Here is a 141,580-nt window from a genome sequence, read left to right as displayed (position 1 = left end):
CCCTGGGAACAAGAGTAGTGTAGCCATGGCTAGCCACCAGAGAACATCCGGGGTCCCCAGCTGGCTTATACTCAAGCAGCTAGCCCGTGCTGCCACGACTTCCCTACTACTGTTACCTGCGCTAGCTAGATTAAAGCTAGCGAAGGATTTCCTCCTCATGCTGCGATCACACCTTCGCCTGCAGCGTAGGCACCTCTCCACAAGATCACGCTGCCTTTGCTTTGGAGGAACCGCCAGGATGACTGCTGCAGCTGGCCCGGAGGTTCCGAGCGACAGAGTCTGTCTGCACAGCAGGCAGGAGGCGTCACTCCCGGCATAGGCAGACGGACACATGCTAGCTCTGTTCAAGCTATGGCAGTGAGGCCATGACAGCGAGGGCTATGGCTAGCCTCCCCAAGTGCAATCCCATCCACTCCCCTGGGCGTGAACTAGCCTAAGCCATTCCCTATGCCACCATGGCCACACTTTTCTAGAGCCACTGGGCATGCATCTACCTGAAGTGGGAATTACACTTCCCAGCTGCTGTGAAGCCATGCCCATAATGTGCTCACTCTGGATCCCTAGATAAGGGCGTTGGAACTTCCCTAAGTGGAACAGTCTCAGGGCCCATCTAATCCTGTGTCCTGTCTCTAACCATGACCCATGCCAGAAGCATCCTGGGAAGGGGTTAATTCCTTAGAGTGCGCCTGTTGCTATTTGTGCAGTGCAGATAGGATGACCAGACAGTAAATGTGAAAAATCGGGATGGGGGTGGGGGGTAATAGGAGCCTATATAAGAAAAAGACCCCAAAATCAGGACTGTCCCTATAAAATCAGGACATCTGGTCACCCTAAGTGCAGACACACACCCCTGGCTGACACTCCAACTCCTGCCTGACCCCAAATAAGGATGAGCTTATGCCCTGAAGCTTGAGGGATTGGTAACCCCACTCACCTGTAGTTCAAGCTACCCAGTCTGCCATCATGAATATTATTCCTCTAACTCTCTCAGGATGATATGCGGGTATTTACGCGTGTAACTCCCCCGTGCTTTGAGACGAGAACAGGGGCTGCTTGGATGCGCAGCTCCCAAGGCGCGTGGTGGGAACTGTGCCCTGCTCCGCTCTGTTGGTTGATTTCCATTTGAATCCGGAAGAGCGATGGGCCATGCAGGCACTGCCAGCAAGAGGCACTTGCAGAGCTGGTATCTTCAGAGCGGCTGTCTGATAAGCCCCGGCAAGATACACACGCACACAAAAACCTGCGTCACCAGCGCAGAGGGAGAGAGCTGTGCAGTGGGCCCAGAGCCAAGGCATTGCTACGATTTTCAACTGTGCCAGCAAATTCCATCCCAAGCAGGGCTGCCGGCTTCCTTTTGTTATTATATCATGGTAGCACCTACAGGCCCCACCTGAGATCAGGGCTCCATTGCGCCGGGCCCTGCACAGATACAGAGGACAAGACAGTCTCTGCCCCATAAAACTTGCAATCGACACAGCCAAAATAGCCAGAGGAAGAGTTCTTATCCTGTATCGGGCACTATTGCATCCTTGCTCTGGACACAACGTTAAGGATCTGAGGAGCCAGCCAGATTCCAGCTAACTAATTCCATACAAACATACAAGGCCTAGCTACGTATAACATGCTGCTGCTAGGTTCTGGTGGCTTCTGCACTGGAAATCAGGCGGGGAGCCTACTAGAGGGCCATTTGAAGGGAGATCACCCAATTCCTAGACACTACAGGAACAGAGGCCCAGAGAGATGCGTCTAGGGCAGGGGTCTCAAACATGCGGCCCGCGGACCGCATGCGGCCCGCGGAGCTCTTCCCTGCGGCCCGCGGAGCTCCCCAGGGGAGCTCCGCAGGGGCCCCCAAGAGAAGAGCGGAGGCTCCCGCCTCCGCCCCTCTCCTGGAGCCTCAGCGTCTCCGGCGGGGCCTCTGAGCCCCGCCCCGCTCAGAGACGCGTGGTGAGGGGGCGGGGCTGGGAGCTCCAACGGGGCCTGAGCCCCGCCCCGCTCAGAGCGGCGTGGGGAGGGGGCGGGGCAGCTGCCTCCGCTCGGCGTGGAGCTCACAGCCCCGCCCCCCTCACCACGCGGCTCTGAGCGGGACGGAGCTCAGGCCTCGCCGGAGACGCGCTCGGGTAAGGGGGGGGGGGGAAAGCGGGACCCGCCGGGGCCGGGCCGGGGGAAGGGAAGCGGGACCGGCCGGGCTGGGGGGGAGGGAAGGGAAGCGAGACCCGCCGGGGCTGGGCCGGGCCGGGGGGCATGGGCGGCAGGTTATATACTTGTGTGGGGCCCGGGCCCCAGCAATATTCAGGGCTGGGCGCCCTGCTCCAGCAATAGTTGGAGCTGGGTCTCTTCCTGCCCCCCCCCCCCGGTCCTGCCTGGATCGGCCCCGGCCACCGCAGGTCTCCCCCCGCCGCCGCGACCCTGCCTGGAGCAGGTCCCAGCCCCCGCCTGCCACCCCCCCTCCGCGTGTTCCCCCCCCTCCGCCGCGTTGTGTTGCGTCCCTGCCTGACAGAACGCAGCGCGCCTCTCCCCTGCCTGCTGCCCGGAGGGCTCCCAGCAGATTTGCTGTCTGCTGCCGCAGGGTCCTAGTGCCTGCCCACCGCCAGTACTGGCAAGGCAGGCTGCCCTTACCCTGAGCCTCTCCAACCCCAAACCCTCAGCCCCAGCCAGAGCCCTCATTCCCCCCGCACCCTAATCCTCAGCCCCAGCCCTGAGCACCCCCACATCATGAACCCCTCATCCCCCTGCACCCTAATCCTCAGCCCCAGCCAGAGCCCTCATCCCCCCACACCCTAATCCTCTGCCCCAGCCCTGAGCGCCCCCACATCATGAACCCCTCATCCCCCGCACCCTAATCCTCTGCCCCAGCCCTGAGCGCCCCACATCATGAACCCCTCATCCACAGCCCTCACCCCACACTCCAAACCTCTTCCCTAGCCCTGAGCCCCCTCGCATCATGAACCCCTCATCCACAGCCCTCACCCCACAGCCCAACCCTCTTCCCTAGCCCTGAGCCCCCTCCTGCATCATGTACCCCTCACCCTCAGCCCCACAGCCCTCACCCCTGCACTCCCTCCTATCCCCAAACTCCGTCCCAAAGCCTGCACCCCCACCCCCTGCCGCAGCCTGGAGCCTGCATCGAGCACAGAGCCTGCATCCAGACCCCCTCCCCCACCCAAACTCCCTCCCAGAGCCTTAGGCAGTAAATCTAAGTGCGTGTTTTGTCCTTCGAGTGAGGTGCATTACTGAGTGTATATATTTATTAAAACTGCGCGCGCTTAGGGGAGGAGGTGGAGAAGAGACAGGGCAGGGGCGGGGCCTCATGGAAGGGGTGGATTGGGGGTGGGGCCAGGGGCAGCAAGGGGGCGTGTCAGTGATGCGGCCCTCGGGCCAATGCACTAGTCCTCATGCGGCCCTCGGGGTCATTTGAGTTTGAGACCCCTGGTCTAGGGTGACCAGACAGCAAGTGTGAAAAATTAGGACGGGGGTGGGGGGTAATAGGAGCCTATATAAGAAAAAGACCCAAAAATCAGGACTGTCCCTATAAAAATCGAGACATCTGGTCATCCTAGATGTGTCATGCCCAGGGTCACACATTAAGTCTGTGTTAGTCCCCACTCACTGTCTTCACCACACAACCATCCTTCCTGCTTAGTGCCAGGAGTTCCATTTTGGAAAGACAAGGAAGGCCGGGGTGGGAATTGCAGCTCCAGCTCGGTAAATATCCCAGAAACCGCAGTTGTCTCTGCAGGTGCATTAGGTGACGCAGCACAGAGTAAAGCCAAGTGAGTTTAAAGTTTCGTTCCCTGATGGCCGGTTAGTTTCAGTTTTGTATCAATACCAGTTAATTTCCATTCTCTTTAAGCGCAGGGTGCTTCCGCATAGATCCCAACAGGGGTGGCTTTGCTCTGTGCTAAGTGAGGGAGCGGGGGCCATGTCTGTAATGTGCCATACAGTCTCAGCGCTATCCAAACAAAGATTGGTCCAAAATTCCCTCACTTCTGTCACTGTGCTGCACACTTGAAATGTCACGGCAACAGCATGGATGGAATTCAGATCTTTGTTTCCCAAAGCACCTCTTGAACAAGAGGAGAATCCCCCCTGGCTATTAGCAACATGGGGTCTATGACACACAGTTGAATAGTTCGGATTCCCTCCAGCAGAGGTGCACAGACGCACAAATTATGCGTTCTCCCATCACTGTGGGAGTCCCATCAGAGGTAGATAACCCACCTCTGGGCTTGGCCATCTCTCTGAAGTGACCGAGCGCATGAGGTGCCCTTGGGGCTCTCAGTTCCAACCCAGGGAGAGCCACAAGGAAAAGCAGCCATCAGGAACATGGGGTGGGATGATTCTCCCGCTGCTAAAATGCATCACCCAGACTCCTCCCCCTCTTCCCTCCAGCCCTCCCGTAGGATTAATGGGCTCTTAGGCAACAAACAACAAGCTGGTAACGTACGGGCCCCACAGAGATAAATGACCCCCTGCCCATGCTCTGAGCTTTCCAAAAGCAATGAGAATCCACAGGAAACAGACAACAGGAAGGATTCAAACTGGAGTGGCCACTTCCACTGGTCGACATGGGCGAGGGAAGAAACTGCCCGTTTTCTGCTAAATGGTCCCCAAAAGCTGACAAGAGGAGCAGCCCCACCCCAGTCTAGTTTCTGACCTCAGATAGAAAGCACCCCCACCCCACCCCCCCGCACAGGCAGCTGTGGAAGGAGCCTGTGGTGATGGTCAGTCACAGAAGGTCTGAACTCTAGCTTGGTCGTGCCACTGATTCCCTGTGTGTCTCGAGCAAGCCTCTATTTCCCTGGCTGTAAAATGGGGCTAAATATACTGCCCCCACCTCACAAGCTCAGTCCTTCAGCATCTGTGAAGTGCTCATTTGCTTCAGCGATGGGGCCAGGTAAGATCCCTAGATAGATGTCCCCTTGCTGGGGAGGATTATGGTGCCTGGACTTGCCAGAGGGGTGTTCACCTGCTCTTCAAATGCCCCGTCCCCAGCTACAGAGCTCTCCATCCCCTGCTCATCACCAAGGTTGGAGTAACACCATTTCTGAGTTGGACAATACCCCACAGGCGTCTGTCACCAGAGCAATGGGGAAGGAGACAAGGTCAATCCCTGCAGCTTCCCCTCAGTTAACAGCACCCCGAGAACTAGGAGGTGGGAAAGAAGATCCAGCAGGGACAGGGCTGACCCCCGACTTGCCAGGACAGAGTCTGCCTTGAACTCCTGTTGGGACCTGGGTGTTTTTAAAACCCTTTCCAGGGGGATGACCGCACTGAGCCCTTGATTTTTTTCTACACATACAGAGTGTCATTGCAGTTCAGAGCCCGGTGCCTGATTGTACTGCTGATCTTAAATCATTTAGTAAAGGCCGGTAAATGCCTCGGTGCCTTCAAGCATGAAAGACAAAGCACTCACCACCCCCTTTCAGCCTGCTCCCTGAGTGCCCATCTCACCGCACGAAACCTTTTATGTTCCACCTCCCTCCTTAGCCCACCACTCCGGAGAGCCCTGGAGTTCATCCCCGTCTCCTCTGCCATGAGCACTCTGCACAATTGCTCACTGCATTTCTTCCCATGCGCAACGTCCTCCTTTCTCGCCCCTACAATGCCATTGTTGAGGGGCAGCGGGTCGAGTTTTCCCCACCACACTCGTTTGTCCATGAAAACATGCAAAACGGTCTCATTTTCACTGAAACAGGCCTGGCTTGGGGTGGAATTTTCACCAAACCGGGAGCAATTGCAAAGGTGCAACAAAAATGCAGGAAGACACGAATGTTTCAAAATTCTTTGCAATGGTCTCACCCCACACTGCACCCTGCTATTATTTATGGGAGGCAGCACAGCCCAGTCCTTAAGGCCCTGGACTGGGGGTCAAAAGACTTGGCTTAGATTCAGTTAACAGGCAGATATGTCATGCACTGTTGTCTGACGGGGAAGGAAGAGTGAACAGGACCTGGCTGGCTGGGGGTGGGGTGTTAGCATGGGATCCCATCAGGGTCTCAAGATGCTGGCTGGGGGAAGGGGGGGTTACCATGGGATCCCATCAAGGTCCCCGGGTGCTGGCTAGCCGGGGAGGGAGGGGGGTTAGCGTGGGATCCCGTCAGGGTCCCCGGGTGCTGGCTGGCTGGGGGGGGCGGGTTAGCGTGGGATCCCATCAGGGTCCCCGGGTGCTGGCTGGCTGGGGGCAGGGGTTAGCGTGGGATCCCATCAAGGTCCCCGGGTGCTGGCTGGCTGGGGGGGAGGGGTAGTGAGGGACCCCGTCAGGGTCCCCGGGTGCTGGCTGGCTGGGGGGGAGGGGTAGCGAGGGACCCCGTCCCCATCAGGGTCCCGTGGAAGGGTCACTTGCCAGCTGGTGCACCCCTCATGGCTGGGCACGGCACATCAGCCTCGGACTCTGGTGCTATCCATCCACAGCCACTCCGAGCCTGCAGTGGTATGCTCTTCCTCACTACTCGGCCCTCCACACCTCCCCACCCCCCCCAAAAAAACCCCAACAGCCCAAGGGCTTTATGGCAGGTCTTCAGCCCACACTGGGCTCCTAGCCCCCTTGCCTCAGGAGGGCTTTCCATCCCCTTTGGGCTCCAGGCCAGGGACCCCACACTAAGCAGCTAAGTCTATTCCCTCAGGCTCACTGCTGCTTCCTACCTTCATCTGCCTCCAGGTCCATCCTGGGAGATTCCAGCTCCTTGCACCACTTCCTCCCTTTTTGCAGCCAGGGGAGAGCTCTCCTTAGCCTGTGCTGGGGCCTTTTATCCCAGTTGCTGGTCAAACAATTAGCCACAGATGGGGAAGTAGCTACTCTGTCCATTAAGCCCTCAGTGGCTGTTGCTGCGTAGGGTCTCTACACCCCATCTCAGGTCTGGCTATGTGGGATGGGATCCAGCCAGGGTTCCCAGAGCTGGCTGAGGATGGAATCTTGCCTGGTGCTTGCTGAAGGGGTGGAAGACACAAGCTGCCTGATTCTGCTCTCAGGCTAAGGTAAAGATGGAGTAACTTCACTGAAGTCACTAGCGGCTCAGTGGCATAAATCAGACCAGAGTGAGGCCTGCTCTGCTGCAGTCTCTTTCATGCTTTGTCAGGAGCTTTGCTACAGGTTTCAGCAGCTTTCCCTCAAAGAGATCTCGCGTCCATAATGGCTTGGAGAGACGCACACACGTCTATCTGTTCTCTTCACCTTGGCACGCTTGGCGTCTGGATTGAATGCTCGGCATGGCCAGGGGTATGACCAACAGCTGGTACCAGATGCATGATGCCCTCAGTGTTCAACCATTAAATGGCACAGCTGGGATGGTCGAAGCATGTGATGGCTCCATCAGATTGAGCTAGCCAGGTCCAGACTGTATCTTTATCACCTCAAGGGTTTACACTCTTCTGAGAAGCCTGGAAGAAATGTTATCGGGTAGTTTAGAAATCCTAATAGTCTCTGAACTGATTGAATATCTTTAGGTGTGGGCATCTGCTGTATTGCTAGGAACTTATCAGGGTCAAGTCATAGCCACTAGGTCAGTCCATGTTCCATGTATGGTACATAAGAACGGCCATACTGGGTCAGACCAAAGGTCCATCCAGCCCAGTATCCTGTCTTCACACAGTGGCCAATGCCAGGTGCCCCAGAGGGAATGAACAGAACAGGGCAATCACTGAGTGCTCTGTCACCTATCATCCACTCCCAGCTTCTGGTAAACTGAGGCTTGGGACACCCAGAGCATGGTGTTACATCTCTGACCATCTTGAGTAATAGCCATTAATGGACCTATCCTCTAGGAACTTGGCTAATTTTTTTTTTTTAAACCCAGTTATAGTTTTGGCCATCACAATATCCCCTGGCAAGGAGTTCCACAGGTTGACTGTACGTTGTGTGAAGAAACACTTCCTTCTGTTTGTGTTAAACCTGCTCCCTATTAATTTCATTGGGTGACCCCTGGTTCTTGTGTTATGAGAAGGAGTAAATAATGTTTCCCGAAATTGGGTCAGCTAGTAAGCTTAGGGAGGACTAATGACCCACCAGAGTTTGGCAGAAAGCAGCATGTTTATTATACTGATAGCTAGGCTCAAAAGAAAGGGGGGAGGGGGGTTTACACTCACACTCGCATACTCACGCTCCCAGGACAGGCACGGCACTGGAGATGTCAGGATCTTTCAAGGTAAGTGTTCCACAGCGCAGCGATGGATGGTGCGATGAAGGTAAGTCTTCCCGAGGCACGATGAAATGCAACGCGGTGAACCACTGGCCAGGTGGTCCGGGCGAAGAGCCTTTAGAGGAGGTACAATCTTGTCAGTGCACTGCTGAGCACATGGCCCCTTCCCCTTTTAAGGATATAGAATCATAGAATCATAGAATCTCAGGGTTGGAAGGGACCTCAGGAGGTCATCTAGTCCAACCCCCTGCTCAAAGCAGGACCAAACCCAACTAAATCATCCCAGCCAGGGCTTTGTCAAGCCTGACCTTAAAAACCTCTAAGGAAGGAGATTCCACCACCTCCCTAGGTAACCCATTCCAGTTCTTCACCACCCTACTAGTGAAAAAGTTTTTCCTAATATCCAACCTAAACCTCCCCCTCTGCAACTTGAGACCATTACTCCTTGTTCTGTCATCTTCTACCACTGAGAACAGTCTAGATCCATCCTCTTTGGAACCCCCTTTCAGGTAGTTGAAAGCAGCTATCAAATCCCCCCTCATTCTTCTCTTCTGTAGACTAAACAATCCCAGTTCCCTCAGCCTCTCCTCATAAGTCATGTGCTCCAGCCCCCTGATAATTTTTGTTGCCCTCCGCTGGACTCTCTCCAATTTATCCACATCCTTCTTGTAGTGTCGGTCCCAAAACTGGACACAGTACTCCAAATGAGGCCTCACCAGTGCTGAGTAGAGGGGAATGATCACATCCCTTGATCTGCTGGAAATGCCCCTACTTATACAACCCAAAATGCCATTAGCCTTCTTGGCAACAAGGGCACACTGTTGACTCATATTCAGCTTTTTGTCCACCGTAACCCCTAGGTCCTTTTCTGCAGAACTGCTGCCCAGCCATTCGGTCCCTAGTCTGTAGCAGTGCATGGGATTCTTCCGTTCTAAGTGAAGGACTCTGCACTTGTCCTTGTTGAACCTCATCATATTTCTTTTGGCCCAATCCTCTAATTTGTCTAGGATGCTCCTCATGGCCTGCGACTAGAGATGACTTGGCCATGTCTGGCTGGTCACACTTCACCTCGGGCAGTGTCCATGCATTGGGTGTGTGATCGCTGCCTAATCAGAGTGCCAGATACCTTGCCTACCTGGGAGCTCTTCTGACCTTCCAGCTGCTCAACCAGCCCATTCATCCCACAAGCATTCCAGGAGGGAGGGGTGAGTGAAAGCCACTTCACAGGTATTCAAAGAGGGAGAGGAGACAAAGTGGGGGGAGGAGAGAGGAAGGTGTAACAGACCTTTTTAGCATAGAGGTTATACAGAGCACACAGATCACTACAGAGCATACAGATCACACACCCAATGCATGGACACTGCCCGAGGTGGAGTGTGACCACACAACCAGTACAGATCACTGCTGCTCCTACAACAAATAACACGTCCTTATTTACTTTCTCTACACCAGTTATGATTTTATAGACCTCAATCATATCTCCCCTTAGTCATCTCTTTTCCAAGCTGAAAAGTCCCAGTCTTTTTAATCTCTCCTCATGCGGAAACTGTTCCAAACCCCTAATCAGTTCTGTTATCCTGCTCTGTACCTTTTCCAGTTCTAATATATCTTTATTAAATATATTAGAGCGCCTCAGGGAGCATCTAATGGCAAGCGGGCTCTGCGGGCAGGGGCTGGCTCCAGGGAATGGCGCTGGCTGGCGCTGGGCTCCTTTGGGGGAAAGGCAAGAGAACATCAGGGGCACAGCTTGGAGCAGTGCTGGCCGCTCTGCCTGGGGAGTGCCTGGCTATGCAGAGGTGGCCTGGCTTGGGGAGAAGGCAGGGAGGGCTGCCAGGCAGCCAGCCAGCACCCCGACTCCCACAGTGCAGAGAGCCAGGGGCCTGAGTGGGCCAGGCAGCTCCCACCAGTCTCCAACCACCAGCTCCTGGCAGGAGATGCCTGTTTTCTCTGTTCTAAATGGAAGACAGAAATCTGGGTGGGGGTGTGATCCCATGTGCACCTCCCACGCCGCCCCCTTTTTCTGCCCCGGTAGCTTTACACCCTGGGCAGCTGCCCCTGGTTACAGCACTGGTTTTGCACAAATTTTGGTGTATTTTTCCTTGTATTTTCATGCTTTTCCCTTGCATGTTGCCTCAATATAAATCCATGGAACGCCCACATCTTAAATACGGTGTGCAGATGTGGTCATTCCATCTCAAAAAAGATATATTGGAATTGGAAAAGGTTCAGAAAAGGGCAACAAAAATGATTAGAGGTATGGAATGGTTTCTGTATGAGGTGAGATTAATAAGACGGGGACTTTTCAGCTTGGAAAAGAGACAGCTAAGGGGAGATATGATTGAGGTCTATAAAATCACGACTGGTGTAGAGAAAGTAAATAAGGATGTGTTATTTACTCCTTCTCGTAACACAAGAACTAGGGGTCACCAAATGAAATTAATAGGAAGCAGGTTTAAAACAAACAAAAGGAAGTATTTCTTCACACAACGCACAGTCAACCTGTGGAACTCCTTGCCAGAGGATGTTGTGAAGGCCAAAACCATAACAGAGTTCAAAAAAGAACTAGATAAATTCATGGAGGATAGGTCCATCAATGGCTATTAGCCAGGATGGGTAGAGATGGTGTCCCTAGCCTCTGTTTGCCAGAAGCTGGGAATGAGCGACAGGAGATGGATCACTTGATGATTTACCTGTTCTGTTCATTCCCTCTGGGGCATTTGGCACTGGCCACTGTCAGAAGACAGAACACTGGGCTAGATGGATCTTGGTCTGACCCAGTAGGGCCATTCTTGTGTTTTTATGAATTAGCTCTGTGTTTACTCCACTTATGCTCTGCATTGGGGAGTGAAGCTGTCCACTACTTTGCACTTGTCTATAGCTCTTTCTAGAGTAGTGCGGGATCTCTTGCCCTTCTCATTCGAGCTTCTGCATCTTTCCTCCCTACCGCTAATCTCTCACAAATTAGTTCACCTTTTAAGTTTTGATAATTGCCTGAATCAGCCATTTTGTGCAATTTGGCCCTATACTGATCTATTATTTTTCTGAATCCTTGATTATGCTTGTTGAAAAGATACCTTTCACCTATGACATTTTTGGCAGGTTTCAAATGCTTTGAGGATTTTGCCTGGGTGCTCCTGGTCTGCTGCTGACGTACTCCGCTGCTGTTGGAGCATGCAGCAACCTTTGCCCATTTCAGCTTGTGGTGAGCTTATTTTGTTTTCCCTTTTACCCAGTCCTGTTGCAATTTTGTAGTTTTCCCATTGTGAGCGACAGAATGCCCAGTTGCTAAACACATCCCCTTTCCTGTCTATCTGCTCGGGGACAGGAATCTGGTAAGTCACGGGGTTACTCTTTGGTTTTGGAGTTGTTCTTTTGCAGTGTTCTTAGTGTCTGATTTCATGTACCTGTGGGAGCTTGACACTGTTCAGGGTTCAAGCATTACATGAGAGAAAGCCAAGACAGTGCAACATTCAGGCTTTACACCATCCTCCACATGCCCTCTCTCTCGACAAGCACCCCCTGAAAATTCTCAAAAAGTTTCAGCCATTATCCTATCTGCATAACACAGTATAGTGCCCCCTGCTGGGAAATGTTCTACCAGACACTTCAGGGCCCTATGGGCCACATGTTTCACTTCCTCCAGCCTCAACAGCACTCGAGTTCGAGCGTTTGACCTTACCACAGTCTGATCTGAGCGTGGGGCATGTGATCTCTTTGGGGTTAGACGAGGTGACGGCTGTGGCAGGATGTCTTTGAAGGCAGCATGATCTCACATGCTGTGATGCGGCCCTGAGGCCCCTTCAGGTGTTCGGGAGTTGATGAGGGCGAATACTTTAAAGTTGAAGGTTCAGCATACGGATCCTGGCAAGGGGTGGCCAGGCTGGTGCTACCCCAGCATGGGAGAGCACGGCGGGCAAGACCTCTTAAGAGCTCCACGAGGCCATGACCCTGCCAGGGTTAGAGGGGCAAAGAGGGAGGGGTCCCTGAGGAGATATTTGGTCCTCAGAGCCCACCTGGTGATGCAGCTATTCCCAGGGGACAGCGAACCCTAGACCGTACTCCCCTCCCAGCTCTCTTGTCTGGAACATTAACCATGATGATTCGTGTGGCCTCACGAGAGTGGCAGCCTTGTGCAAATTGCTCAGAGCAGGGGAGGGCCGCGCTGCTGTGATTATTCAATGTGGAGCAACCCTGACCTGCTGACAAAGGCAGAGTTATTTTTAAAAAGCAGCAAGTCAGCGGATTTTTCCTCAGCAGCTTGTGCCGCTGCCACCGCTTGAGAGAAATCAGCCCCTGGAAACTCTTATCAACCAGCTGAATAATGGGGGAGGGGGGAACAAGATGCCCTGTGAACCTGTGTCCCTTCCCGTCAGGCCGGGGTCAGTTAGCACAGGAAGCAAAACTGCACTGCAGCTGACCTCCCTCGTAAGCCGCTTTCCGGGAGAGAGCTCTCTTGACATCTGTCCCTCCCAGGAGCAAGCGCCACACTGTCAGAAGAATTCACAGCCTGCTTTCCAGGGCTGTTTATAGCCGGTGTTCCCTCCTCCGACTGCCCCCCGCCAGGGAGTGGTGAGGAGTGCTCAGCACCTTGCAGAATCGGGCCTTAACGTGGGTTTGCCTGGCATGTTGTTCTGGCCCCTGAGAAGAGGAGGATGGTCTTGGGGCTAAACCATGGAGAGCCAAGTTTGCCCTGGTGCTGAGGCGGCAGTTTGTGGGCTGTGGGGGACACTGTGTATTCTCCACTGAGTGCCCCTGCTTCAGTGCTTCCTGGGAGGCTGTGCAGGGCCACAGGATCACCAAGATGTAATAACGTCCTCTCCACTCCCCTTCTTTTCACCATCCCATCTCTGCCTCACCGCTGGGCCAGGCCCTGCAGCCAGGGCTTCTGCCGAGGTAGCATAGAACAGGAAGGGCTGGCTCTGCACCCAGACCTGAGGTCCCCCTGCAGTGGGGTTATACCTGCCCCGCTGCAGCTCCATCACACCAGCTTTGTGGGCACAAAGGGGCCTTAGGGCAGCGGTGGATAGGGCTGGGAGTCAGGAAAGCCAGGTTCTGTTCCTGGCTCTGCCACTGAGTCATGGTGGCCTGGGGAAAGTTGTTGTGCCTCAGTTTCCCCATCTGTGAAATGGGTCTAGTGAAAGAAAAAGGTGGGAAACTGAGGCACAGCGACTTGCCCAAGGTCAGAGTGAATCAGTGGCAAAGGTAGGAAGAGAACCTTACCCAAAAGCTCCTGCTTTAGTCACTAGACCGTACTCCCCTCCCAGTGCTAGGCACAGAACCCAGGAAACCTGCCCCTGACCGCCCCGGCTTTCCACTAGACCATCTGTAGGGAGGAAGCGTGTTTGGGAGTCAATAAAGAGTGACAGTGGCACTCCCGCAGGGTTAGAAGTTCATTTCAAGCTGGGAGCTGAGGTTCAGCTGGATCCATATATTTCTCCCCCATCTCTCAAATGTGGTTGAGTTTCATTTATTGCCACGTCTCAGTGCGTTTCCAGTTCAGCAAATGAAAAACGACCCCTCTCTTTAGTGACCTTTAGCAGCTGGGGAAAGGCCCCCAATTGCCACAGCCCGCAGGTCTCTGTTTATGCACAAAGCAGGTTCAGCACAGGCAGCGGGATGGCCACACCAGGGTGCCTGAAGGGACCCAGCTCTAGGAGGGAGAAGAGAATTTCATCACCATAGACAGAGGTGGTGCTAGCCCATTGGCAGTGCTAAGCAATAATATCTTTGGGGGGCCCTCTCACCCCCATTATTCCCACGAGCCAACAAACATACCAACACATGACTTACTAGTACCCTTGTTCAAAAGTCCATGTTAAATAAGATGAACTGCATTTTGGGGAGAATACCCCTTTTGTTGCCTGGAGCCTACACAATTGTTTAGTTGGCTTACGTCTATGGAGTCCTCCACTTTCCTGCCAGCAAAGGGGTTTGATTGGTGCCGATTGTGGAGGTGGGGTTTATTCTGTGGACATCCGTCCAACAGGCATTTCGGTCCCGACGCTTTGCCAATGGGGCTCCCCAGTAGCCATGAGACACAACTTCCCTGTCGTTACTGACTGGAGGCTTAGACGTAGGGCTGGTGGAAAGGCTTTCAATGGAACGGTTTCCTGTCAGAAAAGGCAGTTTTGTCAAAATCAAAATGTCCCACACGCGTGTGTTGATTCTGGCAAAGTTCTCAGCAGGAGAAAGTCGAACCGAATCGTTTTGGCTTTCTCAGTTCTATTCAGTCTCGACCCCCAGGTTTCATTTCGAGAGGATCACAACATTTTGTGTCGGCTTTAGTGTTTCATTTTGTTTGCCTTTTGATATGATATTAAGCCCTTAATTTTAAGCCTATGTTATATTGATATATATTTACTACTGTAGATGTGTATTTAATATTTTATTATTAAGCTTTGACATGATGGGAAGAAAACAATTTGATGTTTCTGAAGCGAAGTTTTTCACAACGTCCATTTCAAGGTAAATTTCGAAAGGAAATCAAATTCCAAAATGTCGGAATTTCCCGCAGAACAGAAATTCCATTTTCCAACCCGCTCTGCTTAGAAGTGAAATGCTCAGCCCGCAGGTTTTCATCTGATGTAACATTTGTCTGGCTTCATCTTAAAGCCTGGTGCCCGGTTCCTAGGCAGAGATCTTGTTACAAGCCACCCGTAGCACGTTCATTCCTGTGAGGACCCTGCTAGGACCCCAAGAGCTGCTTTATTTTTATTGTCTAGATGTGAATTAATACCTATTTCCTGAAGCTTTTATGGTTTCCTTCCAAATGGCTGCTACACCAGGAGAGATATTATGTTACAACGAAGATCGGAAGCAAGGAAAAAATCCAGGCTCTGGATCCATTTGTCTCAGTTTCCATCCCCTGCATTGCCTCTTCCTCCTCTATTCAAGAACCAGCTCCCATCCCCCTTCAAACTTTCCCTCATTCCTCCTCCTTGAATCCCTTGTACAGTTTCAACTGGATATGCGACTATTCACTTAGTCTTACTGTTTATATTCCAGTGGTGTCTGCTACAGGCCTGACTGAGATTGGGGCCCCTCTGTACATACACAGTGTGAGATAGTCCCTCCTCCAAAGGGTTTTACAATCTCACCTGGCATGGCAGACAAAGGATCAGAGATGGGGAAAAGGCACAGGGAGAGGAAATGACTTGCCCAAGGTCACCCAGCAGATTGGTGGCATAGGTGGGAATAGAATCCAGGTCTTTTGACATCCAGCCCAGTGCCCCAGACGAGGCCAGAAATTGCTTTCCAGTTCAGGGTCAGGTACAATCTCTGCCCTGAAGATCTTACCGTCTAAACAGATTGAAGTTGGGAGGTGAAACAGAGGCACAGGAAAATGAAACAACGTACCCAAGGTCACACAGCAGCAAAGTGCCAGAGCTGGGAAGAGAACGTACATCTTCCGAGGCCCTATCCACTCCTAAATGGCTGGTGAGTGTAGCTGTGCAATGTTAAACAGCTGCTGTGTTCCACCTCAGAGGTGGCTGCATTTTAGTGGTGGCAAGTGACTCCGTAGCTAGGCACAGTCAGACTCAACAAGGATTTAGACAAATGGGATGGGGGAATGTGAGAAAGGAGGTTTCAGATCAATGGAGTGACTCTTCAAAGGAAGAGGCTGGTCTTGTGAGGAAGGCAATGGGCTGGAAATGCTGGGGTTCATTTCCCAGCTCTTCCCTGCTTTATTCCTGAGCAGTTGGTTAGGCTAGGATTTGGAAAGAAGCCTATGGTATTCAATGGGATTTAACACCAAATCCCAGCCTTAATCTTTCAGCTCTTGATCTGTAAAACAGGGGTAAGTACACTTCCCTTGGCTGTCTTGTCTATTTCGATTATAAACACTTTATCTCTCATTATGTGCTGGTGTTGTGCCTAGTGCAATGGCACCCTGATCTGGGTTGGGGCCTCTGAGCACCACAATAATGCACATAATAAGATTTGATAGACAATATTTGTCCCTTGGTTAACTGGCGCTCATCTAAGTGAGATAGGGCTGTATACAGCATTGACTCTGGGGAGCTGCAGGATGGAGACCGCTCTATGTGCTCTACTATATTGTGATGAAATGATTCATTATGAATTATAACCTCGGCCGTCAGGTGTAGAACTGTGTGAATGCCGCAGAAGCGTCTCTGCGACTGTTTGCACACTATTTCTCTGACTGTGTTTGCACCTTTTCTTGCTCTTCCCAGGAATGGTCCAGCTAACCAAGTCACAGGCAGGGCTGCTGGTGAATTTCAAATCTGCGATCATCACAAATACCCATCAGGAGTGTTGTTTGCTATGGGGCAAGGGTCAGTCACCACCACCAAGTTTTCAGAGGTCTTTATGCTCTGTGATGCCTTCCACTCCCCCTGCCCCACCTGGGCAGGACATAATATAATCACATACCATGTTCTAGAGGCTGACACAACTTTGTCCCCCACCCCCTGAATTTTTCTGAGACCATGCCTCTGATTCCCAGGCTGGAAAACTGATGCTCTTCCATTCAGGAAGCAGAATCCGTGCCATCTGATCTCTGTATCCAATCAAAACAACTCAAGTAACAAAAGACTCATTTATGATTTTGTTCATTGTTATTTCTATTACGCTAGTGCTCAGAGATCCCGCTCAGGATCGGGGCCCCATTGTGCTGAGTGCAAACGAAGGGCTGATCATTTAATTGTAACGCATGAGCTATTGACCAAAGCATAGGACTGAAGGACTCCAGCTGTACGAGGGCCGCCTGACATTGCTTAAGTCTCAAGAGGACTTAATGTAATTCACACCCGTTTTAAGTCCCCCTTACCTGCCAGAGCAGTGGAAAGGGGCTGTAGCGTGGGGTATGTTTTCACTGTACAGTTAACAGGGATGATCAGCACGCAGGTCTGAGCACCCAGGTTAGCCTAGCCTGGGGGGTGAGCAGCCCCACTGCAAAGTCCCACTACCTGAGCCAGGCCCGAGTTGCCCCAGCCACGCTGGCACTGGAGGATGGCTGGGGCATAGCCAATGGTTCTTAGGGCTGCACTAAGTTTTGCCACCTCGTGAATTCTTTCGCAGTATGTTGTGGAAACACTCGTCTGTCCCTTCCCGGCCCCTGTACAGAAGTGCTCTTAGCCTCCAACCAAGTAAAGCAAACCACTTCTGGCCAGCCTCGCTGATCTGTCCCCAGTCTCAGCTCCAGCGGGAGTCAAGGCGTGGATCCAACTCTGGTCCAACTGCTGACATTCACGCCATGCTGATTGTGGAACCAGGAGGCAGCCGCAGGGCATGAGACGGGAGAATCAGGCCCACCACAGGCAGAAATTACTTCTGCTCCAATTCAACAAGGTACTTAAACACTTGCTTAACTCTGAGCACGTGAATAGCCCTACAGAAATCCAAAGGAGGATCGATCACCTGCTTAAAGGGAGGCATGTGCTCAAGTACCCTGCTGAACGGAATAATCTGCTGTCAGCGGAGAATGTTGTGACCTGCCTGGGGACGAAGCACAACAAGGAAAAATTTGTCCTGAATATTCAAGACAAACTTTCTGTCCAACTCTGCGTCTCTCCTCTCCCATGGGCAGGCACTGTGCGCTCCAGTTCTGTAATGGCAGTTGCCAAGCAGACGGTCCTCAGGAGGAAATCCTCTCTTAGGGGTTTCCTCACTTGACCACACATATGGTAATGCAGACTTCCCATCCCTTGGAGTAACTCTCACTGCACAGCTGACTTCCTCTCTCTCTGTGCATATCAGCACCCAGCCCAGTCCAGCAAGGCACTGGAATCAAGGGACTAAGCTAGTTGAAGATTTAAAGATTCCCCTTTGCAGAGGAGTACATGAATTGCCAGACTGGATCAGACCCGAGATCCATTATCCAGTCCAGGGTCCTGTTTCCAGACACTGTCCAGCACCAGTTGCTTCAGAGGAAGATGCAAGAAACCCATCAGAAGGCAGCTCTGGGATAACCTGCCCCGAGGGAATGTTTCCTCCTGATCCCCATTACTTAGAGCCTGCCTCATGCCCTGAAGCATGAGAGTTGATAGCCCTTCCAAATCTCTTGGGTTTTTAAAAAAATCCTTCTAACTCTGGATATGCTCATCCTCGCTTTGTAGTGGATCCAGAAGACTGAAAGAATTCCTGTGTTTTCCTGCACAGACACTCTGCTTGTAACATTTAAAATTCAGGTCTTGCCAGGTCTCGTTTTCTCAGGGAGACTTTGTAGAGGATTGGCAAAGTTGTGGATTTCTGAGATCACCTGATCAGTCGAGGAAAGAAAGAAAGGATTTTTCTTCCGACTCTTTGGGGGTTTTGTTTACTTTTGTTAGTGCCTGTTTAACTCAAGCAACTACGGTTGGGAGGAAAACGCTCCGTGTTAAAGATTCGATACCCCCGATGGGTCAGTTAAGGACCGAGGAAAGCTCCCTGTCCAGGTCTCTAGTTCTCCAAGGAGACTTCCAACAAATCCAAGGAAGATTTGCTGTTTCTGAGGAAGAAACTTTTTACTGGGGCTGGAGGGGGGAAGGGGAAGTGGGAGACGGGATCCAATCCTTCAAAGGCATCTGTAAATATCATAAAGCAGCAAAAAAAGGGCCAGAAGCCCAAATTTGGTCTAGTTCTGTGCATGCCCCCCCAGTATCAGAGCACCTCCCCCCCATGAATGTATTTATACGCACAACCCCCGAGAGGCAGGGAGGAACTAAGGCATACAGGGACTTTCCCAATCTCTGAGCAGTGTCACAACAACAAGACCCCCCATCTCCCCAGTAGATTGACTTTAAGAGGGGGAAAAAAAACTGGCCTCAAAATTTCTCAGCACAGAGCCGTATATTTTCCAGAGTGGTTCAGAGCCAGGTCCATCCTCTCCCTGCCAGTGGCCCCTCAGTACTTATAGGGTACCGGCAGCACGTTGAACGTCGGCCCCACAGCATGTCAGAAGTCGCTTGAAACTTATCAGATTTTCCGCTGGCTTTAATTAACATTGAACTCCCTGAATGAGGTAATGGAAAGAGCCCCTCCCCTTCCCCGTCCTCTATCCAAGCCCCCTCTGCAGTTCAGCGTGGCACCAGGTGTTTATTTACCTTTCCCCCGAGCCAGCAACGTGTGTAAGGTTAACACCCCCCACCCCGTGGATGCTGTCAGCTGACTGGCTCCACACAGGACTGCACAGAGGCTAACGCAGAACAGATCGGGGCGGAGGAAGGAATGCAAGGCCGAGAACAAACCCAGCCTTGCTGTGCGATCCGGGGCCTGTGCCATGCAGCCCCCACCCAGCGGGGCCGGGGCACAGTTCAGCTCTTTATGAGCGACCCAGACTAAACACTCCCACCGGCCTCATCAGAGGTAACAAGCCCTCAGAACGCATAGGGTGACTGGCTGCGTTTTGTCTCCGCTACACTCACGGAGCCAGGAAAAGGGGGAGCTGGGAAGGTGGCCGACAGAGAGGGACCAGTGGGGTGTGTGATTCCAGCCAATTCCTTCGCTAGCAGAGCACTGCCAGACCAGCACAGAGGCCATGGCTTGGTTTTATGCAGCTGCTCAAGGCTGCTGGGGGACAGGCCTAGGAAAGGTGGCCAGACTCCGGGGAGGGGGCACTCACACCAGGGCCATTCTAGATATGGGCCGAACACCACGAAAGTTTTAGAACCCAAACCTAGACTCCACATTTTCCAACTGGACGCTCTCTGTATAACAGGCCAGATCCCAACAACCCCACACGCCACAGCTGGAACCATATGTGAATTTTGCAGCTCAGAGCCATCCCTGGGCATTATAATCCACAATAAGCACTGATGTTAGCTATCATGCAGGAGAGTAGAGGGCTTTTAGGCCCAGATCCTCAAGGGGTTTTAGGAATGGAAGTTAAGAATCTTTAAGAATCTGGGCCTTAGCTCTTTAATTCTGCCTGTTTAAGATGCCCGCCAGAGAGCCATCTGGGACCTGATCCTCCTTGTACGTCAGGAGTCACTCCACTGAAGTAAATGAAGTAAAACTGGAGTTCGTGAGAGGGAAATCCGGCCACTGTGGCTGTGAATCAGAGCTGGGGAACTCCTGGAAGCTTGGAAGGCTGGGTTTTGATAAGCAACAGAAGCTGAGATGCTTCCCAGAAGCATGTCTGGATTAGCAATCTGCTCTGGAACCTATTTCTGGAACCTCACGGTGGGATGTTTGCACCAGATTTTGGCCCCTCGGGGTCCCAGACAGGAATCAGCATGTGAACATGAAAGGCAATGGAAGGAGAGATGAACCGAACTTTTACAAACTTCCAATATAGGATCGCAGGATTACGGATACGTAGGGCTGGAGGAGACCTGAAGAGGTCATCAAGTCCATCCCCCCATGCTGTGGCAGGGAACCTAACCTAGACCATATGCTGAAGATCAAAATTATAGGCAGCGATCCCAACTGCTTCACACTCCCTGTGAATAGAGCATCAAAGTTCGAGTCCTTGTTGGCTGGTTAATGTGGAGGGCAAGGATGATCTTGAGGTTAAAACACAGGCCTCAGTCCAGGGAATTTAGGTCAAAGCTAGCCAAAGACCAGAGCTACATCTGCACAGCTCCCGCCCCGGCACACTGCCACCCCGGTCCCCTTCCATTCGTGCTGGGGGAACTGCCCTGACCACACTTACGGCAGTGGCAGGGGGTGAATCCTTCCCCGCTCTAAAGCTCTCTGCCTGCTTTGCCAGATGTAACACACTGCTGCCCCCGCCCCTCCATGCCCAATGAGCCACCACGGGGAGGGCCGCGTGGCAGATGCAGCCCATCACACGGAAGGCTCCTTTGGGCTGCGGCAAGCCCTGACATCTGCCTCTCCTGTTTTATTCACACACACCTGTCTCCTCTGTGAATTAGCTGCGTACGCAGTCACATGGCTCTGGGACAGGCCTGGCCCTGACTGAGTGCTCCCTTCGGGTTGCTGGCTGCTGCTGTATCCAATGGGATCTAAAGAACTGGACTCCTGGGTTATTTTTTAAATCTCTCTCTCTCGGCAACAGAGCCAGGTTTCCATGGTGTTTCCTGCAGCCCATGTGAACTGCAGCAGGGCCTCTCCCAAATGCTCTGTGCTTCTCTAGGGCCTTCCTTTAAGTTCACAGATGGGGAAACTGAGGCACAGAGCAGGGAGAGGATTTACCCACGCTCACACCTGGAGCCAGGAGTCCAGACTCACCATCTCCTCTTCTAACCAGTGGGCCAAACTTCCATTCCATGCGCATTTCTGGCGAAGATCACATGAATCGATTCATAGCTAAGACCAGAAGGGAACATCTAGTCTGACTTCCTGTATCAGGCAAGCCTCAGGACTGCCCTGAATTAATTCCACTTTGAGCCAGAGCGGCTCTTTTAGAAAAAACATCCCATCTAATCCACTGCGACCCTTGTGAAGGGTTCCACTGGCTGAGGACCCTCGCTGTTAAAAATGTGAGCCGTATTTACAGTCTGAACGTCACTAGCTTCAACCTCCGGCCACTGGCTCTTGTTAAGCCTGTGGCTACTAGGTTAAGGAGCCCTCTGTTATTAAATGTCCATTGCCCATGTAGGTACTTATAGACTGTGATCCAGTCACCCTTTAACCCTCTCTTTGTTAAGCCCTATAGGTTGAACTCCCGGCGCCTGTCACTGTAAGGCACGGTTTCCGATCCCAGAATCATTCTCCTGGGGTGGACGTTGTGGGCCACACAACTTCCCTGCTGGTGCCCTCCTGTCCTGGCTGCAGCCAGGTGCACACGGGCCTCGTGGGGGTCTGTGCCCTCCTTTCCCGTAAACGAATGAGGGGACGAGCCTTTCCTTGCCCCTTGCTGCAGGGGTCAGATGCAGGATGCACAGGGGCAGGAGCTGATGGAAACAGAGGCCACTGGTCAAGCTAAAAGCCTTTACAACAGCTGATAATCTTGGGGCTCCCACTGGGTATCCATTGTCATGCCAGCCCTCCTCCCTCCCCAGCATCAGAGCTCTAGCCCCACAGGTATTTGCATGGGCTTATTGCTTGTGTAAGGCGATTACTGTTACACCCCCATCTCCCCGCCCCTCCACTCCCATGGGTGACCTCTAAATCAGGGCACCTGATCTCTGCAGCAGGGCACGCGCTCTGCATTAGGACGGCAGGCTTCTGGGACCACAGCCAGCCACTCGGGCTAGAGTTGGCTCCAGGCGGCACTCCTACAAGCTGTTGTGACATCCTCTTCCTGCAGCCAAGCGGCCTCAGACGGCTCTGAGCAGCATCTTACTAGGCGTGAGCAATCCCTGTGACCGAAGACAAGTGGGTAAAGTGCTAGGCAGTGCGAGTGAGGGCATGGGCATCTCTTGGAAATGCCCTGCTGATCGGGGGCAAACCCATCAGTGCGCCAGCAGCTTTTGGAAAGCAAGGTTCGGTCTGCAGATGATCCTGCAAACTGAGCCCCGCTTCATAAGGAGCGTCTCATCCAGGAGGCTCCTGTATATATAGGGCTCATTCATCCAGCCACTTTGCATTTCCAAAGCATGGTGCAAACATTAACTCCCCCCACCCCAACGCCCCTGGGCAGGATGATTAGCCTGGTTGCTTTAAAACTGATGAGGAAACTGGGATAGAGGTGAAGCAACTTGCCCAAGGCCATACAGTGAGTCAGCGGCGGAGCTGGGAGTAGCTCTCCAGAAGGGACCCAGGTCTCCCATTGGTGGGATCCGCTGGGAGTTGCACCTTTTCCCATTTCCCGCCCACAGTGCTGCTGAAGGGCAAGCTGACTGGTGGGAATGGGAGGTTGGCATCACTGGCCAGTGCCTCAGTAATCTTAGATCTCCTTTCTTCCAAGCAGGAGCAATAGACTTCTCCTGCTGGGACACACACACCTCTCAGCCCGGTTACTGTAGAAACGAAATGAGCACTGGGATGGCAAAGAATCCCAGAGCTAATTAAGGTAATTACAGCTTCACACCAGCTGCTACTGAGGTCCAAGGACCTTCTGTAACTTGTGGCGAGTATCGGCAGCGCGGGGGGACTTTTTAACTCTGTCTTCGCTCGCCTTGTCTGAACCACAGGCAAACGCAGCGGAGGAGCCAGAGGACACGGCCTCCCCTCCCTCTCCCCGGCTGGGCACCGAAGGGCCAGGAGTTAAGTGCTCATGGCTGTGCCGTGGTGCGGCCCCTTGGACTTCACTGGGTTTGCGTGGAGCACCATGTGCTGGTTGGCGTCCAGTGTGAAGTTTGGGGACTGGCATGCTGGGAAGCTGGAGGTTGGTCTTTGTTATGAGAGCCTTGATTGGAAGCTCCCATCTACCTCTGGCACACAAAGAGTGAAATCCTGCTGGCCCCACTAGCTCAATGGCAAATCTGCCGTTGATTTCATCCCAAACCCTCTCCTCCTCCCCACACTCCAGAAACATACTAAGATGATACCCCGACTGCCGGGAGCTTTCCAAATGCCTGAGGTAGGGCACAATATCCTACACCCACGAGAGGCCCAGCATCGCTTCAGCTCTGCTCATTCGTTCAGTGCTATGGTGGGAGCAGATGCTAATCTGTGTCCATCTGGAAGCTGTGCACGGCTCGTCATATACCAGCATCTGTGATTATGTGACTTAACTGCTGCAACCAGTGCAGGGACTGCCCTGGAAAGGCGAGCGTCTGGGTGCACATGCTGTCCACGCAGAGATAGATTTAGCACTGGCTGGAGGTCAAGGTGCTCCAAGGGTGTGTGATATGCAGCAGCAGGGGATTTTTGCACCAAGCTCCCAGCTGTTGCTTCCAGCTGTGAAAGCCTTTCCAGGAATCTCAGGAGAAGTGACTCTAGCTGTGCCTGGCCAAGGCGAGCTCCATCTGCTGGAGGTGGGTGAAGGGGAGAGGGATGGAGCGAGCCAGCTTTGGAGGAGCAGGCTGGCACTGGTGAGAGAAGAGGAGCCCAGGCAGCCAGCTGCAGGTCTGTGGCCAACGTCGAGTTGTGTTTGTGGAGCTGGACCTCAAAGGTAGTAGGAATAACAACAGCAGCACCTTTCCTCAGTAGATCTCAAAGCCCTTCACCATCTTTAATCCACTTATCCTCACAGCAGCCAAGAGGCAAGGCAGGGCTGGGCTATTATTGCCATTGTAGAGATGGGGAACTGAGGCAAAGTGACTTGCCCAAGGTCATACAGGTAGGCGGTAGCAAAGCAGAGAATTGAATGCAGGTCTCCCAAGTTCTAGGCTAGTGCCCTAACCGCTAGACCATCCTTCCTCACTGGCTGGCCCCTGTCCCCTTGATACATGCTGCAAGTGCTTTACAAAAACAAGCAGCTGTCCGCACAGCGTGACGGTGAGTAACAGAGTTGTCAGTTTGCTGGCAGTTCGGATACATTGACAAAAAAATGGTTTAGGTCAAAAAAAATGTTCCCCCTCCTTTGTAGAGCTGAGCCCCTCATACATTCGGGTCTGCTCCCCCAGGGTCACAGGCCATTGCCCTTCCTAGTGCCAGGAAAGGCTGTCCCAGCAAGGTGTGCTCTGCCGGCACTGCTAACCATGCCCAGGGATTGGGCTGCCTTTGGTCTCTCCTGGCAGAGTCCTGCCCTTGAGAATTCGCCGGCCCAGCACTGGGAGCCCAAAGCGAGGTGTCCAGCGGCTGCACTGGCCCTGTGCAGCACAGCTCTCAGGGGGCCAGGGGAGGGGTGAAGGGATCTCTGAACCAGGGCCTGACACGTTAAAGGCTTTGCGGGCAGAGCCCAGGGGTTTGGATTCTGTTTGCCGTGGGGCCGGGGGAAGAGGTGAATCACAGATGCAATGTGGCCGCAGCAGCCTGGTGTGGCAGCAGGTGGCACCAGCCTCAGCCTGCTTGTGGTGGTTTCACTCGGCCCCGGTGTGGAGCAGGAGGTGGGTCATGGGCTAGCGCCGTGCTAGAGAGGGGGCTGCGGGAAGCTCCTGGCTGCTGGGGCAGCCACTGAGCAGCCGAGGATGCAGCACCCTGACTCTCTGTGTCTTATGCAATGAGACGCCTTGGGGGTGTGGTGATGAGGTCAGCTAGTTTCACTGCACCTAGGGCGGGGAGGCAGCCGGGCAGCCTACCTATGCCAGCGCCTTACAGAGATCAGGGGGAGGTGGCAGTATCACCACACCCTGCCATGCCTCACTGCCGCCTTCACTCTCACTCACACCCAAAGACACACCCCTCTGCACACACGCACACACACGGCCATTCCAGACTTGCACCACGCACACACCCTGCATGCACCCCCACACCCTGCATACACATCCCCTCCATACACACATTCCTATACAGACCTGCACCCCACACATCCCCTCCATACACACACCCTGCATGCACCCCTGCACCCCCCCACACACATCCCTTCCATACATACCCACCTATACAGACCTGCACTCCACACACCCCCTCCATACACACATTTCTATACAGACCTGCACCCCTGCCCACATCCCCTCCATGCACACCTGCCTATACAGACCTGTGTCACACGCACACCCTGCATGCACCCCCACTCCGCACACACATCCCCTCCATACACACATTCCTATAGAGACCTGCAACCCCCCCCCACATCCCCTCCATACACACACCCTGCATGCACCCCCACACCCTGCACACACATCCCCTCCATACACACACCCTGCATGCACCCCCACACCCTGCACACACATCCCCTCCATACACACATTCCTATACAGACCTGCACCCCACACATCCCCTCCATACACACATTCCTATACATACCTGCACCACACACATCCCCTCCATACACACATTCCTATACATACCTGCACCACACACATCCCCTCCATACACACATTCCTATACATACCTGCACCACACACACATCCCCATCCATACACACCCGCCTATACATACCTGCACCACACACACACATCCCCTCCATACACACACCTTACACGTGTATGCACAAACACTTGCCACTTACTACATGCATAGACACACAAAACTATACACATGTGCACCACATACACATGCTACTTACACTCACGCACGCACACAATTATACACAAAAAACCACATCCTATTATACAGACACACTAACTCTCACAAACCTTCCCCTCTGTTTCTACCCTTCAACGATTTTTTTTTTGTAGAGTCACACCACATCCCAAACGTTACCTTAAACCTTTTCTAACAACAAAACCACCAGGCTACACAGAGCCATGAGCTTGACACTGTTACCTCCATCCTCCACTCCCTCCCTGCTCCCTGCATCTCAGTGGGGTGGCTACACCAGCTCTGGAGGTGTAAGCCCAGCTATCTTTGCTATCTCTGATTGGGCTAGCATGCTAGAAATAGAAGTGTAGCCCCAGTGGCATGAGCAGCGCGACGGGTTTGCTGCCCCGAGTACATCACACCCTGTCTGCTGCCCCATGAACTCGCAGGACTTCCTTGTCAACCTCCTCCTGGCACTGGCCAAAATGGCCACCTACAACAGCAGGAGAAGGATGCTGGACAAGGGGGTCCTATTCCACTCCTCCCTGATCTCACACATCTGGGCGGAGTTCCTCTGGGCAGCATCCGCTGGCTCCCTAGACAGCTTTGAGGAGCAGTGGGCGCTGTCCAGGGTTCTCTGCTCGGGATCCCCCTCTGGGTTCCTAGTTTTGAACCTGTGAGTTGCTCAGCCTGGAGTGCCGGTGCTGGTCACCTGGTCCTGATCATTCTTCCACCCTGGGCTGGTATTTGGGAACATCTAGATCAAGATCACGACCGTGTCTCCCCATTTTACCTGTGGAGAAACTGAGGCACGGAGCGGTGACGTGACTCATCCAGCGAGTTAGTAGCAGAGCTTGGAATAGAATCCAGACCCCTTGACTCCCCAGCCTTTGCCTTATCCGCTGTACAAAGCATCCCCTGTCAGAGTTTATGCCTCAAATCACCCATCCAATCGCAGCTTCTCCTGCCATAACTTGCCGCCCCAGCACTCCTCACATGTAAGGGCCTGATGTCCAGAGGGCCGGACGGATGGCTGCAATTCCAGCTCAAGTCGTTGGGAGCTGTGGGTGCACAGCACTTCTGAAAAAAGTCAGGCCTCACCTAATTACACCGTCCACAGAGCACCCCTAGGAGGCAGGTAAATGAGGCTCCAATTCAGACAGGCAGCTCCAATCTCTAGGAAGTGCTTCCCCGATGCTTTGCCCATCCTCTGTCTTCTCCCCCGATTCCACAAGGGGCTCAGCTTGCAGAGGGATGGAGAAATCCCTCTGGGACAGAGGAAAAAAGAGAGTTTCCCCACCCCTTGCCTGCCCTGCCCAAAAGCCTGCAATAGGCCGTCCCTGCACCAGGGCTCCACTAGCAGATGATTGGGGGGCTCTCTTTGTAGCTCCAGCCAGGTATTCAATGCAGGGATTTTTTCCCATTCCTTTGTGCCAGGCTCCAGCTGAGGTGCTGTGAGCCAGGCTTGGGAAGAAACCAAGGCCAGATTTAGGGCCTGCTCCGCGACCAATCTCTCGATTGGGAAAGCATGGGAAGATCTTTGATTGCAGTGGGCGTTGGAGCAGGCCCACGATCAGGACTAGAGGGCTGGGCAAGGGCTGTGAGTACTAGACACGGCCCCAGGCAGTAGAGTTCCATTCCAACTCTAGATCCGAACTCCCCCACCCCAAAGCCAGGGTCCACAGGTTGGGCTGTCAGGTAGCCACAACGTTTGGACCTCGATTCCAACCTTGCCCAGAGCTTAGGGGTGCCCAGACCCAATGGGTTTGATGTGGCATCTTGCCTGATGAATGCTGGAGCTCAGAAGGCAGAGAGGTTCCGTTCAGATCTGAATTGGCTTTCACACTAATGTTAGACGAGCTTCCCTGAGCACGCCGATCCAGCCACACTTAGTGTGGACAGACAAGCAGGACAAACACCTGGTTGTGCCAGCCTGGAATATGCTACTACGTGGGCACTTGGAGCTCTGTAACAGGTCAGAAGCCAGACGGGCACAGCAGGGCCTGCTAGCTAGCAGCTCAGAGGGCCCATAATTCTTATGCCCTGGCTGCAAGGTACTATGGGTTATCCAACTGGCCAGTTGCATCCCGGGCATCACATCAGATCAGCCCAAGCGTCTCCAGTCTGTGCGCAGTGCTGTAGCTGGACGAAAGTCTCCCTTTCCAGCCATCTCACCCGCAGAAGGCAGGGGAGGGGTTGGCAGCTGGCAGAGGAATTCCCCAGGGGTCCATAACTCAGCTCCGTGCAGGTTTGTGAAATGTTATTACCTAGCGGTCCCTTCCCACAAAACATGTTTTTGAGCTAATTCCCGTCACCCGGCTGGGGTGGGAGCCAGGGGAATGTGGCCAAACATGTTTGTGCAGAGAATAAAACTGCCCATTGCATCACGGCGCTGCTGAGTGCAAGGGGCTGCAGTGTGTTTACTGGCCAGAGATCCCGGCCATCTTGAAAGCAGGCCAGGAATCTGGAAAGAAACATTGTGTTCAGCCCATGTGTGTGTGTGATTCATCCCTTACCAGAATGCTAATATTTATTAGCGAGGCTTGTTATCTGGCTGGGAGGAAATGCCAAGGTGTCCCCAGCCAGCTGTCCCATCGGGCAGGAACAGTCCCTGCTTTTCAGCAAAGGAGCTGGCGTTTTTTCCACGTGGTCCCTCCAAAATATCCCCTCCTGCTCCCACGGATTTCGCCTGAGTTAGAAATCACTGTCTCTGTTTTATCCTCCCCGGGTGTCCCTGTTTGCCCTGAAATGTTGGCAGGCGCTGTCCTGGTGGGGTGGGGCAGAAAGACAGATGGATGCACACGGAGCTAACGGGGAAAGAGAGACAGGGGGACAGATGGACAATTGCGTGCTACTCCTTCCCAACAGGCCTGATTCTCAGTTGCATTGGAGCCTTTTTGCACCACTCCGTGGCCACAAAGGGACTATAAAGTAAGCGTAACCAGTTACCTGGGAATGCTCCCTACCACTGTAGAGCCAGTAATTACTCTGCTCCATCCCTCCATCCAGCCCCAACTTCCTGGTGCAGAGGAGAAGGGCTTTGTGGCCAATGCTTCTGCAATTCCCAACAGCTGGAACTGCGCCTCAGGGCTATAGGCAGCTGGACACAAGTTAAAGCAGCCCTGAGTCTGCTCTAATTTACTCTGGAGGCCTGCAATGTCTGTGCAAGGCTGCATCCATGCCCAGTGCTCATTTCAGGTGCTTTGCAAGTATCGGCTGTACCAGTTGGTTAAGATGCCTTCAAGAGTAGGGTGACCAGATGTCCCGTTTTTAAAGGGACAGTCCCATTTTTGGGGACTTTTTCTTATATAACTCACCTCCTGTCCTGTTTTTTTCACAGTTGCTGTCTAGTAACCCTATTCAAGAGGGTCTTGAATTCAAGTCCAGATGAAGCAGTGAAGTGTACAGATTGGATCAGACCACTGGACCATCTCATCCTGCTGACCAATGCCTGATGGGTCAGAGGTACCCATGGATAGTCTCCTGCCAGGGCTGGCTCCAGGCACCAGCCGACCAAGAACATGCTTGGGGCGGCACCTTGGGGCAGGGCGGCACTTGGGGGTATTTGGTTTTGTTTTTGGTTTGGCGGGACAGCGCTGGAGGGTTTTTTTGTTTGTTTGTTTCGGCCAGGCAGCGCTCAGAGTGGGAGGTGTTTCGGCGGCGCTTGGGCGGGGGCGGGGGTTTCGGGTGGCACGGCGCTCGGGGGTTTTGGCAGCACGGTCCTGGGGGGGTGTTCGGCGGCGCGGTGCTTGCTGGGGGGGGTGTTAAGGCGGGGCAGCGCTCTTTTTTTTGTTGTTGCTTGGAGCGGCAAAAAAGTTAGAGCCGGCCCTGTCTCCTGCAGCGCTTCCATGAAGTGGGTCCAGTTCATCCTTGCCCAGCAGCTTGGGTAGTCATTTACACCAGTGCCGAGTGGTGTAAAACTACCAGATCAGGCCCTGATTCAGCAAAGCAGGCAAGTGTGGGCCTACCTTTAAGCATGTGCACAACAACTGGGATACTCAGGTGTTTAAAATTAAGCATGCGCTCCATAGGGTGTCGGAGTAGTAAGATTTTTCACCGGTGTTGCACTCTCTGTGCACCAGCGTAAAAGACCGCATGAGGCACAGGGCAACGATGGGCGGGACCCAGTATCTCTATAGCAAGGATAACAGCGTCGGGGTCTCATTGATTCTGCTCCCTCTTTGCACCAGAGCGTTTCAAGGTAAGGAACAATACCGTGGACACGGGCAGGAAATGCCTCTCTGTTCCAAATCAAAGTGCACGGGCAGCCCCTGGTATTTCCCCGGGCGGCCAAAAGGAAATGCAAAGCTACCAACATAACCCCAGGGAGCAGGTGTGGTTGGCTGACCCCACATCAAACCTAGACAAGATGAAGAGCTGCAAGGATGCACCATCCCTTTTTCAGCCGGGGCAGGGTCCTTCCCTACAGTCTATCGCCTGGTGTTTTGTCCTGTGTAGACGTAATGGGGTTTCCACAGCTTCCAAGGGACTGGTCAGGAAGCTTTTTCTGATCCTGGGCCAGATCATCAGCGGGTGTAAGTCAGCTTAGCTCCATAGATCTCCACCGAGCGAGCTCGACTCAGCCCACCTGAGCACCTTGCCAGGTCAGTCTAGATTTCCTTCATCTTGATCCGATTCCCTCACTGCTGGTTCTAACCCAGCCCACCTCCCACCACGCTCACCACTTCTTCTCCCACCATTAAGACACTCGCAAACAGTTTTCATATTCCCCCTTAGTCACCAGTCAGCCAAGCCAGCTACATTTAGGCCCTGTGGTCTAGTGGCTAAATCACTGGCCTGGGACTCAGGAGTCTATTCCTGGTTCAGCTGCCAGGTGAGTCACTTCCTCACTCTGTGCCTCAGTTTCTACATCTGTAAAATGGGGATAAAGATACTGATCTCCTGTGTAAAGCACTTTGAGACCCACTGATGAGAAGAGCTGGGTATTAATGTATGATGACTATTCATATCACGGTAGCACAGAGAGGCCTAACTGAGATCATGGCCCCATTGTGCTAGGCCCTGCATACACACAGCTCAAGAGATGATCCCTGCCCCAAGGAGTTTCCAATTGACATAGACAAGAAGGGATGGGGAAGGGGACGTGACTTGCCCAAGCTCACCCGGCAGGTCAGAACCAGGAATCGAACCCCAGTCGCCTGACTCTCAGTCCGGTATGCTAGCCAAGGCCGGAAACCATACAGACTCAGTTACAACCCTTCACCACTGTTAATGCAATATCCCAAGAGGGTCTGTTTCAGAACAGCAGACAACACCTCAGTGCACCAAATCCTGCTTGTGCTATGCAGACAGCCGAGGGCAGTTTTTGCTCCAGCTCCTGTTCAAGCCAATGACTTCCATTCCATCGGCGGGAGCGGGAGTCGGCTAAAGCCCTAAGTGTGTGTGGGGGGCGGCAGGAAAGTTGAGTGGAAGAGCCTGCTGCAGAGACCCCACAATAGTCCCCACATCCCACCACCATGGGGAGTTGCACCCATCTCTCAGCACTGCCAGGTGAGGTGAAGAAATGATCCTGCAAACCACATCAGACCTAGAGAGAGCAGGAGACGGCACCTGTCCCTGCTGGGAGCTATCAGCCACGTAGCGTTGGAAAAGGAGAGAGTTTGAAGTGGGGGGCTGGAAATTCCCTGCCTTCCCTCTCTGCCAAACAGATCAACTGGAGGGAGAGGGGGAGAGGACAGCTCTGAACTACTCCGCCGAGTTATTTCAGGCCGTGTTTCCATCTGGAGCCTTGTAACGGGTCAGGGAGACGAAACCAAGGGCAATTCCGAGGGCTCCCAGCCCCGCGCTTGCAGCCAGGCCGGAGAGAACCAGAGCGCAGTGGGGCCAGTAGCCCCGTGGGCTATTTATAACTGGGTCTGCTCGATGGCTCCTGCTGCGGAGGCGGCTGCTGGAGTTATTTTTAGCAGGCTGCAGGGGAATCTCGGTGCTGTCGGCGCAGGGTGATGGGGAGCGGAGCGATACGCCAGGCGTTTGAGCAGCATTCGGCCGGCCACACTCTCCCCACCTGCGCCCCTCCAGCCCACTCTGGAATGCTTTCCAATGACTCCAGCAGGGAGCTCCTCTCCCTCATTCAACCCCGGAAGGGCAGCAAGGAGAGGAGCGTGTAGGGCTCTCTCTCCTCACATCCCACAGGGGACCACCTAGCCCCATGGCCCTGGCCCACTGCGCCACCTGCCAGCATCCCCATACTGGAGTGAATCCACCCCCTGGCATGGGACTGCAGCATTGAACTACAGGCCTGTGCTCCTACCGAGGCAGGTCTGGGTGGCTGTATCCCCCCTGCCCCACAGTGCCTGTAGACGAGTTGACTCACCTGAGGCACGCCCTCTCGCGGTTGGGCGTGGCATGGCAGATTTTTCCTCTCCAGCACCTCGGCCATCTGGCGAGGTCCCAGTTTAGTCCTGGCCTTTCTGGGCTAACAGGAAGTCCCACCGTGTCTGTACGTCTGGTCCTTGCACGCTCCTCTCAGGTCTTTAAACCCTCCTTATCCCCTAGCAGCAGTGGGCTTAACGTCACCTTCCCGGTGGCTGGTCAGGGAACCCAGGCGCACCTGCTCCACTGGGGTCCAGCCCAGGAGGCCTAGGGCAGGGAGCCAAGCTCTGCTCCATTGGAGACCTTGCCACTGTCTCCCTGGGCTCCTCCCTGCCACTAGCCTGTCTTCAGGCCTTTTCCCCTGCCCCTTCCTGGACTCTTAGTTCCTGCCTTTGTGTCGGGCTCAGCCACAGGAGCTTGCTCTAGTCCTGTGGCTTCCAAATATCTTCCCTCCCTGGGCTGCCTCTCCCACTGGAGGGGCCTTCCTGTTCCCCTCAGAGCTCCCCCCACCCCCGAAGCCCCCTTCTGCTCCAGACTTCCTCTCTTTAGAGCACCACCCAGCTCCTCCTCAGCTGGGTTTTATCTTTAATTAGGCCTGGCCCAGTCTCCAGATACAACCAGGTGGGTTAATTGGTCCCATTAACCCTTTCACTACCAGTGCAGGGCAGCCACCCCATCACAGTGCTGCCCATAACCCTCAATATCTCTATACGGCCATATCCCTCACGCCCTGGTGCCAAGGTCTTAGAGCACCTGTGTCCCTCCTATTCCTATATGTCCCTATCTCCAGTATCCCAGTGTGCCCATATGGCTGTGTGCCTGCATACCCCTTATCTCTGTGTGCCCATATCCCCAAGAACCCTGTGTGCCCATATTCCCCATGTGCCTATCCCCATATACACCTGTATATGCCATGTGTTTGTAACTCCTGGCCCCTCTGTGCCCCCCACATTCCCGGGGGTCTCCCCCACATCACTATGTGATGCACCCCCGGCCCCACTACTCCTTTGTGCCCACTGCCATATGTGGCAGCAGCAAGCTGGAGGCATCAAGCAATAAACTCTTCCTGACCTGCTGAGCCAGAGGATGAGGATTTACAGCTGAGGGGGAATGAGCTCTGGCTGCCGTCTCTCTCCAGACAGGAAGACATTAGCCGAGCTGCGCTGTCTGCATTTCTAATAGGCCCCGCTCTCTCCCCAGCAGTTCCCAGTGCAGCAGGGAAATCCTTGCAGAGGAGACTTCGAGGAGCTTAGCTCTGCAGGCTCCACTTGGAGGGGGAAAGAAACAGCTTCATAAGCCCGACCTTCGCAGGACGCGGGGCCTCTGGGCTCTGCCCTGCCTGGGGCTGCTGCCCCACAATGCAGAGGCAGGTGGGTCAGCCTCATGCCATTAGTCCAGCCAGCCAGCATGCAAGGGTGGGCTGTACCTCTTCCTGGGCACATATGTTCAACTGGATCTCTGGCCCTCTCATATAAACACACCCCAGACACATGCACCTGTACTCATTCCCTGCTGCATTCCCTTTCTCACACACAGACACATCTGCATATATGTATTCCTCCCAAGCACTTTCACCTAAAGACAGATCCCCCTTTATTCTTTATTATTACTCTTATCTATCTATCTATCTATCTATCTATCTATCTATCTATCTATCCCCAGACACCACATCTATCTATCCATCTATCCCCCTACACCGCATCTATCTATCTATCTATCACTGTATTATCATACCCCACACATTCACATAGAAGTATAAAAAAAATTCCAGTTATCCTCACAAAATTTCACTCGTTTCTCTCCCCCCCACTCTCTCTCTCTCTCTCTCTCTCTCTCTCTCTCACACACACACACACACACACACACACACACACTTACTTTCCATAAGGGTAAATGGGATGAACCAGGTACCTACAGACCAGTTAACCTGATATCGATCCTGGGCAAAATCATGGAAAAGCTGATATGGAATGTGATCAGTAGAGGTTTAAGGAATGGGAGCATAATTAATGTCAATCAGCATGGTTTTATGGAAAATAGGTCTTGTCAAACAAACTTGCTATTTGTTTTTTTCTGAGATTACAAATTTGGTTGATGATGGTAGCTGTGTTGACATAATATCCTTAGAAAGCATAGGATTTAATAGTCCATGACATTTTGATTAAAAAATCAGCACTATACAAATTCAATGTAGCCCATGTGCGATGGATAAAAATACTGGCTAACTGATAGATCTCAAAATGGGGACAAATCTCACATAGGGGTATCTCTAGTGACTTCACAGGGGGATTTGTCCTCAGATTAATGCTATTCACTATCTTTATCAATGATCTAGAAGAAAATATAAAAACACTGCTGGTAAAATTTGCAAATGAAAAAAAAAACTGGTGGAATGGTACATAGTGATGGGGGACAGGTCAGTTACACAGGCCAACCTGGATTGTTAAGTCAGGTGGGTTTTAACAGAGCTAAATGTAAGATCAGTCGTTTAGGAACAAAGGATGTAAATCACACCGACGAGACTGCAGACTGTATCCTGGAATGCCGTGACTCTGGAAAGGACTTTGAGGTCATGGAAGATACCCAATGGAACACGAGCTCTCCGATGCTGTGCTGCAGCTTAGAGGCCCCTGTTCCTTGGTTGTATAAGCAGAGGAATCTCAAGTAGGACTAGGGGGATAGTATTACCCCCGTATATGTCATTAGTGAGACCATTACTGGATACCGTGTCCAACTGGGGGTCAATACATCAAAAAAAATGCTGCCAACTTGGAAAGGGTTCCAAACAGAGCTCCAGGTTGCTTCAGGATCAGGGAAACCTGCCTTCGAGTGAGAGACTGAGGAAGCTCAATCAGAGGGTCAAGGAGTGACATGATCACAAGCCGCTGTAGGGGAAGTGATTTCGGATGGTCGACAGCTCTTTAATCTAGCAGGAAAGGGCAGCATGAGATCTGGGGGCTAGAAGTGGAAGCTAGACACATTCCTAAGAGGGTGCACATTTTTAGCAACGAGGGTGATGATTCACCATTGCCTGCAGCTCCCCCTATGCACATACCCACCTCTTCCCACCCCCTTCCACCTCCGGCTATGCCTGTCCCTGCACATGCACTCACAAATACCCCCCTCCCACACCCCCATTGGCTCAGTGCTTTCAGTCTCCCGTACGCTGCTTCCCCTCTCCCCCCACGGCTGCCTCTGAGCAGCTCCTGGCTGTGCAGGCTGGACAGGCCGGGTTGCAGATTAATTAGCTCGGGGAAGCAGGCGTGATCCAGGGCAGTGTGGCAGATGCACTGTCCAGATGGGTGAAGTGCCTCTGTTTGTTCCCCCTTCCCCAGGAAGCTGCGCTTTCCCCGAGAGCCATCCCTGCTATTTGCAAAAAGCCTCTCGAGACAGCAGCCTGGGAACGTTTCCAGCCCAGAAGCCCTCTCCACCTGCGCAGCCTTGCCGATTGCGCTGGGGAGGCCTGGGGCCAGGTAGGCTGAATTTCCTGCATCCGAGCAGGGTGATCCCACTTTTCTGCACTGCAGCTCCCTGCCCCACCGGCAGCAAACACACCTGCCAGGATCCCACAGCATCACAGCCACAGCTCTGTGAGCTCCCCTGCAATAGGACCTGCTATAAGTGGAGGTGCTGCTAGCACAGGTCCCAGGAAAGCGGGTACTTTATCCCAGGCAGTGACATCCCAGAGCCTACAGGGACCTCAACCCAGGACAGTGACACCCAGGGTGGACCTTTGTGCCAGGCAAACTACACCCTACATTGTCCAGAACCCCTCTTCCAAACAAAGAGCACCCCACCGCCTGCAGGGCCCTTATCCGAGGCCTGCCACACCCCAGACCATGTGGCACCTATTTCCCAGGCTGGGGGCATCCCGGGATCTGGATCCCGGCAGACCTTTTTGATCCCATCCCCCGCCCTGCCCCGGCTGGCGAGTCAGTGTGGGCACCCAGGAGGCGGTAGCCCGGCTAATCCACGTCCGCCATGGGCACCTGACTGGAATGCAGAGGTGTGAAGTGAAGTCCTCCTGTTCCAAGCAGTTTCACAGTTTATTTTACACCCTATTAGATTCCAGCTGGCAGGAGCGCTCCCTATAAATATACATAAGGGCTCATTTACATGACGGTTTATTTGGAAGCGAATTCCACAGCTGCCTGGCAGCCAGCTCTTTTGCAGCGGGTGAAAATTCTGCGCATACACGTGTGTGGGGCGGGGGCGGGGGCGGCGGGGAATGCTGCAGAGAGGGAGAAAATCCATTGCAGGCATTAGAAGCGGATTCCCTGATTGATCCTGGGCTGCCCTGATCTGAATTTTGCTGCAATTTGCACAAGGGGAAAAAAAATCCCCCTTGTTAGACAGGGAATAGATTCAGGTGAGAGGCAGGATTGCCCCATAGTTAGGGACTGAGAGTCAGGGCTCCTGGGTTCTATCCCTGGGTGAGTCCCTTTCCCTGCTCTGTGACTCAGTTTCCCATTTTGTTAAAGAGGGAGCACCTGGACAGCTACAGATGGGAAGCGCTAAGCATATGGGTGTTAGTAATATTATTATTGCTATTTACCATGTGTATTACTGTAGCACCTATGAGCCCCAGCCCTGGACCAGAACCCCATGTGCTAGGGGCTGTACAAACAAACTCCAGGATGGTCTCTGCCCCCACAGAGCTGTTCCTCTTCCTTTCTGAACATGGTGCCTCTGGAAGCTGCAGCCCTGAGAAAGGAGCACATGGAAATCATGCCATGATAGCAAGGTGTGGATTAGTAGAGGCAATATGGTCTAATGATTAGAGCAGCAGGCCCCAGGACTCCTGAGTTCTATTCTTGGCTCTGCTGGGTGACCTTGGACCCAGACTCATAAAAGTAATTAGGCTCCTAACTTTCATTGATTACATACCTTTGACTAACTTCCACAGCCCTTTGAGGGTCTGGGCCTCAGGCTCCATGCCTCAGTTTCCCTCTCTGTGCCCTGGAAGTAATGCTATCTCCCTACCTTGTGGGGGAGGGGTGTTGTGAGGCTTAAAGAACTGCAGAGCACTTTGAGAGCCTCTCAGGAAATACAAAGCAGGACTGGGGGCTGTTATACGAGCAAGGCCAAGCTGTAGGATGATGGGCTGGTGGCCTAGTGCTCAGGAGACTCTCTGCCACAGACACTCTTGGGTGACTTTGAGCAAGATACTTATTTAAGTGCCTAACAGGGAGCAGTTGGCTGCTGAGCTCCTGGTGTGGCGAGGGGTGTGGTGATGAAAACTGGACCCAGCCCTTGTTAAACTCAACAAAGATCCAAGGTGGTGGTGTTTGGATCCAGCACTAGACTACGGCTCTGGCTTCAAAGCCAGAGCAAGGCTGGAATTTTAGTGACAGGATCTGAAATGTCATGAGCTGTTCTAATCGGCTTTCTGCTCTACGGTGGTTTCTCTCCAGAGCAATGTGGTCTAGTGGATAGTGCACCAGACTGGGATTCAAGAGATACCTGGGTACTAGTCCCAACTCTGCTACTGGTCTGCTGGGTGACCTTAGGCATGTCACTTCCCCTCTTCGTGCCTCAGTTTTCCCACCTGTAAAATGGGGATGATGCTGATCCCCTTTGTAAATCTTTGAAATCGATGAGTGAAAAGCAGCTACATAAGAGCTAAGTGTTATTATTACATCGGGCTCCATCCAAATTGGATCTGGAAAACAGGGCCCACACAGTGCTGGATCCACAACCAGAACCAAACCCCACAGATCTGAGTGTGGACCCGAGGAGCTGAATTTTTCCCTCCCTGAAAGTCAGTGCAATTGGGTGGGATGATCCAGAGCAGAGGTTCCAGGTGAGGCCTGGCTCTAATTGGTGGGCCTGAATCGGCTCTCACTGATGCTGGTGTCAAGCCGGAGTCACTCCACCAAAGTCAATGGGGCAACACAGTGTAAAGGCAATTCAAGAGGAGAATCAAGCCTATAATATCTATTGTGTCAACCACAGGTATCACCTAGATTTTGGGCTGAATTGATAACCAGGATCTTTCAGTAAGGGCCAAACACGGAATGGTGACTGTGACTCGGGGCGCCCTTGATGTGTGGGGGATGGGGGTGCATAGGCTTTCACAAGGATCCCACGGGTCAGATACATGCATGTTAGTTCACCAAAGGCTGTCAGGTGAGGTCTTTATCGAGAGCCACTAGCCCACCGGTCATCGTAATCCTTGCAAAGTGTATGTAGAGATAATATTTAAGGAGTTATGTATCTACACTGGAAATTATATTCTTCTGGCCTTGGAGTTAAGGCAGGTCACCGGGAAAGGACACGCCTCGGAGATTAGATAACAGACACCTATCTGCCTCTCTGGCCATTTGTGTGTTGAGTGAGCTCCTCCCGGGACTGGAGGGGGAGGGGGGCACAGAACCCAGAGGGGTCTAAGTTAAATTTCTGAACACGTCCCTGGCCAGAAGTGAAACAAGAGATTCCAAAATCTACCAAAAAAGGAAATCTACGAGATGAAACAAACAGGAGGGGGTGGGGTCCTGTTTATGTATAAAGACAAAGGATGGGAGCAGTGTATCTTGGGGTGCAAAGGACAGAAGACTCCTTTCCTAGGAGGCAAGCTGACAGTGCATCTTCCTCCAGAAAGGAGGGTCCCAGCCAACCTGGCTGTAAAGCTGCAAGGATTTGGGGTGAGCATTCCTCTACGAGACACGGGAGCATCTAGTTATGTAAGTCTAGACTCTAGAATGCCTGTTATGATTTTATTTTATACGTAACCCTCTGTGTCCAATCTGGCCACTTGCTACTATTCAAATCTCTGCATAGTTGTGATTTCAGGCCTAAGTGCCCTGTGATAAGCAGAGCAGCGATTGGAGGTGGGACTGGTAAGCGGGGCAAACTGGTTCTCCGGAAGCAGGGAGTCTGAATTCTGTGAGCGGCCAGTGGAGGCTCGGAGTGTGCCTATTGCTAACCTGTAGAGTAACAGCAAGGCCTGTGAGACCCAGGGGCAGCTCTAGGGATTTTGCCGCCCCAAGCACGGCAGGCAGGCTGCCTCCGGCGGTTTGCTTGCGGAGGGTCCACTGGTCCCCCGGCTTCGGCGGACCTGCCGCAGGCGTGCCTGCGGGAGGTCCTCTGAAGCCGCGGGACCAGCAGACCCTCCGCAGGCACGCCTGCAGGAGGTCCACCGAAACCGCAGGACCAGCGGACCCTCTGCAGGCAAACTGCTGGAGGCAGCCTGCCTGCCGCCCTCGCAGCGCCGGCAGAGCGCCCCCCGCAGCTCGCTGCCCCAAGCATGCGCTTGGCGTGCTGGGGCCTGGAGCTGCCCCTGGTGACACCTAGAGTGTGTGTTGCCCAGGGTCTGTGAAGTTGGGGAGCTGACCCCTGGCAGATACAGACAAAGCTTCCTCCCAACCCTGCGTACCCCCCGGGAAGCATCACAAAGACCACATGACATCAGCTCTGAACCAAAACCCCAGCCCAATATTGTCTCTCACCAGGTATATCACAGCTGCACCTAGAGGCACTCAGGATCCCAGTGTGCAAGGCACTGCACAGACACACTCCCTCTCCCGAAGAGCTTCCAGGCCAGACAGACACGACAGCCAACCGGTATTACCAGCTGCATGTCACAGGCGGGGACCTGAGACAAGTTTTCTGCAGGGCTCAGTGGCTGAGCGAGTGGCTGCGTCTTCAGAAAAGCTCAGCACCCCGGGTGAAAACCCAGACCCAGTCCTGGGTCCTGAGCACCTGAAGACTGGGCCCTGCTCAATGTTCCCCAACTCACCCAGGGGGCCTGTGACACAGCTGGAAATTGATCCCAACTCTTCTGAATCTTAACCATGCAGCCATCCTTTCCTCTTGCCCAGGAGCAGGGACTTGGGTTTGGCCCCCTCTCTCCAACGAGTGACTATTAGCCAAGATCTGGGTCTCAGAGCCCTAAACACTCCCTGTGTTCTTGCCCAGTCAGGCCATGAGGTCAGCGAAGTCCCTCTTTCCTTCTCCCACCGTTGGGAAGGTTTTGCGTTAGCTTCAGCCCTGCAGCTGGGAGTACGTGGCCTGAATTCTGCCTGGGTTTGATATTAATGTGCCCTGATAGAAACGTTTGAGTCCTTCTCATGTTTATATCATGATTATTAGCTGAGTCACAGCTGGGGTGCTGCTAATTAAATGTATTTCTTAATTAACAAGATCACAGAGAAGGAACGCCAGCCGGGTTTGGCTTTCAATCACTGTTGACAAAGACAGCTGCTGCCAGACTGGGGGTGGCTTCTGTTGGAGACGCAGTGCTAGCCCAAGGCTGGTCTGGCCAGGGTGCGAGCCATGTGCCGATGGGTTTATGGAGCAGACGTCTTGGGCCAGGGAAGGGCTCCTGATTGGCTTGCCCTGCCGCCTGGTTACTATGTCACAGTCTGAGCTAATACAGTGTGGGCGGGACATCAAAAGCTGGCTGCAGCCCTGCCCAAAGCACCTCCTGGCCTCTTGGTAACCAAAACATGAGCTCGGATGCCAAATCCTGGCCCCAGACACCTCCAATCCCACCATCTAGAGACTCCCCAAACCCTGCACCGTAGACCCCAAACTTTCACCCCAGAGACCCCCAAACCCTGCACCCAGATACCTCCAAACCTTCCAACTGCAGACCCCCAAATATTGCACCTGGAGACCCCAAACCCTCTATCTAGAGACCCCCAAACCCTGCACCCAGATGCCCCCAAATCCTGCATCCAAACACCCCCAAAGCCCTGCACCAAAGACTCAAAAACCCTCCACCTGGAGATCCCAAAACACTCCATTTCAGACACCCCAAACCCTGCACCTAAACACCCTCAAACTTTCACCCCAGTCACCCAAAACCTTCCAACCTCACTGTTAACAATATACACCTTATTTCCAGTCTGAATTTGTCTCCCTTCAACTTCCAGCCATTGGATCATGTTAGACCTTCCTTGGCTAGATTGAAGAGCCCATTATTAAATATCTGCTCCCCATGTAGGTTCTTACAGACTGCGATCAAGTCACCCCTTAACCTTCTCTTTGTTAAGATAAATAGACTGAGCTCTTTGAGTCTCTCGCTATAAGGCAGGTTTTCTAATCCTTTCATCATTCTTATGGCTCTTCTCTGCACCCTCTCCAACTAATCAACGTCCTTCTTGAATTGCGGGCACCGGAGCTGGACACAGCATTCCTGCCGCGGTCGCACCAGTGCCAAACACAGAGGTAAAATAACCTCTCGACTCTGACTTGAGAGATCCCCCTATTTATGCACGATGGTGCCTGGTGAGAGCCCCACTGATCTCTGTGCAGGGGCGGCTCCAGGCACCAGCACGCCAAGCGCGTGCTTGGGGCGGCAAGCCACGGGAGGGCGCTCTGCCAGTCGCCGCGAGGGAGGCAGGCAGGCTGCCTTCGGCGGCATGCCTGCGGAGGGTCCGTTGGTCCCGTGGCTTCGGTGGACCTCCCACAGGCATGCCACCGAATCCGCAGGACCGGGGACCTCCCACAGGCAAGCCGCCGAAGGCAGCCTTCCTGCCGTGCTTGGGGCGGCAAAATGCCTAGAGCCGCCCCTGGCGCTGTGGCTGGGGCAAGGCCTGGATGGATGGGGAAGCTGCACTGAGGACAGGGCAAAGCACAGGGTAAAGACTGGAGGATTTTATGCTGCAGCCATTACAAGCCACAGGGAAGGGAGGGGAGCGGATCAAGGGATATTCGCCCCTCTGCAAGTCAATGCAATGGAATGAATGGACATACCACAGTACCATTCAGTAACAGCTATTAATACTCGAGTATGCTCCTGCCAGCTGTGCTGCCTTGGGCTAGAGCTGCAGCGTTGTTCTTTGCCAGCAGAATAACCCCGTCCCCAGCTGTTAAGGGGGGGAAAGAGGGAGGGTGGCACAGAGTTTATGGGCCATTTCCCTTCTGCTTGCTCGAGCCAACGGCACATGGAGCCCTTCTGCGCTTCCCAGGGATTTTGGTGTGCTGCAGGACCGTGTGCTGCACAGTGGGATTAGCAGGGTTTGCCTTCTGGGAACCGCCTCTAATTCGATTTGCCTTGTTTTCTGGCTGCAGCCTGGCTAAGTGATTGAAGTGTCTCAGTCTGGCTGCTTGCGAAGCAGGCCGCAGCTCTGCCCGTAGTCCCCCCTGCCCCCGCCTTCCCCCGCAACTCATCAGCATTCGAGTCACCGAGCGCCATCCATGCCAGGACACGCTGCTGCAGAAACAGCTTCCCCCCCCGCCCCCGCCCAAGCGCCGGCACGACACAGACTCGCTGCTCGCGCATGAGAGGGGCAGGCTGCCAGGATCTGCCATGGCCAGGGGCAGCTGGTCTCATCCTCGGCAGCCTTTCCAGGGAGGAAAGGACAGAGTCCCCAAGGGGACGAAGGCTACAGAGAGAGACTGTCACAAAGGCTGGGGGCCTTTCCCAGCTGGCTTGCCTGGCTGAGTGTAGCTGGGCAGCAATGCCTCATCCGAGGGCTCGTGGGTGGCCTGTGTGAAGCCAATTTGCTGGATCTCAGTCCATTGTTAGCACCGCTTGCCACCCCTCCCCTCCCTTGCTGGGCGTCTCAGAGGAGACGGGCTGTGGAGAGAAGCCCCTTAGGGGTTCCACAGGCAGGGCAGTGCGGCTGTGAGCGTGTACTGCCCCTGCCCATGGCGAACTCTTTGGGAATCAGCTGGGAGCCGGGATGATGGGAGCCTGACTCCGCACAAGGCTGTAGGCCAAACACTGGAGGAATGATGCACTGTCCTTTAGGGGGCGGTTTATCCCCTGGGGAAGGTGGGTGGCACCAGGCAAACATTCCCCCCAGCCTCGCTGCACCTCCTCCTCATCCCCACTGCATTCCAGTGATAATATTATACTAAAAGGTGCATCGGCCATCCATGGAGCTCAAAGCACAACACAAATTAACCTTCAGAGGGGCAGGGATGCATCGTTATCCCTAGCTGGGGAAACTGAGGCATGCCAGGAGGCAAGGGGCATAGTGCTACTGTGCTGACTAGCACCTGGGGATTCCCCAAATGAGAGGGGAATGCCCATGCGGCTGGGTACACTGGCTCTCCGGCTGCTTGGCTGCTTGTCTTGGAAGGACCCAATCTTTCAACAGCAGAGGGCCCAATTCTCAGGCCTACACTCAGGGCTGCTTATGTTGCTCTGGCAAGGCCTTAAAGTGAGTGGGAACAACCCTCTAGAGTGTCCCCGCTGTGTGGGGTGGGGATCTGCCAACTGGCATGAAACTAGGGGATGGGCTCTACATCCTGGTGTGCGGGGAGCATGCCGGGGTGGGGATGGGGCCTGGCCAGAATGCACTGCTGGTTCCCAGGGCCTTTGAGGGGCCCTGGAAAGCAGAATGTATGTCAGGGACTAGAATATGGGGCACACAACATGGCTTAAAGCTGCCTTTTCTCTCTCTCTCCCCAAGCACTTCCCCTTTCCCCCGTTCACCACCCTCCCAAGTGCAGGGGTGCGTTCCCTGAGGATCGGGCCCTGAAAGACATTGGAGTTTACCTAGTCCTGGGATGAGCAAAACCAGAACCTGGAATCCAAATGCCTCTGAACTCTAGCTCTGCCGTGAGCCCCTGGTCTCTGCTGAAGCTGGTCCAGCTCAGACGAGCTCAGCTGGCACAATCACCTTTCCCAACAGCGCCTATAACCCCCAGCAGCTGGGTCTATTTCTTGCCTCCCTTCTGGAGTGTTTTCCCTCGGGCGCTGGCTGGTTCTGCCTGCCCCTGTGCCTGCCTCGTCTCCTCCCCCTCGCTTTTCCCTGGCTAAGCACGGGGCAGCGGCACTGGGATTTCTCCCCTCGGTTGGCAGGCTGAGCGTGTCCTGCCATGGAGAGATGCCTCGATGGAACGCACACACACAGGGACAGCGTGATCGCCACTGGAACTGCCTCCCCTGCTTGCTGGCCTTTCGCTTTGCAGCCTCTGGCCAGGCACCTGGTGGGCATCTCCCTTGGTCCTCAGCTATGCTAAGGCTCCTTTATGTTGCCTGGGCAGTGCAAAGGGGCCTTCAGGGTGGGAACAGCCCCCTGGGGTTCCCTCCTGTGTAGGGGGCCTCCCCAGTCAGGTAGGGCTTCCAGCGTGGGAGGCAAGAGAGGGTGCGGCTGGGATGGAGTCCATAGATCCGTGGCTTTTCCTTGCTTCTCAGTGGAACCCAGGATAAGTTAAAGAAGCCCCAAAGCAACAGACTAGGGCTGAGACTTTCCTTGGGAGTTTGGATCCGAGAGTCCAGCTCTTTGCAAGATGCCAAGGGCTACCATGACTCCCTCCTGCCTTCTTCCTGCTCTAACACCTCCCCCTGCAGCATACGAGACCCCCCCCTGCCTACCCCCTCCCTAGCAGCCTGTGATTAGGGTGACCAGACAGCAAGTGTGAAAAATCGAGACGGGGTGGGGGAGTAATAGGAGCCTATATAAGAAAAAGACCCAAAAATCGGGACTGTCCCTATAAAATCAGGACACCTGGTCACCCTACCCGTGATGAGCACCAGCGTCCTCTGCCTTGGGATTCTCGGACAAGTCACTTTGTTGCTCTGTGCCTCAGTTTCCACCCGCAGATCTTAGGGAGGCTAGCATTTCATGAGGTGCTTTGAGATCTTTGGCCAGCGGCTGTGTTTGAAGGGGAACAGCCTCCAGTGGAGACAGCTGCCCCAGGACATTGATGGCCTTATGCCAGGGGTGCCTTTGACCTGGGCAATCTATTATTTAAAGCGCTCGGGGCGAGCAGCAGGCCGTGAACGACAAGCCCCCATGAGCCACACAAGGCTGCGAAGCAGGGAGAGAATTCTGCTGCCTTTGCAGTTTAAACCTGCACTGCTCCCTTAATGGAGACCTGGCCATCCCCCCGCCCTCCCCGCTGCGAGGGCCGCAGGGCTGCCCGGGAGAGAGGCTGAGCGGATATCTCTGACTCCCGGCTGCTGGGCGAGGGGAGAAGCACAATACAGGGCTGTCCTGGGGGTTCCACGACTCCTCCCCTCGGCATCTCCGCGGGAACCTCCATTGATGGAGACAAAGGCAGCTGCTCTAACTGGCGGGGAGGAATTCTTCAGAACCTGGCAGGGCCGGGGGGCCAACAGTCCTTTTGTGCCGGGGATTATTTGATCCTAAGCGACCGTCCGCCTCCCCCCAGCCCCCGACACCCCTCCAGAATAAAAGCTTAGAGCCGGCTGCCGAGGCAACATTCTCCAGCCTGGACCCGCCCCCCCGCCCAACTTGGGGACATGCATGCACTAGATGTATGCACTCACCCACCCACCCTCACTGAGCATGGATGCACATGCACACCCTGAACACATGCCCACACTGAGCATGTGCACACAGAGAACACGCCTGGCACACAGACACGCCTGTGCACATGCACACATGGTGCACACGCATGCCAAGCACACACCTGGCACAGACACCCATGCCCACACGGTGCACATACAGCCACTGAGCACAGGGCCTTCCTGCAATGCAGATGCCCATGAGCTAAAACGCCCCTGAGTCCAATCTTAGAGGAGCCCTGGCTGCTGGGAGCTCACCGGGGACAATGTATAAAGCTCAGCCCCACCAGGCCCTACCTCCCTTGACACCATGGGGAGCGCTGGCCATGGGGTGCTCCCAGGCCTGGCTCCTCTGGGAACAGCGGGGGGAGCTCTACACTGGCTGCAGCCAAGCCTTTTATTCTTGTAACAGGACCCTGAATGGGGAGCTGCCAAGCTGGTGCCCTACTCAGTGTGAAAGGGGGGGTTGATGTGGCCTCCCAGGCGCCCGCCAAGTGGTGACACAGTCACAGGATTCTCAGGGAGAAGGCAGCACAGGCTCCCTGTTGCATGTGTGTGTGTGTGAGGGGCTTCCGAGCCCCTTGTCCTGCCCCTTGGACGCCTGTGGTCGGATGGGGTCAGCGATGGCTTTAGGACTGCAGGGCTTTAGTAGTGGAGTCCAGGCCAGGCCAGTGCCCAGGCAAACACCAGGCTGGGAACTGGAGAGCCAGAGAGAACCACAGGGTCTGCCCGCGCCCAGCCGCCTCAGTAAAAGATGCCCTTTATATTCAGTGCAGCCAGAATTCAGCGTAACCCGCCTTCCCCTCCTGTCGCTGCTTTCACCTGCTTCCTGCTCAGGCTCTCGGGGAATCCTGTTACCCTCGTGAAGAGCTGGGGAGAACCCTGTGGGTCAGGGCAAGCTTCCCCCTTTGCCCAGCAGGGTGGGAGTGGGAAGGGGCTGGAGGCAGAGCAGGGTTGGGATGGTGGGGAGAGAGGCTGCATTACAGTCAGCGGGTCCCATCCACATAGGGTGACTAGATGTCCCGATTTTATAGGGACAGTCACGATTTTTGGGTCTTTTTCTTATATAGGCTCCTATTACCACCCCATCCCTGTCCCGATTTTTCACATTTGCTTTCTGGTGACCCTACATCCACGACTGCTGAGGCCAGGCAGGGACACAGGGAGACCCGACTGGTGACACCATGTGTGTTAGCCCACCTGGGAGCTGGAGAGCCAGAGAGACCCTACAGCCTCCGTAAAGAATCCCCTTTACATTCATTGCAGCCGACCCCTGACTCTTCCTCCCCATCCACAAGGGGTAATCCAGGGGGCTTCAAACCCAAGCCATGTTCATGCTAATGCAGGAAATAAATGGCCACCGCCTGTCGCCACCCCACAGGTAGAGCCCTGCTGCTGTGACACAGAATCACCCCTCTGTCCCAGCATCGCACAGCCTCTCCCTTGCATCCCCGGGTCCCCATCACATCTGCCTGCCCCCAGGTTGCATGGGAGGCTATGAGGCCCCCCCGTAGGGAGACCCACTGGTCCCCCATCTCAAACAGGCTGTGTGGGTGGCGGGGCTGCGGGGAGACATGCGGGGGAAGGATGCAGGAGAAATAAGGCAGCTGGTTCCCGGGACCACGTGGGTTCTTCCCCTGCCCATGTCGCTTTTGCACAAGGGCAAATGAGCCAGGATAACCTAGGGAGAGGGTTTGAAAAGGGGCAGGCCCTGGGTCAGGGAGGTCAGGCTGTGGCTGGTGGGGACATTCACAGCATGGCAGGGAGAGGCAGAGGGAGATGCAGCAGAGCCATCAACACCAGGGGCGGCTCCAGATCTCAGACTCAGGGTCAGGTAGAGAGGCTGAGCGGGCATCTCTGACTCTAGGCTGCTGGGTGAGGGCAGAGAAGGGGGAGCTGGAATCTCAGTCCCCTTCCCCTGGGCGCATGACAGGGTGGGTGAGCGCCAGCACATGGAGGCCTGAAGCATCTGACGTCAGTTGCCGTTGGCGATGGGAGCCTGGACTGGATGGCCCATTGGGCTAGGCTGCTGGCCAATTCCCATTCTCCGAGAGGGTGTGTTTGCCGGGCCTGATTTGGAAGCTTCTATTGGTGTTGATTCTGTTTGTTCTTTAATGATCTCTGTAAAAGCTCAGCGGCGCCCTATAGAGCATGACCCCTATCAAGCGCAGACTCCTATAGAGCACAGCCCAACAGAGAAGAGACCCCTATTGAAGACAATCCTGGTAGAATGCAGGACCCTATGGAGCACAGCCCCTATAAAGCACATGCCCCTGTGGAAGGTAGGACCCTGTGGAACACAGCCCCTATAAATCACAGCCCCTATAGAGCACAGCCCCAGTGGTGCACAGGACCCTACAGAGCAAAGTGCCTATACAGCACAGGCCCCTATGGAGCACAACCCCTCTTGAGAGCAGGCCCCTATAGAGCAAATCACCTATAGAGCACAGACCCTTGTGGAGTACAGCCCCTATAGAGCAAAGCACCTATACAGCCCAGCTCCCATTCAGCAGAGACCCCTATGGAGCACCACCCCCACGCAGGGCAGGCCCCTATGGCGCACAGACACTCCAGAATGCAGCCCCCCCCCCGTCACGGACTCACAGATCGTGCCCACTGTTGGCCCTGTGCGGTCTGTGGAGGGGGGTGCCCCTTTCAGTGAGACAGCCCTTTTCCCGGGGATCCACTCTCTCCTGGGGTTGGCCCCTCCACCTCCTGGAGCCGCACCTCTCTGAGCCTTAGCACGTCTGTCTCTCGCCATGGGCCCCCTCAGGGAGTCCACTCGCTCTGGACCCCCCGGGCCTCCACCCCCGAAGGGGATGATGCAACCCTGTTCTCTAGACCGGAGCGACTCTCGGCCAGCATAAAACAGGTGGGTTTATTGAGGGTTGAACACAGCACAGGAAACTCTCTGACCCTCAGGCCTGGCCTCCCTCAGCCCAGCACATTCCCCCTCTTCCCTGCATCCAGGTGGGCCCTGCCTGCCCCCTCTCTCCTGCCCAGAGCCCCCCTGCTTCCCAGCTGGGCATCCGATATAACCAGCCCCAAGCCCCGCCTCTGTCCATTGTCTTTGCTCCAGGTAAACAGGGTCGTAAACTGGGTGGCCTGGGTCTCCTCTCAGCCCTCCTCTGGCCCCCTCTGGCTGGAACCGGCTGCTTAGGTCACGGGGTCCTCTCTCCGCAGCCCATTGTCCTCCCACTGGCCAGAACCAGCTGCGACTCCTGATCTGGGTCTGCGGGTTGTCAGGTCACCAGTTGCTGGGGTCTCCATCCTCCAGGCCATTGGCTGGGGTCCCAAGTTCCCTCTCCGGTCCTCTGTACCAGCAAACTCCCTCTCCCGTCACCTCGTGAAACCAGTAACACCCGGGGACATCGAGTCCCCCTCCCTCTGCATGCAACCCATTGGAAAACCACGAAAAAATAAAAAAAATCCCCCACTTCGTCAAACCCCCTTGAGACAGTTCCTAAAGGCCCCTTTCTTAATGCAGCCCCAGTGCTCCCCTTAAAGCACAGCCCCCGTTCAGAGTGCTGGGCCCCCCCATGAGGAGTATCCTCCCCCCTCATGGCGCAGCTCCCCCCGCCCAAGAGCGCAGCCCCCTTTAAGAGTGGCTCTCCTCCCTCTCAGGCCATGGTTTGGACCATGCGGCATCCAGCCCAGCCAGCAGCACCTGCTAATGCAGCAGCAGAGGGGAGGGGGAGCGAGCGGAGGCAGGGAGCCTTCTCCTGTCCTTGGATGAACTCCGCGCTCACTCATTAGAGATGCCGCTGCCACCGCCTCCTTGGGAAGCTTCTTGCACACAGGGATATTTTTAGTCTCTGCTTTATACCCAGAGCAGGTTCTGCGCTACTTTCTCAGTGTAAAACAGGCTGTCAAAGGAGCTGCCAAGGCAACCCAGCTGCAGTTCAGCCAGTCTCCTCCAGCTGGGGGCCCGGAACGACTCCTGCGGCGCTCAGCACCCGGGAAATCTCCCAGCCCCCCCATCCTCTGCCCAGCCAGGAAAGGGAGCAGGAATCGCGGCCGAAGCGCAGGAGGCAAAGCAACCTCTCACTCAGCCCTATAACGCCATCAAACCCAGCCTAGATACAGCGCAGGGGGAGGGACGGAGAGACGGGGGTGACTGGGGATGGACGGAAGGACAGATAGAATCCGAGGCCAGAAGTGCCTGACCTCCTGTGTAACATGGGCTAGAGATTGTCCCCAAAATAATTCTTAGAGCAGAGCTCTGACAAAACCAGCCAGTCTTGAGCTAACAATTGTCAATGATGGAGAATTCACCCCAATCCGTGGTAGATAGATAGATAGATAGATAGATAGATAGATAGATAGATAGATAGATAGATAGATAGATAGATAGGCAGGACCCTATGGAGTATCCCACCCAATACCCATGGTTGCTACAGCCTGAGAATTCCAAATCACAGCCCCCTGGGCAGCGTGCTCCTTGGAAACCCCCACTGGTGAGAGACGGCACCTCCCTGCCAGGGCTAAGGGCAGAGACCCCACTGGAAACACAGTAAAATGACTCCGAATGGGCAGCTGTGAGGACCATGGACCCGTGGCAGAAGAGCCTTCAGTGTGCCCCGTGCTGTCTAACTAGAGAACGGGCTGCAACCAGAAGCCCTGAGGTGGGGCCGGGACTCCCCGCTGTCTTTGGAGATGGCAGGAGGGAGTGGCTGGAGGGGAGAGGGATGCCGTGCTGCGCATGTGCCTTGAGGGCTGGTGCCAGTTCTGGGCCCAAGGCCAGCTCACTACATGAGGGAATATTGAGCTCAGGTGGCAAGGTCGGGATGGACCAAGTGCACAAAATGGGGGTCCTGTGGCTTGGGATGCCCTAAGAAAAGCGAGGGGTTCAGGAGAGTAGGAGGCTGCTGCTGTCACCAGGGCAAATCCATCTCACTATGCAGCTAGGCCAAGAGGTTTCTGTTAGATGCAGGGCACCTGGTGGGGCTTGGAGCTTCGCTGTTTGTAAGTACAGACTGGATGGAGGGAGCCTGGGGGATGCAGGGGGCCCAGGGTGCATGGAGCTGCACATGGAATCTTGTAAAGCCTGGGTGTTCACGGCAGCACCGGGCAAGTGGAGGGGCTGGTGGGGTCTCAAGAACTACCAGGGGGCTCGTGGTGCAGGCTGAGTGGAGAGGCTCATCTGGAGAGCAGGTGGGTTGGTCTCTGCTGGAGACCAGCGTGTATCAGGGCCTCCGGTTCCCTGCTGAGGCCCATGGTTAGTCTCTGACGTGGGGAGTGGGTTCTCCAATCTGCTTCTGGGTTTGATAGATAGATAGATAGATAGATAGATAGATAGATAGATAGATAGATAGATAGATAGATAGATAGATAGGCAGGACCCTATGGAGTATCCCCAGCAGGGACTGGCCAGATAAAAGGGGAAGAGTGCTAGGTCCTCCAGGCCTGGTGCTCTGGATTCGAGCCATCCCCTCTGTCCCACAGGAGGTGGGGCAGGACGCCTGTCACGCATAGCCCAGAGGACGAGCCCAGCTGCTCTCAGCCCATCCTCCCCGTGCTTCTGTGATAACCTTCCCATGCCCGGAGGAGTGGGCCTGCTCTCCCTAGTGGTACCTGCAGGTGCGCTGGGTATGCTCAGTAAGGGGCCCTCCTCACCCCTGAAGCTCACCCTCCCCCATACCCCAATCATCTTCATCTTCAATGCACAGTTCATCTCTTGAGCCTGGCTTTTCCCAGAGGGTGAAGGGAGCTCGGCTGACTCCAGCTAGTGGAGCAGAGAGGGGGTGGTGAGTTTTGGCTGGGTTTTTGTAATATGAAATGCTGCCTGCTTTGGACTGTGCACCTGCCCTGGGGGATGCTGTGAGGACCAGAGCGCTAAATAATTTGAAGCGTTGCTGAGGCCTGGATTCTGCCCCAAATTTCTCTGCTGCAGAAGTAGATGGAGCAGCGCCACCTCCTGGCCAGAGCGGGCAAGGAGCGAGGGCGTAACCCAAATGTCCCCTCCTCACACAAGTAAACACGCACACGCCCATGGATGCCAAAACAAATGCACATGGCCGCACACAGACACACAACACGCAGCCATAAGTCAGGGCCACACACAAATGCACATGGCCGCACATAGACACACAATGTCCAGATTTAAGAGTTGCACACAGGGACAGCCACAAATGCCCACCCTTAAACGCACTCACACACACAGACGTGTGCATTGCTGTATGATCCCACACCCCCAAGCCCCATCACACCAGGCTAAATTCAGCTCTGGTGTAAATAGGGTGACCAGATTCCCGATTTTATAGGGACAGTCCCGATATTTGGGGCTTTGTCTCATATAGATGCCAATTACCCCCCACCCCGGTGCCAATTTTTCACCCTTGCTATCTGGTCACCCTAGGTGTAAATGGACACAACTCCTTTGATGCAGATTACACCAGGCCTGAATTTGGCTCTTGCTGTCTTCTTTCCCTAGTTGCAGGATTTCCCATGTGTCTCATCCCTTCTGCTTTCTCTGGTCACTGGGCCCTATGTACCGCCCCTGTCCCCTGCCCATTCCCTGCCCCTACAGTCTGGCTAAGGAGGCAGCTCCATAGTGGGGACGAGCAGCTTGTAGGGGCTGGCCGAGCAGAAGCAGAGGACCGTGGAGAGGATTTGCAGAAGGACCTGCCACTCAACAAATCTCCAATTCCCCTCCCTCGCACCCGTTTTATCAATGGGCGGGCGGCTCCCACTTCCCCAGCGTGACTCGCCTCACCCTGTGGGTTTCACAATGTGTTCTGGTCGGCATTTACAAGAAAAGGCCTGGGGGGGCAGCTGGGGGAATTCCAGTAAGTGGCCTCGAGCCCTTCCTCATTCTCGAGAATAGGAAGTTGTTCGACTTCTCCTTGGGGTTTTCAGTTTCTGCTTAATGAGGAAAGAGGCCAAACTGCTCTGACCCCCCCCACCCCCTGCAGCAGCAACAATATGTTCCCTGCAGCCCCGATTACCTCTCCCCCCGCCTCGCACCATGACCCGAGCCATGCTTTGACTGGCAACGCTGCCCCGAGAAGCACCCCTCTCTGACCCCTGCTGGGGTTTTCCCCTGCTGGGAACACGAGCGAGCCCATTGGGTGCAAACAGCCACAGCAGGCCCATTTCCCAGCCACTCCGGCAGTGACACTCTCCCAGGGCTGCCGGCCTTGACCCCGTTCAAACGTGAAGCATCCTTGGCATGTCAACAAACAGCCAGGTGGCCAGCTGGAGAGGGGAATGCAGGCCCCTGACACAAGGATCAGGAGGATTTTGGCATGGGGCCACCTCGGACAATTCAGCCCAGCCTGCAGCCTCAGCAGGCAGGGCCATCCTTGGCGGAGGGCAGGTTGCACGTTAGCTGATCATGGGGCAGGAGTGGGCTGAGAGCTCATGACTCGAGCCACCGAGGGAATCAGGGTTCTCCTCCTTATGTCCTGGCTTGGGCACGTCCCAGACCCCTCTCTCCTGCTCTGACGCAGCCTCCCCAGAACACGCCAGTCCTTGCTCATGTTCCCTGACTACAACCCCCTTCCCTTGTCCAGATAGCTTGGGCCTAGTGGAGGTGGCACACACACAGTCAATGCTTAGGGACAGACGGTGCCTGGCCCCTGGGAGGGCAAAAGGATCCTTCCACCTCCTCCTTCCCCCAGCCCACAAAGGCCAGGGGCACTTGCAGCCCAGACATTCGCCTAGCCGCAGCCGGGGGTTTGCCATTTTGCATTCCAACCAAAGACCCTTGGCCGTGAAAACCTGAGATCTTTGGGGTGGAAAATGGACATTCCACCCACACTCCCCACCGTCCTGGGCCAGGGACAAAATGGCAGCAATTCCTACATGAAACGGAGCAACAGAACCAACGCCGGGCACGTTCCCACAGCCCCACGGCTCTCAGGGCCCCGATCCGGATATCAGATCTCCTTGTGCCCGTGTGTGGAGAACAGACACAGACAGCATGTGCCTCAGCAAAGGCCTTGACAATGGCCTCCTACCCAGAAATCCCTTCTCTGATCGCATCTTCCAGGCAGCATGTCAATGGGACACCACCTGGGCATAACGGTCCATCTGAGCAGACCCCATTGCAGGGTGAGGCCTGGATTTCTGCCACTTCCTCAGCCTAGAAACTGGCACAAGAACCTGAGGACATTCCCTCCATGTCCCGCCCCAGGACTTTGGAGCAAAGGCTGGGTCCCAGGGAAACCCCTGTTTTGACACTGAGCCCAGTGCATGCCGGGACAGGACTTGGGGATTTTAGTGTGGAGACCCAGGCAGTGCAGAAGGGCTCACCAAAGATCCTAGTTCTGCACCTAGTTCTTGAGTCTTGGTGCTTTGACGGAAGCAGCTCCTGGCAACACAAGTACAGGTGCAGCAGGGAAAATGAACGATAATGAAGGGTAACCAACCAGCCGCTTCCCTTGTCATTTATGACTCGGGATGTTTGTGTGACAACAGGGGCTGGGCTGCTCAGGTTCACTGTTCATCTGCTCCAGCTGCCTGTTCTCCACCTGGAGCCTTCGTCGGCCATGTGTCATCAGCACCATCTCCATGGCAGCTAATTACAGGAGAGCAGAACATCTTCAGGTGCAGACTCAGCAGCAGGAAGAACAGGTGAATCATCAAAGATCTTTTCTTCACTCAGCTGGGTTGCCCGTTTGAATCCACAGAGGGCCTGGGACTTAGTACAACTCTTGATTAGCAAAGTTTCACCTTGACGGCTTGTCCTGCTGGGGGTTCCTTAGCATGTGACATGGTCCCTTCTGGGCTGCGAGGCCAAGAGCTGGGATGGATTCCACTGAATTCTAGGTTTAAACCACAAGCCTCTAAATGGAGCAGCCCCTCCCCCAACCCTGCTCCTGGAGATGTCTTCCAGTAACAGGAAGGGCTGGTGGCTTGATGCTGCTTCTGGGACAGATGGTGTTGCCAAGAGATTAGCTAATATGTTCTGGCCTAAGGACACCAGGCCGGAGGGGGGGGGGGGGCCGGTGGAGCTGTGGGTTCCTGGCAGCTGTGCACATCTGCATCTTGGAACAGGCTGTGAATTGCTCCAGTAACAGCTGGGAGAGCATAGACGTGGGGGTTGGGGGGGAAGGAGAGAGGGTGGAGCTAGAGGCAGGTAGACCTGGGAGAGGTGATGGGCTGCAGGCAGGAGAAGGGTGGGGCAAGGCTCCCAGAGGATTTCAACACGGAGTTGGACAGACCCAGTCGGGAGGCTGCAGCAGGGCTATCCCATGGTTCCCTGCTCCCATTGCAAGGTGCTGGCGTTTGGTTCACCCCCTCGCCTCTGCGCTTCTCTGCTTGCTGCTCCCCCTGTCTCTCCTCCCTGATGTGTTCGCCCCCCGCCCTGGTTTCTCTGTATCCATTCCATCTTGACTAGCCCCAATCCCTCCAGTGGCCCCACCCCCGGTGACTGGGAGGATGGCCACGTCCGTCTCTTCAGCGAGGGACGAACAGGCTGGCTGCCCTAGGGGAGGGCAGCCTGTGGCTGTGCTACGGGCTTTACAGGTGGCCAGCTCCAGGAACAGCCCCTCCCAGCGGGGCCGTACAGCGCCAGGCACATATTGGTTGCTACTGCAATAGCTTCCCCTGGCCCGGCCCTGCCCCTGGCAGCTACAGGACCCAGGCAGGGATCAAATTGTAAAGCACAAGGAGTGGGATGGATGGATGGATGTAAAAATAGAAACAGGTTGACTTTTGCTCTGGACACAATTTCTGCAGTTTACGGGGCCTGGGTAAACAGGAAGTCTGTTTACGAGGTGCCCATTCATGAGCCAGCTAATGACAGCCTGGCCCTGGGAGCTTGTTTTGTTTCTCTCTCACACGCAGAGGGATGCCAAGCAGGAAGCATGCCAGGGGAGATGCTCCAGCTCTGCTGGCTTCCCTGACTCGTTCACACCCCCTCCCCGCCCACCACAGCCAAGGGGGAGTTTCCAAGGCTGGCCAGGGGCTGAAGCTTCCCCGGTGCCTGAGAAGTCCAGGGTGAAGAGAGAAGAGGGGTGATGCCCATATATTGGGGAAGGGGGGCACGGGATGCAGGTGGAAGGGGAGGGCCAGAGGTGGAGGAGCAAGGTGGGGCAGGGCGGGGCTGGCAAGAGAGAGGCATCTCAGCGGAGGCCAAAGCCTGCCTGGGCCGTGGAGCCCGAGCGTTCCCCTCTCCGGCCCAGGGGCAGTGCGTGCGGGCACTGGCTGTCTCTGCAGCGGTAGCTCTGTATGACCAGGGTGGGCGGGCTGGGGGCTATGCTCCACCAGCCTGGGAGCAGGGCCCAGGAGGGACCACCACCTCGCTGCGGTAACGGCCCACTCCTCTTGCGCTGGGGCACGTTACAGAGCGCCCACCCATCACAGGGCCGGGCTGCGGAGCACGGGAGCTGCACCCCGGTTCGGCCTGGACCTTCACCCCCATCCTTCAGCCCTTTCGCTTTTCACCCATCACTGTCCGCAAAGGCGCTGGCGCCACTTCTGGGCTCTGCCCCTCTCTGCTTCGTGCTGCCCCCCGGTGTGCAGAAGGCGCATTACAGACCTTCTCCCATTCCCCATGCATACAGGAGTTCTGTCTTCTCTCCAGATTGCCCTGATTTCCAACCTCCACCTTAAGTGAAGCTCTAATTTCCTAGCCTGGTTATCGGATTCCAGCCCTAACAAGGAGGAGTTGATCTTTGATCCCCCTGTGCAATCCTGGGCTCCCAGGGACTAATCATTCCTGATCCTGTATGTCCCAGAGAAGTCACAAAGCAGCTATCACTTGCCGCTCCCTGACTCGCTGGGATAGGCAAGGAGGCTGGTGGAACATAAAAACGGCCATACTGGGTCAGACCAATGGTCCATCTGGCTCACTATCCTGTCTTCTGACAGTGGCCAATGCCTGGTGCATCAGAGGGAATGATCCATCCCCTATCGTCCAGTCCCAGCTTCTGGCAGTCAGAGGCTAGGGACATCCAGAGCATGGGATTCCATCCCTGACCATCTTGGCTAATAGCCACTGATGGATCTACCCTCCAGGAACTTATTTAATTCTTTTTTTGAACCCTGTTATACTTTTGGCCTTCACAACATCCCCTGGCAAGGAGTTCCACAAGTTGACTGTGCATTATGTGAAGAAGTACTTCCTTCTGTTTGAAGGAATTCCAGGCCAGGCATCTTCTTTCTCGGGGTAGGTCCTTGGGCGAATGTTTACAGCTTTCCTAAAACTCTCCTCTGCCTACAACCAGGGCCGGCTCTAGGTCTTTTGACACCCCAAGCAAAAAAAATTTTGGCTGCCCCCTACTCCTGGGCTCCCACTCCCCCACACCAGTGCCCTCTCGCATCCCCTGCCGCCCGAGCCCTGGGCTCTCTCTTCCCCCCTACCTGCACCCCCTGCTGCCCCAGCGCTGGGCTCTCCCTCCCACCCCACCCGCACCCCCTGCCGCCCCAGCGCTGGGCTCTCCCTCCCACCCCACCCGCACCCCCTGTCACCCCAGCGCTGGGCTCCCCCCACTCAGTGCTGACTCCGCCCACTCCCCCCTCGCCTCCAGCCTGTCCGGTGCAGGATTGGGATAAGCAGCGGGACTCCTGGGCCGCGCCCCACCCTCTATGGCCCCACTGCTGCTGCTGCTTCTGGCCACCCTGCCACAGCCCCTGGGCAGCTCAGGCCGCTTCACCCAGCCCCGGCTGCGGCGCTGGGGGGCAGCCACCCTGCAGCACCTGCAGGCAGCTCCGTGCACCCAGTGGAGCGGCCCCCAGCCTGAGTGTCCCCTGCTCGGAGCCTGCCCGGCCCATCCACAAGGTGCGGGCGCTGCTCCCCCGCGGCGCGAACCGCAGCAGCCCCAGGGCACCCCCTGCGCACGACGCGCTGCTGCTGCCAGGGCCGGCTCTAGGCTTTTGCCGCCCAAAGCAAAAAAAAAAAAAAAAAATGGCCGCAACGGTGCCCCTGAAAATGTGCCACCCAGGCACATGCTTGGTTTGCTGGTGCCTAGAGCTGGCCCTGCCTACAAGCAGCTTGGCACTGTTCAGGCAGCTGGTGTGCTATGGCCACTGCTCGTCCTGCTGATTATCACTGTCTCCCTCTTTTCTTGTGCTTCCCGTTCGTCGCATCCACCTATTGGCGCTCATCTTATACGTCCATTGTAAGGTCTTTGGGGCAGGGACTGTCTCTTTGTTACGTGTGTGCAACGCCTCACACAGTGGGGCCCTGAACATGGCCCCTAGCTGCTACCTTAATACGCAGACTAATGACCTTACCTTTGTCTTGAAAGAAAATCAACCCTTTGCTCTCCCCAGCCCCTCTCCCATAGGCTGGCTGTCACCGCGAGTTAGCACCACCCCTACCTGCTCAGCTCGGCATGGCTGAGCTGGTTCATATCGCAAGCTTGTCACCCAAATGGCAGCAGCTGCTTGCCCTAACTCCAAGTCCCAGGAGAGGCCTGGTGCAGTTGGCTGGCTGGGATTGAGGGACGAACAGGACTACAATCCCAGAGGGCATTGGGGTGACCAGACAGCAAGTGTGAAAAATCAGGACAGGGGGTGGGGGGACATCTGGTCACCCTAGAGGGCGTGGAAGGGCAGGAGAGAAGTGCAAGGGGTGCCACAGGTCAGGATTGAGGGGCACTTGTAAAGGTGTGTGGCGTCCCAGGCGTGGAAAAGCATGTTGGCTGCAGATCGGGCATGACTTGCAGGAGGTACATTGACAAAGCCCTAGGAGGTCCCAGGAATGGAATAGCAGAGCATGCTGCAGTTCATTTTCAAGGGGGACTGTGGGAGATATTTGGGGGTCCCAGGACTGCTGCAAGTCAGAATTAGGGTGCATTGACAGAGCAAGGTGGGGAGCCTAAGACATAAATTGCAGGAGTAGTTGGTCAGGAATAGTGTGTTGGCTGAGCTGTGGGGTCCCAGAACTGGATTAGCAAAGAGTGCTGCAACTCGGGCCCAGAGGAGGTGCACTGGCAGGGGTGTGTGGGGTCCCAGGCCAGGGACGGTTGCAGGTCGTGTAGGCATGCACTGGCAGAGCCGAACCATGGTACATGCACAGCCCCTTCCGCCACGCTACGGACGTGGAGAGCGGTACCATAATCATCACACCAGCCCGGGAAACTCACCAAGAAAGTAAGACAAAGTAAAGGCTTGAATGAAACTGCGCTTCATCACCCTGGAGGTTTGTCACCGCTATCACTCCCTTTGCGGCGGTGCTAGAAAAGTTTAAGATCTCCTCCCCCAGAGTAATGTGAATAGAAGTCACATCTCCTAGCACACCCAAGTGCAGCAGAACAGTTAGGTTTTACTGCTCTCTGGTGGCAACCGGTGGAATGACGGATCACCCATTAGAACTGCAATTCTACCAGTGCTCTCACTGGAAGATGGGAGGACGAACTGGTTGGGAATTTTCCAGTGAAACGTTTTTCACTAGAAAACGCCAATTTGTCGAAACCAAAACTTCTCCTGGGAAAGGGGCAGTTTCCACGACTTTTTCAAGTTGAAGAAAGAAAAAAAAGGCAAACAGTTTCAAAGCTGTCACCGCATTTCATTTGGACATTTTCGAAACCAAAAGTTCTGGTTTGAAGCAGCTTTTCGTTTGAAATGCAAGCTAATGATAGTAAAATAAAGGTAAGAAGATAAAAATGGTCCAAAGTGGAACAAAACATGTTGATTGACCTGAACCGATTGCTTTTGGAGGGGGGCAGTGGTGGTGGGGTATTTTTTCCCCCTTCCACATTTTTGGTTTACAATATTTTTCAAGATTTCAACTTTTCATCCCAAGTCAGGGCAGGAAAATGTTTTGATCTCTTGAAAAACTGTCACAGGACGGGAAACCTGGTTCCCACCCAGCTGGAGTGGCTGGGTTAAGCTAATCATGGGAGGAACCTCCTGCCGTGGCCCCCCATCCCTGTCCCATCTCTTCCCACTTCTATTTGGTCATCCAATTCCACCCCCCCAACCCCTCCCCCACATGACTCCAGCAGCACCTCCCTCATCTCAGCCTCCTTCCTTGTCTGTTTCCCCAGCTTCCTCCAGCCCATTCCCCTCCTCCCGCCATCTCCTCCCATGAAGAAATGGATGGCTAATTAGCCAAGAGGACTGCCCACTGGATCCTGGGGCATTTGTCAGATTCTCTAGAAAGGCTCTGCTCATGGATCCAAATCCCACCCTCCTGTCACATCTGAATTTTGCAGATGGCTTCTTCTCCGCAGGATCCAAACTCTGCAGCTTGAGCCGTCTTTGCCTGAGACAGAGGCTTACTGGCCTGCACACCTAGCTAGCCTGTCCATCTATCTAGCACGGCTTACAATAGCCATGTAGACACAGTGGCATGGGCTAGCAACACGTGTATTAGTCTGCCAGGGAGCCTGGCTATATACTTGGATTGCTCGCCCATGGTGCCAAACGACACTACTTTTTACTGCTTGCTGCAATCACGCCTTCCTCTGCAGTGTAGACGTACTCCCAGACTGGGCAATGGGAACAGTAAGAGCTATGCTGCCCTGCCTTGATAGACCTCAAAGCAATTTACAAAGGTTAGTAAGTACCCTCATCCCCGCTGCATAGATGGGGGAACTGAGGCACAAAAAAAAGTCCAGCGACTCGCCCAAGTTGACAGCAAGTGAGCGGCAGCACTGAGGATAGGATCCCAGGTCTCCTGAGTCTCTGTCACTTTGCTGTGACCACTAGATCACACTGTCTGAGCTCTCCGACATGAAGGACTGGAGTCATCCATAGACAGTCTAGAAGAGGTCACCGAGAGCCCCAATCACTCCAGGTCATCGAATGAGTCATTGTCCTCTTCCTCCTCTCCAGAGAGATAGGCATTGCCCCTGGCTGACTGCTCCATGATCTTCATCCAGCGCTGCTTCAGCTCCTCCGTCTCCGCCACAAATGTGTAGGTCTGCTTGGACTGGACCAGCTGGAAGAGGTGACGGGGGTCACTCTGGGGAGGCTCCTTCACCTGGTAGCCCAGCAGGGGGATGGAGGTGTGAGCCTTGACATCCTGGAGGGAGGGAAGGACAGTCAGGGGCTCAGGCTTGTTCGCGTCAGCGTTTGCTCCCTCCCCCCAGTGGAGACAGCCAGCACCAGCTTTATGCTGCACAACTCAGCTGAATTGCCAGGCTGCTGTGGCTCGAGCAGGGTCTCAATACAAATGCAATAGGAGAACCAACCAAGCCCTCACCTACCTGGGGTGCGGCATACACATACAGCACCAGGGGGTCGTCCTGTGGGATCACGAACCAGCCCCGCGTTCCCCCTTTCCCGTTCTTATCCAGCAGCTGCAGGAAACTGCACATCAGGCTCTGCCCCGAGATTTCCGCTGATTCTTTCTGCCAAGAAACCAACAACCCCCCTTTATAATCCTTCCACACACTCATGGATTCAGGCTTCCCCTGTGGCTTCCTAGTGAGCTAATACAAAGGCAGAGTGCAGGTTTTACCTGTGGAACTCACTGCCACATGATATCACAGAGGCAAAAAGCTTAATAGGTTTCCAAAGAGAGCTAGGCATTTGTGTCTACCCACAGTACAGAGGGTAATATTTTAGAAGGGTTATAAACCCTCCCACTTCAGGGCACATGCCAGCCATTGCCTCAGGTCAGGAAGAAGCATCCCTCATAGGCACTTTAGTGCATAAGCAATATTGTCCACTATAAAGGTTTGCACCTCTCTCTGAAACATCTGGTTCTGGCCATTGTCCGAGATGGGACAGAGGGTCTGATCCAGTCTGGCAAATCCTATGTTCTCACAGTTTGTCTTTATAAAGCACTTTTTATCCTCTAGGGTCCTAAAGCACCTGGCAAACCGATGTACAGAGTCAACAGGGATTGTTTCACCCACAGCTGAAATGAACCCATCTCTGGGGTGGAAAGCAGCAGCTGTTTAACACGGCATGGCAACGTGAGAGCTTTGTACGGGTTGTGGAAAATCCCATTTTCGGTTGGAACAGGGAGGGGAACGAAAGGCTGGTGGAATGTAACAGTCCCTGCTGGAATATGGCCTGGCTGCTGGGTCTAACATCCCACCTGTTAAACACTGCCTGAGAGTTTTAATGGGCATGATCGAGCAGCACCTTGGATTGATGTTTTTCATCCATATTCTGGAACCTGGACATCTCATCGCCCCCTAGTGCCACACCGGTGCACTGCATTCAGTACTGACTAGGAGAGCAGAGTGCCACCTAGTGAAGCAGCAGCCCATTACTGGACACTCCTCAGAGGTCTCCCATACAAGCACCCGGCCAGCTTGACGCGTTTTAGCTCCTGGGACGCACAGTACACAGGGGGACCGTGGAGGATCATGACCCTGGGGTTCCAGGGAGGTTGCTGCACCAGAGAGTGCCTGAAATCACTGCGCTTGTTTCTCAGCCATGCCATGTCCCACCAAGCTTCAGATCCAAATTCGGTGGGTGGGTTTGTATCTGTTACCATGTCAAAGAGGGCTCTGAATAAATCAAGAAGAGCAAATCCAGGCTGTTTTGAGGAACATGGAGAGGGCAAGTGCCCAGATCTGACCATCTCACTGGGAGCTAGTCTGGAATGGATCCTAAGGTGAAAGGCACCTTACTCTGTTGGAGCGGGTCTGAGCCTATCCCATTAGCTGTGGGACAACCGCTGCATCCACATTTGTGTGTTCATGGGCACGCACACGTCTATGTATCTGTGTTTGCCTATGCGTGGCTATCCACGAATGGGTGCAGTCGTGTGTCTGCAGGGGCACATGTGTGTATACTTCTGTGTTCAAATGCATGCGTGCGTACATGTGTCTGTGGGTACATACCTTGAAATACGTGGTCACTACTTATGCTAAACAAGCCGTTCCCTCTTGTATCGAGCTGTGACACTCTGAGCCAGTTTCCCAGACTTGAAGCAGAGCTCTGTGTGGTTCGAAAGCTTGTCGCCCTCACCAACAGAAGCTGGTCCAGTAAGATATCGCCTTCCCCACCTTGTCTCCACACACATGGGGCCGTCAATGCGTGCGAACAGTCATGTGTGGCCATGTCAATGCAGGCGCACATGGGGGTGAGGGTCTGCATATGAGCAGTGGTGTCTCTGGGTGTGGCAGTGTCTCTGCCTGGGTCTGTTCGCGTGGAGATTTGTGGGGGCAGAGGTGGATTTTTCTGCTCCAGCCTCAGTTCAGCACCATGGACAGAACACTCTCCTTTCCCCTGGGAAGTCACAGCCAAGGTATGGCAGCCAGGAAAGGCTTGTGGGGTTTGCGACCCACCCCAGGAGCGGAAGCCTTTAACATCCAGGGCTAAGACAGCTCCAAAATGTGAAACACTGGGTCACACCACCCGCCATGCAACCTTAACTCCAGCCCAAGCAGCCGCAGGAGGGGGTGTGCAACACCACAAGCCAGCAAAACCCGGTGATCCAGGAGGGACAGAATCAGCCACCCCTTCTCCCCATCAGGAGCTCACAAGCCTCACAAACCCCGACGTGCAGTAGGTCAATATTCCTGCCCTCTCCTTATAACTGGGGAATCTGGGGCACTCAGAGGTGAATGGCTTCATGTACAGAGATGGGAAAACTGAGGCACAGAGAGGCACTTGGCCTGATTTCTAGAGGCGCTAAGCACTCCAGACTCCCACTGACTTAAATGTGGCTGGTGATGAGCACCAGCAGCTCACAGGTGCCCAAGGCCAGTGGCAAAGGCAGGAAGAAAGCCCAGGACTCCCGCCTGCCAGGCCCCCGCTCTAATGATTAACCCATGTTGCACCGTGGGTGGGACAAGCACGATCCCTGCGTTTGTAATGCAGGGAACACAAAGGCAAAACGCACACACACCCCCCGCAGATTTGTGGGCAGACGGGCCCAATGAAATCCCCTGGTCAGGGCTTCCCAGAGGCAAGGGGCAGTTCACCAAAGCACCCCACTTGGTGACCGCCACAACAGTGTGGGAGTGCTGTGCCTGACATGAACCCAGCTGGGCTGACGTAGCCGCGGACTCCCCTGCAGGAGGGAGGGAGCAGGCCAGAGACCCCGGGGCGGGAAGCGGGCAGGGCTGGAAAGGGGCAGCCGTGGAAGAAACCAGAGACAGACTGCAGAGCAAGAGGCCTCCCTGGCTGCAGCCTCACCTCCAGGATCCCCTTGTGCTTCCCCTCTCGCTCCTCGGGCAGCAGATGCCCCGTCAGGAAGACGTAACACTCCAGGCAGACGCGGTTGGGCCGGTTCCCGTCGTACTGCAGCGGAGCTCTGTAATCGGAGCACCGGGCGCACACCACCTGCCCCCCGAGAGAGACCCTGATCAGGGGCAGGGTGGGGGCTGAGCCAGGCACCGTGGGGCCCTGAGGGACAGCCCCCACCTCTTTCCCCATGCCACCAGTGAACAGGTGATCTCCCAGCCCCTGGTGGGGGATCCTTGTGGGGAAGGGTTTTTCCTTCTCCTGGTGACCCTTAGCTGCCCCCACCCCAAACCGAGGGGCTTTATTCTCCCTCCTCTGCCCACTCCGAAGGGCAGTGTGTGACCTCTGCCTGTGCAGGGGGCGGGGAGGCAGACCCCTCGCTGGCCCCTCCAAAGGGCTGGGCCTACAAGGAGGCAGTGGGGTCACTCACGTAGCCACAGGCCCGGCAGTGGTGCCTCCTGCGCGTGATGGCGTTGAACGGCTCCTTGCAGCGCATGCACATGGTCACCAGCTTGTCTCGCACCCACTGCGGGGCCCGTCGGCCCAGCTCCTCCGACTTGAACTGCGCGGGGGAAAGGAGAGAGCACAGCTCGGTCACCTCGGCGGAGCAGAGCCGGGACGCGCCGCAGGGGCTATGAAGAGGACTCTCTATTGAGGTGGCTGGAGACAGGCAGATCCTGTGGGTTTTTCTAGCTCCCAGCCTGTGCTGCCTAGTGTCACCACACGGAGTCTCCCGAAATCCTGGCCCAGATTCAGCCGTCATGAAAGGAACCTGATGACCATAATGCAACCTCTCTCCCCGCGAGCCCACCCTTCCTCTGCCTCCAGCCGTTCTCTGCTCCTACCCCGCGGGGCGAAGCGGGAAGCTTGCCCATCCCCACTGGACTCCCCAGCTCTTCAGGGCTTCATGAGGGTAAAAGGATGCTCCGAGAGCCTTAGCCTGGAGCAGCTAGTAGCCACAGGACTGGGGGGCGGGGGCAGGCTTACAGCAAATTCCTGGTCCTCCCCATCAGGCCCGTGAACTGCTGTCTTGAAGCTCTCGCTCTGCTTCTCTTTCTTGGCAATGGCGTCCTGGAAGGCCTGGGGAACAAAGCGGGGCGCGGGGTTAGGGCTGTCACAGCCCATCCCAACGGCAGCCCAATTCCGTGAGCAGCTGGTCTCAGGCCAGTTGCCTGTGGGAGTGCAAATACCACCTCCACTTTTGGCACCAACTGGCCCCCTTGGAGGCTGCCACAGAAGAGACCATGGATTGCAGGGGCCACGGGCACTTAAATTCTGGGCCCTGGCACTACACCTGATTAAGTGGGGCTTGGCCAGGGAACCGATGCAGGATTGGTGGGGGGTGGACTCCTCCCCCAGAGAGCAACACACCAGCGCAGAAAGCCACCACACCTTCCCAAAACCACCCCTTTGCACTGCCATGGAGGAGACCAGCCTGGAGCACGGCTCCACGCCACCCTACTGATGCAGATCCCAGCACAGCCCCTCCACCGCCTGCCCTGCCCGTTGCAAACCAGAGCCTGCGCGCAAGGAACCCGTCCCACCTGCAGAGGCAGAGCAGGGATTGGGACCCACCGGAGGAGAGTCTGTACCTCCATATTTAAAATCACATGACTTCCTCCACCACCACCCCCGCCAGGGACCAGGGGCTGCGGCGCGCAGTCGTACCTTTATCCAGGCGTTCATCTCCTCCTGCGACCTGTGCCAAAGGGGAGACAGCGGTTAGAGCACGGCCCTGGGCTCCTCAGCTGGGGCTGGAGAAGGAGGGCCCCTCGCTCCCTTACCTGGCTTGCAGTTCCAGCGACCGCTGCTTCCCCGAGACCAGGAAGGAGTGAGGGAATTCCACATCCTTCAGTACCCGCACCTGGAATCCGGGGAGGGACAGGAACATTAGAACTAGAGCCAGAGGCAGATCAAAGCCTACACCCCAACAGCCCCCCAGCCCCGGAGAAGGTCCAGTCTGGGTCTCCCTCTCAGCTGTACAGACACCCGGTGGCTGCGAGGGCTCTAAGTGCGTATGGTCTATGCCGTGGCTCTAAGTCCACGGATTCAGGGCCCAAGCACAGGTTGAACATACCCCTATGGACACTGCTGACTGTGGCTCCGAAGAACTCTCTTTGCTGCTCTCTGGACGTAGCTCCAGGAAGGCCTGCTCTGAGGGCTTGGCTACACTTGCGAGTTACAGAGCATTAAAGGAGCCCCGGGCGCACTAGCTCACTCCCCGTCCACACTGGCAAGGCATGTAGAGCGCTCTGACTTCGTGGCTACAGTGTTGCTGGTACTCCACCTCGGTGAGTGGAATAACGTTTGCTGTGCCCCTTCTGGAGCGCCGCGGTGCCAGTGTGAATGAGGTGTTGCATTACTGTGCTCTGATCAGCCTCCAGAAACGTCCCATAATCCCCTTAAGTCAAGTGGCCACCCGTGTCATTGTTTTGAACTCGCTGTAGGAATGCGGATATGCCGTTTGAAAGCTCCGTTTCTGACAGCCGGCTGCTTATCTGCTCTGAGACAAAGCAACCATTAGTGTGGAATGCTGTGTGTGAGAGAGAGAGGCGGCGAGGGAGGGTCTGCTGATGTCTGAACTTACAAGACAGCATGCTGACATGCTCTCAGCCCCCCAAAAACCCACTCTCTCTCCCCCCACATACACACTGCACACTCCCTGTCACACTCCATCTCACCCCACCCCCATTTCCAGTCACTTGCATGCTGGGATAGCTGCCCATAATGCACTGCTCCCAAAGCCGCTGCAAGTGCCGCAAATGTGGCCACACCAGTGCGCTTGAAGCTGTCAGTGTGGACAGACTGCAGCGCTTTCCCTACTGCACTCTACAAAGGCTGGTTTAACTCAAAGTGCTCTACATCTGCAAGTGTAGCCATGCCCTGAGTCTGCAGGGAGCTGCTGTACACCATAACAGCGCAGGATTTGATCTTAGATACCGGGAGCTAAGCAGGGTCACACCTGGCAGTATTTGCACGAGGGACGTGAAAGGGAGAAGAAAAAAACCCCAAGTGCTCCAGAAAGTAGAGTGGGCAATGCAGCAGGAGGCGCTCTTCCCTCTGTGTCAGCAGTGCGTGTCGTGCTACTAGGGAGGTGCTCTTTCAGGGGAGGTGGAAATTCAAGGCCCTGGTCGCTTGGGAATGTTTTCACAAGCGTTAGACCAGCTGCCCTGGCCAAATCACATTCTGCTTCCCTCAACCCCTTCCTATAGTTTCCACTGGACACAGAGTTGTTCTTCACTTCCTGTCATACAGTGTTGCTGCGCCCTATTAAACAGCAGCCATGTTCCACCCCAGAGGTGGCTGCCTTTTAGTGGTGCTCTGGGGTGGGGGGGAAGCCGCTCCCTGTATAAATGTAAGCGATAATAACGTGTAAAGGTTGTCTGACCTTCATGCCCTCCACGTCGATCCGCCAGCGCACCTGGAACTCCGCCCCCACCTGGATGACCTTCGGCACGCAGAACAGCAGCATGTTGTTGAACTGAGTGAGGAAGCAGATGTGAGCCGCTGGAGGGGAGAACGCAGCAATGGTACACTGAGCACGGGCAGGGCAGGACTGGGCCACCATCCTCTGGCAGCGCCAGTCAGGATCTGCAGGCGCCCAGGGCAAATGTCCAACAAACAGCGTTTGGCAGCACATGCTCTGGATCTACAGGTACCAGTGCTGGGGGTGGGGAGTGGGGTTCAAAGGAGCCTATGGAGTTAGGTGCCGAAATCCCAATGGAATTGAGTGCTGAACTCATTTAGGGTCCTTCAAAAATAATCAGCCCAAATGGCTCGTCTGCTCTCCCCCCCAACACCGCCCACACTCCCCGCAAAGACAAGGGATTTCCAAAGCACTGTCTGAGCAACCGAAGGGTTCACTTGTCTGGGGGACCAGAGGCTCTGGAAGCAAAGGGCCCGGACCTCCATGCTTTGCCCCTTATGGTGCCATTTACCCCTGGGCATGGTGGGTGTCCAACACTCCCAGATCTGTACAGTCCATGCACCCGGGCTGCTCTGGACATTGGGACTGCAGCAGCGGGGACATCAGGCTCACAGTCTCCAGCACGGCCAAGCCTGCAAGCGGTCAGGGTTCTCTGTTCTCTCTCTTCCCTCAGGCCTGTCCTCTTCCATTGATCCTCTGCACAGAAACGGCCTTCTGCTTCGTAGTGCTGCTGACCCTCTCCTTTCCTCCCCTGCCCTCCCACCCCGCCTCGGCTGGCCCAGCCGCCCTCCTACCAGGAAGAGATACTTCTCCGATGTGGTGTTGTTGCGGAAGGAGATTTTCTGAATGGGGCCCTCCTTAATGAGCTCGTTGGAAGGGTCGACGATATCATCTTCCAGCCCCAGCCTTTGATACACCTCCCAGAGGTTCTGCAAACGCTCCTGGGGAGCCAAGAAAACAGAGGGGGGTGAGAGAGGAAAAACACTGGGTAGGGGCTGATGCTGCAAGGTGCTGATGCTGCAAGATGCTGCAAGGTGCTGAGCCTTACCCTCAGCAGCCACTGACCTTGGGCTCCATCCTAGAGGTGCTGAGTGCCACGACTTCCTTTGTTTGTCCTAGGAATCGGCAGTGCTCAGCACAGTGCAGGAGGCACTGAGAAGTCAGCAGGATTGGGCCAATGGAGAAGAGGAGGAAAAGGATCCAGTGATGGGGAGAGGGAGAAAAAACACCCCAAATCTACCACCTTGGCATTCAACGTCTCCTCCCCTCGCAGGAGGATCTCTAAGGAAGAGGTTGGACACCCCAGAACCAGGGCAGGTTGGGTTTCTCCTTCACTTCGGCCAGGGAACTACAGCCTACCCCCGATCTGGCAAGGCAGGATGTCTCCCTCCTGTTCTGGCCACATGGAGCTGGCCACTCACTCCAGACAGATGGGATGGGTTGGATCTTTCTGGACCAGCATATCCGTTTCAGACCCCAGCTCAAGCAGGTTTCTCTTTCCCTAGGCACAGGCGGCTCGTGCCTACCTCAGAACGCAGGGGTTCCATGTCTTAGCACACAGCCTGCACAGGCTGGGCTGGGACTGATTTCTCCTTAACCCGTTCTGAGAGCAGCTTCCAATACTGTCTACACAGAAATCTGGAGCCAGATCCTGAGCTGGTATAAATCGACCTAGCTCCACTGAATTATACCATCTGAGGACCTGAGAATACAAGGATGCTTCAGATGCAGGCTAATGAGCCTTACAATGTGGCTGCCCACACACTCCCTATCACTGCAGCATAAAGGCTCATGTGCTGCCAGTTTTCTGAGCCAGAAGCAACCGCTATACACCTACGGGCAGAAACAAGTGTTTGCAGTGTTGCTGCAGTGGTGCTGGTCCCAGGACATTAGAGAGACCCGAAGAAGAGCTCTGTGTAAGCTTGAAAGCATGTCCCTCTCGGCAACACAAGTGGGCCCAATCAAAGATACCATCTCACCCGCCTTGTCTCTCAGAGACCAGTGTGACATTTACATACCAACTGGGAACAGCACGAGGGCTGCTGGGAAATAATAGACTTCAAGGCCAGACAGAACCATTCTGGTCTAATCTGATCTCCTGCATAGCACAGGCCAGAGAACATCATACAGTGATTCCTGCATTGAGCCCGTAATACTTTGCATTTCCCTGTTGCCTTCCATCCGAGGATCTCAAAGCACTTTAACCACCATTAATGAATCAAACCTCACAACCTCAGGAGACACAGCTAAGGGATTATCACCCTCTTTGACATATAAAGAAACTGAGGCACACAGAAGGGGAGCGAGGTCACATAGCAGGTCACAAATAGAATCTCTCTCTCATGACCCCGGTTCTTCTTTAACCGCTACACCACGTATTCCCTGATTGGCCTCCTGGGAAGCAGGATGGTCTAGCTGTTAGGACACTAGCTTGGGACACAGAGGATCAGGACAATTCCCTGCTCTGCCACAGACTCACTGTGTGACCTTAGGCTAATCCCTTAGTCTCTCTGTGCCTCAATTCCCCACCTGTACAATGGGGATAACAGCCCTGCCCTGCCTCCCAGGGGGGTCGTGAGCAGAATGATTGGGAAATGCTCAGATATTGCAGTGATGGAGGACATTTAAAGACCCATGGTAGGTAGGGTTTGGGCAGCCCTGTACCCATGAGACCCTCCCTGTTCCAGCATGGGCTCTTGGGAGTGGAATATGGTCAGGGCGCACTCTGTTACATATATGGACAGCGTCTCGCACAGTGGGGCCCTGGTCTCTGGCTGGGGGGAATCCAGGAGCTAGCATGATACAAATCATAAATAACAGCAGCGTGAGGGCTGGTACTCACCATTTCTGCAATGGCCGCATTTGAGTGTTTGGCTGCAGAGAAAATCATTTCCAGGGCTTCTGCAATGAGAAGAGAAGGGGAACAAGGGCTTAGAATCCCCAAAGGGACTAGGTTGGGGGAGGCGCCTTTCATTTTTCCCAACAGTACAGTGCAGAGGCGAATCATAGAATCATAGAATATCAGGGTTGGAAGGGACCTCAGGAGGTCATCTAGTCCAACCCCCTGCTAAAAGCAGGACCAATTCCCAACTAAATCATCGCAGCCAGGGCTTTGTCAAGCCTGACCTTAAAAACCTCTAAGGATGGAGATTCCACCACCTCCCTAGGTAACCCATTCCAGTGCTTCACCATCCTCCTAGTGAAATAGTGTTTCCTAATATCCAACCTAGACCTCCCTCACTGCAACTTGAGACCATTACTCCTTGTTCTGTCATCTGCCACCACTGAGAACAGCCAAGATCCATCCTCTTTGGAACCCCCCTTCAGGTAGTTGAAGGCTGCTATCAAATCCCCCCTCATTTTTCTCTTCTGCAGACTAAATAACCCCAGTTTCCTCAGCCTCTCCTCGTAAGTCATGTGCTCCAGCCTCCTGATTATTTTCTTTCCCTCCACTGGACTCTCTCCAATTTGTCCACATCCTTTCTGTAGTGGGGGGGCCAAAACTGGACGCAATACTCCAGGTGTGGACTCACCAGTGCTGAATAGAGGGGAATGATCACTTCCCTCGATAATGCTCCTACTAATACAGCCGAAGTCCGCTGAGAATGTGGGTGTCTCACCACTGCCCTCTACTGGATGGAATCAGAACTGCTCAACTTTGTGAAGTGGCCGGGGTGTGCCGCACAGTGACGTCCTGGGAGGCCACAGCTTGGTAATAGGAATACCTTTGCCTCCTGGGCCATCGGGGATTGCTAAGGTGAACACAGCTTTCCTATTCCTGCTGACGGCCCCTCTGCTCCAGCTGAAGTCAGTGGGAACCGCAGAGGCTCAGAACAATCTGACAATCAGAGGTGTCTCAAACCAGGCACCAAAAATCACAGCATCTTGCACCTGCTGGCCTCATCTCTCTAGCAACAGCCCTTCCACACCCTGAAGAAGACAGGCTGGAGTCATCACGCTCAAGTGACGCTACCGAAGACAACGTCGATCACTTGGGTGATTTGACTTTAAGGAGCTAAACGCTGGTCCCTGGCACTAGATGTCAGCTAGGCAGGTCCAGGAAGCAGGTTACACCTGCCGTCTGATTCTCTGTGTTCTTGCTACGGAGTGGGCCAAGGAGAACATCACAAGACATTTGGAATTGTGGTTAGCGGCGCCAGTTCTAGGGCATCCTAGCTAGTGAACCCCTGGTCTGAGTCACTTCAGGTCTTCCAGAGACGTCCACTGGAGGGACTGTAGTTGTCCTGCCCCTTTATCTGAGGATCTCAAAGCGTCTCACAAAGGGGGATAAATGTCACTACCCGCATTGTGCAGAGGGGCACTTGCAGAGCTGCCACTAGACCCCATGTCTCCTGACTCCCAGCCCCACAACTGGCCCATGCCCCCAGGGTGAGCTCTTACTCTCTGCGTCATGCCTGTCTGGTGACTCTGGAGGTAATTTCCGGACGTAATCCTTCAGCAGGAGTTCATAGCGTGGGATCCTCTGTACCGGCTCCAGCATGTGGTGCTGCAGGGTCAAGTTAGCACAGACTTCCCTCTTCTGGAAAGGGACAGCAAAGAAAAGACGGTTACTCACCGTTGTAACTGTTGTTCTTCGAGATGTGTTGCTCCTATCCATTCCAGTCAGGTGTGCGCACCGCGCGTGCACGGCATCTCGGAACTTTTTACCCTAGCAACTCCGGCGGGCCGGCTGGCGCCTCCTGGAGTGGCGCCGCTATGGCGCCTGTTATATACCCCAGCCGGCCCGTCCGCTCCTCAGTTCCTTCTTGCCGGCTACTCCGACAGTGGGGAAGGAGGGCGGGTCTGGAATGGATAGGAGCAACAGATCTCGAAGAACAACAGTTACAACGGTGAGTAACCGTCTTTTCTTCTTTGAGTGATTGCTCCTATGCATTCCAGTCAGGTGATTCCCAAGCCTTACCTAGGCGGTGGGGTCGGAGTGAGACGTGGCGGAGTGTAATACCGCGGAGCCGAAGGCTGCGTCGTCTCGAGACTGCTGCACCAACGCGTAGTGGGAGGCGAAGGTGTGGACCGAAGACCAGGTGGCCGCTCGACAGATGTCCTGGATGGGGACATGGGCCAGGAAGGCGGCCGACGAGGCGTACGCTCTCGTGGAGTGAGCGGTGAAGCGGCATGGTGGCACGCGAGCCAGCTCGTAGCAGGTCCGGATACACGCTGTGACCCAGGAGGAGATCCGTTGGGAGGAGATCGGCTCGCCTTTCATGCGGTCAGCCACAGCTACGAACAGCTGGGGCGAACGCCGGAAGGGCTTCGTCCGCTCGATGTAAAAAGCAAGCACCCTGCGGACGTCGAGGGTGTGCAGCTGTTGTTCCCGAGGCGAGGCATGCGGCTTCGGGAAGAAGACCGGGAGGAAGATCTCCTGGTTGAGGTGGAAGGGCGACACCACCTTTGGGAGGAAGGCCGGGTGTGGTCGAAGCTGCACCTTGTCCCCGTGGAAGACGGTGTATGGCGGGCTAACAGTTAGAGCGCGGAGCTCAGAGACTCGCCTCGCGGATGTAATGGCAACAAGGAAGGCTGTCTTCCAAGAGAGGTAGAGCAGGGAGCACGTGGTCAAGGGCTCGAAGGGGGGACCCATCAGCTTGGCCAGCACGAGGTTCAAATCCCAGGTCGGGGCAGGATGCCGCCCCGGCGGGTATAAGTGGTCCAGGCCTTTAAGGAAGCGGGAAACCATCTGGTTGGAGATGGACTGACCTTCCACGGATGGCCGAAAGGCGGACACTGCTGCCAGGTGAACTCTTAAGGAGGAGACCGCAAGACCCTGCCCCTTCAGGTACCAGAGGTAGTCCAGGATGGTAGGGACAGGGACTACGAAGGGATTAAGGCCTCGATGGTCACGACCAGAGTGCGAACCGCTTCCACTTCGCCAGATAGGTGGAGCGAGTGGAAGGCTTTCTGCTCTCTAGCAGGATTTGCTGCACCGCCGCCGAACAGCCCCTTTCTGCGTGGGTCAACCACTCAGGTACCAAGCTGTAAGATGGAGGGACTGCAGGCTCGGATGGCGGAGTCTGCCGAAGTCCTGTGTGATGAGGTCCGGCCACAACGGAAGGGGGATGGGATCCCGAACGGAGAGCTCGAGCAGCAGGGAGTACCAATGTTGCCTCGGCCAGGCCGGAGCTACGAGAATGACGGTGGCTCTGTCCCTGCGAAGCTTCTGCAACACTCGGTGGACGAGCGGGAACGGAGGGAAGGCGTAGAGAAGGTGATCCCTCCAGGAATACAGGAAGGCGTCCGACAGGGAGTCCGGCGCGTGACCCCGGAACGAGCAGAACAGGTGGCACTTCCTGTTCGCCTTGGAGGCGAATAGGTCTATCCGGGGAAACCCCCACCTCTGGAAAATTGTGTGCACGAGGTCGGGACAGAGAGACCACTCGTGGGAGAAGAACGACCTGCTGAGATGGTCGGCCAGCGTGTTCTGGACTCCCGGAAGAAAGGACGCTTCTAGGTGAATCGAGTGGGTCACGCCGAAGTCCCACAGGAGCATCGCCTCCTTGCAGAGGAGGGAGGAGCGGGCTCCGCCCTGTTTGTTCACGTAGAACATTGCTGATGTATTGTCCGTGAACACTGTCACACAGCGGCCTTGCAGGTGGGTGCAGAAGGTGCGACAGGCCAGACGGATCGCTCGCAGCTTGCGTGCATTGATGTGCAGAGCGAGCTCCTGGGTCGACCACAGACCTTGGGTGTGAAGGCCGCCCAGGTGTGCTCCCCAACCGAGCGCTGAGGCATCCGTGGTCAGAGTGGCGGACGGGCGAGGCGGATGGAACGGGACTCCCGCACAGACAACCTCCGGGTCTAGCCACCAGTTGAGGGACTCGAGGGTCGGCCTGGAGACTGTGACCACCATATCGATGGGATCTCGATGCGGCCGGTACACCGACGCGAGCCAAGACTGGAATGGGCGGAGGTGGAGCCGCGCGTACGTGGTGACGTACGTGCATGATGCCATGTGGCCCAGGAGGCGGAGGCAGGAGCGCACCGTCGTGGTTGGGAAAGAGATGAGGAACCGGATGAGGGAGACCATCGTCTGGTGGCGAGAGTGCGGCAGGCAGGCCCGGGCCAATGAGGAGTCGAGGATCGCCCCAATGAACTCCACTCGCTGCGACGGGAGCAAGGTGGACTTCTCGGTGTTGATGAGAAGACCGAGTCGCCGGAAGAGGGACAGTATGTCTGTCATCTGGTCCATTACCAGCCGTCGAGACTGTCCGCGAACCAGCCAGTCGTCGAGATACGGGTAGACATGTATCCGACAATGGCGGAGGGCTGCGGCAACCACTGCCATGCATTTGGTAAACACCCTCGGTGCGGTGGAGAGCCCGAATGGTAACACGGCGAACTGGTAGTGGGCGTCGTTGACCACAAACCGGAGGTAACGTCGATGAGGAGGATAGATCGCGACATGGAAGTAGGCATCCTTCATGTCGAGGGCGGCAAACCAGTCTCCCGGATCCAGAGAGGGAATGATGGTCCCCAGGGTGACCATGCGAAACTTGGGCTTGAGCAGGTACTTGTTCAACCCGCGAAGGTCCAGGATAGGACGTAGCCCTCCTTTCGCTTTGGGGATGAGAAAATAGCGGGAATAGAATCCCCTGCCTCGCCTGTCTTGAGGCACTGCTTCTATGGGACCCACGCTCAACAGAGTCTGGACCTCTTGTAAGAGGACTTGCTCGTGAGAGGGGTCCCTGAAGAGGGACAGGGAGGGTGGGTGGGAAGGTGGGGGCGAAACAAATTGAAGGCGGTATCCCGACTGGACTGTTTGAAGCACCCAGTTGTCTGTTGTTAATTGGGACCACGCCGAAAAGAAATGGGAAAGGCGGTTGTAAAATAAAGGGGTAGGATCCGGTAGGGAGAGTGATGGGCCGTCCTCGGGCGTCCCATCAAAAGGCCTGCTTGGAGCCTTGCGGGGCCTTCCCGCTGTTGAGGGAAAGACCGGGCGGGTTGTTGCTGGAAGGACCTGCGCTGTGGAGCCGGCGTGTGCATCCCTAGGGTGCGGATGGCAACTCGACCGTCCTTCAGGGTCTGGATCCGGGAATCAGTCTTCTCGGAAAAGAGACCCTGAGTGTCAAAAGGCAGGTCCTGTAATGTATATTGCACTTCTGGTGGCAGGGTGGAGGACTGGAGCCAGGAGATGCGCCGCATCGTCACGCCAGAGGCCAAGGTCCGAGCTCCCGAGTCCGCGGCGTCGAGGGCGGCCGTGATGGAGGACCTGGACGATTTTTTCCCTTCGTCCAACATCGCCGAGAACTCCTGGCGGGAGGCTGTCGGCAGGAGCTCCGTAAACTTTGCCAGGGACGTCATGATGTCAAAGACGTACCTGGCAAGGAGGACCATCTGGTTGGCGATGCGCATTTGTAGACCGCCCGCCGAGTAGACCTTGCGGCCTAACAGGTCCATTCGCTGCGCGTCTTTCGACTTCGGCGCCGGGGCAGGTTGACCGTGCCTCTCCCGGTCGTTGACCAACTGGACAACTAACGAGTCCGGGGTTGGGTGAGTATATAGATACTCATAGCCCGTGGGGGGGACTGAATACTTGCGCTCAACCCCCCGAGCCGTAGGAGGGATGGACGCAGGCATCTGCCAAAGTGCGGCGGCGTTCTTCTGAATTGTTCACACAAAAGGTAACGCCACTCGGACGGGAGCCTCGGACCCGACGACACTAGTGATAGGGTCCTCGTCCTCCTGAACCTCCGCCACCTGGAGAGCCATAGCCGTCGCCACGCGGCGAAGAAGGTCTTGGTGGGCCTTCAGATCGATAGGCGGAGGCTCCTTGGCAGAGGCTCCGGCCACCGCCTCGTCCGGTGAGGACGATGAAGACAAGCCCGGGACAGTGACCTCTGTGGAAGGACCTGCGGGCTGCTCGTCGGGTGGGTCGGGCTGCTCACGTGTAGGAGAAGGGGGCGGTCGGCTAACCGTCGCCTCTGGTACCCTGCGCTCGGAAGCAGGGGCTCTTGGGGGCAATGGCACCCCCTGAGTCTCGTACTGGGCCCACGGCACCCAGAAGCCCCACTGTTGTGCCCCTTGAGGGTGACCTTGTGGGGTAGGCGGAAGGTGGGCAGTGCCATCCACTGCGGAGGTGACCGATGCAGAGCGGGATGGCCATGGCGGTGCCGAGGCGCTGATGGAGTGCGCCGCCGACCGAGGCAGTCCGGCCCCGGACGGTGCCGGGGATCGGTGCCGGCTTTCACGGTACCGGGACGGTGACCGAGACCAACGGGAGCCGCGGTGCCGGGAGCTCGACCGGTGCCGGGAGCTCGACCGGGAGCCGGACCTGCGGTGCCGGGAGTGGCTGCGCGGGGAACGGTGCCGGGAACGGTGCCGGGATGGAGACCTTTGTCGGTGCCGATGCGACGGCGATCGGGACCTGGTGCGACGCCGGGAGTGCGACCGGTAGCACGATGACGAACGGTACCGGGACTTCGACCGACGTCGAGACGGCGACCGGTACCGCGATGGCGAGCGGTGCCGCGATCGCGATCGACAGGATGGTGATCTGCGGCGGGACCGGGAACGTGACCGGGAGCGTCGGTCGAGCCGTCTTTCTGGAGAGGGCGGCCGGAGCATCATGGCCGGTTTCCCTGCGGACACGACCGCCCGCACCGGCGGTGCCGGGGGCCGGAGGCTCGGTGCCTCTATGAGCCGTATTAGCTCGCGCGCCGAGGAGAAAGTCTCCGGTGTTGATGGCAGCCGGGGCTCAACCACGGTCGGTGCCGGGGAGCGTGGCGATGCCGGACTCGACGGCCCTTGCGGCGCCGGAGTCAGAGGCCCGGTGCACACCTTGTGCACTGCCACCGCAGGGGTCGCAGGTGGCGCAACAGTCTTCGCTGAGTCCTCAGCGCGGGCCTTAGCAAGTGCCTTCGCCAGCTTGTGTTTTCTTGAAGGCGAGAGCGAGCGGTGCCGGGTCTTCGAAGCCGCTGGCTTAGGCTGTGGTGCCGCGGTGCCTGAGCGGCTTGGTGCCGCCGGTGCGCTCTGCACCGAGGAAGCTCGCGGTGCCGGCGCGGGCGGTGCCGGGGGCTGGAGCGACGCCTCCATTAGAAGTTGTTTCAAGCGAATATCTCGCTCCTTGTGAGTTCGCGGCTTGAAGGCGGAACAGAAAGAGCACTTATCTGTTCGATGTCCTTCGCCCAGGCAATGGAGGCAGGCGTCGTGCGGATCCCCAACTGGCATAGGCCGCTGGCACGACGCGCAGGGCTTAAAGCCCGGTGCCTTGGGCATGAGCCCGCACCGGGGGAGGAAAGGGAGGGGATACCCCCCTTAACCTTATCCTAAACCTAACTAATTAACTATGAAAAACTATCTACACTAATTACTAAACGAACTATATACAAAGAACAGTAGCGAGAGCTAGGGTAGTGGAGGACAGAGAGCACTCCACAGTTCCAACTGGCCGTCACGGGCGGTAAGAAGGAACTGAGGAGCGGACGGGCCGGCTGGGGTATATAACAGGCGCCATAGCGGCGCCACTCCAGGGGGCGCCAGCCGGCCCGCCGGAGTTGCTAGGGTAAAAATCTTCCGAAGAGCCGTGCACGCGCGGCGCGCACACCTGACTGGAATGGATAGGAGCAATCACTCGAAGAAGAACCGAAATTAGAGAGAGAGAGACACACCCACACAGTGGAAGTGCGGGCTCCCCGCACACACCCTGACCCGCCTCAGCCCGGCCTGGAGGAGCCTGTTTGGGTGAAGGGGCTCCCCCATGAAACATGCTGAGCATGAAAGCCAAGGAGGCCAGGTGGGTCTCAGCCTCTTTCCAGATCTAGTGGAGTGTTACCTGAATGTCCACAATGAGCTCCTGGAAGGGGGGGGACTTCTCCCACCAGGTGGTGATCAGCTCAACCGCCTTGTCGAAGTTCTTCACGTACTCGCCATACATCTTGAGGAATGGGGCTAGCTTCTGGATGACATCCCCGATCCTGGGATTGGAGCTCCTGCCGGCAGAACCCAGGAGATCAGCACCCCTGCCAGGTCAGCAGAACGAGCCACGGAAGCTGCCCAGAGAAACTGAATGGGCTTTTCACCTGCCACTGACTTAGCAAAAGGCCAGAGGAGGGATGGGGGCTGAATGGCTCAGGGGAGGGGTTGCATTAAGAGTCATTACACATTTCAGACAGTGTTTCAATGGATCTTCAGCTCTCATCCCTCTGTGTCAGATCCAAGCACCCTATGAGGTTCTGGCTCAACCCAAAACTGAGGTAATGCGGCCTAGTGGGTAAAGCACAGGACTGGGACACAGGAGACCAGAGGTCTATTATTGACTCAGCCATTGGCCTACCGGTGACCTTGGGTAAGTCACATCACCGCTCCGTGCCTCGGTTTCCCCATGTGTAAAAATGGGGGTAATGATACTGACACTCCTTTGTAAAGTGCTTTGAGATCTATAAATGAAATAGGCTATTAAGAGCTAGGTGTTTAATAATAACTATTATTATTAATCACTCTATCTAGCTGCTGAGTTATCAGTGTCTGGGGAGCTGGGAAGCTCTGGGAATTGGTAATGGGAAACAGTGTTCCACATCTGGATTGCCGGCCTTGGCTGGTAGTGAGTTATCACTCAGTGTTATCATCTGAAGACTATTCAGTGGCATTGGGGAGCTGAATTGGTGGCATCAGTTGCGTTTCTAGAGGACAGGTGTCCATGGTACTAAAGTCCAATCACAACTGACCCTGGACAGGACCTGAACTAGGAGTCATGTGACTTCCGAGCTCTGCCACTGATCACTGTATGGTCTTGGGGAAGTCACTCCCCCTGTGTCTCAGTGTCAAAAGTCTCAGCAGAGAGGCCAAGGGTGAAAGGGTCATGGAGACTGAACACCCTTCTCATGCCTAGGGTTGTATATACAGCGCAGGGTTGAGAGAGAGAGAGAGTGTGTCTGTGTGTGTACATAAAGCTGACACTGCTACTGTCCATGTTCGGTGAGATTTTGGCAGCCCTGGGGAAATAATCTGGCACTTCCTACAGCATTATAAAAAAATTAACCCCCATCAGATTTGCTAACTAACTGTGTGTGGAGGCCAAAATGTCAAGCGGGGCTTCAAGCACCTGCAAATGAAAATAATAATGGACAGGAATCCAGTTCCCTTACTCACACTGAGTAGCACTTGACTCCATGAGTCAATGAAATAAGGTCACACTCAGCATGAGGGGAGAGTCTGATGATAGAGAATCTCCAGGTTATAATCAGGAGCAGAGGACGGAAGAGGATAATGTAAGGGCCAGATCAGATGATAAACAGTCACATAAAAAAGAATCTGGCACATCAGAAAAAGGCAGGCTAATAAACAGGGACAAGTTTTTAAAGTGCTTGTACACAAATGCCAGAAGTCTAAATAATAAGATGGGTGAACTAGAGTTCCTTGTGATAAAGGAGGATATTGATATAATAGGCATCACAGAAACCTGGTGGACTGAGAGCAATCAATGGGACACAATCATTCCGGGGTACAAAATATATCGGAAGGACAGAACAGGTCGTGCAGGGGGAGGAGTGGCACTATATGTGAAAGAAAGTGTAGATTCAAATGAAGTAAAAATCTTAAGCGAATCCACATGTTCCATAGAATCTCTATGGATAGAAATGTCATGCTCTAGTAAAAATATAACATTAGGGATCTATTATCGACCACCTGACCAGGACAGTAAAAGTGATGATGAAATGCTAAGGGAAATTAGAGAGGCTATCAAAATTAAGAACCCAATAATAGTGGGGGATTTCAATTATCCCCATATTGACTGGGAACATTTCACTTCAGGACGAAATGCAGAGATAAAATTTCTCGATACTTTAAATGACTGCTTCATGGAGCAGCTGGTATGGGAACCCACAAGGGGAGAGGCAACTCTAGATTTAATCCTGAGTGGAGCGCAGGAGCTGGTCCAAGAAGTAACTATAGCATGACTGCTTGGAAATAGTGACCATAATACAATAGCATTCAACATCCCTGTGGTGGGAAGAACACCTCAACAGCCCAACACTGTGGCATTTAATTTAAAAAGGGGGAACTATAAAAAAATGAGGGGTTAGTTAAACAAAAGTTAAAAGGTACAGTGACTAAAGTGAAATCCCTGCAAGTTGCATGGGCCCTTTTTAAAGACACCATAATAGAGGCCCAACTTCAATGTATACCCCAAATTAAGAAAAACAGTAAAAGAACTAAAAAAGAGGTAACTATAGCAGGACTGCTTGGAAATAGTGACCATAATACAATAACATTCAACATCCCTGTGGTGGGAAGAACACCTCAACTGCCCAACACTGTGGCATTTAATTTCAAAAGGGGGAACTATACAAAATTGAGGGGGTTAGTTAGGCAAAAGTTAAAAGGTACAGTGACTAAAGTGAAATCCCTGCAAGTTGCATGGGCCCTTTTTAAAGACACCATAATAGAGGCCCAACTTCAATGTATACCCCAAATTAAGAAAAACAGTAAAAGAACTAAAAAAGAGCCACCGTGGCTTAACAACCATGTAAAAGAAGCAGTGAGAGATAAAAAGACTTCCTTTAAAAGGTGGAAGTCAAATCCTAGTGAGGCAAATAGAAAGGAGCACAAACACTGCCAACTTAAGTGCAAGAGTGTAATAAGAAAAGCCAAAGAGCAGTTTGAAGAACGGCTAGCCAAAAACTCCAAAGGTAATAGCAAAATGTTTTTTAAGTACATCAGAAGCAGGAAGCCTGCTAAACAAACAGTGGGGCCCCTTGACGATCGAAATACAAAAGGAGCGCTTAAAGACGATAAAGTCATTGCGGAAAAACTAAATGGATTCTTTGCTTCAGTCTTCACGGCTAAGGATGTTAGGGAGATTCCCAAACCTGAGCTGGCTTTTGTAGGTGACAAATCTGAGGAACTGTCACAGATTGAAGTGTCACTAGAGGAGGTTTTGGAATTAATTGATAAACTCAACATTAACAAGTCACCGGGACCAGATGGCATTCACCCAAGAGTTCTGAAAGAACTCAAATGTGAAGTTGCGGAACTATTATCTAAGGTTTGTAACCTGTCCTTTAAATCGGCATCGGTACCCAATGACTGGAAGTTAGCTAACGTAATGCCAATATTTAAAAAGGGCTCTAGGGGTGATCCCGGCAATTACAGACCAGTAAGTCTAACGTCGGTACCGGGCAAATTAGTCAAAACAATAGTTAAGAATAAAATTGTCAGACACATTGAAAAACATAAACTGTTGAGCAATAGTCAACATGGTTTCTGTAAAGGGAAATCGTGTCTTACTAATCTATTAGAGTTCTTTGAAGGGGTCAACAAACATGTGGACAAGGGGGATCCAGTGGACATAGTGTATTTAGATTTCCAGAAAGCCTTTGACAAGGTCCCTCACCAAAGGCTCTTACATAAATTAAGCTGTCATGGGATAAAAGGGAAGGTCCTTTCATGGATTGAGAACTGGTTAAAAGACAGGGAACAAAGGGTAGGAATTAATGGTAAATTCTCAGAATGGAGAGGGGTAATTAGTGGTGTTCCCCAAGGGTCAGTCCTAGGACCAATCCTATTCAATTTATTCATAAATGATCTGGAGAAAGGGGTAAACAGTGAGGTGGCAAAGTTTGCAGATGATACTAAACTACTCAAGATAGTTAAGACCAAAGCAGATTGTGAAGAACTTCAAAAAGATCTCACAAAACTAAGTGATTGGGCAACAAAATGGCAAATTAAATTTAATGTGGATACATGTAAAGTAATGCACATTGGAAAAAATAACCCCAACTATACATACAATATGATGGGGGCTAATTTAGCTACAACGAGTCAGGAAAAAGATCTTGGAGTCGTCGTGGATAGTTCTTTGAAGATGTCCACGCAGTGTGCAGAGGCGGTCAAAAAAGCAAACAGGATGTTAGGAATCATTAAAAAGGGGATAGAGAATAAGACTGAGAATATATTATTGCCCTTATATAAATCCATGGTACACCCACATCTCGAATATTGTGTACAGATGTGGTCTCCTCACCTCAAAAAAGATATTCTAGCACTAGAAAAGGTTCAGAAAAGGGCAACTAAAATGATTAGGGGTTTGGAGAGGGTCCCATACGAGGAAAGATTAAAGAGGCTAGGACTCTTCAGCTTGGAAAAGAGAAGACTAAGGGGGGATATGATAGAGGTATATAAAATCATGAGTGATGTTGAGAAAGTGGATAAGGAAAAGTTATTTACTTATTCTCATAGTACAAGAACTAGGGGTCACCAAATGAAATTAATAGGCAGCAGGTTTAAAACAAATAAAAGGAAGTTCTTCTTCACGCAGCGCACAGTCAACTTGTGGAACTCCTTACCTGAGGAGGTTGTGAAGGCTAGGACTATAACAATGTTTAAAAGGGAACTGGATAAATTCATGGTGGCTAAGCCCATAAATGGCTATTAGCTAGGATGGGTAAGAATGGTGTCCCTAGCCTCTGTTCGTCAGAGGATGGAGATGGATGGCAGGAGAGGGATCACTTGATCATTGCCTGTTAGGTTCACTCCCTCTGGGGCACCTGGCATTGGCCACTGTCGGTAGACAGATACTGGGCTAGATGGACCTTTGGTCTGACCCGGTACGGCCATTCTTATGTTCTTATGAGTATCAGCATCTGGCTCAAATTGTCTTGAGAAAGTGCTTCCCAGCACACTGGCTTGCAGAGGAAACCGGGTTCAGCATTCAGGTTTGATCGTAAACCCCAATTCCCTCCCCACACCCACCCCTTCATTCTAGGAATAGACCCCAGGCATCCTGGCTCCCCCAACTCACCAATCCTCCATGCGTTTCTGCAGCTCTGGCAGGAAAAACAGGGCGTGGAACTGGTAAATGGAGGAGATGTTGGAGAAGATCATTTTCACCACATCCTCCGGGATGCTCTTCCCGCTTCTGGCTTCCTTCATCAGCTCTGTAAAAAACACCTGGAAAGACACATTCCCAACCGTACAGTAATAGGAAGGGGCAGTGAACGTTTCTGCTGCTCCTCAGCATCCTGAGTGGGGAGGCTTCACTCCACAGAGGAAGGGAATTCAGAGGCTCCTTTAGAGACAAGCAAGCAGCCTGGGGACCATATGGCTCCAGGTGGAATAGTGTCTAGGGTGAAAGGACACTCACAGCTGTTCCTAGATTCAAAAGGGCTGGGAAGAGAGGAATGGACTGAGAGGTAATGGAGTGTTCCAGGGAGAAATGCAGGGATGCTTCAGGGACTAATGGGGACAAAGGCACTTCCTGAAGGGCGATGCTACCAAAGAGGCATGGGGCTATCAGCGATACACTGCAGAGATGAATATAGGCAGTGGTGAGCTCCAGCCGGTTCGCACCGGTTCACAAGAACCGGTTGTTCAATTTAGAAGCCTTTTTAGAACCGGTTGTTCCAGGACAACCGGTTCTAAAAAGCTTTTAAATTTAACAAAGGCTCGGGCAGCTGTCCGCCCGGCCCCCGGCCCCAGCTCACCTCCCCCTCTCCCCTGAATGCTCCGCCCTCCTTCTCCTCCCCTTTCCCTGCTTCCCGCGAATCAAATGTTCGCGGGAAGCCTGAAAAAAGCAGCAGGCAGGTAAGCCGGGCGCGGGGATGGGTGGGGGGGTGGGACGGCTCCCCCTGGCCCTGGCGGAGCGCCCCAGCCCGGTCCCAGCCAAGCACCCCCGGCTTGGGCTGGTCCCGGCTGCGCGGCTCAGACTCGGGCCCCGCGGCTCTGGCCCCGGTGCCGGCCCGGCCCGGGGAGTCGGGCCCCGCGGCTCCGGCCCGGCTCCGGGAGTCGGGCCCCGCGGCTCCAGCCCCGGTGCCGGCCCGGCTCCGGGAGTCGGGCCCCGCGGCTCCGGCCCCGGTGCCGGCCCGGCTCTGGGAGTCGGGCCCCGCGGCTCCGGCCCCGGTGCTGGCGCGGCTCCGGGAGTCGGGCCCCGTGGCTGCGGCTCCGACTCCGGCCCCGGCCCGGCCCGGGGAGTCGGGCGCCGCAGCTGCGGCCCCGGTGCCGGCTGAGCGGCTCCGGCCCCGGTGCCGGGCCTGCCCGGGGAGTCGGACCCCGTGGATGAGGCTCCGGCCCCAGTGCCGGCCCGGCCCGGGGAGTTGGGCCCCGCGGCTCCGGCCCCGGTGCCGGCCCGGCTCCGGGAGTCGGGCCCCGCGGCTCCGGGAGTCGGGCCCCGCGGCTCCGGCCCCGGTGCCGGCGCGGCTCCGGGAGTCGGGCCCCGCGGCTCCGGCCCCGGTGCCGGCGCGGCTCCGGGAGTCGGGCCCCGCGGCTCCGGCCCCGGTGCCGGCGCGGCTCCGGGAGTCGGGCCCCGTGGCTGCGGCTCTGGCTCCGGCCCCGGCCCGGCCCGGCCCAGCCCGGGGAGTCGGACCCCGTGGATGCGGCTCCGGCCCCAGTGCCGGCCCGGCCCGGGGAGTCGGGCCCCGCGGCTCCGGCCCCGGTGCCGGGCCGGCCCGGGGAGTCGGACCCCGTGGATGCGGCTCCGGCCCCAGTGCCGGCCCGGCCCGGGGAGTCGGGCCCCGCGGCTGCGGCTGTGGCTGCGGCTCCGGACCAGCCCAGGGAGTCGGGCCCCGTGGATGTGGATCCGGCCCTGGAGGGGTGGATAGGGGTCAGGGCGGTCAGAGGGCAGGGAACAGGGGGATTGAATGGGGGCAAGGATCCCGGGGGCAATCAGGAAGGAGCAGGGGTTGGATGAGATGGTGGGGGCACTCAGGGACAGAGAGAAGGGGTGGTTAGATGGGGCAGGGGTCCCGGGGAGCCATCAAGAATGAGAGGAGGGGTTGGATGGGGCTGCAAAGGGCAGTTAGGGGACAGGGAATGGGGGGGATGGGTCCTGGGGGGGGTGTCCAAAAACATGGGGGGGTTGGATGGGGCATGACCCCCACGGGGGGGCACGACCCCCTCGTGAGGTGAGGAGAAGGGAACCGGTTGTTAATATTTTGGCAGCTCATCACTGAATATAGGTCAGCAGCATAGGCGTTTCCCTAATGAGCGAAGGAGCTGTGCTCCTTTAGGAGGTAATCAGATGAGCTGGCCTAGGAGCAGAGATGTTCTTGGGGCAAGGTAGCATGTTCCAGGGGTGACAGCAGTGAATGGTTTGGAACAAAGGGGGCTATGTTTAGTTTTGAGAACAAAACACGGCGGAGGGGGTCGGGGGCGGTCTGGTAACCGTCTTCAAATATGTGAAGGGCTGTTAGAAAGAGGATGGGGTTCAGTTGTAATGGGCTTCATCTGCAGCAAGGGAGATTTAGGTTGGATATTAGGAAAAACTTTCTAACGATCAGGATAGTTATGCTCAGGAACAGGCTTCCAAGGGAGGTTGTGGAATCCCCATCGTTGGTGGTTTTTAAGAACAGGTTGGACAAACCCCTGTCAGGGATGCTCTAGGTTTACGTGGTCCTCCCTCAGCACCGCTCCCAGTTTAGGGAGCGGTACTAGATGATATCTCGAGGTCCCTTCTAGCTCTGCATTTCTGTGATCCTATCCCCGTACACACCCAGGCATCCATAAAGTGACTGCTCTGGGCCTGGGGTGTAGTAGATTCCTTTTGGTTGCTCAGCCTGGGGTGCAGAGACAACTTGCTCAGCCTGGGGTGACAAACTGAGATGAAGAGGTGTGTTCAAGGAATAGGGTCACAGGCGTTAGGTGTGTAACAGATAGTCCCATCAGATCTTTGTGCCTTACTGTTAAGGCAAGTGGCCTCTAGGTCAGTGGTTTTCAAACTGTGGGTCGCGACCCAGTACTGGGTCACGGAATGGAAGGCACTGGATCACAGCGGCACTGGTCAGCAGCGCTGACCGGGCCGTTAAAAGTCCCATCGGCGGTGCTGCCTGGCTGAGGCAGGCTAGTCCCTACCTGTTCTGATACCGCACTGCACCCCAGAAGCGGCCAGCAGCAGGTCTGGCTCATAGGCAGGGGGGCCACAGGGCTCTGCGCGCTACCCCTGCCCCGAGCACCAGCTGCGCACTCCCATTGGCCGGGAACCACAGCCAATGGAAGCACGGGGTGGGTGGTGCCTGCGGGCGAGAGCTGCGCGGAGCCACTTGCGCACCTCTGCCTAGGAGCCAGACCTGCTGCTGGCCGCTTCCAGGGTGCAGCGCAGTCTGCAGTGCCAGGACAGATGGGAAGCCTGCCTTAGCACCCCCGCTGTGCCACTGACCGGGAGCTGCCCGAGGCAAGCCTGTACCCCAACCCCACACCCCAATCCCCTGCCCCAGCCCTGAATCCCCCCAAACCCGGAGCACCTTCCTGCACCCCAAACCCCTCATCCCCGACCCCACCCCAGAGCCTGCACCCCAAGTCCAGAACCCTGACCCCCTCCTACAACCCAATCCCTGCCCCAGCCCAAACCCAGAGCCCCTGCCTGCATCCCAAACTCCTCATCCCCAGCTCCACCCCACAGCCCTCACCCCCAGATCCCAACCCTCTGCCCCAGCCCTGAGCCTCTTCCACACCCCAAACCCCTCATCCCCGGCCCCAGCCCAGAGCCCTGCCCCCCTCCCGCGCCCCAACCCTCTGCCCCAGTCCTGAGCCCCCCCAAACCCAAACCCCTCATCTCCAGCCCCACCCCGTAGCCCTCACCCCTGTACCCCAACCCTCTGCTCCAGCCCTGATCCCCTCCCACACCCCAACCCCCTCATCCCCAGCCCCGTTGGGTCGCGGGCATCAACAATTTTCTTCAACTGGGTCGCCAGAAAGAAAGTTTGAAAACCACTGCCCTAGGCCACTGGGTTCTTACTCTCCAGCCCTGTACTGAACTGTTTGGGTCAGATGGCATCAGAGACCGGCTGCTACTTCCTGACCTGGTCCAGAAGGTGAAGTCGATTGACGTAGGCTTGCTCTGTTTCCAACAGCTCCAATGCAATTTTCTTTTCTTCGGGATCCTGCGTGTACGGCAGAGGGAAAAATGGGTTTGGTCAGGCAGGTAGGAACAATGGGCGACCTGACAGAGGGCCAAAGCCAGCCTGGGTGTAAGTCAGTGGCGTTTGTCCAGATCAGCTTAGGGATGAATTTGTCCCAATGGGTCTAAGGCAATTCCCCTTGGCATTCCATAGGCCATATATGTGGCATGAAATCAGGGCAGTCCTATTATTCATTAACACATCAGAGAGAGAAGAGGAGAGGAACTGGTGTCGTGTGGCTAAGGGGTCTAAGCATCTACCCTTGGGCTCCCTGCAGACAAGTCCAAATGCCAGCTGGGCTGACTCAGCGCTCTTGGGGAGACAAGCTGGGACCCCTTTCCACTTCATTTTCAGGGGGGAAAGGTCTTTTGGCTAAAACTTTAAAAAGCAGCATCCTGCCTGCTCTCCATGGATATTAAAGAGTTTGTGGTCTTTTTAGTAAGAGCAGATGGCTGATTTCAATGGGAATTAGACATCTAAATAGCTTTGAAGTTCAGGGACCAGGTCTCTCTGCATCCTGCCATGCTCAGGGCCACGTTAGCAGGCTTCCATTCTGATTTATCTCCCTCCCAGGGACAGCTGTTTTACACAGTGGTTTTCATACCATTACTCCAGGCACTAGGCTGACCTCATTATCAGCTGAGCGGAACGTGGAGGGATCTTAACAAACGCATGAAGCAAAAGTGCCTCCGCTCATACAAGATCCATGTGCCTGTATTCGTTTACAGAAGCTGCCCCAGGGCAGATGGAGAAAGCATGCTCGGGCTGGGAATCAAGAGATCTGTGCCTCAGTTTCCTCCTTAGTAAAATAGGGATAATGATATCAAGCTGCGGGGGGGAGGTGCTCTAAGGGTTAACTCACTGTGGTCTGTAAAGTGCGTTGATATCTAGATGGGAATAACTATAGAAATGCAGGACCAGATCTTCAGCTGGTGAAAAGCACCGTAGCACCATAGAAGTCAATAGAACTAGGTTGATTTACATTGGGCCCGCAGAGTATTACTGTCTTATACCCAGGGTTAATAAGACTTTGCTTTTTTGCAGCACCAGTCAACCAAGAGCTTCCCGCACTGTACAAGCCCTCACCAAGAATTAAGACTCACAGCTCCCTTCGATGCAGTGGATAAAGTATTCTCCCCATTTAAGCTGCCGCAGAGCTCCCCAGGAGCCAGCGATCGTTCAGTACATTTGAAAATCTGGCCACTTCTCAGAGTAGCCTCTGTCTGGATTTTTGAAAAGCTCAGCCTTCCTGGGGAGGAAACTGGGACACAGAGAGGTGAGGTGACTTGCCCCAGGTCATACAGAGAGTCAGTGGCAGAGCTGGGATTCGAAACCTACTGTTCTGCCTCTCCGAGGTCTCTGCTCTAACCACACACCCTGGGCTGAGCCTCAGGCTTCAGTGCTTCACAGCAGTTCATTACCAAGCTATGACTTGTAGCTTCAATGCTATTCTGTTTGGAATCGGCGCCATGTGCACCAATGGCCCCCTATGAACAATAACCATCAGTACTGGGGGCTAATAGTGTATCCCCTCAGTTACCCTCCAGCATTTAAATACCCCCCCGGGGAAAGAGGCATTGAATGACCTGGTTCCTGCTGCCTCCTGGGCTTAACTCGCTGCCTGGCTGGGAATCCACTGGCTGCTGACTCCGCCAGCTGCTGCTGTTGATTTTGCTCTTGAAGGAACTGAGACACTTGACAGTGAGCCCTCTCCGGCCCTGTGGCGGGATCTCCTCCGGCTCCTGACACTGGGGCGGCTGGATTGCCCTCAGGGGAGGCTGGTGCCCCTCATGCTGATTCTCCGGCTCTGCTCTGTCCCCTCTGGCCTTGCTCGGAGCTTCCCTGCCTGCTGTGGGTGGGAGCAACGCGGATGCCGTGGAGTTCGGTACTGCTGGCTTGGTTTTGGTCGGGGGCTGTCTCGATTCCTTGAAGGGACTCCGGCAGGGTTTTTCTGCCCTAGGATCATGGAAACAGCACAGCATTCTTATTCCTCTGGTTATGGTCCAGTGCCAGCCTCGACGCCCTGTGCAGCCCAATGCAAAGTAATACAGGCCAGATCCCATCCCACTCCCCACAACCTCTGCCTACCTACCTGTGACCCCCTTCCACCTGGCTCAGCAACCCCTCCTTGTCTGTGAACCGCTGCAGCCACCAGTGATCTCACCTACATGGGGCAGGGGCCAAAGGGGTCGCTGACTGGTGCAGGGCACCTGTCATGTCTGCTCTGCCAGGCAGGGCCGCCCAGAGGATTCAGGGGGCCTGGGGCAAAGCAATTTCAGGGGCCCCTTCCATAAAAAAAAGTTGCAATACTATAGAAAACTATATTCTCATGGGGGCCCCTGCGGGACCCATGCCAAATTGCCCCACTTGCCCCCCCTTCCCCCGCCCCCGGGCAGCTCTGGGAAAAATAAATATTTAAAAACCTTCCGCATCTCGGCACAAACCCAGTTTTGAGAAAACTTCTTTTCAAGTCACCTTTACAAGGTATCACTGGTTCTCAGGATCAGCTAGTGCTAAAAGGCACTAAAGCTCATTAAAAAGGGTTGGACAAATATTTTCCGTCAAAACTTTTTTTGGATCGAAAACTAGGGTTTTTTTAAAAAGCAGAAAAAAATCACGGACAGTGTCTGCTTTCCTTCAAAATGTGTTGTGTTTTTTTTAATTGAAAAGCTGAAATTAGCCTGCCAAAACCTGAACATGGTTTGGGGTTTCAGAAGCATGTGGCCAAATATTGGCTGCTTGCTGTGTTTGATTGTTTAAAGAAATAATAAAAAAATTCTGCTTAAAAAAAAATCCAAAACTTTTGAACCACCTCAGCTTGTGACCAAATGCCTGAGCCCATCCAGTCAGAGATTTTTCCAGGTTTCTGATACTCTGCTGGCTTCCTTGACTTATATCTGTCTCCATAACTTTGGGTTCATTTAGCTCAGAACATAAGAACAGCCATACTGGGTCAAACCAAAGGTCCATCCAGCCCAGTATCTTGTCTACCGACAGTGGCCAATGCCAAGTGCCCCAAAGGGAGGGAATGTAACAGGTAATGATCAAGTGATCTCTCTCCTGCTATCCATCTCCACCCACTGACAAACAGAGACTAGGGACACCATTTCTTACCCATCCTGGCTAACAGCCATTAATGGACTTAACCTCCATGAATGTATCTGTTTCCTAGAGACTGGCTCCAGGGGGTCCCTCACAAACTGGAGACAGTTACTGTGGGTTTGTCTTTAGTATAGCTTATGTACATACTCCACGAACTGAGCATTTGAGCTTGTTCCAGAATCTGGGATGAGCCTATGTTGTGAAAACTGAAATGCTCAAAATAGCACATGCATGTGAATGGACACAGGGTGCTAAAATTAAATTAACCGAGGGGTTCTCAAACTGGGGATCGGGACTCCTCAGGGGGTCATGAGGTTATTATTGGGGGTCGTGAGCGGTCAGCCTCCACCTCAAACCCCGCTTTGCCTCCAGCATTTATAATAGTGTTAAATATATTTTAAAAGTGTTTTTAATGTATAAGGGGGTGGTCACACTCAGAGGTTTGCTATGTGAAAGGGGTCACCAGTATAAAAGTTTGAGAGCCACTGAATTAACCCCTCTGGAGCCTCGGGGAATGCAGGGAAGGCGGGGGGGTCTCCCTTGGTAGGGTTGGGAAGGAGGTAGGTGGTGTAGGATATTGCTCTTCTCATGTGGTCCCGCCCCCCCCCCCCATGGAAAAGATAACAGCTTGGCTCTTTGTGTTAAATAGCTGTCTGCAAGCCTCAAACTGCTGAATGAGCTTTAGGGTAGGGAAGGCTGTGCCTCCCCAAACAGCCTGGCCCTGCCCCCTATCTGACCCCCATCCACTTCCTGCCCCCCTCAGAATCCCCGACCCATCCTGCTCCTTGGCCCCTCACCGCCCCCCTGAGACCACCTCCCCAACCACCACCCCGGGACCCCACCCCCCATCAACTCCCCCGTTCCCTGTCCCCTGACTGCCCCGACCCCTATCCACCCTCCCCCGCCGAGTCCTGACAGACCCCCGGAATGCCCACAATCCAACCCCCCCTTCCCCATCCCCTGACCGGCCCCCCAGAACCTCTGCCCCCTGCCTGTCCCTGGGACTCCCTGCCCCTTATCCAACCCCGCCAGCCCCCTGCCATGCTGCTTACCCCCGCTTCCCCCCTCGACCAGAGCCTCAGCGCGCCACATCCAGGAGCTGCCCTGGCCCCCAGACAGCGCTGCAGCGGCCTGGCTCTGTCGGGACCTGAGCTCACAGCCCCGCCCCCTTACCATGTGGCTCTGAGCGGGGCGGAGCTCAGGCCCTGCCCAAGCCAGGCCACTTTAGCTCTGTCCAGGGCCACTCCTGTAGGCGCCGAGGGTTGGGGGAAGGCGGGGCCAGAGCCAGAGAATTCTCGTGAGGGCCCCTGTGGGGCCCAGGGGCAAACTGCCCCACTTGCCCACCCCTCTGGGCGGCCCTGCTGCCAGGGGACGCAGAGATGACAACTGCAGCCCAAAAATGTGGGCAGTACAGGCCAGGGAGGGCATGAGACCTGGCTGTTGGTTCATCACATGCCCAGGGCATGGGGAGCTTTGGCCTGCATCTAGGGCATCCTGACCCTTCCCCAGCGGGACCCAGAGGGCAGAGCAGCAATGGAAAGGTTTCCCCGGAGTGTAAAAAGCAACAAAGAGTCCTGTGGCACTTTATAGACTAACAGATGTATTGGAGCATGAGCTTTTGTGGGTGAATACCCACTTCGTCAGACACATGAACCCGGAGTGTGGTTCACTTATACAGTTTGTGGCCAATACCAAGCTGGGAGAGGTGGCTTTGGAGGATAGGATGAAAATTCAAAATGATCTGGAAAAACTGGAGAAATGGTCTGAAATAAATAAGATGAAATTCAATACGGACAAATGAAAAGTTCTCCACTTAGGAAGGAACAATCAGTTGCACACATACAAAATGGGAAATGACTACCAAGAGAGGAGTGCTGCGGAAAGGGATCTGGGGGTTAGAGTGGACCACAAGCTAAATATTATATGAGTCAACAGTGTGACACTGTAGCAAAAAAAGCAAACATCGTTCTGGGATGTATTAGCAGGAGTGTTGTAAGCAAGACACAAGAAGGAATTCTTCCTGCTCTACTCCACGCTGATTAGGCCTCGAGGATAGGACAAGAAGCAATGGGTGTAACTTGCAGCAAGGGCGGTTTAGGTTGGACATTGGGAAAAACTTCCTAACTGTCAGGGTGGTTAGGCACTGGAACAAATTGCCCAGGGAAATTGTGGAATCTCCATCATTGGGGATTTTTAAGAGCATCTTAGACAAACACCTGTTAGGGATGGTCTAGATGATACTTAGTCCTGCCATGATTGCAGGGGACTGGACTAGAAGACCTCTTGAGGTCCCTTCCAGTCCTACGATTCTATGATTGTAGGCCCAGATTAGGGTGACCAGACGTCCCGATAAAATTGGGACTGTCCCGATATTTAGGTGTTTGTCCCACATCCCGACCAATCTTTGGTCAGGACACAATTTGTCCTGATATTTCGTTCCACCAGCAGCACTTGCCTTTTTAATTTTTTTTCCCCTCGCTGCTCCACCGGCAGCACTTGCCTTGTTTTTTTTCTTCACCGGCAGCACTCGCCTTTTTTTTTCTTGCTCCGCCAGCACAACCCACCCCCGCCATGTGTCCCGATATTTTCTCCCTCTCATCTGGTCACCCTAGCCCAGATACACCCTCCAGCAGGCCAGGACCCACTCACATCCCTCCCTGTAGACCATCCTTCCTCCTCCCAGTTATATAAGTTCTTGTAACTCGCTCATTGCCAATGCACCTCCTGTGTGTGCACACATCTCCCACAAGCACACATCTTCATCCACATACTCTCTTCATGCCAGCAGGGCGTGCACCTTTTTAGGTGTGTATGCAAGAATGCACACACACCCTCCCATGTGCACACATCCCTAATGTGTGTGGGGGGGCAAACAGCCCACTTAGAAACACATCCTCATGCATGCACATCCTTGTACACACAGCCTAATGCACATACTCATATATGCACACACTTTTGCATATGCAAACATAACCATGTACACAACCCCATACATGCACATGCTTTCATGACAACCCCTTATGCATACGCTTCACACATGCATACACAATGCCTTCACAAGGGGACATCAGGAGCATGCCTCCCTTTCTCTCTAAAGCTGCTGGGTCTTCTGAGGGTCCTTCCTTCAGACCTTTACTCTAGAGAACATTTGTACACCTAGTATTGTGCACCGGTGGGAAACTTCTCCATTTCTGTGTGCAGTCTCAGTTGTGCTGATCCAGGCTAAACTCTTTTCTCTGTTCCACAATTGGCATTTACATTTCATTTCCAGCTTCCCCATCTTCCAAGCAAACCGCAAACCCCACTTTTATTTCCTCTTACAAAGCATAGCTGGAGAGCAACAAAAATTTGCCACTGCAGCAAATCTGATGAAAGTGATCAAGCCCCAGCTACATCACAGACCAAATCTGGATCTCAGGAACAGCTGCACGTGGCCGAGATCATGCAGATCACAACGCTCAGGACAAAGCATGTGAGAGCTGGAGACAAAGCACTGTCATTTGAGGGGATCTTGCTGTAGAACAAACTTCCTGAGCACACTGGGTGAATCTGGAATCTAACTTTCTTTAGGAAGCTGGAAAAACTTTCCTCTTTGAAAGAGTCTTTCCGCCATCAGAATGGTACTCACAGCCCTTGACAGCCCCTACTACCTCTAACCTCCAACCCTGATGCCTCCTTCTATTTCTACATTCCTGCCAAGCAAAGAGAGAAATTTAATCTAAAAAACTCTAACCCCAAGCAGAGTTTTGACCTTGAAATAGGAACTGTGCCAGCCTCCATGAAATCCATTAGGTATTTGGCTGTTGTTACTGTTTTTACCTGGAAGGTTCCCAGATACTATGGTGATGGGCAACAGGATAAAACTCTAAAATAAATAGAAAAATACAAAACCAGGCATGAACTGTGCTAAGTACCAAACTATTCTCTACACCTACTTATGTCACTGCTGGCATAAAGCCACAGAGATCACAGTAAGTCAACACAGGGAAATGAATCAGTTCAGAAAACTGCAAACCTATCTCAACAAGATAATTGAAACCATTCAACGGCTGTACCTGGGCAAAAGATTCTCCTCTGCCATTATATTCTGACTGATCTGTAGTGAAACCGAGTTCAAGGACACTGAACCGTGATATGTGAGTGAGCTGCAAAACCTTTTTGTTCAGTGTCTGTACAGCATCTAACACAATGGGGTCCTGGTTCATGACTGGGGCTCCTAGGCATTACAGCAGGGGTAGGCAACCTATGGCACAGGTGCCAAAGGCGGCACGCGAGCTGATTTTCAGTGGCACTCACACTGCCTGGGTCCTGGCCACAAGTCCAGGGGGCTCTGCATTTTAATTTAATTTTAAATGAAGCTTCTTAAACATTTAAAAAACCTTATTTACTTTACATACAACAATAGTTTAGTTATATATTATAGACTTACAGAAAGAGACCTTCTAAAAACATTAAAATGTATGACTGGCACATGAAACCTTAAATCAGAGTGAATAAATGAAGACTCAGCACACCACTTCTGAAAGGTTGCTGACCCCTGCATTACAGTAATACATATTAATCACCATTTTCATTGTTAACTCTTATAGAGACTTTTTCATCCACGGATCTCAAAGCATTTTATAGAAAAGGGCAAGTATCAATATCCCCATTTAAAAGATGGCAAAACTGAGGCACAAGGAGAGGAGATGACTTGCCCAAAGCCATACAATGAATTGGAGGCAAAGCAAGAGGTCTCCTGACTTCTTGTTCAGTGCACTATCCATTGGACTGCACTACCTTTCTGTCTTCCAAATATTCTGAACTGTCACACTATTTTACCAGGCAGTGTTGCAAACTGATAGGGTATCAAAAAATGAACATAATCTCTCGTCTAACTGAATATATTCTGTTCCCTTTCTCGGCGTAGGTTTCTTAGGCACATGTGCAAACATACCTGGGAATCAGATCACTGCAAATAACAAACTGGACTATGGTCTTAGTAAAGTTCTGAGTGGCCAAGTGTCCGCATCGAATGACAATTAGCTCCTGTCATGACTATTAGTTCCTATACTGGCTGTCTCAGTGGAGAGGCTGCGGACTAAAAGCCACAATTGCTGAACTCCCTCTGAGCCACTGGCCTGGTCTCTCAAGGGCATGGTGGAGGCATGTTGGCAGGACATTTTGGGGAAAACAGGCACTGCATTGCCCTGGCCCTTCCGTGACTGAACGGAGAACTTTTGTGAAGCTGCAGCATTGTGGGGTTGCAAATCTGGCACCAGCACTAAAATAGATATTAAATGAGCAATAATAAATCAGGGTAACCCTGAAGGTCCTGTGCAGAGCAGAATATACCCAGAACTCACTGTGGGGAGAGGGAGAGTGGGGCAAATTGATCAGCAAATTCACAGACTTCCCTTCAGCCCCCGTTCTCCTTGAACCTGTCTCCATCCATCTCCTGCTTGCTGAGTCCTGATTTGCACTTAACATAAGAACATACATAAGAACGGCCGTACCGGGTCAGACCAAAGGTCCATCTAGACCAGTATCCTGTCTACCAACAGTGACCAATGCCAGGTGCCCCCGAGGGAGTGAACCTAACAGGCAATGATCAAATGATCTCTCTCCTGCCATCCATCTCCATCCCCTGACAAACAGAGGCTAGGGACACCATTCTTACCCATCCTGCCTAATAGCCATTTATGGACTTAACCACCATGAATTTATCCAGTTCCTTTAGCAGTCAGGAAACTTTCTCCTTACCTGGGATCCTCAAACACAGCCACGAGATTAAACACAGTCATTCGATTGCCTCGTTCCCCCTCCATCAGGCTGGCTCTTGTGACTCAGGATTGGTCCCAGTAAGCCAGGTAGGAAAGAGCTGCAGAGAGACAAGACAGTTCTCAGATACGTCTTCTGTGCCCCTCTCTCTCTTTCTGTCTTTAGATGTTTCCGGGATATGCAAATGTACTTGGCTGGGGAGATTTGTGAGAAGTGAAGACAACCTGAAGTTCTTCTTGTTGTCCAGGGAGTGAGAGCCTCTTGCAAATATTATATGGGTTGGCCTCAAAAGGAAAAGTAAAGAGGAAGTAATGCAGGCTGCAGCAGGGAGAAACTGTGTGAAAACTACTGTGCACTGAAATAGATCCAGTGCAGACATGACTTCAATGTACATCTAAATTAAACCAGCTGGATGGGTGACCTTAATGAAGTAAAGTAGACCCTGCAGTGCCAAGCCAGTGTGTGCAAATCTGTAAGGGAACATACAGTAATAAACCAGTTTGCCCCTGGTGTGACAGGCTCCAAAAAACATGCTAGTACGTGCATCAGAGACCCAATGATAATATGCCAGTGTGTGCATGGCAGTGGAAGATCCTACAGTAACAAGCTACTGTGTGAATGCTCTGGGAGACCCTGTCATAAAACACTTGAATGTACATGTATCAGAGGGGTAGCCATGTTAGTCTGGATCTGTAAAAGCAGCAAAGAGTCCTGTGGCACCTTATAGACTAACAGATGTATTGGAGCATGAGCTTTTGTGGGTGTTCACGATGAAGTGGGTATTCACCCATGAAAGCTCATGCTCCAATACGTGTTAGTCTATAATATGTGCCACAGGACTCTTTGCTGCTTTGAATGTACATGTTATCAAATGCCCTACAATGGCTACTTAGCACTGTGTGCATGGCTATAGAGAGACCCTATAACATCCCACTGCGTGCACATTATGAGAGAAGCATGAGTATGTGTTATGAGAAACCCAGCAATAATATGCCAGGGGTCTGCATGCGACAAGAGACTCTCCTATAACACACCTGTGTATGTATAGTTTGTAATGTATGTGCTGTCATAACATGCACATGCACCCTGCAGTCACATGTTATGGGGGAGGATATATAATCATACAAGTCTAGGATTGGAAAGGACCTTGAGAGGTCTTCTAGTCCAGTCCCCTGCACTCATGGCAGGACTAAGTATTACCTAGACCATCCTAACAGGTGTTTGTCTAACCTGCTCTTAAAAACCTCCAATGACAGAGATTCCACAACCTCCCTAGGCCAGGGGTTCTCAAACTAGGGGTCGGGACCCCTCAGGGGGTCGCAAGGTTATTACATGGGGGGTCACGAGCTGTCAGCCTCTACTCTAAAGCCCGCTTTGCCTCCAGCATTTATAATGGTGTTAAATATATAAAAAAAGTGTTTTTAATGTATAGGGAGGGCGGGTTGCACTCAGAGGCTTGCTATGTGAAAGGGATCACCAGTATGAAAGTTTGAGAACCAGTGCCCTAGGCAATTTATTCCAGTGCTTAAGTATCCTGCCAGTTAGAAAGTTTTTCCCAGTGTCCAACCTAAATCTCCCTTGGTGCAATTTAAGGTAATTGCTTCTTGTCCTATCCTCAGAAGTTAACAAGAACAAATTTCTCTCTCCTCACTGTAACAACCTTTTATGTACTTGAAACCTGTCGTGTCTCCCCTCGGTTTTCTCTTCTCCAGACTAAACAAATCCAGTTTTTTCAAACTTTCCTCATAGATCATGTTTTCTAGCCCAGTGGTTCACAACCAGGGGTACATGTACCCCTGGGGGTACACAGAGGTCTTCCAGGGGTACATCAACTCATCTAGATAGTTGCCTAGTTTTATAACAGGCTACATAAAAAGCACTAAAAGTCAGTGCAGACTAAAATTTCATTCAGACAATGACTTGCTTATACTGCTCTATGTACTATACACTGAAATGTAAATACAATATTTATATTCCAATTGATTTATTTTATAATTATATGGTAAAAATGAGAAAGTCGGCAATTTTTCAGTAATAGCGTGCTGTGACATTTTTGTATTTCTGTGTGTGATTTTGTAAGCGAGTAGTTTTTAAGTGAGATGAAACTTGGGGGGGGTACGCAAGACAAAATCAGACTCCTGAAAGGGGTACAGTAGTCTGGAAAGGTTGAGAGCCACTGTTCTAGACCTTCAATCATTTTTGTTGCTCGTCTCTGGACTTTCTCCAATTTGTCCACATCTTTCCTAAAATGTGGCACTCAGAACTGGACTCAATACTCCAGTTGAGGCCTTATCAGTGTAGAGTAGAGTAGAAGAATTACTTCTTGTGTCTTGCTTACAACACTCCTGCTAATACATGCCAGAATGATTTTTGCTTTTTTTGCAACACTGTCACACTGTTGACTCACATTTAGCTTATGATCCACTATGATCTTTAGATCCCTTTCCGCAGTACTCCTCCCTAGGCAGTCATTTCCCATTTTGTATGTGTGCAACTGATTGTTCCTTCCTAAGTGGAGTACTTTGCATTTGTCCTTATTGAATTTCATCTTACTTTCTTCAGACCATTTCTTCAGTTTGTCCAGATCATTTTGAGTTTTAATCCTGTCCTCCAAAGCACTTGCAACCCTCCCAGTTTGGTATCGTCTGCAACTTCATATGTGTACTCTCTATGCCATTATCTAAATCATTGATGAAGATTTTGAACAGAACTGGACCCAGAACTGATCCCTACGGGACCCCACTCATTATGCCCTTCCAGCATGACTGTCAACCACTGATAACTACGCACCCACCTTGTAGCTCCATCTAGATTGTATTTCCCTAGTTTGTTTATGAGGTGGGCATGTGAGACAGTATCAAAAGCCTTACTAAGGTCAAGACAGACCACATCTACTGCTTCCCCCCATCTACAAGGCTTGTTACCCTGTCAGATAAAGCTATTAGATTGGTTTGACATGATTTGTTCTTGACAAATCCATGCTGACTGTTATTTATCACCTTATTATCTTCTAAGTGTTTGCAAATTGCTTGCTTGATTATTTGCTCCATTATCTTTCTGGGTACTGAAGTTAAGCTGACTGGTCTGTAATTCCCCGGGTTGTCCCTATTCCCCTTTTTATAGCTAGGCGCTATATTTGCCATTTTCCATTCTTCTCGAATCTCTCCCGCCTTCCATGACTTTTTGAAGATAATCGCTAATGGCTCAGATATCTCCTCAGTCAGCTCCTTGAGTATTCTAGGATGTATTTCATTAGGTCCTGGCAACCTGAAGACATATCACGTGTCTAAGTAGTTTTTAACTTGTTCTTTCCCTATTTTAGCCTCTGATCTGACCTCATTTTCACTGGCATTCACTATGTTAGACGTCCAATTACTACAAAACTTTTTGGTGAAAACTGAAACAAAGAAGTCGTTTAGCACTTCTGCCATTTCCACATTTTCTGCTCTTATGCCCTTAATAACTTCTCTTTGAAAAACTGCCAATGCTCTTGAACTGTTTTTCCCTTTAGATTTGCTTCCCATGGGATCTCACCTACCAACTCCCTGAGTTTGCAAAAGTCGGCCTTCTTGAAATCCATTATCTTTATTGTGCTATTTTCCCTCCTATCATTTGTTAGAATCAAGAACTCTCTCATTTCATGATCACTCTCATGCAAGCTGTCTTCCACTTTCAGATTCTCAACCAGTTCTTCCCTATTTGTCAAAATCAAATCTAGAAGAGCCTCTTCCCCTAGTAGCTTTCTCCACCTTCAGAAATAAAAAATTGTCTCCAATACATTCCAAGAACTTGCTGGATAATCTGTGCCCTGCTGTGTTATTTTCCCAACAGATGTCTGGGTAGTTGCAGTCCCCCATCACCACCAAGTCCTGTGTTTTGGATGATTTTGTTAGTTGTTTAAAAAAGCCTCATTCACCTCTTCTTCCTGGGTAGATGGTCTGTAGTAGACCCCTACCATGACATCACCCTTGTTTTTTACCCCTGTTATCCTTACCCAGAGACTTTCCACAAGTCTGTCTTCTATTGCCAGCTCAACCTCAGTCCAGATATATACATATTTGATATAAAGGCAACCTCTCCTCCCAATAACAAGGCAGTGGGTAAAGGTTACGGAAGGACATACAATAACATACCGGTGGGGACATGATATGGGAGGGCACTAGAGTTGCCAGATGAAGAGAGGGCACTTCCCCCCGCTGGCCACGGGGTGGTGCCCTTATGCCCCACACAGCAGGGCTGGAGCAGGACCCCAGTTTATTCAAACCTGGAGGTTCTGGGGGTTGGGTCCAGAACCAGCCTGCCCCTGCCAGTCTCTGAATCCACAGGGGATGGGGCAGTGTGTGCCATGCAGCAGCCTGGACTCCATTTACTTCGGCATCTTGCCTGGATGGGGCACAGGGGCCACCAACAGATCTCGGAGGGGGGGGGAGGGGGCTGGCTCATCTGTGCCAGCAGCAAGATGGCCAGGGGGTGAAGCCCGTTTCCTTTCCAAGCCCCGACCCCAGCCAGGGTCTGCACGAGTCCCTGAGCCCTTAGCACCAACGGGGTGTGATCTGCTCCAGGGGCCAATCTAGGGAGCAGGTTGCCCCGCAGCCTGTGTGTGTGGTTTGCTTTGCTCCAGAGCCCCACTAGCAGGCCCTGGCAGCCTCGCGGGGCGGGATCTGGCTTCGTCCTGGGTCACCCAGCCAGCACACCCCTGCTGATGCCCTTTCTCTCTCCCACGGAAGGGGCCTCATTAACCCTGTGGGCGGTGCCAGGAGTGCCTGGACGGCCCCCCTGCAGTGCAGCTCCATGGCGGAGGGTCCCCCTAGCAGACGGCAGCAATGCTGCAGGAGTCATTAGGCTGAATAGCTGTGTGGTGACATCCATGACGCGAGTTGTTGGGGCCTCTGCCCAGTCCCTAGTGGCGAGCACCAGATCAACCAGATCATGCTCAACCCCGCCGGCACCATGCTCTACGCTGCCGCCGGGAACTCTGTCTGCATCTGGGAGCTCAACAGGTCCGGTTGGGGCTAGCTTTGGCCCCCAGGCGAGGGCAGCTCTTGTGAGGAGGGAGACAGATGCTACATAGGCAGAGGGAGCAGCCATTCTAGGCTGGGCTGGGGCCTGCTCCCTCCCGGCTGGAAGCTGTGTTATTGAGGCAGGGGCGGATTTGGCCTGGGACTATTGGCCTCAGTGCCAAGGCTCACCAGCGCCAGAATCCTGGTGGAGGGGGAGCAGGAGGGTGCCCCCTGGCATAGACAGGGTGAAGGGCCACAGCCAGGACTGGCTTCGGGGGCAGCTGCCCTGGCACAAACCCCAAGCAGGTTAGTCTGCCTGCGCTAGGGCTTCGCACTACAGCAGCTGCTGGGGCAGGTCCCCGGGGAAGATGATCAGACCCAAGGGTGGGTGAAAGCAGAACCCAGCGCTGCAGCCCTTGGGGTGACTGGCTGGTGCGCTGAGCCCCTCTGTCACTGCTCCTGAGCCCAGCTTTCCGCCTCTAGCCCAAGGCCAGGATTGCGGCCCATGATGCCCAGGGACAGGGTGTGCCCAGGGATACTCCGTGCTTAGTGCCCCAGAGCCGGAGGTCCCAATTTGACGGGGTGATGGAGCCCTCTGGGGCTGGAAGGGTCCCTGCTGGGAGCCTTGGAGACTGGGCCAGTGAAAGTCCTGCAGGAACGAGCGCCTCCTGCTGAGCGTGCCCCAGACCCTGATGGCCCCAGCTCCTGCTTGTGGGTTGCAGCCTATCGAGAAGCTGACGGACCACCTCAGGCCTGTGATGCGTCTGACTGTGAACCAGAGCATGAGCAACCATGACTTCGTCGTCACCGGCTCCAAGGATCACTACGTCAAGGTACCCTGGGACCCTCCCTCCCTCCCGCTCATGGGCAGCACAATAGGTCATTTTTACTCACCTTTATCTTCTCCACAAGAAGGGATTTGCTGATAAAAGCATCAAGGTTTCTCTCTGGGCTCCTGGCCTGACGGCTTTGCTGAGGGTGCTGATGCAATCCAAAAACTTCAGTTTTTGGGCCTCGTCCTATGCCCCACAGAGATTAGACACAAACAGGAAGGTTAGCATGGAAAGGAGCTGCCAGTGGAAGAGATGTCAGAAAGCTTCCCCCCAGTGCTGCTCAGGCTTTGATGTGCCGAATGCCATTCATCTGGCAACAAGAGTGACTATCTGGGGAGGGCCTGTGAAACCAGACCAGAGAGGGAGCAGATCTCACAGGGGCTTGACAAAGTGGGAGGAACATTGGGTGTGACACCCTGACACCCCAATATTCACCACTGTCATAGGATATGTTTTGTACAAAGTACGTATTGTAAGGTATTCTAAAAGTCTTTATCTGATAGACATTAATGCCACGTTAGATTGAATGTGCTATCGCTGTATGTGAAGTTATGAAGTTCAGCTATGTATGTGTTCCTGAAACACGTTGTGAGGTTCAAAACAGCCTTTCAGGTACAACAGTAAAAAAGCCAAACAATGGCTTATAGAGGAAATGCACACAAACAGCAGGGTTACCCCAGGAACTGTACGCAATAGAAACCTCTCCGAGATAACGTTACATAATGGGAACTGTTGGACCCAGGTCACAGCAAAAGAGTTTTCCAGCAAGTGGGAAGAGGAGATAAAAGGGGGAAATGACATGGAGGGGGGGCGCTCTCACCTGAAAACACCTGAGGGACAAAGATTGAACTACAAGAAGTGATGGTGCCAGGCTGGAGAGAGATTCCCAGCCTGTGTAAGAAAACCTGGGAAATCCAAGCTGCAAAGCCAAGGCAGCTTGTGCCTTAAGAATCTGCCCGCCTGTTTCTCACTCAGGGTGTGTGTTTGCTAGTGTAGCTCCTGCTACACGTGTGACGCTTAGTTTGCGTGTTGTGTTTATTTACTCGACCAATCGGCTCTGCCCCGGGCCCGGCCGCCCCAGCTGGAGTCAGCCCCGGGCTCGTGCAGCGACCAGGGCGAAGGCTGAGGGAGCTGCGATCCCGGCGCACGAGAACCCCAAGGGGGCAGCAGACTCCCTGCCCGGGGACCCTAGGCCACGCCTTCTCCGGCGGGCTGGACGCAGGGCGACGTCACGACGTTACGCTCCTGCCCCGCCTTTGCCTAGTCACGTGCGTACGTGCCCCGACCCCCTGACCCGGAAGCGCGCGCCGGTGGCCCCAGCTGGCCCCCCCGCCGTTGTTGCCGTGGGGATGGCAGCTGCCGCCGCCGCTCTGCCTGGGGGCCTCCGGGCCCCCCCCGCCGGGCTCGGGGTGGGGGGCAGGCCGGAGCCGGTGGAGGGATCCGAGTGCCTCTTCGTGGTGCTGGGGGCCGGCTTCACGGCGCTGAGCCACCCGCTGCTCTACGTCAAGCTGCTGATCCAGGTCCGGGGCAGAGCGGGGCGCCCCGGGCGGGGGAGCCCCGAGATGAGCCCGGGGAGAGGGGACGCCGTGGGGGAGCCCGGGGAGGGGAGGCCCGGGGCGGGTGGCCGCACTGGTAGTGTCACTGAGCCACTCCCCGTGTATCCAGGGGGGGCTGGGCGTGTGGCCGGCGGGGGGGCTGAGGGGATTCTGGGGCGGGGGCTGTTGGTAGGTGCGGATGACGGGGGAGGGCTTCAGACGTGAGTGACCTTGGGCTGGGAGACGTGGGCTGCTCGCGGGTGGTGGTGCAGGGGATCCAGGGCATTGCAGGAGACCTTTGTGCACAGGGATGGGCCTGGAGCATTTTGCAGGAGTGCTGGGTGTGTGTGGAGGATTCAGGAGCCTGAAAGGTCTGTCATGGGAATGTCGAGGGGCTTGGGCTACTGAAGGAGAAACGGGCACTTTGGGGACTACATGATTGTGTGAGATCAGGGGTGTAGGGCTGTCCTGGGGTGTGTGCGAAGAGTGAGAGTTGATAGTGCTTGCATTGAGGCTGTGCAGGGCTCTATGGGAGTCTTGGCGAACTGGAAGGTATGGGGGAAATAGTCTTAGAGGTCAGAAAAAAGAACAAGAGTACTTGTGGCACCTTAGAGACTAACACATTTATTTCAGCATACGCTTTCGTGGGCTACAGCCCACTTCATTGGATGCATAGAATGGAATAGAGTTCAGAGTCCAGAATTTGGTACATGCCATGTACAAATATGAGAAGGCTGGAACATGCAAAAGTTTCAGAGCCTGCTGCATGCTTGGGTTTCTACATGTATGTTTGTGGGACACTGGTATGTCTGGGAGGGACCATGGCATGTGTTTGAGCTACTTAAGGGTGAAAGCATTGTTATGTGCTATGTGGAAGGGGTAATAGAAGAGTTGAGTGTTGGGCAGTCTGTGAAACATAAGGAAAAGAGTGGGTCTTTCCCATTGGGTCACACTGGATATGGGTGGAGTCTAATGCCTGGGCTATATATCAGAAATACTGCTTACTCAGGAATGTTTGTAACACTAATACTGGTGTCTTGGCTTGCCAGGGTGCGTACATTAATGGGGTTCTTTGAGAAAAGGAGATGAGTTTCTTTAAGCATTGGGGTACCCTGGGGGAAGGCGTTTGTGTACGAAGGGGGGAGTGATATCTTTACACTAAGTTTGGTATAGATTGGAGATGTGGAGGAATACAGCTCTGCTATAACACACGATACAGATGCTCACATTCTTGTGATCCAATGGCTTTGCGGGGAGTCCTTGTAAGAAGTGGGTAGTAGCTGACTGGTGTTTCTTTTGAAGGTCGGGCATGAACCTCTACCTCCAACCATTGGGAGAAATGTGCTGGGAAGAAAAGTATTATACCTACCTGGCTTTTTCACATATGGTGAGTATATCTTAGTAATAGCTTGAGACCATATTCTGAAGGGGAAGGTGTGAGAACTGCCCATTTAGGACCTATTTAAATCAGCTAAAGTGCACACATACTCAGTCCCAGTTACAATACAGTAATGTCCTGATACAGCTCTGTCTTGTCTCTGATGCATACTCCAGGTTTCTGTCTCTCACGCTTTGGCAACACTCATACACAGTTTCTTTTTCTTGCTAATGATACTATTGAGTTCAACTCCAAGCAGAGATGGGACCTGAAATGTTTTGGCTGATTGCTGCCTCAATATTTTAGTCAAAGCTTTTGGCTAGATCTGTGTAACAGTTGTTGCAAGGAAGAAAAAAAATAGTTGTTGGGAAGAGCTAAATCTTAAGCACACTGCTGCAATTTACTAAACTGTCAGATGTTTGTAATTTTACTAACCAGGTGGGGTTGAGATTATTATGGAGGTGGCTTTACATTAAGGTCTACTCTACACATTTAACCATGTCACCTAACTCTGCTATTCCCTGGCCCACTTGTCACACTGTTCTGTTTCGTAGCATAGGTGGTGAATGTAAATGTGGCTTATAGTTGAGCTAAAACTTTGCGATGAAGGATTTAGCCTGGTTTAAGGGACAGTGAAGCACCTCTTTACACTACAAAATATGGACGTGTTGTAACTTGATCCTCTGACGTGCTTGTTTGTAGTGTAGATAGGGCCTTAAAGAGACAGAAATACGCAAAAAAGGAGTAAAGAAGCAGGGGAGGGGAAGATATTTGGAAGAAAAATACATTTAAATTTCTCTTTAGAAGTGTATCCGCATGAGAGAGATGTGGGAGTCATACACTCATGAATCCTGCTCCCGGTGCTGACAGTGAATTTCTCTGGCCTTGGGCACATTGCTTTGCCTCTTTTTTTTAACATGGTCATAATACTTGAGGGGCAGGGAGTGACGAGTGTCTGTGTAAAGCTCATTTAAAATTAGAAGGCAGAAATGGATGGGATCCTGAAATCTGGCTTGAAATATCTGTTAACGGATGAGGGAAGGAATAAAAAATGCAGTAGCAATCCAAGTCAGTAAATTGAAAACCTGTTCTTATGGCTCTGGAGATGTTAGGCAATGGGAGTTCTACAGTGTCTCCCCTTGTTGTCAGATGGTTTATTTTCATAATATGTTTGCAGTGATTTGGGGGGTGGGGTCTTGTGATTTAAGGAATCCATGCCATGTGCCACTAAGGAACAAACAGCCTTGTAGAAAGCAAAGAGTGGGTGGGCAGGAACAATCTGTTTTAGTGCTCAGCAGATATTGGGTCTAATTCACCTCAGCTGTAATTCCACTGAAATCAATGCTGTTACACCAGGGATAAATTTGATGCACTTGTTTTTCTTCTCTTCCTAGCAGTCAGCTGTTCTTTGATTAAGGCACTGTATAAAACTTCAGTCATTACACAGATCTTAAAGAACTGAATAAGTTATCATTCCTGAAATCTATTTTAGGTACTTATTTGGCCCCCATTATCTGAGTGCTTCACAAGTTTGAATGTATTTATCCTCACAGTACTTCCCTCTCACAAGCATGTTGTTATCCTCATTTTACAACTGGGAAACTGAGGCACAGACTAAATGACGTGCCCAAGGTCACATAGGAAGTCTGTGGCAGAGCAGGGAATTGAACCTGAGTCTCCTCTCTTCCAGGCTAGCACCTTAGCCATCCATCCTCTCAAACTAAGCCCTCTGGGCTGGAAGGAGGAAGAAACCCTATGCAACATATAAATCCATGGTACGCCCACATCTCGAATACTGTGTACAGATGTGGTCTCCTCACCTCAAAAAAGATATTCTAGCACTAGAAAAGGTTCAGAAAAGAGCAACTAAAATGATTAGGGGTTTAGAGAGGGTCCCATATGAGGAAAGATTAAAGAGGCTAGGACTCTTCAGCTTGGAAAAGAGGAGACTAAGGGGGGACATGATAGAGGTATATAAAATCATGAGTGATGTTGAGAAAGTGGATAAGGAAAAGTTATTTACTTATTCCCATAATACAAGAACTAGGGGTCACCAAATGAAATTAATAGGCAGCAGGTTTAAAACAAATAAAAGGAAGTTCTTCTTCACGCAGCGCACAGTCAACTTGTGGAACTCCTTACCTGAGGAGGTTGTGAAGGCGAGGACTATAACAATGTTTAAAAGGGGACTGGATAAATTCATGGTGGCTAAGTCCATAAATGGCTATTAGGCAGGATGGGTAAGGAATGGTGTCCCTAGCCTCTGTTTGTCAGGGGATGGAGATGGATGGCAGGAGAGAGATCACTTGATCATTGCCTGTTAGGTTCACTCCCTCAGGGGCACCTGGCATTGGCCACTGTCGGTAGACAGATACTGGGCTAGATGGACCTTTGGTCTGACCCGGTACGGCCATTCTTATGTTCTTATGTTCTAACAGATAAGGGATTCTTCTCTCCCTGTCCTAAGCCAATTAAAATGCCTTAACTCTTAGTTAGGCAGAACATAATCAAGAGGTTTATTAGGCCAAGACATCAGAGGTAATGCTCCATCTCTAGCCAAAGGCGGGGAGGGGCGGGGGGGATGCTAAAGTTTCTTTGGAAACTAGAAGCAGCCCAGAGCTCTTTCACATCCCATCGGAAGCTTCTGTGGGTCACTTGAGGTGCTATACTACATCATTTCAAGCAGATGCTTTAACATGCTTGAGTCCTAGTGCTGTTTAGATTGGAAGTTGGAAACTCTTCAAGCTGTTGTGTTCGATTCCCTGCTAACAGGATGATTCATGAAATGACACCAGTATAATGTTTTCTTATCTAGCTAGACACATTGTGGAAGTGGATGGGAAAATGGGCCTCTTCCGTGGCCTAGCTCCTCGAATCCTCTCTAGCACTTTATCCACTGTCACCCGAGGGACTGTGAAGAAGGTAAAAGGGCAAGTTTGTTTTTTCATAAGGCGCCTACTGGGTCTAAAACTACATGATTTCACAGTGTTGTTGGAACGGAATTAAGTAGCATGTACATGTGCTTATGGCCACATCTGTATGTGGAGCATTAAACTCACTTCTTTGTGTGTGCGCTTTGCTGAGAACCAGTGAGTTCTAGTCAGCTCTAAAAATTGCTCGGAAGCAAGATGGAAACAGCTTTAGCCTCCAGTGAATTCTCTCTGGATGTGCCCATCGTTAAATCGGTGATTCTTCAGCTGTTTATTGTGTGGATGATTTTGTGAGAAGAAAGTTTTGTGCACCGCCTCTGCTCCCTCTTTATTCCATCCTCCTGATTATCCCTCTAGTGTTCTCTGTCCATGTGGCTTTATGGACCACTGCAAATGGTCCACAAAGCCATACATGTTGGTGATTCTCCTGGACCATATTTTGAGAACAGCCTATGAAGTTATGAACAAGTTGCTTTAAAAACATCTGCATATTCAAATTGTAGCTAGTAGGAGCTTGTCTGCAGTTAAGGATCAGTGGTGTATGAAGGGCTGACCCCAGTAACCTTAAAGTTCCGTATCAGGCCTGTTAGTCTTATCGTTAGGGGAAGTTCTTCTAAATTTGACTGAGACGTTGTTGGTTTCACTGTCAGCCCCAAGCACAGACCAGTCATTGTTCACATCTATCTTCAGCTGCTGTGAATTTCATTTATTTTTTCTCCTCCCACCCCAGGTCTTTCCTGTGGAGGACATGGAGCATGTTTCTAACAAGGATGATGTGAAGACTTCTCTCCGAAAAGTGATGAAAGAGGTTAGGAGCATTTTCTCCTCATTAAATCTTTATCAAATGCAGGCTCTGAGAGCAATCTCAGTGTATGAATATTGCATGTAAATGAATAATTTAGAGAGCTCACAGTGGAGATAAATACCCTAGAGGCTGAAAATACTGGGGCAAAGCGTACACTGCTGCTATGGGTGAAATTGCTCGGAAAAATACATAGTGAGTACCAAGGTATTGACACTAAACAGGAGTGCACCCTAGGACCTGGCTATTAAATATTTCATACACATATTGTTGAGAAGTTTACCATGAGCAGCTTAATGTCGATGAAGTCCTGTGAGTCTTTTAAACTTGTCACCTTTAATAAGAGGAAAGGGAAAAAATGTGAGTGCCAGTTTTTCACTCAATATCCAGGACCTCAGCGTTCAGGAAACCAAGGAGTGAAAGAGATGACAGATGGAAAAGTAGATCAGGAATGACAGTGACCGAGACACAGCCTAGGAGATGACCAGGCTTTGAATGTTTTGGATCAGTGTACTAACACCCTTGTGGTAGGGACATGGTACTTCTGTGATGCTTATGTTCTTTATAAGCCTCTTTTGGGCCCACTCCTCTGGCTTCAGAACATACTATGTAATTCAGCAATATTAAAATTGGCATAGGAGTCATGTGTGAGAAACAAATCAGTTAATTTAGCCCTCTGAAAACATTTTCTCGTGACGGTAGCTGATCTCTTGTAGCTAGGTGATGATTGTGGAGTCAGTTGCAGTGAATCGGCCTGTTCTTTGTAACACAGTTAGCTTCTTTGCAGCTTTTAATGTGGTATGATTTTTTCCAGACCTCTCATGAGATGCTGATGCAATGTATGTCCCGGGTTATCTCACATCCCCTGCACGGTGAGCCCTGTTCTTCTGACCTGTTGCCTGCTCTTGATTTAAAAGCTTAGTCCCCTTGCCTGCCCTGAGATATGCTGGATAGCCAGTTCTAGTCACTAAATTCATTGTGCTTGTTTCTGACTTAAAAAAAATATATATTCAGATTGGTAGGACTGGAATGGACCTCGAGAGATCTTCTAGTCGAATCCCCTGCTCTCATGGCAGGAATAAGTAGTATCTAGACCAGTGGTCCCCAACGTGGTGCCTGTGGGCACCATGGCGCCCGCCAGGGCATTTATGTGCGCCCGCCTAGTGCCAGCAGGGGAGAGAAGCTGGGGCCCCACACCTGCTGGGGACAGAGAACTCCGGGGCTGCGAGCGCCAGTGTTCTCTGTCCTCCTGGCTTCTCTCCGGCTTCTCTCTGCGCTGCCCAGAGCTGGTGCCAAAAAAACCCAAAACACAAAAACAAAACAAAAAAAACCAAACCACTCCAACTCTGCAGAATGGACGGAATGCCGCCCCGTAGCATGTGCTGCCCTAGGCACGTGCTTGCTCCACTGGTGCCTGGAGCCGGACCTGTATGTGAGTAATTGTTGGCGCCCGCCACACTCTTCTGAAAACATGAATGTGCTACTGGCTACAAAAAGGTTGGGGACCACTGATCTAGACCATCCCTGACAGGTGTTTGTCTAACCTGCTCTTAAAAATCTCCAGTGATGGAGATTCCACAACCTCCCTAGGCAATTTATTCCAGTGCTTAACCACCCTGACAGGAAGTTTTTCCTAATGTCCAACCTAAACGTCCCTTGCTGCAATTGTGCCCATTGTGATTCCTAGCATCTGAATCCATAAGAAGAGCATGAGCTACAAACTGACACTAGGAAAGGATAATACTCGGCATCCTAGGGATGGGCTATTCAGAGCTTGGAGATGAGGCTGTCTCTTACAGCTCACCCTGTAACTTATACTAGGAGTTTTACAAATATAAAAGTATAATTTAGGCAGGCCAAAAAAAGAATTTGAAGAACAACCAGCAAAAGACACAAAAACTAACAGCAAAATTTTGTTTTAAGTACATCAAAAGCAGGAAGCCTGCAAGGCACTTGGGTGATCAAGGTGCTAAATGAGCACTCAGGAAAGACGAGGCCGATGCAGAAAAGCTAAGTGAATTCTCTGCATCGGTCTTTGCTGAAGAGGATGTGAGTGAGATTCCCACACCTGAGCCATTCTTTGTAGGTGACAAATCTGAGGAACTGTCCCAGATGGAGGTCAGTAGATGAGTTTTTGGAATAAATTAAACAGTAATTAATAGTCACCAGGACCAGATAGTTTTGACCCAAGAGTTCTGAAGAAACTCAGGTATGGAATTGCAGAACTACTAATTGTGGTATGTAACCTATTGCTTAAATCAGCCTCTGTACCAGATGACTAGAGGATAGCTAATGTAATGCCAATTTTTTAAAAAGGCAGTTACAGGCCAGTAAGCCTAATTTAAGGTTTACGCAAATTGGTTAGAACTATAGTCAAAAAACAGAATTATCAGATACATAGATGAACAAGATTTTTGGGGGAAGAGTCAACATGGCTTTTGTAGAGGGAAATCATGCCTCACCAATCTATTACAGTTCTTTGAGGGGGGTCAACAAACAATTGGACAAGGGTGATCCAGTTCTTATGAGTTCTCCTGCTATTGGACAATGACATGGAATCCAGCACTGCTATTAGGGGGTGCTTGGGGAGGACTAGTTGTTCACTAGTCTCAGGATGATGGTGGGACGCTGTGGCTGATGGTGTCATTTCCACCTCCCAGACCAGATACCTGTCCGTTTAAAAAGTCGCTGAGCTTAATTTGCTGCCTTGTTTCTTTTCTTACAGTAATCTCGATGCGCTGCATGGTCCAGTTTGTAGGTCGGGAAGTCAAATACAGGTAAGCAGCTCTGGCATTTGTGTTGGATGGTTAAAGCACAGGACTTGGAGTCAGGAGTCTTAGGGTCTGTTCCTCTTTCCCTCAGAATGGAGGAGCTGAAATAATAATGCACAAGGTCGTGCCGTGATTGCACAGCCAGGAATATAACTGAAATCTGTGCTTTGTCTAGGAGATGACTGGCCTTGGGGCCAGCAGTGTTGTGCAGAGACTAGGGAAGGCTGGGTTCTGTTTTGTTCGCTGTGTCTATTAAGTCCAGTATCCCGTCTCTGGCTTTCGCCAACTGTTGTAATACGTCTACCTGATTACGCAGGTCTGCTCATAGGTGCACTCCAATTACTTTGGATTTTTCCTTGGATTACTGTCCTGACCAGACTTTGAAAACAGCAAGGAGGTGAATTGGGCTAAAGGGTGTATAGTTCACAACATGGTGCTCCTGCGGCTTGTCTGGGGACACTTTTCCACAAGCCTGTTGCAACAGGGCCATAGTAGAGCATTGGCTCCATTGTGACGATTGTAACTTTACAAGAACCATCTAGGATGGTCTAGTGGTTAAGGCAGTAGCCTAGGAGTTCAGAGACCCTGGTTCAATTCTTGGCTCCACAACAGGCTTCCGTTGTGACCTTAATAGTTTAGTTTAATGGGATAATAGCACTGCTGTGCCTCATAGGGCGGTGTAAGGGTAAATACTGTATGTTAAAGATTGTGACACACTTTAAGACCTACTGCTGAAAAGTGCCATATAAGAGCTAGGTGGTGGCAGTGTTACATTTTCATCCCAAAAATGTTAATAGGTTCAGAATACTGGTCGCTACATCTGTGTTTAAATAGTGATTTCTAGCATGCCTTCCCCCAGTTCCTCTCCTGAGAATCATGCTAGAGGGAGCATGCTAAAGATGTACCATAGCACAGTTACAACACGGGTTTCAGAGGGAAAAAGTCTTCATGCTCATGATGGACAACAGACTAGAGCCCTCCGAGCCACAGTGGTTAAACATAGCTGTAATTAGCACAGTTCTGATCCCAGTGTGGACAGAGCTCTGGATTGAACGTGAACCGGTGGACAGTTGCAGAATTGATGGCTTTCTTTCATACACACGCACACCCCAAGCCAAGTCATAGGATTATCCCAGGAAGGTGGTGGTGGTTCCAGCTGTGCATGCAATAGAATTATTCCCAGGGAATGGGGGTGGTTCTCTGTGGTGCTGGAAGATATCAGTGGCATTTGCAAGGATGCTATTACCCAGAGATCATGAGCGGGGTTATGCACTCCACTTAGTTATAACTGTTTTCCTCTCTCAACAGTGGTGTGTTTAGCTCCATTGGCAGGATTTTTAAAGAAGAAGGGATCTTGGGATTCTTTGTGTACGTGAGTCTTTGTTTAATATTTGTATTTTCTTCCTTAATTGTAAAGCGTTAGGGAAAGCAGTCAAACCTCAAACATCAAAAAGCCTATCTCAAGTCCCCTCTTATCTGAAACCTCATTGCCCAAGTGACTTCCCTGTTGCTGGAGCATTGAGTCTTTCCTTTGTGTGAGCACCAGTTTGGCCTGTAGGTTTAGGGGAGTGTGCATGCGATTCTGACAGTTTATTCAATCAAAATTTCAGTGTGCAAGGGAAAGCCGTCTTTTATACATTTCTTTGATGTTGGGTCCCAGTGATGTGAAGGGGCATTTAAAGCACTTGCTTGTACAACAGATACTAGCGATAGATCAAGTGAAAAAATGAAAGAGGTGCACTATTGAAATAAAATAGTTAAAACATGGTAAGAGGCACATTTCAAATGCCTGACGCACTCTGGGTTGGAATTAGCAGTGCTTCATACTGTGAGTAGGTTTGACTTCGCTATAGCAATGTAGAATTCTAAAGACAATGTTGTCGAAATAAAACAGCGGTAAAGCTCAAAGGTGCTTCTGACCTTGTTATGAAGCAGGATGAATTGACAATGTAACAAAAGAGGAAGTCTGGCAGATAATTAAGGGTTTAAGCCAAAATTTCACATTCCTCCCCTTTTGACATCTAATAAAACAGTCACCTGCTGCTTTTATTAGCAACAGTTGGGTAAGTCATTTTTTTTATTACATCAGTAATAGTGAAATAGTCTCTGATTGAAACTGCAAGAGGGGATTTTGGTCAGGAGGCTTTTGGTGTGGGAATTGTCTGCCCTGGGAAAGATAGCCAGCACATTGTGGTTAAGATGTACTATCTGATTGTAAATGAGCCCTGGTTGTCATGACTGGGGTTTTGTCCTGCTTTGAGCAGGCGGTTGGACTAGATGACCTCCTGAGGTCCCTTCCAACCCTGATATTCTATGATTCTATTACTGTGTTTCTCAACCAATCGTTAAATGCTGGTAATAGTCTGAATTCACAAGTGAAAATGGTCTGATGCTGGGAAAGGCCTATTTAGTTAGATGCTGGGTCAGAAAAACACGGAAGCACATGCTGAACTTCTGGAAGACAATGGGACTTTAATCATGTGCTTAAGACCCATTGAAGCATGCACTTAAACACTATCCTGAATAGAGATGCTTTCCTGAATCAAGGATTTGGTCCCAGCTGTGTATTGTATGGCATCCAGGTTTCAGTTTAAACAGCTTTTGGCCTTGTCACATGGCCACAGGTCTCCTCTAGGAGCTTTCCCATGCTTCTGCTGTCTCATTGCATTCTTGCTCAACAGTTCAGCGTGTGTGTGTGTGTGTGAACTTCCCCCTTGCTGTTTTTATGCCTCTTTCCTTGCTCACAAATTGCAGGTTTCTCCTCTGCTTTGAGTCCACAGTCCTCTTGCCTTCAACGGCTAAAGTAGAGCAACATGAGGAGGGAGCTCATCAGTTCTGCTTGCCATGGGGATGGGTCTTGAGGTCACGTGGTGATGCAGCATTGCAGTATCTTATGTTGTAGGATGTGATAAGAGGAAGAAATATTTGAAAGGAGCTTCAGTCACTTAGCAGGGCCATAGCCATCCATGCGAAAAAAAGTGCATGAGTCCCTGCGCAGCAGTACCTCCCCGATGCTCTCTGCGACCACGATGGGGAAGCTGTATCAAAGCACAAACAAAAATAGGGGGTTATGGCAGGTGTTTCCTGGCAAATGTTGGACTACCCCATCAAATGTTCTGCACTTGAGAAGATTTAAAGACAGATCAGAAGAGTATATGCAAAATCTGTGTTCTCTGCTGCCCCCTGGTGAGGGGAAGGGCTCTTGTAGCAGGGTCTCTTACACCTACTCCCCTTGGAAGGGAAGGACAGATGTTTTTGGTAAAGGCGACTGTGAATAGAGGACTCCCAGCTGGACTCCTCTGCCTGATTGCGAAGGCTGGAAGTCCCAGAAATTCTTCAGCTAAACACCAATTCCTCCCACTGCTCCCTCTTCAGATTATCTGGCTGGTGGATCGGAACCACATTGAGCCTAAGAAGGTGGTGGTATTGGGGACCTCAAGCCCAGAAGAGGGAGCTGTGCTTCCCTTTAGCCTCTGTTCACATTCTCCTTTCGTTAGGACCTGTACAGAGAGATGCAGGCACTAAGAAATGCTATATGAAGAAGCTGACCGTGCTCCCTTCTCTATATAAAATAAACTCTGTTGGTTAACCCTTTTAAACTTAATAGCTCACAGGAAGTGCGTCAATGCAAATCCACTAGCACTAAATTCATCAAACTCAACTGGCTATGGGTGGCATTCGATGGTTCCATGGAGGCAGAATTCCATGTCTTCCTTATTCTGCTTCTATCATGGCAGTAGCACCTGCCTGCCAGTGTGACAGGCTGATCATTTGATCTCTCTTCTCCGAAATGAAGTCCTTAAGCTGTTAAGTGAAAACTTCTGAGCAAAGCTGATCTTTCTCAGACCCTGTTTGGAAAGCTATACCTGATTCTCTCAGGGCAGTAGGAGTTCCAATGCTAGTCCTTGCATAATAGATGTGTCGTTGGATTTTGATACGTCATGCAAACTTTTCTGTTCCATCTCTGACTGAGTAAGGATAGTAACGCATTATGGTTCTTACCATAAATGTAATCCTAGAGATCCAGCTCCGTACAAAGAAAATGGAGGAAAGGTCTATTTACAAAAGCAGAGACCCAGTAAACACTACTTCCAGACTAGTAACAATGTCAAGAATCTTCCCTCCTTCATTCGCATTAAGCACAGCTGCATTGTATGTGCAGCTATTCAGGGCACTGCCTTCCAAATTTTTCTTGTGAATTACTGTAGAGAGAATATTTTTTTTACACTATATGCATATTTTAAAATTGTAAATTAAAACCAAACTATCTGAAAAATTAGAACCTTCACTTTCTCTATCATATGTCTTGCTCATGCGTGCGCGTGAATTACTTCACTATATAGCTAATCCTCAGTTATATATCCCTGCTTGTATTGTTCCTCTGGCAACATTAACTGCAGTCTTCAAAGCTGTTCAGCCATTCACAGCACAGGATTCATTAAAAAATATAAAAACAAACCATTAATGTAATCAAGATGGACCAAACCATGTTGTTCTGTTTAAGTTTGTCTTGCTTCAACAAATGGAACAGGAAATCTGTTTGTTTCCTGTCCAAAAAAGGCAATCTGTTTGGGGTGGGTGGGTAGAAGGGGACTGAACTTCTATAAATGAAATGGTCAGAGGAGGCTCTGTCAAGCTCTGAAAGCCCCCACCTTTCATTTACCATAAATGTTCTAATTTTGGGAGGAATATTCTGAATATCTACTTTGGTTACTGAGATAACTTCCAAAGCCTTTGTCACTGAGAAATTAAAATACATGACCAATAGCTGTGAGTAGGACCCAGGCTAAAGCAATGGGCTTGTGCTCTGTTTCTGCAAAGGAAGCATAAACTAATTAAGTGGCTGTTATGGCGGAGGCACTAATGTAGTTGAGGCTGGTGCACAAATAAAGAAATTAATCTCCCAAAAGCCTCATTAATTTTTAAGTGCCATTAAAAATGGGAGTAGTGGAGTTCTGCTATTAGGGTACCATGAGCACTGGCCTGCTCAGTAAAATGAGAGACAAAGGTAAAACCAAAGGTACCTGCATCCCAATTCTTCACCATTGGCTTAAGTGGAATGCTTCCAGCTGCACGGTCCATGCAGGACTGGCTGGCCGTGCCCCAGACTGTGTAGGGAACGTTCTGTTATGGGGCTTCAAAGTAGCAGAACTTCAATGGTGGTGCCCCTACGCTGAGCAAAACTGGCTGTACCCATTTTCAAAAGAGCCTTTAATGAACCTCTGTAGCTAAAAAGGGCTGCAAACTGTTCATCTTAAAATGGTGCTAGTGGCAGGAAAGTAGTTCCCCAAATGGTAAAAGGGACAGAAAAATCTGAAGAGGAAATAGTTTTTCCCACCTTCTAAGAGGGCCTTGTGAAAAGGCTGAGGAAATGCAGGCAGAAACAAACTTACCAACAGGAAATTATCAAGCAAAGAATCTTGTTGAGACTTCAAAATAGAGATTAACCAATGAAATGGTGCTTCAGGAAGAACAAGGGGGATGGGCTGATCATGGGATTTGAAGCCTTTTACTTATAGATCACTTATTCAGATCCACCATAGGTTGGTAGTGGCCAAAAGGCATTGCTCAGCAGCTGTTTAGTGGGCTGAGATGACTTGGTAGTTTTTAGTCCAGTTCATAGCTATGGGAAGGGCCTCCAATTCTAATGTCTGTTAGATCATCTCAGTCCGTCTCCCTGCAGTTTGAGTTCATTCCTAGGGTGAAGGTGTCAAGGGCTTTGTCTTCGCTGCCAAAAGTGTTTGTTTATTATGGGATGACTATCGGGTGTAAGTTATACTGCTGTAAACAAAACCTCTTCTGCAATGCAGAGAACCCAGGTTTGAGAACCAGCCACCGCAGCTGGTACTGATGAGCAGCCTTGTTGTCGCGCTCAGGGAGATCAAGGACCAAATATGTGTGAAGAATGAATTCTTCATCCCTTGTAGAGATGTCCGTGGCTGGTCAGGGTTGAGGCCCATTTTTGTGGGTTAGTGAGGGAGAGGCAGGGGAAAGCTTTCATTGCCACTACCTGAGTTGTACCTGAATAAGCAGGATTTCTGTTTTCAGGGCTGTCAGTTTGGCATATTTAATCAGTAATACATGACTTAAATATACAATCAAGAACAAACCCAGTTTCCAAAGCCCTTCTGCGGTGTTCTCTCCCATCCTAGTTGCCCAGGAGACTTTCTCTGCCTTATGTTCATGTTCTTATTCTTTCAGTGGTTTAGTCCCTCACATCCTGGGAGACGTGGTCTTCTTGTGGTGCTGTAACATCCTGGCTCATTTCATCAACACCTATGCAGTGGATGACAATGTAAGTGGTGATTCTGTTGAACTGGAGCAGCAGGGGGTTTTGATGCCTTAGCTCCAGCATTAGGTGGTTTGTAGTCAGACCTTAAAATAGAGGGGTTAATGGAAAGTAGGGTGCGTAGAAATCAGTGGGCTTCGGATTAGACCCTAAAAGAGAGATGAAGATGTTATGTTCAAATCGGGGTCCAGTTTAGGTTGAGATTTGGAGGGGAAGGGGTCAGGCTCAAGCATGAATTGGGGCTGGAGTTTGGGTTCAGACTCTGCTGTTCCAAATCTTCAGCCTCAAATGGTGTGAACATCACAAGCTCAGCTGCATCTGAACTAGAAAATGGACCCTTTTCATTTTGGTCTAAAACTATTGGGCTGTGTTAGATCTATTGACTCAAATGCTCGGCCTCCACTCTTACCCCTCCCTCCCCCAAATATCCTAATGGAAACAGACTTACAAGTGGTTTTGATAGTTTCTTAGGCTACGTTATAGCTGTGCAAAGCAGCCAGGTTTCAGGGTACAAGACGGGTAGGAAAGTGTGATGAAACTGCCAATCGTTAGAAACTGTGAATACATAGAAAGTAGAACCAGTTGGTTGAACTGTTCATTTTTTCCCCTGTGTACTCTTTACATTGCTGATGTGGCATATAGAATCTTTATTCCCTAGGTTACTGGATCAAACGTAAGCCAGGTTGTGAGTAACTAAAAGTTACTCCCATGCAACCAATGACTGGTGGCCTTGATAAAATTAGGAAAGGGGCAGCTTATATCTTAGTAAAAAGATGTCTTCCCACGAGCTACTGCCGTGGTTGGCACGAAAGGTGCCCTTATCCATCTGTTAACTCCACACTCCTTTCTTGGGTGTTCCACGTATATGCCATATCGTGGCTACCTCTGGTTTTCTGCCATTTAGTTTACTTTCTCTTGTTCAGTACACTGAAACCTCATTGTGCTAAGTTTTTGTATGAGGTGGGTTTCACTTACGGACAAAATGAGATGCTGAGATCAGCTGCCTTTTCCATGACCCCACTGGTTTCTTCCTTTCCTCTCCATTGCAGTTCAGCCAGGCATCTGTGATCCGGAGCTACACGAAGTTTGTGATGGGGGTATGTAGATGGTCAGCACGCTACTTCTCATCCTCCCCTGCCCCACGTTCTCTGGTGTGAGCGCTCATGCAGAGATATTCCCAGGCTACAGGCGTTTGTGTGCGCACTGTGTATGGGTGCTGCTGTGGATGTGGGTAATATCTGTGCGTCCCCCTTCCTATTTGTAGGTAAACTGATGTAAGCTCATGTCTAGTCTCCATGTATCATGGGACTGAGTATCAGAAACGCATAGGTCTCATTGACTTACAGTTGGAGTTGTGGGTGCTCATCATTTCTGTGAATTGGTTCCAGTGTGTCTCTTTCCCAAAACATTCCAAATCCGAATGGGTGTGCTTTAGACCTAAAGATCAGAGTAACTTCACTAACACCCAAAATGTTATAGTTTTGATGTATTGAGTAACAGGGAGACACTACCCCTCTTCTTGGACTTACTCAATGTGACATGCAGCACCACTAAACTTTCCTCTTCTTGTATAACACAGTCAGACCAATCATGTGGCAGCTCTGTGGGTGGAAGGAGCACAGGAGAGGGGTCTTTGAGGAAACTCAGCTCCCAGCCTGAATAAATACTAGCAGAGAGATACAACAAAACTTTCTTTAGCCAATAGCCTTTGTCACAGCAGAGGTTAGAAGTTGCCTGATGGTTTGTTGTTTTGTTTGTTTGTTTGTTTATTTTTTTTACAGCACCCAAAATGTGCTAGGCACTTGCAACCTATCCTATTGTTGCATGAAGCCTTCCGGCTTGACCTTATTGTTTCCTGCTGCTTTTAGAGTTGAGTAGTGCAGAAGGGAGCGGCTCAGTTTGGTGATTCTTGGTTTCAGATTGCTGTGAGCATGCTGACGTATCCCTTCCTTCTAGTGGGAGATCTCATGGCCGTGAACAATTGCGGGTATGTCTGTCATTCTCAGGCCTAATGTTTTGTTCTCCATTCTGTGAGACCTTTTTTCTTTTGACAGAGATCAACAGTCAGTAGTTTTCAATAATAGTCTTAACACTTGCAAATGGAACCATAAATTATATAGTCCCTTACAGGGTCAGATGCAGTCTCTGTCCCAAAGACTCTTTGATCAGAAGGCACGGACAAGACATGAGACAATAGTTAAAGAGGGATGCAGAGATATTCAGTGATGTGGTCCGATAGGAACGAGAATAGAGAGGGTACTAGGGAGATAGGATCAGAGACTGCTCTAGCACAGGGGGCAGTGCCCCAAAGGGGGCGGGAGGACTAGACGATCAAGAGGAGAATCCAAGCAAGGAGGATGGGCGTTGGGGAGAAACGAGAACAAGCGAAGCTGTTTTCTCCAGCTCTGCCAGCCTTGCCACCCCGAAACACACACGCTCTCTTCACGTTGATTCCTCGGACGTGGCAGATTGAGAATGGAGGGAAACGTAAAGGGGAACGGGAACTGAACCTTTGCTCTAGAATTTTCTGGGTAACAGCTGGTTCCTTAGTGTGCAGATGGAGCTGGGGATGCAGGTTTATAGAGTCACGTTTTGAATGTGTCCCGGTAACTCAATATTTGCACACATCAGTTGTAATTGACTTACGCAGTATGTCATGGTATGAATTATTTATCAGTAACTTGGCCTTTAGCCTGATGCTGACACTTTCAGTATTCCCACTTACATCTAGTCCTGTGTGCTGTCTGATGCTCTCTCCCCCTGCATGGTGCAGCTTGTGTCCATTCTCCTCATTGACCCTCTCTCTTTGCCATGCAGGTTACATGCCGGCCTCCCTCCGTACTCTCCTGTGTTTACATCCTGGGTTCAGTGTTGGAGACACCTCAGTGCTCAGGTGAGGGCTGCAGAGGGCAGTTTTACTTAGTTGAAGTCATAGCCAACAGCAGGATTTCCCTGGCAGTGTGGGATTGGCTGTGTTTATACTTAGGCTGTAAAGGCCAGCAGCCTGTCTTGTCTAATCTGCTTTGTAGCCTGTTGTTCAACACTTTCCATTGCTGTCATTCTGTCTCTCTAAGGTACTTATATGGCTCCCATTACTCCCTCACAAACTTGACTGTTATCTTCACAGTACCTGGGTGAGACAGGGCAATGCTACTGTCCCTGTCGCACTGATGGGAAAACAAGGCACAGAGGCAGACTTGCCCAAGATCTCACAGGAAGTGGAGCAGGGACTCAAACCTAAGTCTCTTCAGTCCTTGGCTATTATCCTTCCTCTTCCTCATTCTGACCCTTTATCACCTCAAGGAGGAGGCCACATGTGCAGGGCAATTTTGAAAACTCTTGTGTTATGTTCTCACCTGATCTTGCAAGCTATGCTGGGGTTTGGCTAACTCATCCTGGATGGGAGACTTCCATGGAACTTGGATCATTCAAAATAAAAATTCCATGACACTGCTTGGATTGGTAGGGGAGCATCCCGCCAGATCCCAACTTATCTTGCGTTCAGCCTAAACAAGCTCATTCTTCCTGTTGTATAGCAAGTTGTGTGTGTGTGTGACCCCTTGGCTTCTATAGATATAGATATATATCCTTTACCTAGCTCCTGGGGTGTAACGGGGCTTTGAGATCCTCAGTTGAAAAGTCCTGTGGAAGGGCAAATTATTAAGCACAAAGGAATGAAAACTTGCAGGCTTGGAATCCTGAGGTTGAAGGAGTTCAGTGATCAGGCCAGAAGATGAGCAGGGGTCACTGATGTTATATATCAGGACTGCAAGGGCTATATTGGTAAATTACAAGAAGCGTGAGGTTTGTGCCCTGTTTGCATATCTACAGAGGGTAGCAATTGCATGGTGCACGCCCATGTTTGTTTCTGCTTCTCTTGTCCATTGGACAGAAGTTGCTTGAGCTCTCTAGCAATTAAAAAGATGAAGTTCAGCTGAATCCTCACCCTTCAGTCACATGGAGGCACTGAGGTACTACAGTGGTGGGTGCTAGGAGTCAATCCCTGCTGTACAGTTCAGGGCTTAATCTTATGGCTCCCTGTTCCTGATTACCAAACGCAGCACTGCCATTGGCAAGGGGGTCAGTGCGTCCTGGAGCCTGAGAGGCTTCTCAGCAGCCAGTCAGGCAGCTGTGCCTACCTCCCCTAACCCCTCTGCTCTTGTCTCTCCTAGGGGCAGTTGTTCCGAGGCTCCAGCCTGCTTTTCCGCAGAGTGTCTGCAGCAGCAAGGTTCCCCATTGACTAATTCTGCTTTCACTTTATTAACTCATTACCTCGGCTGGAAGAAAGGGACAAACATGGACTCTTTGTAAGGAACCCTTAAAGCCTCTTTTGATATTTTTCTTTTACATCTGAAGACTAAGGTGCAGGAACAAGCCACCTCCTGTCCAGTGAGGCCGGAAATGCCTGTGGAGAGCTGGCTTCTGAACTGCAGCTGGGTTTAATTCCCTTTCTGGTGGTTGGTTTGACCATGATGTACCAGTGAGAGCAGAAGGGTGTTGGCTCTTCGGCTCAGCTTGCAGTTCTTGAATCAGAAGGGACAGTCTGTTTGTTTAAAAGTGGATAATACCCAGATGTTTAAACAGCCCAGCCCAGAGACACTATCAGGGATCCTGGTGCAGAGACAAGAAGCTGCTTTAGGCAGCACATACTTGGGAGATGTTAACTGGAAAGCAGCAACGTCTGAATTTGCCCTGCTGACTGGATCATGCCAAACCCTGGCCATCCCTTTTTGTGCCGCATAGTGATACAATAAGTGAGCGTAAGCTTCTTAGCACTCTCGTCTCCAGCCTCCGCCTTAGTGAACATCCTCTTTATAAGTTATCGGTCTACTGAAGCACCTTACGTCTTGACGTGAATGAGAGTCATCAGAGCCAGCAAGGGTTAAACGGAGGCAGAGACCAGGCTGGGATGAGGATGTGTGAAGTCCCATTCCTGGTAAAGTACCACCTCCAGATAACCAGTAATATATCCTTCGCTCTGGAAGACATTTCATCAGCCAAGCAGCTCCATCCTGGGTTTGAATACCCCATGTCTCCCACATTCAAGCTCTTGAAGGGTATATGAACGCCAAGGAGCAAGATGCTTTCCAAGGGGGTGTTACGGGAAATAACCTTATTAAATTAAAAGGAAACTGAGTCTGAGACAAGAACAATGAAGTCACAGTGAGATTAGTAGGACTAGAAGTGTCTTTCAGGGGAAGTGTTGGGGCTCGAACTAGAATGAGGAGAGCACTTTGGCGAGGATTATGCAGCTACTGCATGGCTAGGGGCGTGAGAAGAAAGGCCTGACTCTAATTGTGAACCTGCTGCAACAGGGGTTTAAGAATATAATCTATGGGACTCCCTGCTGCTGGATGTTACTTAAACAACTAAACTTGACACGCAAGTGTGCACAAAAAGAATATTCCCTGGCTGCTGTGTGAGATAGGATATGGGATTAGATGGACCACTAGTCTGAGCTGGCATGTGTCTATTCCCGTACTGGCCCTAGTGAGTCTCAGTGGTGACTCAAAGTCAACCAGGACCAAACTCAGACAACAGCTCCAATTGCTGCCTCTGGCAGATCGAAGCACCAATACTTGATACAGCTAGACCAGAAATGTGCCATCTTATTTCCGAGGTGCATTGAACAGCATTTTTTTTATATTAGTTCAATTTGCTAATAGGTAAGGTTGCTACAAAATGAATTGGCTTAACTTTAAATGTGAACATTGTCTGTTAGCAGCTGACTAGAGTAATGGAACAAATCTAAAGCAGGAAGAGTGGAAAGAATATCAGACAGTGAATTTCATTGGGTCTCTGTGCACTTCAGAGACACTAAGGTGCATGTGTTGGTGTTTTGGGGCCTCATGTAGCAGAGCTCACCTGGTTGTAGAGTGGGATTTATCTACAGCTTCTGAGACAGAGGTTTTACCTGCATTCTGTGCTGTTACTAAGGACAGGCAGCTTCCCCTCCATTTTAATCCCTGTCTTGCTCGTACTCCATTCCAAACACGTGTGCTTTCATCTTCCTTAAGTGGGCCCCAGAAGAGCTTTCCGGGACCACGAGCAAATGCATTAGTGATTGTCGCAATGTTCCTAACGCACAGTGAAGTGAGAGGCGGCCGCCCTGTGGTGCTTTCCTGCATAGTCTGCCCCCAGGGTGGCCAGAGAAAGCTCTGTCTGGATTGACTGGTTCCTGGAATATGCAGGGATTCATTTGGTGAATGGGACAACCAGCATCTTCCATATCTAAGGCCTCAGAGTCCTGAGCTGTCATTACTGGGGTGCTTCACTGGTACAGATGGGCTTGTTTCACACTTCCAAAGCCTGACCGTAGGATATGTTTTGAGTGAGATGTGTAACTGAAAGGCTTTGCAACCTTTGGAATCGCAGCTACTTCAAGCAAGAACCTCACTTCCCACCAGTGTTATGGGATCAGGCCTAGCCTCCCTTTACCCCTCCCCCCATCATCCCTTTTATATGGTTTGTTAAAGAGAAACAAGAAATGCATGGCCATATTCTGTAACTGTGAGATTCATTCCAGAGGATTTCACTGTACTCTAAAATAAAATTAAGAACAACCTCTCTTGGGCTTTGGGAGTTTCATCGTTGTCTTTAATGTGGTGCATTCATTTATTAGTAAACCCCAGCTCTATCAGCTTTCCAGTCATCTGAAGCTTCCTTATTTAAGGTCAGTCAGTGTTATTCCAAAGGGGAGTGACTGCTGGAAATTCAGATTCCTTCTGTTAAGCCTTTCAGCGACCGATTGGGGGTGGTCTAGGTATACATGGTCTTGCTTTCAGTGCAGGGAGGTGGACTAGATGACCTCTCCAGGTCCCTTCCAGCCCCTGCTTTTCTGTGATTCTGGGCCAACTTTGCCACATAGGAAACTGACTAGGCCGAGTACAGGTTGAGCAAAATGAATCCGATACACCTGAAATCAAATTTAGGAGTCTAAAATACCTCTGGTGATCTGGGCTTGGGATCCCAACCACTGGAAGAATTTGTGTCAGTCCATTCTGGAGAGGGCAGAGCCAGCTGCAAAGTGGGGATTGGAGGTGACGCTATAGCTACATAAAGATACCCAGTTCCCCAGAGAATCAGTACAGAGAATGGGCACCTATGAGAACGTCTCAGAGTTTGTCCTCTCCCACCTAGTGGGCAAATGAGCAGCCAGTGTTTGAATAGTGACTCTCTTCTCTCACCTTTTACCTGGAATCTGAAGGGTGAGGCTCGCCCATTTTCTGTTGCTGCTCAGCTGTTATCAAAAGCCTTTAGCTGGGAAGAGAGATTGGGTTTATCAGCTCTCAAGTGTCTAGGAAGGAGAGAGGCCAGAAACAGGGCTTCATGACTGAGATCACACACATGGTAAGAAAGCAAAAGGTGGATCAGGGTTGCGCCTAATTTTCCTCTGGCAACGGAATCCTTGTAGCTAACTACGCTTCAAATTTGTTTTGGTTTGCAAATTCAGCATGAAAGGGTTGCTCAAGAATAAAGAATAACACACTGGTTGGTGTCTAGGCACTGCTGGATGGAGTCAGCCCTGCCCAACCATGTGTCATGGGCCTTGTACTGCTAACAGCGATTCTCCTAAGTGGTAAGGGCTTCTGGCTTTTGCAGTGGGAAGCTGTGTTCTCTCCCTGTGACACTCTGCATGGCTGTCATAAAGTCCTAGGTGATCACGGCTTTGTTGCACTAATTACAAGGAAGCTCTGATGGGCCTCTCTGAGCTGGGCTTCTGTTAGTGTGGCTTCCACTTCACCGCGGTGGTGTCAAACCAGCCCGAGGTTTTCATTTAAGCACAGGGAAGCTATGAAAGCCCCAAGCATAATGGCTGGTGTCTCATTCCAGCCCTACCACAATTGGCCTGGCTTCACTTCCTTTTCCCTTCCCGCAGCCCTGCTCCCTTGTGGCCTCTCACAGCCTCCTTTCTGCAAGCAGAGTCCGAGAAGATTCTCACGCACACAGGGGCTGTGTGAAGGGAAATTGAAGTGGTTCTGGTGGGCCCATTGCGGTGGTGTCGAAGTGCCTGAGGCGAGAGGAAGATGCTGCAACACCCCATGCACGGAGGGTTCTCGTGGGTCCCCAGCTAGCTGCAGTCTCATTCCTACTGCAGCCCCCAGGCGTGTTCCTGCACGCGGATAGGAATGTTTGCTTTCTCCCCTCCCACAGGAGCTGCATGTAGGCAAACAGCAGCTGATTCCTGCTTTTGAGGAGGTGGAGTCACCAGGCTTTATTCCTTCCTGCTTTGGAACAACAAGGGGGGGGGGGGGGCTTGGCTGTGTCTGGTGCTATTACAGCACCTGGCTGGGCAAACTGGCTTGTTAGGCATGAGGAGCCCTGAGAGCTCCTCTTCTGCTCTAACACTGTGACTTGGGGAGGAGGGTGGAGCTCAGGCAGCAGTGATCCTGGTCAGTTTGTGCTTGACCTAGGGTTAAGGTGAGCCCTTCCAGCTCACTGCGAGCCTGGGACATCACGAGGCGCCTGATTCGATAGACCAGGCTGGGATGGGCAATTTTAGCCGCTCACCTTGCCTGTTACGATTCCAGCAGCTCCCAGAGAACGCACTGTAGGGTGACCAGACAGCAAGTGTGAAAAATCGGGACGGGGGTGGGGGGCAATAGGCATCTATATAAGAAAAAGTCCCAAATAGTGGGACTGTCCCTGTAAAATCGGGACATCTGGTCACCCTGGTGCATTGTAAGGTGCTGTTTATGAAGGGGAAGCAAAGGCAGGCATGAGCCAGCAGCATTTTGGGTGCTCATGTGTTGGAAAAAAAATCCACAGCGGAGGGGCTGGGAAGGGGGGATGGAACTGGATTTCATTGCTACCTTTGTAGTTGGGCAAAATGACTGGATCCTGGGGCATAACTGGGTATGTGTATGGGTATCCGATTCAGTATCTGATGGGGACAGAGGCCTAGATCCTTGAAGTTGGTTAAGCACATAACTCCTATTGAAATCAATGGGATTTAGGCAGCTAAATACCTTTGAGGATCTGAGCCAGAATCTCACCCTGGATATGGGGAAGGGTAGCTGGTAGAAGAGAAGGTGCTTGGAACCTGGGAGGAGGGAGTGGGGAAAGTGATGGCAGGGCCTAGACAGGAGCAGCAGACAGCTTGGGTGGATGGGAGAGAGGCACAGAGGACATTTTTGAGCATCCAGTCCCAGGGCTTTTTTCAGGCACTGAATCCTATCAAGGTGATCTTGCCAAATCACATCTAATTCATCTTTCCCTTGGGGCCTCCTCACTCCCAACCCAAATCGCAACAAAGCGCGAAGTGGGTGCCATCTCAAAGAGCTTGTGGTCCAGGACCGCAAAGTCACTGAGTCGAGAAGAGACGAAGCCCCTCTCGACACGTGAGTGTGCAAACCCCTGGTTCGCTGGGGCTTACGCCATCGGATGTACAGGTATAATCGTAATGCTACAATCAGCAGAGTGAGGAGAGGCCTCCCCAGGAGAGTATCCTCAGGTGGCAGCGGGATGTTGACAAGATGGGGCCACACCATAGGTGCTCCTTGCAATCAGAAGAGTATGTGGCTTTCCTTGGATGGCCATGGCTGTTTGAGGAGCCTTTGAAGAGGCCTGAAGTGCTAATTTACAGCCTTTAGTGCTTAATTCCTCCGTTGTCCCTCCTGTTTGAGGCCAGCAGCCTGGGTTCTGATCCCCTCTATGCCAGGAAGCTTGGTTCACTCATTGCTGAGACCCTTCTGCCTTGTTGGAATTCTCTTGAAAACCCAGGGATGTACTAACCCCCATGATGTTGCAATTACTGGTTATGAGCTTCCGAGTACCCTGACTTCCCATTGGCTCTGTTGTGAGTTCTAGGTGCTCAGCATCTTGCAGGAGTGGGCTGTGCTTATAGCACAATGAGGAGAGTAAATAAGACTGGGACTTTTCAGCTTGGGAAAGAGATGACTAAGAGGGGATACGGTAGAGTAAAATCATGAGTAGTGGGGAGAAAGTAAATGTATTATTTACTCCCCCTCAGAAGAACTAGGAGGTCACCCAATGAAATGAATAGGCAGCAGGTTTAAAATAAACAGAAGGAAGTATTTCTTCACACAACGCACAGTCAACCTGTGGAACTCCAGAGGACATTGTGAAGGCTAATAAATTCATGGAGGATAGGTTCATGCAGGGCTATTAGCCAGGATGGGCAGGGATGGTGTCCCTAGCCTCTGTTTGCCAGAAGCTGGGAATGGGCAATGGGATGGATCATTTGATGATTCCGTGTTCTGTTCATTTCCTCTGAAGCACCTGGCATTGACCACTGTCGGAAGACAGGATACTGGGCTAGATGGACTCAGTATGGCCATTCTTATGTTCTTAACAAGATCTGTCTTAAGGAACCGCCCAAGGGGCCAGTCATATAGAAGAGACTGATCTTCTAAATAACACATCCACAACTTGGTCAACATAAGCTGCCTTGTGTTGACTTAACCGTGTAGTGTAGAGCAGGCCTAAAGCTCATACGGAATAGTACTGGAAACCTGGGATTCTGTCGCTTAAGCCTGGTGTTGCCTGTTGGAGCTGGGGAACAGCTCAGGTGTCCTGAAGGGAGGGTGGCTGGTTTCTCTGTCAGGGTTGGTAAGCCCTGTTTAGGAATCGGGGGAAAATACGTCCCCATGCTAGAGTTGGAGGGAAACTACCCAAAACAAGTAACACCAAGCCGGGTGGTTCCTGTTAGACTTATCCAGTCCCGTTGTTCCTGCTGAAAAAGACCAGCTTTGAAGTGGCAAAGAGTTTTTAGGATTTTGAGAAGGTTTAACGGATGATTATAAGGAGCCAGCCCTTTTGTCGGCTGTGAAAGCAGCAACAAATCTGCTCTGCGGTGCCGGAATGGGGAGCCGGGATGTGGAGGAGAAGCAAAGGCAGCCGCATCTTCCCAGATGCGAAGCTCACTTAGGTTTGTACGTGTGCTGGGCAGTGTGTTTCTCTGTCCCTGCCTCTCTGGAGATGGAAATGTTCCATGAGAGTTTTGTGACAGGCTGCAGGATTCCACAAGAGATGGTGAAGACCTTGTAAATGTGATGCTCGCTCCCCGGCCTATCTTCTCAGCAGCTTAAAGGAGGGGGGCGGGAGGAGGGAAAAATGACAAGCTTGGAACTGTTAAATACGTCTTTCCCGATTCTGCTTCAAAGCCCCCCCTAACCACCACCTCCTCAAACACTCCTGCTGCCTATTCTGCTGCCACAGCCTTTTGTGAAGGCCGCTCATGTTGATCCAGATGCAATGAGCAGTTTTCCCTCCCCAACCACTCTCTCTCCCTTGATTAAAACATCATAATTCTTTAATCTTTCTGAATCGAGTTTCTTCCTTAAAAGCTGCCTGTTCTCTTTGATACACCAAAGCGGTTCTTGTCACGCTGCCAAAGGAGGCTGGGTGGAGTGTCACATGGCTCAAACTTTTACAAGCTGAGAGAGCTGTCTCAGAGCAGGAAAACAAGCGAGCGAGACAGACGCAGAGAAATCTTCTCCCGGTTTGGCTTTTGCAAGAACGAAGGGAGACTTTTTTTTTGTTCGTTTTTTTGGGGGGAGAGGAGGGAGAATAATTTTTAATGCAACAAAGTAACGAATTTCCCCAGCTGAGTTGACGATCACCTCTGGGAAACTTGGAGGAGGAAAAAGGGGGGGAAAATGACGTCACTGCAGCCGGGGGTGCCTGCCGCGCTGCCTGTCAGATCCGAATGAAAAGAACAGGGCAATAAAACAACGGCTGCCTCTGTCTCCCTCGTTAAACACGGCGCTAATTGGATGTTAATTTCTCCTTGCTCTTCTCGCTGTTCGATTGTGAGAACTCCCTCTCTTTCCTGCTGGCAGCCTCAAGAGAGAGCCTGTACTGTAAACTCCTTCCCGCTTGTGGACTGGAATAATGCAGGCGCTGGGAATATTAAAAAAGACGAAGGGGAGGGGGGTGAATGGATGGGGAGGAAGCTGGGAGAGAGGGTTGTGATCTGGGAGTTGCACTAATCTCTGCCTTCCCTTCTGATTGTCCTGGACAGAGTCGGGGCTGTAATATTTTTTTTCCCTCCCTTTCTCTCGTGTTTGGACCAGACTGCCAAGCACAAAAAAACCCCAAAACAAACCCCCCCAAAACCCACCATCCCGATCCACCCAACCCAACCTCGTGTCAAAACAGGCGTTTAGGGGAGCCAGCTGCTTTCTCTGTGCTGCCCGGGTCACCCTTAAGGGGTGTGTGCGTGTGCGTGTTTCTTGGCTGGTGCTCTGAAGGGCATTGAACATGTCTGGTCGCTAGCATGCCCTGCACCGGTGCAGCCGAGGGGGGGGGGAATAAGTTAAGAATGGGGGGGGGGATTTGCCAAGGAATGGGGTGGGTGGAGGAGGGGAGGGGAGAGAAAGACGCGGGAGGCGACGGGGGGGGGGATGTGGGAGTAAAGTCCTACCTGGGATCGGTGCCAACTTCCTGCACAGGGTTGCAGACCCGAGGCTGTGAGAGCCCACCAGAGGCGACGCTTCTCTCTTGTCACGGTTCCAAGGCGAGATGAAGGCAGCGGGAACAGGTACAGCAGATGCCGAGCGGCCTTGTTTGCCAGGGTGCTGCTGGGTCGGGTGGTGGTTTGTATTTAAATCCTGCGCTTGTTTGTTTGCTTGACTTGCCGGTGTGGCCAGCTCTGTTTCTCCAGGGCTCCTGCCTTCCGAACTGTGCACGGGGCCCACCGGGGCTTGGGTTGGAAAGGAGTGACCGGTGGCAGGGGAGCCGGTGGATTTTGCTCTCTCCTTCTCACCCCTTGGATTAACATGCAGAAGATGCGCCTGTCACTTAGCCTGCCGTCAGCGCCTGTTCAGGGATGGGTGACGGCTTTGTTCCGCGCTGCCTGGGAAGCCGTGCCAACTCTCCGACTTGGCAGTCGAGCCAGAGTGGGCAGGGTGAAGGCGAGGAAGGGAGAGAATTATTGCCGAGGCTTCCAAAGTAGCTGTAGGCCCGTTTCCGAGCACAGCAGCTTTTTCACTGTGCATCTCTCGCTCTCTGTCGCAGGCTGGTGCAGACAAAACGAAAACGTGTTTTGTTCTGCTTTTTTTGGCATCTGCCCAGCTGCGTTACCAGCCCCAGCTGCCCCCCCACCTCCTACCCCCACTACTTAACCCCCTTTTATTATCGGCACACCCCCAGGTACTTAAAGGCAGCAAAAACCGATTCTTCCTCTGCGGTAAGGTTTTTCGCTATAGATCTCTCTCTGTTTGGGTGTGTCTCACTCTCTCTCTCCTGCTAAAGGACCCCACCACCTCCTGAAAACCAGGAAGGAGGGAACTAGGATTTATTTTCACGCGGACGTTGGGCTGGCATGCTGGGGAGGTCGGGGCGGGGTAAGGGGGAGGTAAAAATTGGCCTTTTGTTTAACCTGTGTTGATCTAAAGGAAGTTTTTGTCCTTTGGGTTGTTTTCGATTGGGCTTGGGTAACTTTTCTGAGCATGGCTCTCGGAAGAGCAGCCAGAATGGGGTTGGGTTTTTTAATTATTTTTGGTTTTTTAAATCCGAGCTATGTAATAAAGAGGGATTGTCCCAAGGGCTCAAGGAAAGGCAGCTCCTGAGTGCTGGAATTCCTGCCAGCGTCCCTTTGTGCCAGCCTCTGCTCGGCCTTTGGCGTCTCGTTTGGATGAAGCCTGGCATGCAGGCACCGCCCATTTCTTAGCGCCGAGCTGTTAGGAGAAGGAAAGAGGAGAGAGAGAGAGAGAGGAGGGGGAAAAAAAAGCTGCCTCCCTCAAACTGGCCTTTCTCGAAAAAGGATCCTTCCCCGATGATTGTCCGGAAAAGCGGAGCTAAATCCAGTGGCTACTTCAACAACCAAACTATTCTCCTCCACGGTGCGTCTCTCTCGCTGGCTTGGTACGAAATCAAACCTAGCTCTTACATTTGTCTTATTTTATTTTTAATTTTAAATAACGTTTCATTTGTCCAAATGCTCAGTTGCTTTATTGTTGCTGCAACCCTCACCCCGCCTCTTCCTTTTGCTCCTTCGGTCCTTGGGGCTAAAACATCTGCCTTTAAAAAAACCTATATTTGAAACAGGATTCGATGATCGTTTTTCTTTGGCCTCCCCTTCCCCTCCACCTGCAGATTGGGCCATTTGCAGCTCTTAAGAGGTGCTTGGGGCTGGGTGTGTGTTTCTTTTCGCCACCCTATGCAACGCAGAGGGAAAATGTTGAATCATGTCGGATTTGCCATTCAACATGGCAGCCGCAGCTAACGTGGTAGAAGCTTACAATGCGGAGCCGACCCCTGGGCCCGTGCTCCTTTTCCATCATGCGGGGTGGGGTGGGAGGGAATCCGGCAGAGGGGGAGAATATTTTGGGGAGAATTTAATCTGGAGTGAGGGAGGAGGAGGGAAATAAGATGGCTGGATCCTCTCTCTTCATTTTGTGATGCGTTAACTGTTTAGAAGCTAGCTCGTTTTTCATCCCTTTGGCTTGCTTGGCGGAGATTTGGGGGGGCCTAACGGGGCGCGAGGTCTCAGCGGGGTGGGAGGTGCCTGGGGATCTTTCTCTGGTTTGCCCACTTGTGTTGCCCGGAGGTGGCTCAGGGATTGTTAAGGTGCCAAGAGAAGGCGCGAGGGAGAGCGAGGCGTGCGGGAGGGATGGTTTCTGGAGCACAGTGGTGGCCTTTGGAGAAGGACCTGGACGGGGCTTTATTGAGCGGAATCTGCCCGGATAACAGAGGCATCTGGGAAGGCTGGGCAGGATTACAGAGGGCACTTAGCAGAGCACACACTTTGTCTCCCGCTGGAGGGCTCCTCCCTTTGTGGGGCTAGACCCTGTCCTCCCTGGCAATTGGTGTAAATCCAGAGCGATTCCACTCCAGACTCTGGCATAACACAGCTCAGGATTTTGGCCCGGCCTCTAAAAATCTGGCCTCTTTATGTCAAACTTAATTTAGGCCTGTTTCGTACACAACAAAAGCAGATTGTTTCAGTGAGAGCAACAGATTCCCCCCCACACCCACTGCGCCTCCCTCCCTCCTGAACTCTTTCTGGAAATGTTTGTAAGCAGTAAAGACATCCCTCTTCCCCCCCTCCCCCAAATACATCCCCCAGAAAGCCCCTGCCGTGTGTGACTCACAGATGTATAGTGAGATCTTAAAATTGGCCTCCGGTTTTTCTTTTAAGGAGCATGCATGCTGAATACTAAGCACCTGGGCCTGGGTTCCCCAGCACTGCTGCTCTCTTAACCAGTGCTGTGTGCAGGTGCTCAGATACTATGATGTTGAGGTGATACAAGAACCCGAACAGAACAGAGTGAAATGCACTGAGGGTCCCTTTTAAGCACTGGAAAACTAGGCCTTTCATTGAACATAAATAGAGGCTCCCCTAGGTTTTGTCTCCCCTTCTGCATTCCTACAGAGACACAAACTGGGCTCTGAAAATCCCCTTTTTCACTTCCGGATTGTCAACCGCTCCCAGCAGAACACTCACCACCTGCTCCGAATGGGAAGTGAGTGTGAAACGATCCCCCTCTGTACCTTAGGCCTGCCCTGGCAAAATGTGTAAGACACTCAAACCTCTTCTTTAAGGTAGCATTAAAATATCCAACTGAGGAAGGAAAGAGAAATGCTTTTCTGGTCCCCTTGGATGTGAACCAGTTAGGAAGCCATTGGGGAGTAGTAGAATAAGGTGACTGGGTGCCAGGACTCCTGGGTTCCTCGCCTGGTAATGTATTATTTTTATTACAGTAGCCAAGTCAGGACTCCATTGTGCCAATACTGCGTGGCTGTGGATAAGTCACGTAAGGCCAAATTTGTAAAGATATTAGGCCTCTGAAGATGCAGAGAGCTGCCTAGTTAGATTTTCAAAAGCATCAAGGTGGCTAAATCCCATTAAGTCAATCTGGCCCATAAGCCATATTCTGTATAGTGCTGAGCATACAGCAGGCAATTAATACATCATAAGTTTTCAAAGCCTCAGCTTCTCCATTTGTTCAATGATCTGAAGGGACACAGGATGGACCATTTTGTTTTTTGAGATGCCCCCCGATGACAGTCCCTTTAGAAGTGCTGTGGGTGGTGACTTGAGTGCTGATGACGTCCATGTAAACCGGACCCTAGAAATAATGCATTTGACTCAAAGGACGATAGTCCAATCCCAAGGCCTGATTTGCATAAGCACTGAGTGCCCATAAGTCCAGCTGAAGGCAATGAAAGCTGCAGATGCCCAGCACCTCTGAAAAACAGGTCACTGGATTTCACCTCAGATACATTTGGCAGTCAAGGCTTGATGCTAACTTGAGCAGGAGCTAGGGCTGCTCAGGAGTTCTCAGGATCAGGCCCCAAACAGGACTTCTGGTGCCAGCTGAAGACCTGGTCTAAATCAGCCTAGTTCAGGGCTTGTCTACACTTGAAATGCTACAGTAGCACATCACTGTAGACACAGCCTACACCAACGGGAGGGGTTCTCCTGTTGGCATAGTTAATCCACCTCCCCGAGAGGCAGGAGCTAGGTTGATGGAAGAATTCGTCCATTGAGGGAGCACTGTCTGCACTGGCAGTTAGGTCGGCTTAATTACGTCACTTGGGGTGTGGACTTTTCACATCCCTGAGCAATGTGGCAGGGTTGACCTAACTTTTTAGTGTAGACTGACCAAGCCTCAGTTGAAGTCAATGGAGCTAGGCCAGTTTACATCATCAGAGGATCTGACTCTTTAATGATAATGAGAAGGGGACTCTTTAGAGTCTCCATTCTCCCCAGCAGATTATTGTTATAAATACAGCCTAGGGGCAGGGACATTAATTTCCCAAGCTGCATGAAATGCTACTCCTCCCTTTTTTTTCTTAATAAGAAGTCATGAGACCTCATCCAAAGCCCACTGAAGTTAACAGGAAGACGCCCATTGACTCCAGTGAGCTTTGGATCGGGCCCTCAGGGCGAGGCGCAAGATCTGAGCTGGAGCAAGAAATTTCTGACGTGTCCTAAGCAAAACATCTGGCACCCCTGCAAGCGCCCTTCAGGGCTCTGCCAAGGGACGCAGCTGTTGTGTTCTGTATGGCGAGCAGCAAAATAAGACTTGAGCTCCCAGACCGTGGCTAAATGATAATAATAAGTTCTTTAAATTAAGAGGGAATTTGCAATTGGATCATTGTGTCTTTTACTGGCCTTAAGTTGGAACTTGCTCAAAAAGACCTTTGTGGTGGTGGTGATAGTGTTGCATTGTAACATGAGTAGGGAGTGGGGCCCAGATGGCTGAAGGTCTTTAGGCACCTAACTCAGTGGGAGGACCAGCACCTTTGGAGGTCCCCCTGCAATTACTGCTTCATGACTGGCTCTGCTCTGCTGCTTACCTTGTCCTCACCGCTCTAGGTTTGAGCAGTGAAAAATACATTGATCCTTAAGGAGAGGCTCCCAGTCCCAGGATTCTCTGCACAGCAGCATAGCCCTGTCCCTTCGGCTTGTCCGAGTGAACGGTTCTTGCCTGATAGATTGCTCCACATGGACCTTCAGCCTCCCCCACCATCCTAGGGTTTGTGCACTAGAGCACGGGGGCACTTCATTTCTTCTCTCTGCCTGATGGGCAGTGGCCAGGCTCAGCTCAGCCAAAGCTGCCCTGGAGGCACGAGGGCTTTCCAGGTCATGGGGTCCTAACAGAACTTGTGGGATGTTCCATGGGCCAGGTGGTGAAGAGTGTGAGTGACCTCCGCTGGCCTGAGAACTCATGGGAATAACATGATCGCCACCGAGGATTTGGGGGGGGAGTGTGTCTCCTTTATCCCTGCCCTGGCTTGGGCTGGACCCCTATATCCCCATTGCATACAAGCTCTGGATACAATCTGTGCCAACTGGGGGCTGGAAGGGAGATAGGAGAGTTTGGAGCAGTGCATGGAATCTCAAGCTTTCAGCTGCAGGGACCCAAGGAATGACTTTGGGGGAGTGTGTGTATGGGGGCAGGGAGGGGGGAATTAGCTTGTCCCAACCCTGCAGCAGGCATCTAGGGGGCATTTTAAAGGAACTCTCTGGAAGAGGAGGAAGGAGGAACCCTGTGTGCGCAGCGGGAGGAGAGTCCCGGCAGCCCCATTGGAATGCAGGCTGGGCTCCCATTCAAGCAGCTGGTCTTGAGCAGGCAGAGTTAATCATTGAGGGACAAATGCAAAAGAGGACTGTAGCTGCTGATTTAAGGGCAGCTATTTACACAGCGGAGTTCCCTGGAATCCACCTCAGCTTCCCCTTTGCGCCAGAGGTGCCCAGCTGGCCCACTAGCGAGGGAACAAACAAGCTGAATAGCAAAAATACATGCAGACAGACTCTTTGTTGCTCTTTGCAGCCAGCATTGCAGGCATGCTGGGCTCATCTGTCTCGTGAGCTAAGACAGGTGGGGGCCGAGATGGTAGCTGGCTGCCAGAGGTGTGCAAAGGAAACCCAGAGCACTGCAAGGCTGGTGATTCAGCCTCTGGGTCTCTTCCTTCTGAGGCAGAACTGTACCAATGCACCAGTGCTGAGTGAGTTGTAAAACTGAGCTCCTAACCCCTTGCGAGCATTAAAGTTCCCCTTGTATAGAGCAAGACTATTGCTTAGAGTACTGATGTTGGGTCTGGTCCATTATATTCCACCTACCCTTAGATTCCCTCTGAAGTTTTAATACATTGAGGGATTCTTGACTCTTACTGTGCAGGGTTGCTGTGCACTGTTCAATGCTTGCTGTATTTCCCCCCAGAGGTGGCTGCATTTCAGTGGAGGATGCAGCGCTTCCTGTGTCTTGCCCAAGGTACCTGCCTTACTCTGTACATTTGCAGACCTATGTTGAACATATTAATTGACAGCACAGTCTGTAGCACTTTGGCATTCTTCAGGGGTGATGGCCAGGGCAACAGAAACATCAGACTTGTTGTGGGAGCAGTTTTATGCTCCTGAGTCCTGCGGGATGCAGGAATCCTGCAGGTTTCTTTGCTAAAGGAGTTGCTCCTGTGAATCCAGCCTGCTCCCCAGGCTTTAGGAGATGCAGGGAGGAAGGAAGAGCCATAACACGAGGCTGCGAAGTAAGGGGAAAAAATAGCATGGAGCATTTGAATCTGCTGTTTGAGATTGGATCCAGGCTAAGGTTTGGGGCATAACGCCCCAGAACTCTGTGGGAGTTCCCATCTGGATCTCAGCTCTGCAGCACAGGGCCCATCTTTGGGAATTATCTGAGATGGGGTTTCCAGGTGAAGGGGACTAATGCCCAGAGACATGGAGGTGGACTTAGGAGGAAATCTTTCAGCTGGTGAGTCTGGAGTTCACAATCTCCCTGTGAAACTGACCCATCTGTTTGTCCTTACACATCAGCAGTGCTTCCCCAGTCACAGGCAGAAGGCTTCTTTATACTCTGGGACATTTGACCAGCACAGCTTGACATCAATAGCCAGGACACCCTACCACACCTTGACCACCACCGCTGTCCAATCCTCCCCTCCCAGCCAGCAATGCTGATCAGTGATTCGGCAGGTCAGAAACGGCTTAATGAGAACTACGGCTAATTGAACGGCAGTGTCAGTCATAGTATGGCCGTTGTGAATTGCAGTAGTGACCTGGGTAAAATGCCCTCTGTACCCACGGAGGAGCAGATATCCCATTTTGTGGGGATCAGAATCTGCTTTATGATCCCTGAGTTGTCTTTGGGGTGCCCTTTCTAAGACAGTTGTAGGCTCTGAGCTTTCCAGCTAGTAGCTCCTCGACTTCTCCTCTCTGAGAAGTTCAAGGTGGATGATGTCATCATGTTCATCCCCCCCCCCCCCACCCACAACACCAGTGCAAGCTTGCTGTCCATCACCAGGATTTTTTAAAAGGGGGCCTAAAGTTAGGTTCCAAAGGCCTTATACTGTACAGGGGTCTAAATAAGGGGCCTACTTTTCAAAAGCAGTGAGTACCCAGCAGCACCGATCAGGCCTAAATAATGGAGTTTGGAGCCTATCTTATTCAGGACTTGTCCTACCCTGACAATAAAAACTTGGCATTTATGTAGCACCTTGTCAAAAGTGCTTTACAACTGCTGGGCCAGTGTCTCAACTGGTATGAATTAAGTTAATGGAGGATCTGTCCCATTAGTTGGTGATTCTTCACAACACTGCTGTGAGGTACAGTAGCATGATGACTTCTGCAAGGTCACTCAGCCTTTCTGTTTCCTACCCCTGTGCCCCATCCCCTTGATCATAGAATATCAGGGTTGGAAGGGACCTCAGGAGATCATCTAGTCCAATCCCCTGACAGATTTTTGCCCCAGATCTCTAAATGGCCCCCTCAAGGATTGAACTCACAACCCTCGGTTTAGCAGGCCAATGCACAAACCACTGAGCTATGCCTCCCCCACATATTATGCTTCAGTGCGTGATTATTTATTATTTGCAGTGTAGTACATCCTAGCAGCCCCTAGTCCTGGCCCAGGCCCCTGTTGTGCCAGGGGCTATACAAACCCAGAACAAAAAGACAGTTCCTCCCCAAAGAGACGACACTCTAGGCTCAGTGTTATTTTAAACATCCCAAGCCGTCGCGCTTCTGACATTTCCTCACTGTTCCACAATTCATACTGAAGAAGAACAGCATCATTTTCAACCAGAAACAATCTGAGGGACTTGTTATGAATTAAACATTTCACTCGATGTTCGAGGGATGCTACTAGTGTAGGCCCAACATTTAACCTCTTTTAAATCCTCTCAAAATTGGATGGGAGTGTCCTCTGGATTCTAAATTTTATCATTCTATGATTCTGATATGCACTCGTTTGTCATCAAGGGATGAATAAAAGCAAACAAAAGCTGCAGTCCTTGTTTTGCATAGGCCCTGCCCTGTTCTGTGCTCTGTCACTGCTGAACTCCAAGTGATCCACCCTATTCTCCGGGCCGTGCTGACATCCTGGAGGATGGCAGGACACACAGAAGGGCATGGAAGATCAACAACATAAGAAGCACCTGGTTAAAAGCAGTCGGTGTCGTCCAAACAGCTGATGGGACAAAACTGAACAGGATTCTGTGAGTTGGCAAAGAAATGTGAACAACAAGCCTCTATGAGATTGTTAGACACAATGGCAAGGAAAGAGAAATGCAGCTGTTTTGGGGCTTTGTTGTATGTGTGTGTGTTGCAAAGTGGGAGCTAAAGGTAGTCCCCCTATATACTTATTTTAGCACTACTGGCTAAATTTTTAAGAACTTTGCATGCACAATGATGGAACCAGATTTTTGAAGAGCTCAGCACTTTGGGTGCAGGGCTCTTTTGAAAACCTGGCCATAGTGTCACACTGGGAACAGCTAAGTATGTTTGAAAATCTGGCTCCTAGTTAGTTCACATTTAAGCATCTGAGTTCTTTCAAAAATTCAGCCGTAAGGGCTGATTTCCATTGAAAGATTTCCATTGAGTTCAAAGGGTTTTGGATCAGGCTGTGGGTGCCTAGTTGTCCAACTGTGGAGTTAGGTGTCTAACTCTAGGAAGTTTGAAAATTTGACCTATAAAAATGAGTCAATTCTTGTCCCTGTACATTTCTTTCAAATCAGGAGTAACTCAGTTGAAATCCATGGAATTACATAACTGCTGTGAGAGGAGAATCAGGCTCTTATCTCTTTTATAGGGCCGCAGACATGTGCCTGACTCATGTCCCCAACAAGGCAAATTGTCACGACTTCATGTTCCATCCATCCCTCCCACTATGGCCAGTATATTTGTCCAGCCTAGATGGGGAGACCCTTGGGGCAGGATCTGTGTCTTCTTGTCTGGAAAGAGCCCTGCAAAACCCACTGGAGATCTTGACTTTCAGAGGTTCCATTTAGGACGTTTCTTTGCATGATTGTAGGCCCAGCTCCAGGATCGGCCAAAAGAGACAAGGGCCACCTACGTGTGCTGAAAACTAATGAGTTAAACACCTGTGCAGCAAATGCCTGAAAGCTCTTTAACTGGAAATGCAGTTCGATGGCTTACGGTTAAGCCTGTTTCAATCACTGGATGGCCATTTCTTGCAGTGGAAGGATCGAGGCTGCTGTATCTGTTTTCTTCATTAACATATTAGATGCATCTGTTAGACCCCTTAAACTAGCTCTGCAAGCCAGGCATATGAAGGCAGATTTCCCTTTGAGGCACAAACACCTTTTTTTTTTTTTTTTTTTGCATCTCCAAGCAAAACGTTCTTTGTGATAGAAAACTAGCTTTTCCCCCCCTCTCCACCCCACGCCCACCTGTGTACAAAAACTCTGCTCTAGGGAGGCGATTTTCTCTGCAATGTTGAAGTGCAGAATTCAGATGGAATGATTGGGAAAGGAGCAATGCAAGAGTGTCACAACCAACACTTCTGCCCCTGCTATGACACCCAGCCATGGTGGTCGGGTGTTTGATTTAGATACGTCAGAGCTAGGTTATGATCCTGAGAGCTGACTCTGGACTTTAGCAGTCATTTGTAAATCTAATTGCTAGGTGGCCCCTATTAGAAATCATGGGCAGACATCTAGACAGGTCCGAGGCTGCATAAAATGCCTGATTGCACTTTTGATGTATCCAACACAGGCCTATGTCTAAAGAAGTTTGGTCTACAGCATCCACATCTGCTATGCATCCAAATCCAATTTGGAATGTGTCCCGGTTATTTGATCCAGGTGAAAGCATCACTCTTTCTAGCTGGTGGAGGTCTGTCTCATTCAGTGAACTTTCTGGAAGGAAGAGAAGGAGCTGGGATTGGGAAATCATCCAGAATGGACTCGGGGCACAGTTCAGAGGCAAAGTCACATGTACAAGTTGAATGCGCTCTGGCTGTAGGCCATAGGAGAAGACCCTGAACTGGATTTCTGTGCCCAGCTGAGATGGACCCTCAATGCCACCACCATGAGGAGAAGAACCTCAACTGCATTTCTAGGCTCTTGTGTGATGGATCCTGAGAGGAGAGGGCTCTGAACTAAGTCAGTGGCTCAGTAAATTAGAATGGGCTCTGGGTGCAGCTCTTACTTAGTAGCTTCAAGAGTTGTGGAAATAGATCTTGAAAAATGAAAACAAGGTTGATTTTTTTTTTCAGGACTGGGTGCACTCTGCAGATTTATACTAGTTGGAAGCCCACCCTTGTTTGAAGCCAGTCTTGGGTTTAGAGCTTCACAGTATTTAGCACCTTAAGTGTTTTACTTGTTCAAAGCACTGTAGGGCATTACCTAATCAATATTCCCAGCACCACAGGGAGCGGGTGTTAATCTCCCAGATGAAGAAACTGAAGTACCGATAGGCAAGGTGACTCACCCAGTGAATCGGTGGCAGATAGGACATGGGGTGAATGCAATCCAGTCCCATGCTCAGACTGACAGACCACATTGCCTCTCTGCCTTCTCTTCACAAATGATCTTTGTGAAGACATCCTGCTATAAAGTGCTGCCATTCTAGGATTTCTTAAACACTCTTGAGATGGGAGGTGCTCAAATATTACAATGAAAGGTGCTGCCATAAGAACCTGGACAGATAAAACTCCATCCATTTAACAAGACTTATTTCTGCATCCACCCACTCATACCGTGTGAGGAGAAAACAGCCCTGTTCCTCCCCTTCCATGGGGGATGCATGAGGCATCTTCCACTGATGAAACCAATCAAGCCCTTTGTTACTTGTCCACATGGGCAGAAGTTGTATATCATATAAACCAGAAGCAGTGTGGATGGTGTTTGTGGGGACTCAGGAGAGATCATCACAGAAGAAAGTCTACGCAAAGAGACACTAGGGATGTGTCCCAGAAGGCCCATGGAGCCCTGGATAAGCCAGAAGGATTTAGGAGAAGCCTGGGAGGGACTCCAGCAAACATTCTCGCTGTGGGAGTTCTCTGAATGAGATCTTGATGCTGGGGAGGCCTGAAGGCTGGACCACAAGATGGTGAGCAGCTGATCTCACTAGCCCTAGTCAGTTGCAGTGGGAATAGGGTGACCAGACAGCAAGTGTGAAAAATCGGGACACATAGAAGCCTATATAAGACAAAGCCCCAAATATTGGGACTGTCCCTATAAAATCGAGACATCTGGTCACCGTAAGTGGGAAAGACCAAGGCTGAGACTCAGGGATTTGGATCCCAGCTCCCACGGTAACTAATTGGAACTGTGCATCCAGATCCCCAAGGCAGCTTTGCAAACCCAGCCCTAAGGGCTTCGGTCGCAGATCGTTAGGGGTGATAGGTATTTGCTTTCTCCCACCCCAGTACAAGGTTGGGCCAGGCTGTCCCTTTCCCATTCAATTGCTCTGCTCCGCCAATCCCTAGCAGCTCCCATCTGCCAATACCCTTTGCAGTATGTCTCTCAAAACTTGGGTGGGGGGGATGTCTGGCTTAGTCACTGCCTACCTCCATGTAGAATATTCTGGGGTTTCTATTAGTTGCACCGAGAACTGATGTGCATTGCCCTTGCCTAGCTCCCACTGGAACGACCAGGAGG

The 141,580-nt window shown here is 52.2% G+C and overlaps 3 protein-coding genes across 5 annotated transcripts; 1 reads left to right on the top strand and 2 right to left on the bottom strand.

The window, feature by feature from the left end:
* Positions 1-59,020: 59,020 nt before the first annotated feature.
* FGD2 (FYVE, RhoGEF and PH domain containing 2) lies at positions 59,021-102,775 on the bottom strand. 2 transcript variants are annotated; one of them, XM_045012388.1, is made up of 18 exons: positions 102,363-102,775; positions 101,604-101,728; positions 95,692-95,993; positions 88,434-88,803; positions 86,749-86,829; positions 82,758-82,906; positions 77,790-77,946; positions 71,408-71,546; positions 69,849-69,907; positions 67,801-67,947; positions 66,968-67,060; positions 65,364-65,443; positions 65,248-65,278; positions 64,567-64,659; positions 64,010-64,141; positions 63,532-63,678; positions 60,639-60,782; positions 59,021-60,454 (listed from the first exon to the last, which is right to left on the bottom strand). In XM_045012388.1, the coding sequence occupies exons 3-18, from the start codon at positions 95,754-95,756 to the stop codon at positions 60,218-60,220; spliced, it is 2,124 nt and encodes a 707-aa protein (XP_044868323.1). In that variant the 5' UTR covers positions 95,757-95,993; positions 101,604-101,728; positions 102,363-102,775; the 3' UTR covers positions 59,021-60,217. The 2 variants fall into 2 exon arrangements, with proteins under 2 accessions (XP_044868323.1, XP_044868324.1); XM_045012389.1 differs by having other exon boundaries at positions 95,692-95,809.
* Positions 101,402-123,821, top strand: MTCH1 (mitochondrial carrier 1). The gene is made up of 14 exons (XM_045014430.1): positions 101,402-101,542; positions 102,147-102,154; positions 102,807-103,062; positions 104,380-104,464; positions 107,271-107,377; positions 108,116-108,193; positions 109,002-109,059; positions 110,913-110,964; positions 112,267-112,326; positions 117,160-117,253; positions 118,297-118,344; positions 119,167-119,234; positions 120,065-120,140; positions 121,420-123,821. The coding sequence occupies exons 1-14, from the start codon at positions 101,402-101,404 to the stop codon at positions 121,489-121,491; spliced, it is 1,203 nt and encodes a 400-aa protein (XP_044870365.1). The 3' UTR covers positions 121,492-123,821.
* Positions 113,406-127,263, bottom strand: LOC123367983. Of its 2 annotated transcripts, none has more exons than XM_045012390.1 (2): positions 124,435-127,263; positions 113,406-113,996 (listed from the first exon to the last, which is right to left on the bottom strand). In XM_045012390.1, the coding sequence occupies exon 1, from the start codon at positions 126,736-126,738 to the stop codon at positions 125,767-125,769; it is 972 nt and encodes a 323-aa protein (XP_044868325.1). In that variant the 5' UTR covers positions 126,739-127,263; the 3' UTR covers positions 113,406-113,996; positions 124,435-125,766. The 2 variants fall into 2 exon arrangements, with proteins under 2 accessions (XP_044868325.1, XP_044868326.1); XM_045012391.1 differs by lacking the exon at positions 113,406-113,996 and adding an exon at positions 116,014-117,396.
* Positions 127,264-141,580: the final 14,317 nt, after the last annotated feature.

The sequence above is a fragment of the Mauremys mutica genome, chromosome 4 (assembly GCF_020497125.1).
Source record: "Mauremys mutica isolate MM-2020 ecotype Southern chromosome 4, ASM2049712v1, whole genome shotgun sequence".
NCBI lineage: Eukaryota > Metazoa > Chordata > Testudines > Geoemydidae > Mauremys > Mauremys mutica.
The sequence above is the reverse complement of the archived record's forward strand: the minus strand, read 5'-3'. Positions and strand labels throughout refer to the sequence as shown.

Excerpts from the sequence above, each read along its gene's own strand:
- MTCH1 (XM_045014430.1), top strand. The coding sequence starts at position 101,402 with ATGGCCCCAGCTCCTGCTTGTGGGTTGCAGCCTATCGAGAAGCTGACG. Across the intron at positions 107,378-108,115 it reads CCCGAGGGACTGTGAAGAAG|GTCTTTCCTGTGGAGGACAT; the intron begins GTAAAAGGGCAA and ends CTCCCACCCCAG. Across the intron at positions 118,345-119,166 it reads ACACGAAGTTTGTGATGGGG|ATTGCTGTGAGCATGCTGAC; the intron begins GTATGTAGATGG and ends TCTTGGTTTCAG.
- LOC123367983 (XM_045012390.1), bottom strand. The coding sequence starts at position 126,738 with ATGGTGTGGCCCCATCTTGTCAACATCCCGCTGCCACCTGAGGATACT.
- FGD2 (XM_045012388.1), bottom strand. The coding sequence starts at position 95,756 with ATGGAGGGGGAACGAGGCAATCGAATGACTGTGTTTAATCTCGTGGCT. Across the intron at positions 82,907-86,748 it reads GACTTCACCTTCTGGACCAG|GTGTTTTTTACAGAGCTGAT; the intron begins GTCAGGAAGTAG and ends GTGTCTTTCCAG. Across the intron at positions 65,279-65,363 it reads TCGCTGGAACTGCAAGCCAG|GTCGCAGGAGGAGATGAACG; the intron begins GTAAGGGAGCGA and ends CCTTTGGCACAG.